Genomic DNA, 143833 nt, shown 5'->3' with positions numbered 1-143833 from the left:
CCGAAAGGCACGCGTCTTAGCTCACGCAGGCTGGCGTGAGGTCTGGAACAGGACAATGAAATTAGACTTCAGAAAAACGGAGGGAGCTGATGGAATACCTAACTTTAATCCATTAATGACGAACGTCGCTCTTGACATTACATGATTCACATTATCAATAGAAACTGATAATGGCGCCTGCTAGGTCGTAGCAAATAACGTAGCTGAAGGCTATGCTAACTATCGTCTCGGCAAATGAGAGCGTAGAAGTCAGTGAATCATCGCTAGCAAAGTCGGCTGTACAACTGGGGCGAGTGCTAGGAAGTCTCTCTAGACATGCCGTGTGGCGGTACTCGGTCTGCAATCACTGATAGTGGCGACACGCGGGTCCGACGTATACTACCGGACCGGGGCCGATTTAAAGGCTACCACATAGCAAGTGTGGTGTCTGGCGGTGACACCACACACATATTTCTCGACAAGGAGAAAAAAACAAGAGAAAGACAAGACAAAAAGAAGAAAAAGAGAAAGAAACGATTTTGTCCGCGCCATTGCGTATATTCCACATAAACGTGTTATCGAACTATCAGTGCAATTCATACAGAAACATGTATTTGCGTAGTGGGTGGTTTTGACTTCAGTAATTCGTGTTCACACGTTCAACACAGGTCGTTACTCCAGCCGTTACTCCAGCCTCCATATCCAGAGTATGGTCTCCACGAACTGGTGACAGCTGAATCTCAATACTGGAAGACAAGAGTAAACGCTGCTAACTGTTCTAATCATTTCTGTCTGCCCTCCAGTTGACTCTACACACTTCTTGATGACCCACTGCAGCTGCGCCTTCCAAATTTTCTAATTTCTTCTGTTAGCCACATTGTGTTGGAATTCGTAAAATGTCATTGTAGCAACGATTCCTAATAGATGGTGACAGTCTTATGACGGTTCCCGTCTAGCAACTACTACTCAACATTTGTGTGAAATCGCAGGTATTAGACAAGGCAGACTTCAAATTTACCCATTAAATCAATCTATCAGTCTTCTGGACCCAAAAGAATTGAGGTAATGCGTCGGTTATCCAGTCAGCTGCGGATCCTGTTTAACACATTTACTTGTATTTCCCATGCAAAACACTAAATTTCCCTTGTTTGTACCTGGTTCACTTCTGTCGTATGAGATATAACGTAAGCTATTGAATACCGAAAAGTACTGCAAACCGTGAAGCAGCGGAGCTTTCAATCTCTAGCGTAAGCTGTCCGTAGTTGTCTGGTGCTCCGAGAGGTGGCGACTCTGTACAGTGTCGCCTGCTGCGCCATGCGTCAACGAGGCGGGAGTGGCATGTACTTTCCGGAAGACATTCTCCGATTGCCGTGTATCACAATTTTTCAGTCAGTCCCTAATTTCTTTTGCAGACTTGACCATCACGAAACAAGCTTCAGACTGGTAGCAAATTAAATGTTTTCATCGGATCGCAGCCGTTTTAATATAACAGAACAAAGAAGGCAAGGAAGCTACGTGACAAATTGTTCGGCATTTCACTTCCGCACGCCTTACGCGAAACCGAGACGAGATGATTCAGTTCCATTTATACAGTTCGATTTGTCGTTCCTCTGGTTGGGTTTTAGCATCGATTCAAGAAGACCTTGGTACTGTTGGAGATGGCCCCATTTAGCCTGTCTTCGAACCCTGTCCGTAGATCTTAGCTTTATACTGCGTAAAGAATTTATTTCTTTCTGCGAGTATATAGGTATCTGTAAAATAAAGAGGGCCCTTGGCATGGAAAAGTCAATTTTGTTCGTTGTAATGTCTTCTGGTACAAGTATTATTGCAGCCAGAATGTGTACGCACATATTTCTGTACTTCGAGTTCCACTTAAAATCACTTCAAATAAGTAGCAGAGAGTTTGGTTGAAGTAGTTAAAATGGCCTTCGATGACCCTTGGCTTTCCCAAATAGATCAAAGAAAAACCCAGAAAAATTATTATCTACGGCGCTTTCTCTCCCTCTCTCTCTCTCTCTCTCTCTCTCTTTCTCTCTCACACACCCACACACATACACACACACAAGCACACACAAAAGGTCACACACACAAGAACTTTTAGTCATTTCTAGTTAACTAGTCATACTGTAAAACTGATTTAAGACAGTAAATTTCGTAAATAGTGTCACATTCGGCGGGAGATAACTGTATAAATAAGTTTTTACATCATTATCCTCTTCTCCTTCTCCAGCGGTTTTATGCTTTCTCTTCAGAATTTAAAAATTGCTATACTTCACTTTCATTTAGATTACTTATTAAAAAATTTATGAGCTTTACATCTTTATAATATTATCTTAAATTGTTTTAAGTTCTTATAAGTGGATGCCACAACGACAATAAGAGTTTCTGTGAAGCGTTTATTTCTCAATGAATCAAAAAAATATAGCTCCTTTTTCCTCCTGTTAAACTCTTTTTAAATTTACTCCGGAGTAAGTGAAAATCACTGAATTCTTCGATTTTTATATTTCGTGTAACGGGCTGTATTGTTCACTCAACAAAATACTCTTTGAAATTCTCATGAGTTGATGACTGAAGGCTGGCTACGACAACACTCGCGATGAACGCTGCGGGAGGTTTCGCAGAGACAGAGACATATTTAACAGGAAGGAGTTCTAACTATTAAAAATGTGATATTAAAGTGCAGATCTTGATTAATCTTGTGGAAATTATTCAGTTAACGATTGCTGAAAGAGAACGGAACCAGCAACAAATATTTTTAAGAATCTTTATTTTATTGCCATAATCTATTTCTTGCCATCACGCACATGTTCAGGTAACTACACTTGTTCCAGTCAAGTATCAAGTCAACAGCATCATGTCGGCTCCTCCTGCTCCTACATTAAGTCCCGAAACCGGTAATGGAAACTAAAAGAAGCTTGTTAAAAGTATTTCTGGACGATTGCATTCTCAATCAACAGTCGTAAATTGAATAAAAGTTACAATATTCCCCACAATCTCTCACATAGAAAAAAATTATTTACTCTTTTCGGACAGTAATAATTTTTCCCCTGTACGAGGACGTCCTGAAAAGTAATACTTCAGAACTTTTTATGTGAAAATCCTTAAGGCTTTTTAAATAAAAGGAACATTCTGCTTCTTTATTCTTCATGCCTACATATGCAGCTCTTTGCAGATAGAGAGCCCCAAATTGTAGCTTGTGTAACGTGCGGTGTGAAACGTAAATATGTAGGTGCGAGAGGAACAACTTGATGGAATCGAATTCCGAATTTTAAGTGTGTATCTACACATGCCCGCCAACACTAAATTGGTGATCCCTTGATGCCTCAGAACATGTCCTACCAACAGATCCCTTCCTCTAGTCAAGTTGTGCCACAAACTCCTCTTCTCATCAATTCTGTTCAATACCTCCTCATTAGTTATGTGATCTACCCATCTAATCTTCAGCATTCTTCTGTAGCACCACATTTCGAAAGCTTCTATTCTCTTCTTGTCCAAACTATTTATCGTCCATGTTTCACTTCCACACATGGATACACTCCATGCAAATACTTTCAGAAACGACTTCCTGACACTTAAATCTATACTCTATGTTAACAAATTTCTCTTCTTTAGAAACGCTTTCCTTGCCATTGCCATTCTACATTTTATAACCTTCTCTACTTCTACCATCATCAGTTATTTTTCGCCCCAAATAGCAAAACTCCTTTACTACTTTAAGTGTCTCATTTCCTAATCTAATTCCTTCGGCATCACCAGACTTAATGCGACTATATTCAATTATCCTCGTTTTGCTTTTGTTGATGTTAATCTTATATCCTCCTCTCAAGACACTATCCATTCCGTTCAACTGCTCTTGCAAGTCCTTTGCTGTCTCTGACAGAATTACACTGTCATCGGTGAACCTCACAGTTTTTATTTATTCTCCATGGATTTTAATACCTACTCCTAATTTATCTTTTGTTTCCTTCACTGCTTGCTCAATATACAGATTGAATAACATCGGGGAGAGGCTAAAACCCTTTTTCACTTCCGTCCCAACCACTGCTTCCCTTTCATGTCCCTCGACGCTTATAACTGCCATCTGGTTTCTGTACAAATTGTAAATAGCCTTTCCCTCCCTGTATTTTACCCCTGCCACCTTCAGAATTTGAGAGTATTCCAATCAACATTGTCAAAAGCTTTCTCTAAGTTTCTAAGTGTTGGAGGGCAGCGTGGAGGAAGAAATCGTAGAGAAAGACCAAGAGATGAATACACTAAGCAGATTCAGACGGATGTAGGTTGCAGTAGGTACTGGGAGATGAAGAAACTTGCACAGGATAGAGTAGCATGGAAAGCTGCATCAAACCAGTCTCAGGACTAAAGACCACAACAACATCTACACAGGGAGCACCCTCTTCTTTAGCATAACGATGCCAGACCACACACGAGCGCTGCGATATCTGCGATAATCCGACGGCTTTGGTTCACTTCCATCTGTCATCCTCTATACGTTCTCCAATTGGCCCCACCCAATTTTTCAGCTGTTTACAGAACACAGGGACCACCTTCGAGGACTTCACTTTGATAGTTACGAAGCGGTGAAAGCAGACTTGAAGTTGTGGCTTCGTCAACAAAGTCAAACATTTTTCAGTGTCAAAAAATTGGTCTCTCGTTTGCAGAAATTAGTTCGTCGCTACGGTTACTATGTCGAGAAAAAAGTATTAAAGAAGAATAAGGATACGGAATGTTAATAAAGCCTGTTTTATTTAAAAAGCTTTAAGAATTTACACATAAAAAATCGAAGGCATTACTTTTCAGTACGCCCTCGGAGTTAAGTTGGTAGACCCCATGCCATTCTGGTTTCACTTCACCTAAGTTACGCTTGAAAAACGTTTTGCGGCTAGTGGAGGTCCTCCTTTACATATTTAGTACTTTGTTTACTATTGGTAACAGACCCATTGCGAAACCTTCTATAATCTTGCTAAACTTCTTATACACTCCTGGAAATGGAAAAAAGAACACATTGACACCGGTGTGTCAGACCCACCATACTTGCTCCGGACACTGCGAGAGGGCTGTACAAGCAATGATCACACGCACGGCACAGCAGACACGCCAGGAACCGCGGTGTTGGCCGTCGAATGGCGCTAGCTGCGCAGCATTTGTGCACCGCCGCCGTCAGTGTCAGCCAGTTTGCCGTGGCATACGGAGCTCCATCGCAGTCTTTAACACTGGTAGCATGCCGCGACAGCGTGGACGTGAACCGTATGTGCAGTTGACGGACTTTGAGCGAGGGCGTATAGTGGGCATGCGGGAGGCCGGGTGGACGTACCGCCGAATTGCTCAACACGTGGGGCGTGAGGTCTCCACAGTACATCGATGTTGTCGCCAGTGGTCGGCGGAAGGTGCACGTGCCCGTCGACCTGGGACCGGACCGCAGCGACGCACGGATGCACGCCAAGACCGTAGGATCCTACACAGTGCCGTAGGGGACCGCACCGCCACTTCCCAGCAAATTAGGGACACTGTTGCTCCTGGGGTATCGGCGAGGACCATTCGCAACCGTCTCCATGAAGCTGGGCTACGGTCCCGCACACCGTTAGGCCGTCTTCCGCTCACGCCCCAACATCGTGCAGCCCGCCTCCAGTGGTGTCGCGACAGGCGTGAATGGAGGGACGAATGGAGACGTGTCGTCTTCAGCGATGAGAGTCGCTTCTGCCTTGGTGCCAATGATGGTCGTATGCATGTTTGGCGCCGTGCAGGTGAGCGCCACAATCAGGACTGCATACGACCGAGGCACACAGGACCAACACCCGGCATCATGATGTGGGGAGCGATCTCCTACACTGGCCATACACCTCTGGTGATCGTCGAGGGGACATTGAATAGTGCACGGTACATCCAAACCGTCGTCGAACCCATCGTTCTACCATTCCTAGACCGGCAAGGGAACTTGCTGTTCCAACAGGACAATGCACGTCCGCATGTATCCCGTGCCACCCAACGTGCTCTAGAAGGTGTAACTCAACTACCCTGGCCAGCAATATCTCCGGATCTGTCCCCCATTGAGCATGAATGGGACTGGATGAAGCGTCGTCTCACGCGGTCTGCACGTCCAGCACCAACGCTGGTCCAACTGAGGCGCCAGGTGGAAATGGCATGGCAAGCGGTTCCACAGGACTACATGCAGCATCTCTACGATCGTCTCCATGGGAGAATAGCAGCCTGCATTGCTGCGAAAGGTGGATATACACTGTACTAGTGCCGACATTGTGCATGCTCTGTTGCCTGTGTCTATGTGCCTGTGGTTCTGTCAGTGTGATCATGTGATGTATCTGACCCCAGGAATGTGTCAATAAAGTTTCCCCTTCCTGGGACAATGAATTCACGGTGTTCTTATTTCAATTTCCAGGAGTGTATATTGACTTTCACAGATCAGATTTACGGAGAATCTATATTGTAAAATTTTAGTGTCTGAATTTACACGTGGAGGCATCTCCTCCAATGTGTGACATAAGAACGAATTATATATTTACTATCATAATTTTTTTAACATTTTTATTTGATAGTTTTGATTGCAGAAGTTTTTGACCAAGGTTACCAGTTTCAGCTATGCAAAAGCCCTCTTCAGAACTTACACAAAACGGAAAGAAAGTAAATTATTAGGTACTAATACAAATGACAACACGACGTACCTCTCACTCTGCTGCACTGCAACAAGTCATAAGATCTAAAAATAAACTGAGATAGAACTGCCAAGACTGCTTCAAACTGCTACATATAGGATGCATAGTTATCCTACAGGTCATTAATGCTTTAATCACGTACCAATACTCATACAAAGTTATTAAAAGGAGATTCAGTCAAAAGAAGAGATGTTTAAATTTTTTTCATTTGCATGTAAGAAAGCAGGATTTTTTAAAAAATTGTTTAACCATACAAAAATGTATTCGTCTACTGACAGTTTAAAGCTGGTCAGAATTTAGTACAACGTTCAAAAGATAAGAACTGATTACAAAATATCAGATTAAAATTGAACACATAGTGGTGTTTTTTCTCCTTTATTGTTATTTCATTCCTCTTGTCCTATAAAGACAAGTGGTGGACTGTCTGCGCTACAATATTCTGTTCTTTAGCCAAGAGCATTCTTCAAACTGTAACAAAAATGAGAAAAAAGCATGAGGACTGTTTTTCGCTTTTAAATGAAAATCTCAAAAAAGGGCTGCTAAAAAGACCAAGATTTATATAATTTCAAATCACTTCTATGAAAGAGCATTGAAACACTACACTTTCATTTCAAATCTGAAGGACGTGCACTGTGAGAGAAGTGTTCTGGGTGGAGATACTACATTCCACAGGAACGGGTAGAAAAAGTGTGGGGATGATGTGCTGGGGTGGATAGTGGGAATACAGAAGATGGTAAAGAGGGCTGAGGAGAAGTTTAGTGTGTCGGTAGTTTAGTGGTTACAAGAGGAATTGCATGTGGACAGATGGCGAGGGAAAGGTTAGGGGGTTAGGTTAGTGTTGTTTAACGTCCCGTCGACAACGAGGTCATTACAGACGGAGCACAAGCTCGGGTTAGGGAAGGATGGGGAAGGAAATCGGCCGTGCCCTTTCAAAGGAACCATCCTGGCATTTGCCTGAAACGATTTAGGGAAATCACTGAAAACCTAAATCAGGATGGCTGGAGACGGGATCGAACCGTCGTCCTCCCGATGGCGAGGGAAAAGGACAGAGTGTATCACGGTGGATGATCAGAGACGACACAGTGGGGTTGTTGACATCTAGTCGGGAGTTTGATAAGGTGGTAGAGAATACGTGTAGTGGAAGGTAAACGGGTGTAGAAAGTGAGGTGACATAACGATGTATTTTTTTCTTTGTTGGATGTAGATCTCCCCCCGCTCCCCCACTCCCCAGAGGGGGGCAGCTGACGGCAGCGTAATCCGGCGCTCTGCAGTCTACAGAAAAGTTTAAAACAGAATTAGGAAATATCCGAAAAATAGAAACATACGACAAAAAGGTGGGTGACTGTTAAAAAACTGAATCATGGCGAAATGTTGTGAAGAAAATATGAAAACAAAGGGTCAGTGATGCTGATTAAAACACATAGTAAAAGACAGGCGCAATTAAAAAACATGGCGACAGTTTGGGTTGTGTTCACAACAGTTGAAAGCACACCTAGCGACAGGTTGGTGGCTGTTCACAACACTTAAAAACGGGATGCACAACGCTGAACACTCACAAAAACACTACACTGTAGAATACGAAGGCATATGGGGAGGAGGACCTGGACAGATGAGAGGCGAAAAAGTGGGGAGGATAAGTAAAGCAAAAAAATGGGGAGAGCTGAAGGAGGGAGAGGACACAAAAAGGGGGGGGGGGGGGGGGGGCAAGGTGGATGCGAGAAGGCGTGGGGAAGGCAGTGCAGGAGAATGAATATATGAACATAATGATGTTTTTTTCCTTCATTGCATCTGCAATTCCCCATTAGGGGCAGGCTGGCAGCAGCATAGGTGCTGCTCATCAGCCAAGAGACATGACAAGTAGACAGGAAGACATTCAAAACATTATAAAGAGGAAAATATGGCGGAACATTGAAAAAAGGGTGGAACATAAGAGAAGAAAGTATACCAAAAGTGGCGACTGAAAAATGGAGGTTGTAATCTAACAAGGGTATGGTCAGACTTGTTATGTCGAAACCTGTGTTGCATCTTTTACCACTGTGAGTTAACATTGCAAGAAGTCTGTATGCAGAATTTTAGCTGCTGACATGACCTGGACGTCTGTAAACAATTTTATGAACTAAGAGATTATTATCGCACGGTTTCCGCGCTTATAACTGCCTCTTGTACAACCCTGACCTCTCTCGTTACGTTATACAAACGCCATCTAGGGACCAGGTGGCGTTGGCTACGCGCCTCTCTCTTGCTACAGCAGTGAGAGAGCTGATTCCCCCAGTCAAAGCGATCGTATGATAACTAAACATTCGATGACATTTATGGCTGATATGTTATTTACAACATTATTTTCAAAGAGCTATGAAATAGACACAAATATACGGTTTAGAACGCGTCCAAATTTTATTTCTTGTAATTACTGCAAAAATGCGAAATATTGATACAAAGCTCAAAACATAGGTTTTTTGTGCACCAAGAACATACAAGCAAAGACGACATATTGACAGACCTGCGAATCACAGACGTTGGTAGATTTCCGTAGACAAAACTGTGCTGGTGTTAGGAATGAATCTAGCCTAGTATCAGTATATTTCGAGGAGTGCCACGCATATTTAATCAAATTCTGAAACCGTGGGGAGGAAAATTGATAATGTACTACTGATTGCAGCTTGAGAATATTGTCACGGTGATAGACAGGTAATTGTAGCGATCTGCACACAATAATTTTCTCTGTTAGTTTTCTGTGAAATGCCTTCCATTGACGGAAAAATTCTCTGTCTAAAGGTTGAATTACGCTCGTCGTGCTGGGTGGAATCTGGAGTATCTCTACTTCTTTGTCAGGGTGGGCTCGAAATACAGCTTTTAATGAATCAGACCTTTTATGACCTGACCACGAATCTAGAAGGAGAAGAGATTTGTTCCCGCAGAACGGAAGAAAAGCATGAAGCATGAAAAGTGTAACGTTTTCATTTCCTATTTTTCCAGACTTCGATGCATCTACCACAAGATTGTTTGTGTAGAACGCGTGGTTGTGTAGACACTTGGTCCAAAACGTCCAGTTGGTTGTTGAAGACACACATATAGTTTAGGCAGCAATGAGCCATCCAGACTAATTATGGGCATTATAGTGTATGAATGGGTGAGTGCAGTCGTGGACTGCGCAATCGCCTCAATATGTTTTTCCCCTTTGAATGATAGTGTTCTTTTTGCACACATTTCTTTTTGAAAACCTGACTGATCTGCAGTGTACACGTACGATTCACAGAAACTAGCGGTCTTATTTTTGGCATTCGTAAGAAAAGCTCCTATCATTTCGATTTGTGTCACTTCATTTTCCGACCTGTTTCTCGATACAAATGTTGTCATTTTTCTTGCCGCTGTTTTATGTAATCTTTTGAAACGACTAATCCAACTTTGAGCAGCTGTAAATTCTTTAGCGCCTATCGCGTTGGCAATCTCTAACGCCCAATCACGCAATGTTGTATCACTGACACTAATTGACTGTTGTCTGGCATCGGTAAATAGCTAAAAAAGTTGCGCATTTATCTCCGTTGCAATTTCCAGTCGACTCTTACGTCGTCTAGCGACTTCCATTTTCCATTTATACAATTCACGTTCAGAACGGACGAAGCGATACTTATTTTGAACAGTACTGAAACGTAGGCGTTTCTTACCACTTTCGTTCAACCAATACGTCACCACTTTTCTTTGTCTGATAAGGTAATTGTAGTTGCTGGTGTTACTTTCGGAGATAACTGATCATGGTACGTGGCACTATCACTCGAAGAGTCTTCATGAATGCAACTTTCGTCGGTGTCTTCGCCGTCTGTAGATTCACAGTCTGCAATATCGAGTGTTTCAGTTGTTTCTAGCCACATGTCTGCGCCATTTAGATGATCGTCTAGAAGTTTAACAACCATGTCGCACAACAGATAGTATTCACGCGTGTTTTCTGTTGATTGCTTCATTTGGTGTCTGTGGTATATCTCCATGGCAAGCAGTGAAACATTTGCAGGGTTCGCCATCACCTTTGAGGGGAGATTGAATTTTCACCGTAAAATGGCTTGCGGAGTATAGATGAACATGTGCAGAACATCTTTCACACCTCTAACCATTTTCAGGACGGTATGTTTCAAAATACGTATCAGAAATTAAAAGGACGTGCATGCCTTCCCCTTTCCACCAAAACCGTGCAGCGATATTCCTCCTTAGTGAACGCCGCGATAAGACGGCCGCACTCCCCGACCATGCGCACGACGCTCGCGACTCGCCATTTCAAGGGGTGGCCAGCCGTCACTGCAAGCGCCAAGCAGGAAACACAGCCATGTTCGTGAGTTTTCTAGGTGACTTTCAGTTCATGTCAGCAGTTAAAATTTTGCATACGGACCTCTTGCACAATTAAATAACAGTGCTAAAAAAAGCAATACATGTTTCAGCATGACAAGTCTGACCATTCGCTTGTAAGAAAGTATTTTACACAAAAAAACATACACCGCAATGATCAAAAGGCACTAGGTAAAGTACAGCTCAAGGATAAAAAGTCGCAGAACGATTAAAAGATGGGGTAGCACGGAGCTATCATGGACTATATACAGGCCGAGCCCACAATTAGAACATCACCTGATGACACTCGATAACGACACCAAACAAAACATTAATTCAACACACTTGAGAATGAATAAAAACCTGGGAGGATCTGCCAGAGGTGGGGGACAAGGGAGAAGGGGAAAGGAGACGAGAAGGAGGGGAGAGGAAGGGGGATGAGGTGGGGGTGAGCCGAAGGGATGGGAGAGGAAAACAGCCAAGGAGGGAGTGCAGAGACTCTGGGGAGGAAGGAGGAAAATCCACTCTGGGAGAAGGAGAGGAGAGGAAAATGGGGGCCCTGGGGAGTGGGGAAATAGGCCAGACTACAGTTGGTAGGAAGGGTAGATGTCACGGCAAAGTTCAGCATTTGTGAGGGGAAGATGTTAGAAGTTTCTTGGATGGAGGAGATGGAGGGTGTGGAGGTGGAAAGAGGGAGGGATACAGTGATAGAAGCATGGCAACAGGTGAAGGGTGGAGAAGAAGGAGGAAACCAGGGGGTGGGGGGGGATCAAGACTGCAGACAGTGTGAAGGATGCAGAGATGTGAGAGGAAAGGGAGGAGGTGGGGGAATGGAATGAGATCATACAGAAGTCGTGTGGGGGAAGGAAGGCAGATACGGAAGGCAAGGTGGAGCACATGGTGTTCTAGGATTTGTAGTGACTTATAAAAGGGGAGTGGGGGGGAGGGGGCAGAGATCCACACAACGTTGGCATAACAGAGGATATAACGATGGCTGCCAAATTAGTCTTATAAAGGAAGAAGACGAAATAAAATTCGAGAGTGTGTATGTAGTCCTGTTTCTCATATTCCATTCTATATTTGATCCAGAAAAAAGAATAAAAATAAAAATGAAACAGGAGCAGTAGAACAACTATTGTACAAGCCCTCTCTCCATTGTTGTGAAATTTATTCAAGATGGGTGATCCAACATGGCGGTAATAGATATGGCAACATGGCAATGACGTCATGGCAATGACAGGATAAGTTTCTAGTTACTCAGTGGTTTACAGCATGCTCCATCTCGCTAAAGTAACAGGTTTATAGAGAAATAATTTCCAGTCTATATCTTCAGAATTATGTTGCACAAGCGATACTGTTATGCAACTGATGTTGTCATGTGCTGGATATTGAAAGCATCGCGAAAATGGTACGATATTCTGACAAAAAATGTGAAATTACATATGTTCTTGTAATCCCAGAGTGTGGAGATGGGTGTAGAAAAGAAAGCAAGCAAGCAGGTCAACAGTATTGCGTTTGTGCCAAGGGGAGCAGACCCTGAGTTTGTACAACAGTTCTGAGAGCGACTTCGGTCCATTGAGGTCGATATGGTAATGCAAAAGATTCCGGAATAGTCCCCCATTCGGATCTCCAGGAGGGGATTGCCAAGGGGGAGGTTACCATGAGAAAAAGATTGAGTAATCAACGAAAGGATAATGTTCTACGAGTCGGGGCGTGGAATGTCAGAAGCTTGAACGTGGTAGGAAAACTAGAAAATCTGAAAAGGGAAATGCAAAGGCTCAATCTAGATATAGTAGGGGTCAGTGAAGTGAAGTGGAAGGAAGACAAGGATTTCTGGTCAGATGAGTATCGGGCAATATCAACAGCAGCAGAAAATGGTATAACAAGTGTAGGATTAGTTATGAAGAGGAAGGTAGGGCAGAGGGTGTGTTACTGTGAACAGTTCAGTGACCGGGTTTTCTAATCAGAATCGACAGCAGACCAACACCGACAACGATAGTTCAGGTATACATGCCGACGTCGCAATCTGAAGATGAACAGATAGAGAAAGTGTATGAGGATATTGAAAGGCTAATGCAGTATGTAAAGGGGGACAAAAATCTAATAGTCATGGACGACTGGAATGCAGTTGTAGGGGAAGGAGTAGAAGAAAAGGTTACAGGAGAATATGGGCTTGGGTCAAGGAATGAAAGAGGTGAAAGACTAATTGAGTTCTGTAACAAGTTTCAGCTAGTAATAGCGAATACCCTATTCAAGAATCACAAGAGGAGGAGATATACTTGGAAAAGGCCGGGACATACGGGAAGATTTCAATTAGATTACATCATGGTCAGACAGAGATTCCGAAATCAGATACTGGATTGTAAGGCGTACCCAGGAGCAGATATAGACTCAGATCACAATATAGTAGTGATGAAGAGTAGGTTGAAGTTCAAGATATTAGTCAGGAAGAATCAATACGCAAAGAAGTGGGATACGGAAGTTCTAAGGAATGACGAGATACGTTTGAAGTTGTCTAACGCTGTAGATACAGCAATAAGGAATAGCGCAGTAGGCAGCACAGTTGAAGAGGAATGGACATCTCTAAAAAGGGCCATCACAGAAGTTCGGAAGGAAAACATAGGTACAAAGAAGGTAGCTGCGAAGAAAACATGGGTAACACAAGAAATACTTCAGTTGATTGATGAAAGGAGGAAGTACAAACATGTTCCCGGAAAATCTGGAATACAGAAATACAAGTCGCTGAGGAAAGAAATAAATAGGAAGTGCAGGGAAGCTAAGACGAAATGGCTGCAGGAAAAATGTGAAGACATCGAAAAAGATATGATTGTCGGAAGGACAGACTCAGCATACAGGAAAGTCAAAACAGCCTTTGGTGACATTAAAAGCAACGGTGGTAACATTAAGAGTGCAACGGGAATTCCACTGTTAAATGCAGAGGAGAGAGCAGATAGGTGGAAAGAATACATTGAAAGCCTCTATGAGGGTGAAGATTTGTCCGATGTGATAGAAGAAGAAACAGGGGTCGATGTAGAAGAGATAGGGGATCCAGTATTAGAATCGGAATTTAAAAGAGCTTTGGGGGACTTACGGTAAAATAAGGCAGAAGGGATAGATAACATTCCATCAGAATTTCTAAAATCATTAGGGGAAGTGGCAACAAAACGACTATTCACGTTGGTGTGTAGAATATATGACTCTGGCGACATACCATCTGACTTTCGGAAAAGCATCATCCACACAATTCCGAAGACGGCAAGAGCTGACAAGTGCGAGAATTATCGCACAATCAGCTTAACAGCTCATGCATCGAAGCTGCTTACAAGAATAATATACAGAAGAATGGAAAAGAAAATTGAGAATGCGCTAGGTGACGATCAGTTAGGCTTTAGGAAAAGTAAAGGCACAAGAGAGGCAATTCTGACGTTACGGCTAACAATGGAAGCAAGGCTGAAGAAAAATCAAGACACTTTCATAGGGTTTGTCGACCTCGAAAAAGTGTTCGACAATATAAAATGGTGCAAGCTGTTCGAGATTCTGAAAAAAGTAGGGGTAAGCTATAGGGAGAGACGGGTTATATACAATATGTACAACAACCAAGAGGGAATAATAAGAGTGGACGATCAAGAACGAAGTGCTCGTATTAAGAAGGGTGTAAGACAAGGCTGTAGCCTTTCGCCCCTACTCTTCAATCTGTACATCGAGGAAGCAATGATGGAAATAAAAGAAAGGTTCAGGAGTGGAATTAAAATACAAGGTGAAAGGATATCAATGATACGATTCGCTGATGACACTGCTGTCCTGAGTGAAAGTGAAGAAGAATTAAATGATCTGCTGAACGGAATAAACAGTCTAATGAGTACACAGTGTGGTTAGAGAGTAAATCGGAGAAAGACGAAGGTAATGAAAAGTAGTAGAAATGAGAAGAGCGAGAAACTTAACATCAGGATTGATGGTCACGAAGTCAATGAAGTTAAGAAATTCTGCTACCTAGGCAGTATAATAACCAATGACGGACGGAGCAAGGAGGACATCAAAAGCAGACTCGCTATGGCAAAAAAGGCATTGCTGGCCCAGAGAAGTCTACTAATATCAAATACCGGCCTTAATTTGAGGAAGAAATTTCTGAATATGTACGTCTGGAGTACAGCATTGTATGGTAGTGAAACATGGACTGTGGGAAAACCGGAACAGAAGAGAATCGAAGCATTTGAGATGTAGTGCTATAGACGAATGTTGAAAATTAGGTGGACTGATAAGGTAAGGAATGAGGAGGTTCTACGCAGAATCGGAGAGGAAAGGAATATGTGGAAAACATTGATAAGGAGAAGAGACAGGATGATAGGACATCTGCTAAGACATGAGGGAATGACTTCCATGGTGCTAGAGGGAGCTGTAGAGGGCAAAAACTGTAGAGGAAGACAGAGATTGGAATACGTCAAGCAAATAATTGAGGACGTAGGTTGCAAGTGCTACTCTGAGATGAAGAGGTTAGCACAGCGGAGGAATTCGTGGCGGGCCGCATCAAACCAGTCAGTAGACTGATGACGCAAAACAAGGTCATGCTTGGGAGGGGTTGATGACCGCCCTACCTTACGGGAAATATCTAGTGCAGTGAGGGGTATACCTACAGTGCATGTGCTTTTGCTACCTGTCTTCGCAGTACATGTGTGAGTGTCTGGCGGTCTATAGCTATAGGAATGATGTAAAATGGACGATTTTGTATGGCACACGATACGATTTGTATGTTTACTACATCGACACAGTGCATGGTGATATATTGCCAGGTTGGAAATTGGTTTCATGCTCTAATATTCAAGCTCCTGCCATCAGTGGCAGAGTGGTGTAATTGAGTAAGAGTCTTTCTGTATTTGACGATCTGTAGGCCACTTTGCAGTGTTTAATTGTCAGTGCAAAATAGTGATATGCACAAAACAGTTTTTTGCCACTGGAAGTCTCATCTGCAGAAAGAGATAAAAAGCCAGACAGTTATTCTACACTGGTGGCGTCAGTAATTCAGCGGGTAAATACAATAAGAGCCAATCATAGTGATCCATTCATTCACAAACCATATTTTGTGCTGGAATGTAGGAACCTGTACATAGAGGTGAGATCGTTTGCGGTTCAGAGATGTTTGTTGAAAGCAGATCCTAACCATTTCCAGGAAGGGTAACTCATGATGGACAGGGTACCACATTAGGACCATTAGGGGGAATGCATTTGGCGTTATTCTGCGCTATTTTCGTAAACAGGTTCTGTTAGGGCAAAAATTTCCATGGAGACAAGCTGAGACATCACGAAAGCACCTACAAAAGCGACCGTTAACTATTTCTCGGACACTATACAATCTCCAAGAGGTTGACTTGGCTCTTATTTTACATAGCCATGTGACATCAGTATAACACTGAGAACCTTTTAGATGCACATACAATGGTGCGTAAGTACGAGAGCATTTCGCAGTGATGCGTCAGCCGTGCTTGACTGGTTAACGTATGCACAGCTACATGCAGCTTGCATTTTCCGTTAGGATTGCCAGGAACAATTCAGCCTATGCTATTCTGGGAAGCAATGGAACGTATTTCTGCAGTGTCTGCGAGGGAGAGTTGCTCGGCAATTAGGTCTTCACTGGACTGCAGGTAGAGAGAGGGATCGAGCCAGCAACGGTGAACACGTGCGCACGGTCCAGAGGGTGACTTTTCGCTTATTTATACAGACATGTGACATCAGTATAACACTCGAAGAACCGCAAATATCCGAAAATAGACACGTCTTTCACCTGCCGTCGGCAGCAGTAATGGCTCATGCACTGGCGCTGGCTTCCGTCCGGCTGGCACAGAAAAGTGCATGCATGCATTGGAACAGTTTGATAATACGTTTCGTTTTTTTATGTGCACTGAGTTTTTGTGCACTACATTATTTTCAGGTGTTTAAGCGTTGTCAGCATGTTTGAGTAGCGTTACACATGCATTAATTTTTGACAGTGTATGTGTTGTTTTCGTGTCTGTTGCATTATTTTGTGAACAGGTGTGCAGTGCATGATTTCGACAGTTGATGATTAGCAAGCGTGTTTGAAGAGCCTTTCACATGTCTTATTTTGACAATTTAGGAGTTGTTTGCGTCTCTGCACATCAGTGTACTGCATTATTTCGGTGATTTACAGGTAGTTTGCCTGTCTGCAGACTATTTACTGTGACCCGAAGCACATCAGGGCGAGTGTTTTTTATCAGTGGAATCAATGAATTTGTCACTAAATAATTTTTCTCTCCAGCAGCCCAGCACGAGCTAAGTATCTTTCTGCAATTTTTCCCCTACCCCAGACCGCCATCTAGGGTTACATCATGGGAGGGGTGACTTTGCCTCTGGTGGCAGTTCTGTGTACTAGGTCAGTTGGACTCCGGAACTAATGGTGAACACTGTGGATGGAAGTACTGAATCAAATCCTTTAAATAAAAACGGCCTGCAAAATAAAGACTTACGTCCATCGTATCCAGCACAGACTGAGTCCTTTTCCCGCCAACTGCTAGGAAGAGGTCACAGTCAGGTGACTTAGGATAGTCAAGGTAGCCCAAGTTACCTATTTTATACATCTACATCTACATCTACATCTTCATCTACATCCATACTCCGCAAGTCACCTGACGGTGTGTAGCGGAGGGTACTTTGAGTACCTCTATCGGTTCTCCCTTCTATTCCAGTCTCGTATTGTTCATGGAAAGAAAGATTGTCGGTATTCCTAATCTCTATGATTTTATCCTCATGGTCTCTTTGTGAGATATACGTAGGAGGGAGCAACATACTGCTTGACTCCTCGGTGAACGTATGTTCTTGAACTTCAACAAGAGCCCGTACCGAGCTACTGGAGTGTCTCTCCTGCAGAGTCTTCCACTGGAGTTTATCTATCATCTCCGTAACTTCATTTTCTGCGATTTTCTTAGGTTAGTGGAGGTAGCCATGGTGTGTTGCATTTCCCTTATGGAATTTGAACTTTGCGCCATTTTTTGAGGAGAGGAGGGGAGGGGAGAGGAGGGTTAAGTTAGTGGAGATAGCCCAATTGACATAATTTCCCACCAAAATTTGAACCTCCCACCATGATGTCATTGTGATGTAGCCGTATCTATCACCGCCATCTTGCATCCGCCATCTTGAACAAATTTGGCAACAGTGGAGAGTGGGGCTGAACATACTCTGTTCCACTACTAAGAGGAACTGAGGTGGAGTTACGAAAAGAAATAAATTGCAAGTATGTTTCATTACAGTAAATAACAACTTGATTTACAGTGGGAAGATAGTGAAGTGCAGCGATCGTCGCTAGATGGCACAGGCTGCTCATAGCTTCATGTTGCTTACTCTTGTCTACCTTTTTTTATTGTGCAGCGGTCTTTGTTGGAAAGAGCATCTTGGTGGCTCGAGTGTTGTGCGTCCACAAAGCTATGTAGATGAGGCGGCACTCTCGGTCTCTGTAAGCCTTCCGCATTGCGCGATAAGACCTTTAACGAGAATCTCAAGTGGCAGAAAATAAGTTCTTCGAAAATTTAGAAATAAAATATTTTACATTTGTATTGGATAGACAGGACGTACCTCTGAATCAAGATTCAAAGGACACACGCATACCTGCAATAAAACAGCTTTTTGTGATCATTTAAAAAATCAAAACATAGAAAAACGGACATAGGATACTATTTTAAAATTTCACTATCAAAAGTAGACATTTCGAGATTTTGGAGTAACTAGAAATTTTTGGCAATAACAGAAAGCTTCCTGATTGTGTTCTTAACAAACAAAGTGTCTTCAACCAAAACGAGCTATTTTATTTATAGGTGCTGAATAATGTTAACTAGATGACAGTGTCTTCTTGAAATATGTTCTAACATTTATGGAATAGTGATACTATCTTATGGAGTGAAGTAATACATTAACACTATAATCAGGTAATTTGGTAATGATAAACGTCGTGAGCACTTGATAATTATTAGTCTCTTTTGCGGTCCAATACAGAAATTACTGTGACAGAGAAATGGTGGAGAAGCCTAGAGAGCGTTATCTTCCATTTGAGCCTGTATGTTTGTCGTGTGTTCAATGGGGTCATAAAGTCGTTATGCGTTGCGATACAGAAACTCATGTACAATTATTTCATTGGGCTATTCATATGGCATACTGCTTTCAGATCTTGATTGGAGTAGAAGCTGCCGAAGAGCGCATGCCATGACGCAGCCATGGTTAGAACAGTAGGGCATTGCCTGTTCTAACATTTAGCAAGGATCCCTGTGATTAATTGCACATCTAACGATTGAGTTCACACACGAGGGGAATTTTTCGGTGTATGTGTTACTGTTTGTGTGTGTGTGAGGGGGGGGGGGAGGGGGGAGGGAAGGGGATGGTTGGCTCGAGAGGGTGGTTATGTTTTTATTTTAGTGCCTATAGTGTAAGATTAAGTGTTTATTGATTCTGGTTATATAGTGCCTCTTTGTTATTGTTTTAGTGCCTAACGTCATCAGTGAGTTATTACTTATAAATAATTTGCTAATTTATTACTTTCTTGTTCATTTGCAAGTGGTCTTTGTATGCAAAAGGTTTCCAATGATATTAGGAGTTTTCCGCTAAGGTTGTTCGTTGTGATAAGGTCCATGCGCTGTCATGTGTTAGATGGTTTGTGCTTACGCTTTGTTAGATGTTCTGATAAAATGGCTGTTTTCATTCGCAGATACGCCGATTTGCATTCTTGACATTCTGATTGGTGTATACCAGCTCCTTTGTACTTGTCTGGTTTTTCTAGTGGTGTTTGTAAATGAAACTGTAGTGTGTGTCTCGTTCTTGTTAAAATAACGGTGCTCAGAACAGGTTATCCGCTATTCTGGACGTCAATGGATCACCTGACGAATTTTTTAACAGACGATTGCAAAAAAGTTTGAAAACTTTGAACACACGATGTGTAATTCAGATTTCTTCCCAAATAATTTACATTTGTAGATAAACAGGTAAGAGAGTTTCCAGTCTTATGTAATTTGTGTGATAATGCATCTGATGTTATAAGATGTGGGAAGCCACCTAAGACCACACCGCTGTTGGTACACCAGGTATTATAAGCCAAAATAGCCATCAGCCTGTGGCCTGGATTAGCCATCTTTCCTGATACAGTACACGTTGCGCTTCCCGACATACATCTGTCTCAAGACTGGTTTAAGGGAAGTGAAAAACTTTGTTTCATTTTTTTAAGCTTTTTTCTCATTCCATCGTGTTCGCTGCGAAAGCCCATAGTTGGTTGAAATGAGGTATTATGACACAATGAATGATGTCACAAGGAATAATTTCACACTGAAGGGAGTGCCTCATGACAAGCGTTGCTCATTCTTCGTATATAGGGGGGAGTGTTGTACCTGGAGGATGGTGTACCTAAGAACATGTGATGCTTCCTGGTTGGTGTTTTAGTCTAGTGATTTATTTTAGAACCACATGAAGGACCGCAATAAACAGTTTCCGTCGTTTTCTATTCTTTGTGTTCTTTTGAGTCATGAGGGTGTGCTTTGTGCACGATTTGTAAATATTGATTTTGCACGTATTTATGGTGCTGCATAACACATTACAGCTCTTTAGAGGGTATTACTAGTTGTTCAGTTACAGAGCTTTGTGGAGAGTAAAATTCAGTGTATATTTAAAACTAGTTACATAAAGTGTGGGCGGTTAAGTCACACTACTTCGGTCGTGTACCATCTTATATTCCGAAGCGGGAGGTTTTCTACCATGGAACATGTGATATTTGCAATTGAACTGAGTTTCTTTAAAGTATTAATCATTTTACCTGTCTAGAGAATCGAAAATTGTTTTCGTTGCCTACGGATTCAGTTAAAAAATATTTCAAGCTAGTAACTGGTTGTGATCATAATTCTTCTAGTTATTAATTATTGGTGTGTAATAGATGAATAGTGTAAAACATAGACTGTTTAAAAATTGCATTCAGAAGTTTTTCTCGATTGCAACATTTCAAAATTTGAATGGGATATTAGTTCCTAGGTACATGAAAACGTTGTACCTTGGAACATTTTTTCACATTTGGAAAAACTTTGATTTTCCGGAGCAGGTTTTGTAATTTCAGAAAAAGGCTTCAGCACACATCAGAAAAATTCCATCATTTCAGAATGATATAAGAAAATATATTGAAGCCCTATTACAGAGGGCGGTTAAGCCACACTACTTCGGTCGTGTACCATCTTATATCCCGAAGCGGGAGATTTTCTACCATGGAACATGTGATATTTGCAAATGAACTGAGCCAAAGAAATGGTTGAAGTTACAACTGCGTCCTCTGTATCACCTGTTAATAGTTGTGTAGGTAAAGGTTGAAATATTATGGAACGTTTGATATTTCAGTGAAATAGGTAGGTGCAGAAGTAGTAAATGACCAGCCAGAGTATATGAAATTATTTGTAAATAAAGTAGTGGAGGATAAGACTGAATTAAAAACTTCCTACTGTACAACTCATTCTATTGCAATGGAGACTATTTCCATAGAAACTCTTTAAATTAATCTGCAGTGCCATCATACAGTCTGTATTAGTACTGTAAGACAAAATAATTTTGTAAAGTTAAGTCAGATTGGAGAACCGTCTGCTTTCTATCCAACAGCGGCTTTTGTTCGCCAACGTACATTTTAAAGTCACAGATTTATCGTCAGGGCTTCAGTTGCTAATTAAAGAGCTTGACTACCACGGGACTATGCCAGAAACTCATACCTGGGAATTATGGTGAATATTGTTGTGTGTGATGTTATATGAAGTTGGTTATATGTTGTTTATACTGTTATGTAACAGACTAGCCAAATTTGGTTCCTTGAAATTAATTCAGATCGGCTTTTTCCATACGTAAATCCCTCACTTATTTCCATATTCCAGAAGCTCTTCATTATTGAGTCTATGGTCAAAGATTCATTAGGCTACATTCCTCTTACGGGACATATAAATGAGAGGGGAGTGCTGAATTCTTGCACTGAAAGAACGTTTCTTTATTTTTGTGCATATAGAGAAAATAGATGCAGAGAGTTGCTAAAGTCCGTTAATACATCATGCTTATATGAAACCTGACGATGAGTTTCGTAACTATAAACATGTGATTTCGGAAACGAAGCGGCTACCGCGTCATTTTAATTAATGATGAATATGACTATTAAGTAGCAAGTGGTAGTATTATTAACTACGTCGCCGGCCGCGGTGGTCTCGCGGTTCTAGGCGCGCAGTCCGGAACCGTGCGACTGCTACGGTCGCAGGTTCGAATCCTGCCTCGGGCATGGATGTGTGTGATGTCCTTAGGTTAGTTAGGTTTAAGTAGTTCTAAGTTCTAGGGGACTGATGACCACAGCAGTTGAGTCCCATAGTGCTCAGAGCCATTTGAACCATTAACTACGTCACATTTATTCACTGTCTAATTCTTCAAATCATTGTCATCATTATTTCCGTTATGTCCTTTGCTTTACTCCTTCCCTTCTCTGTCTGACTAGTCGATCAAAATTAAATGCCCGTCGTCCAATAGAGACAAAAAATTTGTTTGCATTGTTTTACGTAAGGATGTAAGATTAAATTGCACTTTTCCCTGCGTTACTATACACCACTTCCATTCACACAAAGTGTTTGAAAATTGTGAACTGTGATAGCGGAGAAGAATATAGGGGTTGATAAATGTTGTACAAGTAAACAAATGAAAAAATACACTTCTTGTATACGTCAGTTACATACAACGCATACAACTCTGAAATGTTCAGTTCTATGGAAGTTACAGTGATGAGATATTACAAATGTAGTTTCTAGCCTATGAGCATAAACTTTATTATTACAAAATAAATGTCAGATTATTATGTACAAAACGTTAAATAAATTAATTACCGTTACACAATGAATATATTACATATTTACAGGTAATTTCTTGTGGTGCATGTCAGTTATTTCAGTTTACCAAAAAAAAAAAAAAAGAAAAGAAAAGAAAAGAAAGACAAAACTTCTTGCCTGTCCTTAGGAACGGCATGATTATAGTTTCATTAAGCTGACGGAGACCACGTAGAAGCAAAACTAGGGATGTTACAACACCATTCAGTGGCTGGTAAACCGCTCAACTGGCTGTCTGATAACCAAACGGCCAAACAGAATTTAATATAAGGTTTCCAAAAGATTAAAGTTCTCTAAATCGAAGTTTAATCACATGTATGGAATGTACATGAAGAATCCCCTATCTGTGGAATGGCTGGAGCTTCATCTGGCAAAGCAGTAAGAATCACACGTTCATCTGTTGCGTTTCTGTGGTCAAAAGTCTCTGACAATTAACATAGACTTTAACTGACCCATAAACCACATTCGTGTGGCAACTAGTTTTTAAGTTTCATTCTCTTTTCCCTCGAGCTTCTTCTTTTAAAACTACGTTATTAAGGAGGAGTAAATTACTGTATTGATTACGGAGATACTGTATCAAAATGCAACAGAAATTTCATTAAGTTATATCATTGACAAAGAACGAGCGCGTACAATAATTCTCAGTTACTAGAAACTGAATAACTTCACTGATTAGGGGTGTCTCTTCCTTTGATGCTTAAGCTCATTGCTGTCGTCTAAGTAGATTTGATGACGATATATGTCAGAAAATAAGAGCCCTATTTCAAGGTTTCAGACTGCAAACTTAAAAAAAACTGATGTTTTAGAACAGTTCTGCGTGCACAAATGCAGAACATTTGAGACGTTATCTTGTCCATTGACCATATGGTAAGTAACGGCTTGAATTAGCTGTTCCTTTTAGCAACATAACTGTATTCTTCTTGCTGCTGGTCGTCTTCTATGTCTGGGAATTTAAAGCCCTTACTTAGGCTGTGGTCCCTGGGCTGTTGTCCGGTAACAGACTGGACAGCTGGAATGTAGCCCTCCGTCTCGCCTGAAATTGTCGGGAATTTGATTCCCTTCCCTTTCAAGTTGCTGGCGCCGAAAGAGGTAAAGCGCACACCTTCTTCTATATCTTGAACGTCGTTTATGTATCCAGAATTTTCGTCAACTTCGTCTCTTGACGGAAACTTCATTTTCCTTCCACGTCTGCCACGATCACCGTTGTTGAAAACGTGAGCTTCTCCATATAGCGTGTCTCCCAGCGGCTCTGGACTCTCCGAATTGTATGGGAACCTCAGTGACTTCCCGGAGTTTCTGCAACATAGTTATCAACGTACCAGAATACTTGGAGTCTGCTTGTTTGATTATGTGAAACTACTTAAAACAATGTGCGCATGTAAGTTAGATAATGCAGGGCAAACAAGATTTAAAGACACAGAGAGAAAGTAAACCAGGAATATCAACAGACTGCTAGTTCCCGAATATGTTTAATTTAACACACTTCCAAGGTTCTTAGAGCTATGTGGCCTACCGTGAATGATCATTTCAGTTTTCAAGTGAATGTTTATTTTGTTTTCAACCAAACATGTTTCACCTGTTCGTATTTGGCATCATCAGTGGCCTATAAAACAAAACATAATCGTTTTACTGTACATCGTTTGTTACGACACATGTAGTATTTCCTGACACGACACTGCATTTAGGTTATCTTACTGTCTGCAGTTATATGTTTGTGATCCATCGCTTACTTTTATGTTTCTTATTGTTTCCGGGCGCCCATTGGCTCTTGTGTAGACACTACAATACACAGTGTAAGTTTATAGTTGGATGTGTGTCACTATAACGCGTTTACTACAGGGTTGAGTGAGGGATCATGCGACTTGTAGAGGGTAGCGGCGGAAAGGGATGTTGTGATGGTGAGGGTTGGCTGGTCGGAGGTATAACAGTCTGGATAGTCTTCCCTGCCCCCCCCCCCCCCTCTCTCTCACTCAGTGTGTGTGCGTGTTTTATTATTTTTCAAATTTTTTATTGTAAGCTGTGAATTTATTCCAATCATGTACTGCTATTAATTTTTTGGTCAATGAGCATATCCGCTTTTCTTTATGGCTGTCTGTGTGAAAACCTCTTCTTGAAGAGTAAACATGCCCTTTCTTTTAGTATTTTTGCATAGGACTGCAATAAATGTTTTAATCATAGGGTGGAGGTGATTTTCTCCTGTTAGATGTTCGATGTAAGTCGGAGTCTTCATGTGTTCTTTGTACTTGATATTAAAATTTCTTGCGGGTGTCCTGTTATAGTTGGAGTTGCAATTATTAAACTTTAATTCATATATTCCTAATCAGTTCCAGATCTTTTTCTTTTCCTTCACTGTTATTAATTTCTGTTGTATTGTGCTGTTTGTATTGAAGGAGAGTTTTCTGGTGTGAATGTCGACTGTGTTAGTAGATCTCAAGTATCTTCCGCAGTGGGAGGGGGGAAGAGTAAGAGGAGCCCACACGTTCCCTAATGTTTACGTATGTTTGTCTGTTGCTGATCGTCTTCTACTTGAGCGGTCTTTCTAACAATTGCGTTTCTGCTTTACTCAGTTGTTTGTCTGTGGTATTATATACATGATAAACATAACTCAAATCGGACCTGAGGTATAATGGCTGGAAACAATAAAAATAGACAAGGGTTCGAACTTCATTAGTGGCAACTATTTATTTACAGCTCACAAAAAAAGATACGTGTTTCAAAGTGTTACTAACCTTCAAAGTAGTCACCAGCATTGTGTATAGCCCGTTGCCAGCTATGTGGAAGTCGTAGGGACTCTCAGCAGTGCCAGTTGTGTTGACAGTTCGAGCGGCGCGGTCTCTTGCCCGATTCTGAAACGAATGCCTTGAAGTGTTTCTTTCAGTTTAGAAATCGAGTTGCACTCATGAGGGCTTAAGTCAGGGGAGTGCAGGAGGTCGTATAGCACTTAGCAGTCCCATCAGTCAAACAAATCAGTAACAGCGTGCACTGTATGTGATTGAGCACAAAATGATGGTCAGTTCCTGCAAAAAGTGTAATCACTTCTATCTCTAAGCTGGTCATAGGTCGTGTTCCAAAAACGAACAGCATAGAGACAGAAGGGATGACACTTTCTGCATCATTTTGCGGGACAATGCTCAAGCACATACAGTGCAAGTTGTTACTGATTTGTTCGACTGATGAGGTTGCTAAGTGATATATCACCTACTGCACTCCCGTGACTCAAGCCCTCGAGAGTTTAATTCCATTTCTAAACTGAAGGATACACTTCACAGCATTCGCCTAAGAACTACTATAAATTCGTCGGGCAATAGACTGCACCGTTCAAGCTGTCTACACAACTGGTACTGCTAGGAGTATCTTACGACTTCCACATCGCTGGCAATGTGTTATACACAATGCTGGTGACCACTTTGGTCAGTAAAACTTCGAAGTACGTATCTATTTTGGACTAGCTGTAAATAAATAGTTGACACTATTAAAGTTCCAACCCTCGTAATTACTATACTGCAGCTTTGCTCACGAAGTTGGTACAAATGCTCATTGTGTTTCATATTCCTATAAAATTTCATGAGGGTTCTTAGTGGGGCCAGAATATATCATTTTGAATGAGAAGTCGTGTTTAGAATCATTGTTTCCGTGTTTCCCGAACAAGTACAAAATAAAGCGTCCCACTCTTCACATGCTTTGTGTGGAAGATCTATATTATCTTTCTGAAATTCTCTGTATCAAGACATTTTGTAATAAACTAAATAATGTGCTAACAACAATGGTGATCAAAGTCATGGAAGGGGAACAGGGTTCGGCCCAGTCCTCTGAGAATATACAACGAACACACAATGTGACACATGAATAATGCACATTTCTTCATACCAACTAAATTATTTGATAAAAAAATCTAAGGAATTCCAGAGTTACAGTATATTACGAATGTTCTTCCACCCAACCAAAATGGAAGAGTCGATAGCATTTTCTTACATTTCCTGCATCACAGGACGAAGTAATACCTGCTTGGGTGTCACTAAAGGCTTTTAAAATCTTCGAAGCGTGTTTAAAAACATCCTGTATTTACTCCAATTTAGTATACTTATATGAAAACTGTTCTTGTTGGTAACGACATGATTACGAGTAATAGCAATGTGTCAGGGAGATGAAACTTAGATCCGAATTTTCGCTTGGAATCTATGCTTAAAAACCCTCCCTACAAGGAATTAAGAGAAACTGTGCTGCTTATACTTGAGGCATAGGTGTGCAATTGGATGATCTTTGAACTGTCAAAATTGACAGAATTTTAGCTCCCATTCTGATCGTTAACATCACCGAAAGTTATTACTGATATAAGCATTTTCTTTACAGACACTTCCATTTGCATTACTGGGAACCTGCGTGTCATTCTATTTTGGTGGGGCTCGCTAATACTGTATCCAAACTCTGGTACACGTTTCTCCCCATGTAAAGAGAAAACTAGGTGACATTAGTGCATATGGCAAAATTATTATGCTTCCTACTTTTTTTAGAACTTCCTTGATGAGAAAATGTCCAAGAGGAATAATTTTGTAACAGTCCAATTCCATTTTATTAAAAACATGAGACACACTACATTAAGAAGCCTTGCAAAGAAAACTACGTTGGAGGTTAAGATGAGACCTTATTAATATTATTATGCTTCTGCTGTTTGCTGTGATGATATGATGTGTGGTGAGGAGTGGTCGTTGGGTGACTCTACGAGGGTACAAGACGACTTACAAAAATTTCTAGTTGATGTGATGAATGACAGCTAGATCTAAATGTAGAAAAATATAAGTAAGGAAACAAAAATTTCAAATACTGCATTAGTAGAGCGTTGCTTGATACTGCTCTGTCGTTTAAATATCTGGCCATAGAGTTGCAAAGCGATATGAACTGTATTAGCAAGTGAGTGCATCATTTGCGACAAGATGATTTTTAATAGTACAACCTTTTTTCAATGAATTAACTAATTTTTGATTTTGATTACTTAATTCAAACGTCTTTTATTTAACTCAAACACATACCATATTTTAATCTGTGTTATTATAGAATAAAGCAAAAATTTTGTGTTTAATTCATTTGGAAGAAGTATTCCTAATGAAGTGCTTAAGCATCTTAGTCCCCGATGTTATTAAATCTGTATATTGAGCAAGCAGTGAAGGAAACAAAAGAAAAATTCGGAGTAGGTACTAAAATTCATGGAGAAGAAATAAAAATGTTGAGGTTCGCGGATGACATCGTAATTCTGTCGGAGACAGCAAAGGATTTGGAAGAGCAGTTGAACGGAATGGATGGTGTCTTGAAAGGAAGATATAAGATGAACATCAACAAAAGCAAATCGAGGATAATGGAATGTAGTCGAATTAAGTCAGGTGATGCCGAGGGAATTACATTAGGAAATGAGACACTTAAAGTAGTAAAAGAGTTTTGCTATTTGGGGCGAAAAATAACTGATGATGGTAGAAGTAGAGACGATATAAAATGTAGACTGGCAATGGCAAGGAAAGCGTTTCTGAAGAAGAGAAATTTGTTAACATCGAGTATAGATTTAAGTGTCAGGAAGTCATTTCTGAAAGTATTTGTATGGAGTGTATCCATGTATGGAAGTGAAACATGGACGATAAATAGTTTGAACAAGAAGAGAAGAGAATCTTTCGAAATGTGGTGCTACAGACGAATGGTGAAGATTAGATGGGTAGATCATATAACTAATGAGGAAGTATTGAATAGGATTGGGGAGAAGAGAAGTTTGTGGCACAACTTGACCAGAAGAAGGGATCTACATCTACATCTACATTTACATCCATACTCCGCAAGCCACCTGACGGTGTGTGGCGGAGGGTACCCTGAGTACCTCTATCGGACGGTAGGACATGTTCTGAGGCATCAAGGGATCAGCAATTTAGTATTGGAGGGCAGCGTGGACGGTAAAAATCGTAGAGGGAGACCAAGAGATGACTACACTAAGCAGATTCAGAAGGAGGTAGGTTGCAGTAGGTACTGGGAGATGAAGAACCTTGTACAAGATAGAGTAGCATGGAGAGCTGCATCAAACCAGTCTCAGGACTGAAGACCACAACAACCACAACAAGCATCTTAGTTCAAGTTATCTGTACTGTAATGAACAATGAATACAAAACTTTAAAGGAGTAATTTGTGGCCATTTGTGTATACTTATATTAAAACTATTATCAGCAAATTGCAAGTTTAGTGATGATTTAAATTTAATAAATGGACTTTTTTGGGAATAAGCTGGAGATGCAGTCTGAAATGATTAATGAACCAAAAACAGAGTTAAATGAATTAGAAACAAAAATAGATCAAAAAATTTTATCAAAGAGTTTCAAAAAAATTATGAGTAATTTTTAAAGTAACTAAAGGAAACATCAATTTTAAATGTAGAAGGTTAGTAGGTTTAAAAGCTTCAGTAACCGTTTATGATGCAGTTACCAAACAATGTTTAGAGAACGAATACCGAATCTCGTCACAAAACTGGAATATGCAAGTATTCTAACACAATTCAGTAACTATGTCACTAAAATATAATTAAAAGTTACGTTTAATTGGCTTTGTACTGACAACTGTAGTACTTTTACAAATTAGTTTACAAAAAAGTAAGTAGGAACAGGTTTTACAGATTATTTCTCAAAGACCGATTTAACAACACACATAAGTAAATTAAGTGACCTTCAAAACAGAATCTGTAACAAACATAAAGTGAAAAGTAGGTGTGTTAAGAGTGATGAATTATTAATTTACACATTTGAGTCTGATGCAAAAATCAAGAGAATTATTTTATTTGGAGTCAGTTTAAATGGAGACCTAGTAACTACTGATTGTAAAATAGAGGTAAAAAGATATAACGTCAATGAATTGTAAATTTTATATCAAATACACCTCAATAATCCATGACTTCAAATGAAATTTAAAGATAAAATATTTATATCTCTAAATCAGTCAGTTAAAACTATACATGTCTCTGGTGAATTACTCATGTTCAGATAACTGATTTTAGAATCAAACGATGATAACAGAATGGAACACCTATTTAAAATTTATTAAATTTTTAATCTATATAAAAGTACAATATCTACTATTTGAGGTGTAAAAAATTTACTAACGCAAGTAATCCTCACAGACTAACAACGAAAAATGAAAGACAGAGGAGTAAAGGTTTTTCCACACTATGTAAAATTGAGAAAAGAAAATTTCTTGAAAAATCTTGTAGGTGATGATCTGATAAACTCTTTCACCCCTTCAAAGATTGTTAATATTCGTGACAAAATTATTGAGCAATTATATAAAACAATGAGAGAAGTTTTTAAAGAACAAATGTCATTACTATTTGTAAAGATGATTAATGGCAAGCAGATCTAGCATAAATGGATTCTGATAACTTAAAATAAATTTCAAAAATAAATAAAGGATATAAATATTTTTTAACTGTTATTGATTTTTTTTCCGAAATTTGCTTGGGCTGTTCCAGTTAAAACAGGTAAGAAAGTGGATGATGTTTTGGGAAGAAGTATTTAGAGAAAAAAAGCCAAGAAATTTTCTAACAGATAATGGTAAATAATTCTATGATAAAGACTAAAATTATAGCAATAATCACTATTCACCTTTTACAGAATTAAAAGCTTCTGTTGTAGAAAGATTTAATAGAAGATTTAAAGAAAATATGTGGAACGGAATTAGTCTTCAGGGTCATTATAAGTGAATCGATATAGTTTCTAAATTAATTGATGAGTACAGTAACACAAAGCACTCAACAATAAAAGTGAAGCCAAGAGAAGTGTATGAATAATATTATAAGCCAGATACTGTTGTATCTAAGGGTTAAGCGAAATTTAAAATAGGAGATGGAGTGAGAATCAGCAAACTAAAAAGACTTTTTGAAAAAGGATACTCAATTTGTCAACAGAAATTTTCAGTATTGAAGATGTTATTCATTCTCACCCAATCACACACAAATTAAAAAAATAAGTGGTAAAGAGGTAAAAGAAAATTTTTTTGAGTATGAGTTACAGCAAAACAAAATATCATAATGTGTATTTAGTTGAGAAAGATGGATCACATATATGTTAAGTAGTTAGGATTCGATAATTCACACAATAGTCTGGTAAATAAAAGTTATGTTATTTTATGGATTAGTCTCTTCCTCTTGTTATGTTTCATGTTTTATGCTGTCCCATATGGATGGTCCTAAATTTTAATATTTTGTTAATAAAAATTCTTATATATAAATGTATACACTGTGAGTGAGAAAATTAACAGTTTCATATTTTCTGTCTGTATATTATCTTGATGATGATGATGAAGATATAGTGTCTAAATTCATAAATCAAATAATTGATAAGAATACGATTTTTGTGTTGCTTCAGAATACTTTAAAAACAGATTTTCGATACTTGAAATCTATTTGTCAATTTGAGTTTGTTATGGTCCCTATGTAGGGTCTGACCTCACACTTTCAAAATGCTATAGAACTGTAGGCCATTTGTGTTGGGGTTGTGTTGTTTGGGGAAGGAGACCAGACAGCCAGGTCATCAGTCTCATTGGATTAGGGAAGGTTGGGGAAGGAAGTCTGCCGTGCCCTTTGAAAGGAACTATCCTGGCATTTGCCTGGAGCGATTTAGGGAAATCACAGAAAGTCTAAATCAGGATGGCTGCACGCGGGATTGATCCATCGTCCTCCAGAATGCGAGTCCAGTGGGCCATTTGGGGAAGGATACCTTACGTGGTGCACCATATATTCTTAGTGCAATTAGATCTGCTGCACCTCTTATTGTATGGCTGTGCAACTAAACCTGTAGTTCATCTATTTGGGCAAGAACACCTTCTGGGGTAAATCATCTTTTTCCATTGTCCACTGTCCTCTTTCAACCCCTTTACAACACTGGTTTCCTTCACGCCCAATATCCAGCACAGCAGACAGTTCACTGAGGTGGGGCTGTCAGGTACCCTCTTGGTCACAGCCCCACGACAACACAGTGAGTGCTCAGCAGATGCCAGAGCTGCCAACTTCCCATGTATGCCAAGGAGTAGATGTCAATCTTCTTGGGTCATTAGGACTCCCAGGAATGGCCATCGCCGGCCGCTGGTGGCCGAGCGGTTCTAGGTGCTTCAGTCCGAAACCGCGCGACTGCTACAGTCGCTTGTTCGAATCCTGCCTTGGGCATGGATGTGTGTGATGTCCTTAGGTTAGTTAGGTTTAAGTAGTTCTAAGTTCTAGGGGACTAATGACCTCAGATGTTAAGTCCCATAGTCCTTAGAACCATTTGAACCATTTGAATGGCCATCATGGCATGTGGCCTATGCTGTGCCAGGTTGGCGCCTCTTGGGAGAGCCCCTGATCAGAGTGGGTGGCATCACGGAGAATGAACCAGAATGAGGCCGATGACGTTGTCTCATGCTGCTGGTCGATCGGCCACAGTGGTCTCCCTACTCCAGCGTTAGTCACATGGATGCTTGCCCAGATGCGCTCTTACCAAGGCTGACTGAGATGCTTTCACTTACAATACTGTTGAATCTCTGCTGCTCGGCAAAATCGCTGATGTGATCCATACCATCACTACTACCATTGTTGCCACAGATCCAGCGGCAATCCGTTGTTCCTCGCGTTGCCCCAGCGGAAGTCAGTGACTTCGCGGTCGCCGGAAATCGTTGCTGCCATTAGAGACTATAGGTGGACACTCCAATGTTGTAATAGCAACCTGTTGCTGTAGAGCTTGTAGAACCTCATTGCCTTCAAACAGCTCCGTGCACGGGTCTGCCTACTCATCAAACAACGGAAGTGGGAGTGTTGGAAACGATACTTCTCCACCATTGGATAACAGATCTCTAGTTCCAGGGCTTGAATCAATACATGACACCTTTAGGGATATCACACGCCTGCAGGTGTACCTGGAATTTCCACAGATGTAGTTGTACGAGGTGCATTCAAGTTCTAAGGCCTCCGATTTTTTTTTTCTAATTAACTACTCGCGCGAAATCGATGAAACTGGCGTTACTTCTCGACGTAATCGCCCTGCAGACATACACATTTTTCACAACACTGACGCCATGATTCCATGGCAGCGGCGAAGGCTTCTTTAGGAGTCTGTTTTGACCACTGGAAAATCGCTTAGGCAATAGCAGCATGGCTGGTGAATGTGCGGTCATGGAGAGTGTCTTTCATTGTTGGAAAAAGCCAAAAGTCACTAGGAGCCAGGTCAGGTGAGTAGGGAGCATGAGGAATCACTTCAAAGTTGTTATCACAAAGAAACTGTTGCGTAACGTTAGCTCGATGTGCGGGTGCGTTGTCTTGGTGAAACAGCACACGCGCAGCCCTTCCCGGACGTTTTTGTTGCAGTGCAGGAAGGAACTTGTTCTTCAAAACATTTTCGTAGGATGTTACTGTAGTGCCCTTTGGAACGCAATGGGTAAGGATTACGCCCTTGCTGTCCCAGAACATGGACACCATCATTTTTTCAGCCCTGGCGGTTACCCGAAAATTTTTTGGTGGCGGTGAATCTGTGTGCTTCCATTGAGCTGACTGGCGCTTTGTTTCTGGATTGAAAAGTGGCATCCACGTCTCATCCATTGTCACAACCGACGATAAGAAAGTCAGTCCCATTCATGCTGTCGTTGCGCGTCAACATTGCTTGGCAACATGCCACACGGGCAACCATGTGGTCGTCCGGCAGCATTCGTGGCACCCACCTGGATGACACTTTTCGCATTTTCAGGTCGTCATGCAGGATTGTGTGCGCAGAACCCACAGAAATGCCAACTCTGGCGGCGATGTGTCCAACAGTCATTCGACGATCCCCCAAAACAATTCTCTCCACTTTCTCGATCATGTCGTCAGACCGGCTTGTGCGAGCCCTAGGTTGTTTCGGTTTGTTGTCACACGATGTTCTGCCTTCATTAAACTGTCGCACCCACGAACGCACTTTCGACACATCCATAACTCCATCACCATATGTCTCCTTCAACTGTCGATGAATTTCAATTGGTTTCACACCACGCAAATTCAGAAAACGAATGATTGCTAGCTGTTCAAGTAAGGAAAACGTTGCCATTTTAAGTATTTAAAACAGTTCTCATTCTCGCCGCTGGCGGTAAAATTCCATCTGCCGTACGGTGCTGATCGCTGGGACGTGTGGACAATGAAAGCGACCTCAATTTAAAACAATGCGCATGTTTCTATCTCTTTCCAGCCCGGAGAAAAAAAAATCGGAGGCCTTAGAACTTGAATGCACCTCGTATCTGCCGATACAAAGTGAATCGCAGGGCATCTTGCTGAGCATATGCTTGCACCTCTGCATCTGAGAATTATCGCAATGCCTTTCGTCTCCTCAAACAGCAGGTGGAACGACAACACATACATTTTACTCGACTCCATTCTGAGTCATATGATACTCCCTTCAGTGAGTGGGAATTTCTCAGTGTCCATGCTGACTATCCTGACACATCCCACGTGCCAGAACACCCATCCAATCGGTTATTGCCGTCTTGTTTGACCTGACGAAAGCCGACGGTACCATTTGGTGGCACAACATTCTGACTACTCTGCACAAGTGGGACCTCCAGGGTCTGCTCCCATTTCCTTTACATAACTTCTCGTGACTCCACTTTTTCAGACTTGAAATTAGTTCGCGCCATATTCAAGAGAATGCGGTCCCACAGGACTCCGTCCTGAGTATCCCACTCTTTTTAATTGCCATTAATGGTCTTGCACTAGCAATGGCCTCCTTGGTATCTCCCTTCCTATATGCTGACGATTTTTGTATCTCCTTCTGATCCTCTTCTAGTGGTCTGGCTGAAAGTCGACTGCAGAGAGCCATACTAAAAGCGCAGTCTCGAGCCCTCACTCAGAGCTTTCAGTTTTCACCCGCCAAGAATTGCGCCATGCACTTCTGTCGCCATCGTACTGTCCACCCTAATCTGGTACCTTAACTCAACAGTCAGCTTCTTAATGTAGTGGAGTTTTACTGCTTTTTGTGACTAGTCTTCGATGCCCACTTAACTGGACTTCACCATCTTCATCAGCTCAAAGAAAAGCGCTGCTGGCATCAGCCTAGAAGCTCTCGACCAGTGCTTCTCTCACCATCCTTTGGTAATGACTATCGAGAGGTCTCTCTATGCCCTCAGAAACAGTGGACATTCAAGAGTCCCTCAGTTGGACCCCAAGACCTGTCAGGATCCCAGGCAATGAACTAGGTGACAGACTGGCCAAACAAAATACTGGTAAGCCAGCTCTAGAGATCGTCGCGCTAGAGACTGATCTCCAATCGGTTATGCCCTGTAAAGTTTTCGCGACCTTGGATACTGAATGGCACATCATGAGTAAGCAAATAAACTACATGTTATCAAGGAGATGAAGAATGTGTTGCAGTCATCCATGCGAGCCACACCAGGGACTCAGTTGTCCTTTGCTAGCTCCACATCGGCCATATTTGGCTGACTTATGATCACCTCTTCCATCGCGGGGCCCTCCTCAGTGTTGCTGTGGTTCCAACTTTTCTGTTCACATCATACTGGACTGCTTACTTTTAGCCACACTGCAGTGGACCTGCAACCTTCCCGCCACACTGCCAACAGTGCTCAGAGACCATACCTCAATGGCTGATACACTTTTACGATTATTGGTAAAGGGTTTTTTCATCACACTATGTGAGGGTGAGCGTATGGCCTTCCCTCCCAGGCGTCCAGCCTCCCTCCATTTTAACTCTTTCTCACTCTTTCTTTGCTATTTGTTTGCCTTGTTGTTTGTCCTTTCCCTCTCTGTGTTACTATAGCCTGGTCTTCTCTGCTGCTGATTTTAGTGTGTTTGTGTGAATAGCTGGCACAGGTCATCTGCTACATTATTTTAATACCTTCCCCAACTTTATCCTTTTAGTGTAGGTTTTCCACTTTTGGTTAATATCTTTCTTTTCCTCTTTCAGAGTGGTTCCAATTTAGTTTTATGCCTCTTAACTTTCCCTGACTCCATTTTGGGCTGTTTTTGGCCTGAGACCTGTTTGATTGTAGAAAAAGGGACTGATGACCCTGCAGTTTGGTCCCTTTATCCCCAGCTAAACCAACCGACCAACGAACCAACCACCATATCACTTGCCTTGTATAAATTTTATATCCTTTAGATTCAATCAGTTCTTCTAGAGGTTGTCTAAGCTCATTCAGTTTATCCACCATAGTGTTGTACACAGTAATAACGATTGGGTAAATCTCTTCTCTATTCAAATTATCAAGTATAACTGGTAAATGTTCTGTTTGTTCCTTGATTAAAATTTAATCAAATTCTATAGGAGAATCTTTCAAAATTTCTTCACAAATATTTTTTCTCATCTCATTTATTTCATCAATGGTATTATTGAATTGCTCACATAATATCTCAACAGAATAGGACAGACTGTTAAAGTGAATATTTTATGTTTCTTTACTTTTCTCTAAACTGCAAATGTTCTACTAATTTATGACCTGTATATTCATATTAGCTAACATAAAATATTTTATCGTGTTTAGGCCTTCTGGTGTCGTAATTATAGTATCTTCCTGAAAGGTCGTCTTTGAGACTATACCATCAACATGGAAATAATCTCTCTTGGCATACTGCTTACATGTGGCAATGTAAAAAGATCTGTTATTTTCTCATTTCTGCTGCACAACATATCTTTTTTTAGTTGTGGGCATTCTTTATATTTATCTTTTAACTGTTGTAGTAGTTTTTGTTCTTCCTTTATTTTTTTTCAAATTCTTTAGCTTGCTGTTAAGAGTGAATGGCTTTATATTCTTTTCTATAGGCAGCATAGGAGAGAAATGTTTATTCTAGGTTAAGATAATGTTTTTTAACTTCCTTAGCGTTAGAGTTATCCAAGAACATAAGATTACATTTGAAATTATTTATATCATAAGTAACTATATTTTTATAGATAAATTCTATAACATTATTTTCCTGTTTAAAAAATCATTGGTAGATTTTTCTTACTGCTGACTGTCCTTCATAAATCCCACAGAAGAAAGTAAATTTGGCTTAGTTAATTTCCCTTCTTGTCTGTCAATGATAGGCATAATTCTAAAAATATTTGTTCATCAGATACTGTCAAATGATTTTTCTTCAAATAGTCAAATATATTCATCATAGTTGATTAAACATTTGTCATAGCTATAGCAGCCCTAGGGCTGTGCCTGATGTACTTGTGATAGCAGCCATTTAATGAAAAAGTTTTATAATAATTATTGTCTTTAAGAAATTTAACATAAACTCTTTTATTTCGTTTAGTTTTCCAGGTTTCACTTTCAGGGAACCTGCATCTGCCACACGAGGCCCCATAATTCCATCATGAGTAAAGCACAAAATCTTTATAATTGCAGGCACCCAGAAAATGTCAGTTTTTATCTTTCTAATGAAAAATAATTCTTTTAAATGGAGAGCCTACAAGCCCTTAAAGTCAATGAATTAAAAGCTGGAGCAAAACGATTAGGAATTAAAGGATATTTTGTACTGAGAAAACACTAACTTATTGATCGTCTCTATGAGAATAATGCATCAAATATGAATTAACAATAATGAGATTAGTGAACAAAAAGCTAAACAACAACAACTTATTCCAATGATTCATCGTATGTGTAAGAAATTAGGCTGTTGGCAGTGAATTGCATTTAACAAATGAAATGTGTGGGGTTCTATCTGGTGATAATGTTAAAAAGGAAAATCCATTGGATGAGGCAGCATGAAGGTATATAATATCACCATTTAATAAATTACCTTATAACTTTAGGAGATAATTTCATGTTAAATTTAATTAGGAATACATACTAAGGTGTTGTGAAATATTTAAAAATTGAATAACAGAACATCAAAATAAGTTCTGTGGTTGTACATATCATGATATCAAAAATTATCTGAAGATTTTAGTAGAAAATTTGAAGATAAAGTGAATTAGTCACATATATCATAATATCAAAAAAAGGGTGAAGATTTTATAAGAGAATATCAAGACAAAATAGATTTATTTAGTATATCAAGTAATCAACAACTATCTGAAGACTTTATTAGAGAATTTCAAGATAAAGTAAGTTGGGCTCATACATCACATAGTCCCAATTTATCTTAAGATTTGTGCAAGAGTTTCAAGACAAATTAATTTGGAAATGCATATCATTTGGGATAGAATTATCTAAAGATGTATTCTAGAATTTCAAGATAAATTATATTAGGATACTACATCTTAGAATAAAGAATTGTCTCACTATTTTATAAGAGAATTTCGATACAGCTTTATTTGTGGTGGTATATCACATAAACAAATTTTGTTCAAAGATTTTATTATAAAGTTTTAAGATGAAGTTAATTTGGAAAAAAAATTAAAACATTCGCAAAGATCAGGAATCTAACTGCACAAAATAATAAAACCTAATGAAATACTGGAGCAAGCGGAAGAAAGCAAATGGTGCAACCAGGAGGCTGCTGAAGCAGTTGTTCATTCTATATGATTAATTGATTAAAATTATTGATTTATAAAACTAAATGTAGTCAATTTCCATAAAAACTGTGTTGATTAATGGTTCACAGAACATGTTTCTTGTTTAGTGTGTAGAAATGTTATTAAGAGAACATAATTCAAAAAAATTGTTGAGAGAGATCAGATACATCATTAGTCATAGCAAATAATATGTAAATATTCTCTCATTTCCTGAAAAAAAATTATAGAATTAGGGTGCAGCCCCAGCTGCTGCAGGATCATAATTAATTCTTAAAATTCCTTTAAAACCAGGATCTCTATGTTAAATAATGTATGACTCTTTCTGTACATTTTTCCTTTGTGTACTAATTACATAATAATTATATCCATAGTCAAATTATCTGAAAAGAATGAAAGTTACTTCAAATTCTCATCAATTGTTTGAGAAACAACATGAGGTAACAATGTACCTGTTTCTGTTATTTATTATTTCTGTCGCATCATGAATTACTTCTCTGAAGCCTTGTATACTTCCATCTTAGATTTTGTTTAAATTTTCCAGGTAAGTGTTTTTCTCTTTGATTTTATGTTCTCCATTTTTACGAATAGACGGTACAACTCCATGTGCAGCCAATTTTTTTAAACAGTTTATGTTCTACTTTTTAAGATTTTAAAATTAAAGAATAAAGGTCTCCCTCATTGATAAATGATGTATTTCATTTTTATATTTATAACCTCCAAATTGAAAGGCCATAAATTTTCATAAATTGTTTTGTCATCTTCGTCTATGTGTTTGAAAGCTTTACCTATCTTTTACATTCTAAAATTACAGCAACATCATTAGCTTGAAACCATGGATTACTTTGTTCATCAGTAACTATAACACACGTACTATTACATGGAAGCTTCTTGTGGATGAAGCAGCTGTTGAAGCAGGTTTTACACTGCGCCATGTCGGTGACTGATTCCATTTAATAAAGACATTTATACTAGTTTTTTATGATTATTAAAAATGTTTATATAGATCAGGTTCATTAATAAATATATTCGATTATTCGTTTCCTTTCAGTACATCCAAAATAGACAGGTTTAGAGTAAGCTTATAAAGTTTTAAGTCTATATAAATGAAGAAACTTCTGCTATAGTTGTTTGTAAAAATAGTGATTCTGGATGACAGAAATAAAACAATGAGATATTTGAATGATTATGGTTGCTTGGGTAAGCAGGATGATACAGAACTTACTTTAGGGAGTTAAAATGAATTTATTGTTACATTAATTATATTTCAGGAAACATATGGTCTTGAAATAACTGCTGAGTTAACTGAAGAAACTTGAAATTCTTTGAATAAGCCTTGTTATGGCCTAAAATATATAAATACTGACTACAGGACTACTATGTACAAATGGAATGAGAGAAATTAGAATAGAATCATAAAGGTGCATCTAATAAGTTATTACAAATAATAATGGTAGCATTTCATTAATGGCAAAAGTATATTGACATCCAGTGTCATCTTTAGCTATCCTGACATTTTAATTACAGATGAAATATATGCATGTAAGTTCGAAATATATGGTCGCTGTTGTACAAAGGAGCTACATGGAAAAGTCCATGTGTTAGGTTATTTGCTTTTCCCAATTATAATTAATGATACTTTGGAAATACATATGGCTGATGAAGAGTGGTGGTACTTGGAGACTGATGGGAATACACCAAAAGATAAAACAAATATATTTGAAGTTTTGGTTCATGAAATTGGTCACATATTTAGTTTAGTCTTATAGATGTTGATGGAGCAATAATGTATCCATATTATAATGGTTCAAATTCAGAATTATCTCAAGATGAAATGTATGCTATTCAAGCCTTGATGGTAAAAAAGTATCGATACCACTGCAGCCAAAAAAAAATTCCTGTTATTTCATGTGAAGGAACTGAATCTTTATGTCAAATTAAGAAGTTTGTCCACTTCTTATTTGTGAACAGAGTATTATATATTTTTTTAACAAATGTGGATGTGTATGAAATCACAGCAACCTTTGGGCGCCGCCCAGCTGATAACTAATTTGTTAACATTTTTACCACAAGATTTACAAAAAGTAGATGGAATATATCAAAGACTAAGTGGAGAAGTTGTTTCATTTGCTGGCAGTATGGTATTTATGAAAAATTTGAATACATTACAATTAATTTCAGGGTATCTAAAACCAATTTCTAGTACAGGATTACGCTGAAGTGTTAAATTAAATAGTGTAATCAACACATATTCAGGTAAAACGTATCACCCACCTTGAGTTCTTTCGCGATTAGCCTATGTTCCGAGTTAAGTATAAAACGGTTGATTAAACTAGTCAAAATCAAAAACTAGTTAATTCGTTGAAAAGAGGTTGGTCTATTGGAAACAACAGGAGAGCAGCCAACGTATTCCCTTACTACTAAACGGAACGAGCATGTAAGGATAACAGTAGGGACGGCGAATGACAGACATCGATTGTTGGGAGAATATTGGGGAAATGTCGTTTATCTGTAAAGGAAACTGCATGCAGGGCAGTAGTGTGGCTTATCTTCGGCACTTCTCGAGTATTTGAGATTCACACCAGGGCGGGTTAAAGAAAGAGATCGAAGTAGTTCCGCAGCGGGCTGCTAGATTTGTTACCTGTAGGCTCGGAAAATACCCAAGTGTTACGGAGATGCTTCGGGAACTTAAATAAGAATCCTTGGAGGGAAGGAGACATTCTTTTCGAGGAACGCTATTGAGAAAATGTAGAGAACTGGCGTTTGAAGCTGACTGCAGAACGATTCGGCTTCCGCCAACGTACATTTCACGTAAGGAACACTAAGTCAAGATAAAATAGGGCTCGTATGGAGGCATATAGATAGTCGTTTATCCCTCGCTCTCTTTGCGATAGGACTAGGAAAGGTACGGGGTACCCTCCGCCACGTACCTTACAGTGGCTTTCGGAGTATGTACGTAGATTTAAACGTAGATGCTGCATGTCTACATCTACATCTACATACATACACCAAAATCCACCATACGTTGCGTGGCGGAGGGTACCTCGTAGCACAACTAGCATCTTCTCTCACTGTTCCACTCCCAAACAGAGCGAAGGAGAACGACTCCCTATATGCCACTGTATGAGCCCTAATCTCTCTTATCTTATCTTTGTGGTCTTTCCACGAAATTTAAATTGGCGGCAGTAAAAATGTAGTGCAGTCAGCCCCAAATGCTGGTTCTCTAAATTTCCTCAGTAGTGATTCACGAAAAGAACGCATCCTTTCCTCTAGAGACTCCCACCCAAGTTCCTCAAGCATTTCCGTAACATTCGCGTGATGATCAAACCTACCAGTAACAAATGTAGCAGTTTGCCTCTGAATTGCTTATATGTCCTCCCTTAATCCAACCTGTTAGGGATCCCAAACGCTCGAGCAGTACTATAGAATGGGTCGTATTAGTGTTTTATAAGCGGCCTCCTTTACAGATGAACCACATCTTCTCAAAATTCTACCCATGAACCGAAGACGACTATCCGCCTTCCCCACAACTACCATTAGATGCTTGTCCCACTTCATATTTTCTCTGCAATGTTACGCCCAAATATTTAATCGACGTGACTGTGTCAAGCGCTGCACTACTAATGGAGTATTCAAACACTACGGGATTCTTTTTCCTATTCATCTGCATTAATTTACATTTATCTATATTTAGAGTTAGTTGCCATTTCTTACATCAACCACAAATCCTCTCCCAGTCATCTTGTATCCTCCTACAGTCAGTCAATGACGACGCCTTCCCGTACACCACAGCATCATCAGCCAACAGCCGCACATTGCTATCCACCCTACCCAAAAGATCATTTATGTAGATACGAAACAACAGCGGACCTACCACACTTCCCTGGGGCCCTCCAGATGATACCCTCACCTCCGATGAACACTCACCATCGACGACAACGTACTGGATTCTATTACTTAAGAAGTCTTCGAGCCACTCACATACTTGGGAAGCAATCCCATATGCTGGTACCTTAGTTAGGAGTCTGCAGTGGGGCACCGAGTCAAACGCTTTCCGGAAGTCAAGGAATGTGGTATCCGTCTGATACCCTTCATCTACGGTTCGTAAGATATCATGTTAAAAAAGGGCGAGTTGCGTTTCGCAGGAGCGATGCTTTCTAAATCCGTGCTGATGCATGGACAACAACTTCTCTGTCTCAAGGAAATTCATTATATTCAAACTGAGAATAGACCTTCCAAATGTCTCAAGGTAATAGGAACAAAAAGAATCCTAAATGTCAAATCATCTCGGTGGCAAGGTGAGAAATCTGCCCGTGTCCCTGTGTGTAGTGTGTTGAGTAACTGTCTGTGTGGATGAGCAGTGCAGCGGCTTACGGGCGTTGGAAGCGCGTAAGGTCGGCGGCGTCGAGCAGCAGGTCCCCGGTGCCCGTGCGCGTACCCTCTGCATCCCCGTCCGTCTCCTGCAGCTCCCTCTGCGACTCCCAGCGAGCACCAGGCCTGCAAATAGTAGTGCCGTATGTACAAACATCCGCAGCTGTCAAATCCTGCACCAAGTATCAATGTTGTATAAGACTTCGAACACATTTCTGCGTTAAAACGTAACATACGTGACAAATCCGTTGGAATTCGATTACTCGATTAATAGTACAATTTTCACGGCTGTCAATTCAACTAAGTACCTGGGTGTTATAATTACGAACAACTTCAGTTGCAAGGGCCACATAGATAATATTGTGGTGAAGGCGAGACAAAGGTTGCGTTTCATTGGCAGGACACTTAGAAGATGCAACAAGTCCACTAAAGAGACAGCTTACACTACACTCGTTCGTCCTCTGTTAGAATATCGCTGCGCTGTGTGGGGCCCTTACCAGGTGGGATTGACGGAGGACATCGAAAGGGTGCAAAAAAAGGGCAGCTCGTTTTGTATTATCACGTAATAGGGGAGAGAGTGTGGCAGATATGATACACGAGTTGGGATGGAAGTCATTACAGCAAAGACGTTTCTCGTCGCGGCGAGACCTTTTTACGAAATTTCAGTCACAAACTTTTTCTTCCGAATGTGAAAATATTTTGTTGAGCCCAACCTACATAGGTAGGAATGATCATCAAAATAAAATAAGAGAAATCAGAGCTCGAAGAGAAAGGTTTAGGTGTTCGTTTTTCCCGCGCGCTGTTCGGGAGTGGAATAGTAGGGAGATCGTGTGATTGTGGTTCGATGAACCCTCTGCCAAGCACTTAAATGTGAATTGCAGAGTAGTCATGTAGATGTAGATGTAGAAATTTGTGTGCGAGGCCACCATCAAAAGCAAATATATAAATATTTGTTTCATTCATTAGGACGCCGCTTTCTTGCTGCAATCTGTTTTCTTACTTCCGGATTCCTCTACAGGCAATGGATGCAATAGTAACATAACAGCAAAACTAAGCAACAAAACTACATTAAAATTAAAATTACTACACCAAGAAGAAATGCATATGATAAAACGGGTATTCAGTGGAATAATATATTATACTAGAACTGACATGTGATTACATTTTCACGCAATTTGGGTGCATAGATCCTGAGAAATCAGTACCCAGAACAACCACCTCTGGCCATAATTATGGCGTTGATGCACCTACGCATTGAGTCAAAAAGAGTTTGGATGGCGTGTATAAGTACAGCTGTCCATGCAACTTGAACACGATACCACAGATCATCAACAGTAGTGACTGGCGTATTGTGACGAGCCAGTTGCTCGGCCACCATTGACGAGACGGTTTCAGTTGGTGAGAGATCTGGAGAATGTGCTCGCCACGGCAGCAGTCGAACATTTTCTGTATCCATAAAAGCCAGTACAAGACCTGCAACATGCGGTCGTGCATTATCCTGCAGAAATGTAGGGTTTCGCTGGGATCGAATGAAGGGTAGAACCACGGGTAGTAACTCATCTGAAATGTAAAGTGCACTCTTCAAAGTGCCGTCAATGCGAGCAAGAGGTGACCGAGACGTGTAACCAATGGCATCCCATACCATCACGCCGGGTGATACGCCAGTAAGGCGATGACGAATACACGCTTCCAATGTGCGTTCACCGCGATGTCGCCAAACACGGATGCGACCATCATGATGCTGTAAACAGAATCTGGATTCATCCGAAAAAATGACGTTTTGTCATTCATGCACCCAGGTTCATCTTTGAGTACACTATCGCAGGCGCTCTTGTCTGTGATGCACCGTCAAGGGTAACCGCATCCGTGGTCTCCGAGCTGATAGTCCATGCTCCTGCAAACGTCATCGAACTGTTCGTGCAGATGGTTGTTGTCTTGCAAACGTCCCCATCTGTTGACTCAGGGATGGAGACGTGGCTGCACAATCCGTGACAGCCATGCGGATAAGATGCCTGTCATCTCGACTGCTAGTGATACGAGGCCTTTTAGATCCAGCACGGCGTTCCGTATTACCCTCCTGAACCCACCGATTCCATATTCTGCTAACAGTCATTGGATCTCGACCACCGCGATAGGCTAGAATCCGACCTCTATCAAAGTCGGAAACGTGATGGTGCGCATTTCTCCTCCTTACGCGAGGCATCACAATAACGTTTCACCAGGCAACGCCGGTCAACTGCTGTTTGTGTATGAGAAATCGGTTGGAAACTTCATGTCAGCACGTTGTAGGTGTCTCCACCGCCGCCAACCTTGTGTAAATGCTCTGAAAAGCTAATCATTTGCATGTCTCATCATCTTCTCCCTGTCAGTTAAATTTCGCCTCTGTAGCACGTCATATTCGTGGTGTAGCAATTTTAATGGCCAGTAGTGTAACAGAAAAAACAACAACAGTAAAAACTAAGTCACAAACAACAACACAGCGTGACCAGTCACAAAAATGGCTCTGACCACTACGCGACTTAAATTCTGAGGTCATCAGTCGCCTAGAACGTAGAACTAATTAAACCTAACTAACCTAAGGACATCACACACATCCATGCCCGAGGCAGGATTCGAACCTGCGACCGTAGCGGTCGCTCGGCTCCAGATTATAGAGCCCAGAACCACACGGTCACTGCAGCCGACGGACCAGTCACTATCACTCACACTCAGTACCATAACAACAACACACAATAATAAGTAAAATATAAACAAAGACGCGATATGGCGTACTATGGCATACAACCACAAACTTACACATAAAATCACTAACATTTTCGAAAGACAAGGCATAAATGTAGCACACGTAACAGACAGCTCTATCCAAAATCATTCCAAGACTGAGAAGAGACGTAGGCTTATACAAGGAAGCAGGTAAAGTATGTAGAAATTATAATACACCTAACGTGATCGCAAGTAAGTGGGACAAATAGATGGAACGTTTGATGTCTGATATTAGCACACATATGAGACAGGTATGATGGGACAAAATACTCCACATACGCAGAACACCAAAGAGAACATAATCGTGAACCAACCTCTAGAGAAGAACAGATAAAAATACTCTGAAAAGACAATAAAAGAGACGTTCTAAACTTGAAAGAAAAATGTCACATAAAAAAAACACACACACACTCAAACGAAAAGAAAATCCTTTTGAAAGCTGACGTGTACATGACATCAAATAAAACGGTTGAATAACAGGATAATGCCACACAACTCATTTCCCTTCAATATTCCCTGATACCCTCCAAATAGTCTCTAGGCAAAAGATCGAATCATACGAGCGCCAGGAACTTTTAACCCTCTCTGTGGCACTTATTAGATGAAATTCTATTTTCTATAGACCCCTCCCTCACTAGCCACAATCCTACTCTCCCAAATGTTTAACATTCTGTTAACATCAATGTGCTGGTGAGTATCGTTTTCCTGCAAGATTCTGCAAGCTTGCTCGAGATATCATTGAAGATGTCACTGTAGAAGCCATACGCAATGTAGACACCTTAAGTGTAAATGCAGGTGAAGATTTTCAATAAAATGCCAAAAGCAGTGTCGTATCGGCACATTCTATATCAGTGCTGAAGAACACTTCAGTGACACGTTCACCCGTATCGTAGCCGGCAATCTGCCATATGTTACGAGCCATTAACCTACATACACTCCTGGAAATTGAAATAAGAACACCGTGAATTCATTGTCCCAGGAAGGGGAAACTTTATTGACACATTCCTGGGGTCAGATACATCACATGATCACACTGACAGAACCACAGGCACATAGACACAGGCAACAGAGCATGCACAATGTCGGCACTAGTACAGTGTATATCTACCTTTCGCAGCAATGCAGGCTGCTATTCTCCCATGGAGACGATCGTAGAGATGCTGGATGTAGTCCTGTGGAACGGGTTGCCATGCCATTTCCACCTGGCGCCTCAGTTGGACCAGCGTTCGTGCTGGAGGTGCAGACCGCGTGAGACGACGCTTCATCCAGTCCCAAACATGCTCAATGGGGGACAGATCCGGAGATTTTGCTGGCCAGGGTAGTTGACTTACACCTTCTAGAGCACGTTGGGTGGCACGGGATACATGCGGACGTACATTGTCCTGTTGGAACAGCAAGTTCCCTTGCCGGTCTAGGAATGGTAGAACGATGGGTTCGATGACGGTTTGGATGTACCGTGCACTATTCAGTGCCCCTCGACGATCACCAGAGGTATACGGCCAGTGTAGGAGATCGCTCCCCACACCATGATGCCGGGTGTTGGCCCTGTGTGCCTCGGTCGTATGCAGTCCTGATTGTGGCGCTCACCTGCACGGCGCCAAACACGCATACGACCATCATTGGCACCAAGGCAGAAGCGACTCTCATCGCTGAAGACGACACGTCTCCATTCGTCCCTCCATTCACGCCTGTCGCGACACCACTGGAGGCGCGCTGCACGATGTTGGGGCGTGTGCGGAAGACGGCCTAACGGTGTGCGGGACCGTAGCCCAGCTTCATGGAGACGGTTGCGAATGGTCCTCGCCGATACCCCAGGAGCAACAGTGTCCCTAATTTGCTGGGAAGTGGCGGTGCGGTCCCCTACGGCACTGCGTAGGATCCTACGGTCTTGGCGTGCATCCGTGCATCGCTGCGGTCCGGTTCCAGGTCGACGGGCACGTGCACCTTCCGCCGACCACTGGCGACAACATCGATGTACTGTGGAGACTTCACGCCCCAAGTGTTGAGCAATTCGGCAGTACGTCCACCCGGCCTCCCGCATACCCACTATACGCCCTCGCTCAAAGTCCGTCAACTGCACATACGGTTCACGTCCACGCTGTTGCGGCATGCTACCAGTGTTAAAGACTGCGATGGAGCTCCGTATGCCACGGCAAACTGGCTGACACTGACGGCGGCGGTGCACAAATGCTGCGCAGCTAGCGCCATTCGACGGCCAACACCGCGGTTCCTGGTGTGTCCGCTGTGCCGTGCGTGTGATCATTGCTTTACAGCCCTCTCGCAGTGTCCGGAGCAAGTATGGTTGGTCTGACACACCGGTGTCAATGTGTTCTTTTTTCCATTTCCAGGAGTGTATTTCCTTAGGTAACTGTACATAACACAATCTGTTTTTATAATAAACGATCTGTCATGCAATTTTGGCTGTATATTCCTGGAACGTAGTTTAAGAAAGTCTGTTATTCTCTTGGCATACATTTTACGTCACCTGAAGCAATGCGCGTCCAGCTGTTGTGCATATTTTTTAGTGTTAGATGGAATGATTTTTAAAGGTACATGTCTTCCTCCAGAGGCTTCCAGTAGTACCTGTTCATCCTTGTGTCCATACGAGCAGTCACAAAGTACTAGTGACTGGCGGGAAATGTGGATTCAACACTGACAGAAAAAACATCTTCTGATGTTCTTTCTTGATCTTGCCACTCACACTTACATCTACGAAGACGTCTGGAAGGCATCGTTCTTTTCCCCTTGAAACACCGGCTCCAAACTTTCAATTTGGTTCTTTGGATCACATATAGAGTCTGTCTGCCAATCGTCACTGCATTGATAAACTGGTAGCAACATCGATAGTGTAGCGGTGTGTGTCACTGATAATTGGTTGCAACGTCGGTATAGCGCTTCTGCCCTCTTTCATGGCTAGCGTTCTTTCGGAAGAAAATTCACAGTGGAATTGACTCTGATCATTGTTCCACACAGAACACATATGAATGTTTTTGCTGTGTTGGCAGAAGAGCCAACACCGTGTTACTAGATAAGGTCGAAATACACGCGTTTTAGCTCACGCAGGCTGGCGTGAGGAGGGAAGAACTATACCGACGCGAGGTCTGGAACATGACAAGGAATTAGAATTCAGAAAGTGGATGTAATTTGTTTGATACTTAACTTTAATCCATTAATGATGAACGTCGCTCTTGACGGTACATTATTCACAATATCAATATCAATAGTAACTGTGCCCGCATCTCGTGGTCGAGCGGTAGCGTTCTCGCTTCCTACGCCCGGGTTCCCGGGCTCGATTCCCGGCGGGGTCAGGGATTTTCTCTGCCTCGTGATGGCTCGGTGTTGTGTGACGTCCTTAGGTTGGTTAGGTTTAAGTAGTTCTAAGTTCTAGGGGACTGATGACCTAACATGATAAGTCCCATAGTGCTCAGAGCAATTTGAACCAATTTTTTAAAACTGAATATGGCGCCTTGCTAGGTCGTAGCAAATGACGTAGCTGAAGGCTATGCTAAACTGTCGTCTCTGAAAATGAGAGCGTAAGTAGTCAGTGAACCATCGCTAGCAAAGTCGGCTGTGCCGCGGTGGTCTCGCGGTTCTAGGCGCGCAGTCCGGAACCGTGCGACTGCTACGGTCGCAGGTTCGAATCCTGCCTCGGGCATGGATCTGTGTGATGTTCTTAGGTTAGTTAGGTTTAAGTCGTTCTAAGTTCTAGGGGACTGATGACCACAGCAGTTGAGTCCCATAGTGCTCAGAGCCATTTGAACCATTTGAAAGTCGGCTGTACAACTGGGGCGAGTGCTAGGTAATCTCTCTAGACTAGACCTGCCGTGTGGCGGCTCTCGGTCTGCAATCGCTGATAGTGGCAACACGTGGGTCCCACGTATACTAACGGACCGCGGCCGATTTAGAGGCTACCACTTAGCAAGTGTGGTGTCTGGCGGTGACACCACAGTTTTCTGTCGTGATAAGCGCATTGACTACAGCAACAAATGTTAGAGCTCTTTCAAACGTCTCTACGTCGTCCTCCTTATCTTTTCGTGCTTGGAGCATAGTTGTAAGGCGTAATGTTATCTTAAATTCGTTTTTAAAATTAGTAATAAATCCCAGTGATGCTGTAAATTCTGCACACCCTAGATATCTGGCTAAGTCCAGCGTCCAGTGTTGTAAATGCTAGTAATGAACGGAACAACCGCATGCTCGCGCTTCATAAAACTTCGCTGTTACACGCTGATTGATCATACTGAACTGCAGAGTACGATTTCATTTCAAAACTATGTTCCCTCCTCTTTCCTTACCACATAATCCAGTACTCTTTTAATACCGATTTTACACTTAGGTTTACAGTACCTTTTCAGGAGTTTTCATATATGTCGAAACCACTGACGTGATAATAATCGTACGTATTTCTTATTCTGCCATCACCAAATACCTTGATGATATTTTCGACTTTAAACTTCTTATCATGAAAAGATTAGAATTCAATTTCGTTGCTTCCATAACCTCTTCTCAAACTTGCCGTATCACTACCGCTTGTAGACAGGTGTTCGTCATTATCGTCACTAGAATCTTAATTACATGTTAGTGTTACAACAGTGTCTGTTTCTAACCTATTTTTACAATAATAGGTAACATAAAACTTGTGAATGATTCATCTTGTACACCAATAACCTCTTCACGACGAAGAATTCGTCGTAACTTCATCTTAACCAACCGCAATATATTACAGGGCTGATTAGCCATCTGACGTATCGTTACACAAATAACTTCCCAAAATTCAACGTCACTTGCACAATGCACCGTCTCTTGTGGTCGCGACTGGCATAGAGGCAGGCAAACGTCGAATTCGTGATGCAGTACCCATGAGGAGGAAGAGGAGATTAGCGTTTGGCGTTCCATCGACGACGACATCATTACAGACGGAGCACAAACTCGGATTAGGGGAGGATGGGGAAGAAAATCGGCAGTGCCCTTTCAAAGGAACAATCCCGGAATTTACCTGGAGAAACTTAGGGAAATCAAGGAAAACATAAATCAGGATGACCGTACGCCGGTTTGAATGGTCGTCCTCCAAAATCTGGCTCCATTGTGCTAACCACTGCGCCACAGCGCTGGGTTGGTGTACTCAGGGCCTCTAACAGGCGGCTGCGGAGGTTTGCTGATAAACAAATATCACCGGTGCACTAAGACATCTTTAAATGATCCCCCAAGAGATTGTGGTGTACTCAAAAATATATATTTTTGAGCTCAAATACTTTCTTTGTCAGTTCGACTCGATGCCCAGACAGAGTAGGGCCACTAAATTCCGCATCCTTTACATCCCTAAATCACCAAAAATTTAATCACCTATTTTTCGTACTAAACTGGCAAGAAGTCAGATTTCATTATTCGGTCTTGTTTTACTATTTTAATGACCAAGATCGTACAAATTTTTCATCCGACTGGAAGTGTTTCTATTTCTGCAGTATGTATATTCCTTACATTATAGCTGTGCACGCGATGTTGCCAATAATTTCTCGATTCCTCAATGAATGCTCTCTTTACGTTGGTTAGCTGTACATTAGGGATTTATTAGAGGAGATGGTGTGTCAACATAATAAACGTGATTACTATCAGAATTTGTAAATGAATGAAAGTAAGTGAGCTCGAACGGGGAATGTTTACTATCGCTATGGGGACACAGGACTGCAGTTCATATCGAAAGTAAGTGTTGAATGATACAAAATTATGAACAGGTAAAGATCCTGGACGAAACGCGACAGCAGTACGTAAGTTGTGAATCTTATCATACCCCAGGTGATGAGCGAAATCCGTTGTGTGCTTGGTGTAACTATTCCAAATCCTAAGCAAAGGTGATCCAAAGACTTCTAGAACTTTCGTAAGGAGCAGGCTCATGAAGTGGACTATCAGACGGAGATCGATTTCCGTTATACAGGCACGGCTCTGGCTTCGCCGAGAGAATGTATCTGCCACAACACTCTTGAGTTTCGACGCTGTTAACATGTATCTATGTCTTAACGCGGTCTATGTCTCTCGTATCAAAAAATGGTTCAAATGGCTCTGAGCACTATGGGACTCAACTGCTGTGGTCATCAGTCCCCTAGAATTTAGAACTACTTAAACCTAACTAACCTAAGGACATCACACACATCCATGCCCGAGGCAGGATTCGAACCTGCGACCGTAGCAGTCGCACGGTTCCGGACTGCGCGCCTAGAACCGCGAGACCACCGCGGGCGGCGTCTCTCGTATCGATAACGTTTGCCGACTAGCAGAAAGAAGAATGATTGTAAGAGCCGGCTAGTGTAAAAGTGAATGATTGTAGCAGACTTGACGGAGGTACTCTCTCTTTCCTAGCGCTTATCACGTCATATGTGATATTTCTCGTTAACTTTTTAGCTGGATACCTTTCTGGTCGTCACAGCTGTCACTTAACCTAAGGGAGGGATGCCGTGTGGGCCATCTGAAGCGTGTAAGGGTTGTTCAGTGTCTGTATCTGTATATCGCATTTTGGGACGCAAAGATTAGGGACCAGCCCAAGATTTGGTGAAACAGTGGCCGAAGACTACCTAAAAACCATACTCAGGCTGGCTGGTATACCAGACCAACGTGAATTTGTCTCACATCCCTATCTTACAAACTAGGAGGCAATGCGATAACATATGCAAGAAGTGTTGAACACTTGCCAGAAGTTACACGTACCCAAATCTCGTGTTGGGGATGTTCTCGTGGAAAATGGCCATGTCACCGAATCAACGAATCCAGTCATAGCACTTATAGACATAACTAACAGGGAACGCATGATTCTAAAGCGTACTGAACGACCCAGTCGTCTAATGTCGTTGTCAGCTGCCTTAGAGGACTTCCGTTATAGCTCCGTTACGGAGGACAGAGTCAGATCTACACTAAAGAAACTGCAACATCTGCCTAATATCATGTAGGGCCCCCTTGAGGACGCAGAAGTCCGCAGCACGACGTGGTATGAATTCGACTAATGTCTGAAGTAGTGCTGCAGGGAAATGACACCATGAATCCTGCAGTGCTTTCCATAAATCCGTAAGAGTGCGAGGGGGTAAAGATCTCTACCGAATAGCACGTTGCAAGTCATCCCACATATACTCAATAATGTTCATGCCTGGGGAGCTTGGTGGCCATCGGAAGTGCTTAAACTCAGAAGAGTTTTCCTGGAGCCACTCTGTAGCAATTCCTTCTGGGATTGCCCCAGAATGACGAGTACAATGGTCATGAAAGGATGCAGGTGATCAGACAGGATGCTTAGGTACCTGTCACCTGTCAGTAGTATGTAGACGTAACAGGGGTCCCATATCACTCCAACTGCACACGCCACATACCATTACAGAGCCTCCACCATCTTGAACAGTCCCCTGCTGACATGCAGGGTCCATGGACTCACGAGGTTGTCTCCATACCCGTACTCGTCCATCCTCTCGATACAATTTGAAACGAGACTAGTCCGACCACGCAACATGCTTCCAATCATCAACAGTACAGTCTCAGTGTTGACGGCCCAGACGAGGCGTAAAGCTTTGTGTTGGGTAGTCATCGAGGGTACACGAGTGAGCCTACGCCTATGAAAGGCCATATTGATGATGTGTCGTTGAATGGTTCCCCAGCTGACACTTGCTGATGGCCCAAGATTGAAAACTGCAGTAACTTGGGGAAGGGTTGCGCTTCCGTCACGTTGAAAAATTCTCTTCAGTCGTCGTTTATCCCGCTGTTGCAGGATCTTTTCCGGCCACAGCGATGTCGGTGATTTGATGTTTTACCGGGTTCCTGATATTCACGGTACATTCGTGAAATGGTCGTACGGGAAAATCCCCACTTCATCGCTACCTCGGAGATGCTGAGTTCCATCACTTGTGCGCCGACTATAACCCATCGTTCAAAGCCACTTAATCTTGATAACCTGCCATTGTAGCAGCAGTAACCGATCTAGTAACTGCGCCAGACACTTGTCTTATATAGACGTCGCCGACCGCAGCGTTGTATTCTGCCTGTGTTTGAATACGCGTGCCTATACCAATTTCTTTGGTGCTTCAGAGTATTTAACGCCAACAAGACTCGCTTTTAGTGGTACGAGGTTTTCGAGAAGAGCACATGCACCACGTCGTTTTAAATAGTGTTAACAACGCTGTCATTAGTCTGCTGACCTGTGAAAGTAATTTTTATGGTGTGACGAGTTATGGCAAAACACGTGACACTCCGATGTATGTGTGTGAACCTGGGAAATACCTACAAAACGACAATGTGGGGACTGTATTATAGCGACAGTGACGTTCTCTGAAGGTGGCGTGATGCTCTGGTGCCTTTTACTCTTGAACTTTGTTCGAGACATTGATTTTGGACGACAGCAGTGTTACAGACGGTGGTTGTGGAAATATTTTAGACAGTTATGTGCTTCCTTCAGTGTTTCAAGAACAAGGGATTGGTATTTTTTGTAACAGTACACTTAGAGCATTGTGACCCACTTCACAGCAGTGAGGATAACAACTATGATCACGCATATACACCGACTTATTAAAAGTACGCAAACACATGTTAGAGGACATTAATATAGGATATATCTACCCTTCGCATTTATGACAGCTTGAAGTCTGCTGCGGACTCTTTCAGTGAGGTATGTGAATGTCTGTGGACAAATGACAACCCATTCATCCTCAATAGCCCAAACCAGAGAGGGTAGTAATTTTTATTTATGTTATTTTATTTGCTACCATTTACAAATGACCGGCATTTGGTGACCGAGCCGTTCGAGGCGCTTCAGTCTGGAACCACGCGACCGCTACGGTCGTAGGTTCGAATCCTGCCTCGGGCAGGGGTGTGTGTGATGTCAGGTTAGTTAGGTTTAAGTAGTTCTAAGTTCTAGGGGACTGATGACCTCAGATGTTAAGTCCCATAGTGCTCAGAGCAATTTTCTTTACTTCAATATAAATTTTGTTTATTATGGTGCAAGGAAAAGGATATTGGTAGATCTCCTAAATTCATATGATCTGATGCAGACTGTGTTTTTACCAACTAGGGTGCAGGGGAACAGAGCACAGCCATAGACAACATTCATTCTTCATTACTCGATGGGCATTCTGTTAGTGAAAGGGTGAATGGTCTTTCAGACCATGATGCACAAATTTTAATACTAAAAGGCTTTTGTACTAAAACAAATGTCACATATAATTACAAACATGTAGGAAAGTTAATTCAACACTAATAGAGAGATCTTTAAACCTTGTCAAGGAACAAGAGTGGTAGGATTTTTATAGTGCTAACACCATAGGTGATAAATATAATGCTTCCCGTCACGCATTTCTCATGCTCGTTGAGAGTTGCTTTCAATTGAAACGTTCTAAACGGGGTACTAGCAGTGAGAGGCAGCCTGGATGGCTGACTAGTGGGATAAAGATGTCATGTAGAACAATGCGAGAATGGTATCAAAATGTTAGAAGAAGTCACAATCAAGCTGCAGTAGCCTATTACAAACATTACTGTAAGGTACATAAAAATGTTATTATGAAGGCAAAGAGTATGTGGTATGCAAATAGAATAGCTAATTTACAGGATAAAATTAAAACTATATGGTCAGTTGTGAAGGAAGGGTCTGGTCAGCAGCACAGGGTCGACGGTATAAAGTCATTTCGTAGTAAAAATATTTCTTCTACTGATAAATCAGATATATGTACAGTATTTAACAATCATTTTCTGAGCACTGCTGGTGAATTAAATGAAAATTTAGTTTCTACATGGAACTGTCTTGGCAAATTCCTTTCCAAGATTGATGTCTGAAATACTTCTCTGTGATACAGACAAGGGGGAGATTGAGTTAATAATTAAATCACTGAAGACTAAGGACTCTCACTGACATGATGAAGTGCCTAGTAGAATATGAAAGTACTGTGGTGCACATGTTAGCCCTGTAGTTAGCCATATTTGTAATTTTTCCTTTAGAAATGATCACTTTCCTGGACGATTAAAATACACAGTAGTAAAGCCGCTTTATAAAAAGGGAGAAAGGGGTAATGTAGACAGTTTCAGACCTATTTTTATGCCATCAGTGTTTGGTAAAGTTACTGAAATGGCTATGTATGTAAGGATAACTGATCATTTTATATCACACGATTTGCTATCAAATGTAAAGTTCGGCTTTAGAAGTCGTTTAAGAACTGAAATTACTATATTCTCTTTTCTCTGTGAAGTACTGGATGGGTTAAACGAAAGGCTTCCAATGTTAGGCATACTTTGTTATTTAACTAAGGCGTTTGATTGCGTTGATCACAAAATATTGCTTCAGAAGTTGTACCATTACGGAATATGGGGAGTAGCTCACAATTGGTTCACCACTTACTTTAGCAACAGACAACAAAAGGTCATCATTCGCAGTGTTGAGAACGGCTGTGATGTGGGGTCTGACTGGGGTACGGTCAAGTGGAGGGTGCCCCAGCTATCAGTGTTGGGTCAACTCCTGTTCCTTATTTATAAAAGTGATATGCCCTCTAGTATTACGGGTATGTTGTGTGCTACATTGGCTCGGTTTCAAATAGTGCAGTGCATAACCTACGTTCATTGATTTTAGAAAATAAACTAAGGCTAAATCACAGTAAGACTCAGTTTTTACACACAATTCAACAAAGCCGGACGTTTTCATTTCACAGAATGGGCATATGATTAGTTAAACTGAACAGTTCAAATTTCTAGGTGTTCAGATAGTAAACTCTCGTTGAATGCCCACGATCAGGATCTTGTTCAAAGACTTAATGCTGCCATTTTTACTATTTGAACGGTATCTGAAATCAGTGATCGTTCAAGAAGAAAATTAGTCCACTTGACTTATTTTCATTCGATTCTGTTGTAGGGGATTTATTTTTTGGGGAAACTTCTAAAAGACAATTTTTGGCTCAGAAACGGGCGGTTCGCTCAGTACGTGGTCTTAAGTTCACGAACATCTTCTCGGCCCCTGTTCACGAGTCTGGGTGTTTTGACACTAGCCTCTCAATATACAGGGTGTTTGGGGAGGCAAGGTCAATATTTTACGCAGCGGTGTACCGTAGGTCTCTAGAAGAGCGAAGCGTTCCAAAGGATTGGAAAAGGGCACAGGTCATCCCCGTTTTCAAGAAGGGACATCGAACAGATGTCCAGAACTATAGACCTATATCTCTAACGTCGATCAGTTGTAGAATTTTGGAACACGTATTATGTTCGAGTATAATGTCTTTTCTGGAGACTAGAAATCCACTCTGTAGGAATCCGCATGGGTTTCGAAAAAGACGGTCGTGTGAAACCCAGCTCGCGCTATTCGCCCACGAGACTCAGAGGGCCTTAGACACGGGTTCACAGGTAGATGCCGTGTTTCTTGACTTCCGCAAGGCGTTTGACACAGTTCACCACAGTCGTTTAATGAACAAAGTAAGAGCATACGGACTATCAGATCAATTGTGTGATTGGATTGAGGAGTTCCTAGATAACAGAACGCAGCACGTCATTCTCAATGGAGAAAAGTCTTCTGAAGTAAGAGTGATTTCAGGTGTGCCGCAGGGGAGTGTCATAGGACCGTTGCTATTCACAATATACATAAATGACCTGGTGGATGACATCGGAAGTTCACTGAGGCTTTTTGCAGATGATGCTGTGGTGTATCGAGAGGTTGCAACAATGGAAAATTGTACTGAAATGCAGGAGGATCTGCAGCGAATTGACGCATGGTGCACGGAATGGCAATTGAATCTCAATGTAGACAAGTGTAATGTGATGCGAATACATAGAAAGATAGGTCCCTTATCATTTAGCTACAAAATAGCAGGTCAGCAACTGGAAGCAGTTAATTCCATAAATTATCTGGGAGTACGCATTAGGAATGATTTAAAATGGAATGATCATATAAAGTTGATCGTCGGTGAAGCAGATGCCAGACTGAGATTCATTGGAAGAATCCTAAGGAAATGCAATCCGACAACAAAGGAAGTAGGTTACAGTACGCTTGTTCGCCCAATGCTTGAATACTGCTCAGCAGTGTGGGATCCGCACCAGGTAGGGTTGATAGAAGAGATAGAGAAGACCCAACGGAGAGCAGCGCCCTTCGTTACAGGATCATTTAGTAATTGCGAAAGCGTTACGGAGATGATAGATAAACTCCAGTGGAAGACTCTGCAGGAGAGACGCTCAGTAGCTCGGTACGGGCTTTTGTTAAAGTTTCGAGAACATACCTTCACCGAAGAGTCAAGCATTATATTGCTCCCTCCTACGTATATCTCGCGAAGAGACCATGAGGATAAAATCAGAGAGATTAGAGCCCACACAGAAGCATACCGACAATCCTTCTTTCCACGTACAATACGAGACTGGAATAGAAGGGAGAACCGATAGAGGTACTCAGGGTACCCTCCGCCACACACCGTCAGGTGGCTTGCGGAGTATGGATGTAGATGTAGATGTAGAGATACAAGTAATTCTGAACAAAAAATCTTACATGAACATAGGTCCGCAAATGCTTCGTTAGGGAGGTATGAAAGGAATTTTAATTCTGCAGAATAGATATGCACAACGTGAACGTATACGCAATACAACTGGACCGTAACGGATTTTCTTGAAAACAATGTTACAGAGAAGTACAGTTATGTTACACATTTTTGCATAATGTTTATTTACTTTGCATTTAGTACATAAGGCGTTACAACATGCATGTTAAATGCATTCAGATGAAAAAATGACGTACCACGTCTTTTACAAGCGGCTTTAACACTTAACGCACAGATGTTGTACAGTTCACAGAACAGCTTCGAATGTCCCACCACGAATGTCAATGCACTTTTGCACGCTAGCGATAACATGTTGTGTTGCTCATTCAATTGCCTCTGGTTGATTCCTAATCAATTCTGCGACGTCCATGGTGCGACGAAGCAATTCATCTCGTGTATTTACCTTCACTCTGTGCACCTCTGATTTCATCCAACCCCATAAACAGAAATCTAAAGATCTTGGAAGCCAGTTAATAGCACCGCCACGGCCAATCCAGAGATTACGGTAGGTGCGTTTGAGGTGGTCCCTCACACGTAAGGCAACATGTGGAGGGCCACCGTCATGTTGAAAGTACATTCCAATTCGCTTGGCTAAAGGAACGTCTTCCAATAGTTCCACAAATGAATTTTACAAAAAATGCAGGTACTTCTCTAACATGTTGTGTTGCTCATTCAATTGCCTCTGGTTGATTCCTAATCAATTCTGCAACGTCCATGGTGCGACGAAGCAATTCATCTCGTGTATTTACCTTCACTCTGTGCACCTCTGATTTCAACCAATCCCATAAACAGCTATCAAAAGGTTACCGATCATGCTGCACTAAACATTTACGGCAAAGCGAACTTGGAAATTGCTATCCGTTGGAACGTGTGTATTTTCCCGTGACCATCAATGATTACTGTATGTGTTGTTTATTCCATGTCGTGAAAACTGGGCTTCGTCATTGAATGGTATGTGTGGAAGAAAATGACTATTCTCAGTTACCCAGTGACAGAATTGAAGTGGTTGGGCATTGTGGCCAAAGTGGAGATTTTGGACACGCTATATGTGCAATGGATATAGGTCTTCCACGTGTAATGTTTTTCATACAAGTGGGGCATTCATGCTCAGCGACAAAAAAATGGTTCAAATGGCTCTGAGCACTATGGGACTTAACATCTGTGGTCATCAGTCCCATAGAACTCAGAACTACTTAAACCTAACTAACCTAAGGACATCACACACATTCACGCCCGAGGCAGGATTCGAACCTGCGACCGTGGCAGTCACGCGGTTCCAGACTGAAGCGCCTAGAACCGCACGGCCACGCCGGCCGGCCTACTCAGCGACATTCTTCGTACGCTCGTGCCGGGACTTCCCTCAACACTTGCCATAATTTCTTCCTGTTCTTGCGAAGTTTGTTGATGTGCTGGCTCAGATGAAAAATGTCTACTTGGAAGAGAGCTTGTTGCGCGCGAATTGATAAACACTTTGGTAAAGACCCTGCGATCAGGTAACCGTCGTGTCGGAAAGCGCCTGTGGTTTTGTTCTCTTGCAGCGGTAGCACTACCGTCGCAGAAGCGATAAACATATCTGCGTATTCCTCATTACTGTAGACGTGTGGCATTCTTAGAAGCGCTTGTACGAACGCAGTTAACACCATACACTACACAGCTAACCGATCCGTCGCCAGTACACCACACAATGCTCAAACAACGGCGGACGGTACTACGTACGTTACATAACCATAATACGTGGTAGGTTGCAAAGCGTAAACAAGGCATGTTCCCGTGCATTGTTTGAAGCAAATCACGTTACGGTCCATTTGTGTTGCGTATATGTTCATGTTGTGCACATCAAGTTTGCAGAATTAAGTTCCTTTCAATACCTATACCTCCCTAACGAAGCATTTGCGGACCTGTGTTCATATAACATCTTTGGTTCACAATTACGTATTCTATCACAATTTAAAATGTTGACCTTTCCTCCCCAAACACCCTGTGTATATTCCTTACTGTCATTTATTGCTAACAAGATTAGCTTCTTCCCAAGAATAAGCTGCTTTCACTCAGTTAATACTCGGCAGAAATCAAACCTACACTTGGATCAAACTTCCTTAACTCTTGTGCAGAAAGGTGTGCAGTATAGTGCTACATCAGTTTCAATAAGCTGCCACTAGACTTGAAAAATCTTAGTAGTAATCCAGGCGCTTTGAAATTGTAACTGAGCAGTTTCCTCATGGGTCATTCCTTTTATTCTGTTTAGGAGTTCCTTGAAAAATTAAGCTGATTCTTCTTGTATTGTTGACTGCGTTTACTTAAACTTATGACTTGACTTTTTTCGGGTTCATAAACATTTTATTTTTATCTGTTACTACTTGTATCTTGTAGTTGTATGTACGGACATGTCCCATGGCCTTGGAGATTTGCTCCTCAATTTGATCTATGGAATTTGACGTGTAAATAAAAATGACAATAAAATAAAATGTGAAACTTATTTGATAGTCCTTATTTGTCATAGGAATTAATAACATTGTAGCTTTAAGTGCTTATAAACTTAAAGGTAATTAATCTATGAAAATATTAAAATTAACGATTTATGAATAGAAGATAGAAATTTAGGCAGACAGAAAAGCGGTTATGACATATTATCACTTTATGACACATTATGAAATCTGAATTTTTTTTTCCTAAAATAAAGTTATATGTAAAGATATGCTTCGAGGATTATGTCTCACTTTACAGCAATATCGAAAACAACTATGATCACTCATACACCATCGTATCAAAATTTTCGAACACATGTCAGTGAACTTTAATATGGGATATGCCTACCCTTCGCCTTTATGACTGCTTGAAGTCTGCTTGGGACACTTTCAACTTCGTACATGAATGTCTGTGGAGAAGGGGCAGCGCATTCTTCCTCAAGAACCGAGACCAGAGAACGTAGTAATGTTGGATGCAGGGATGTGGAGCAAAGTCAGTGTTCTCATTCATCCCAAACGTGTTCCATTGGGTTCAGGCAGTTTTATTTGTCGATTGTTACTGTCTTCAAGCCACTGCCTCACAGATGCTGCTTTATGACGTGGTGCACTGTCATGTCGTACAAACAGTCATCGTCTCCGAACTGTTCCTCTGCTGTACGCAGTACACAGTGCTGTAAAATATATTCGTATTCTTTCGAATTTAGTGTTCACTTCATCACAATAAAGGACCTACACCCTAACCACGAAAAGTCCTCTCATACCATAACACCACCTCCTCCGTACTTCACCGAAGGCACTACACGTGTTGGTAGATAATGTTACTAACGCATTCGCCAAACCTGAACCCTACCATCGGATTGCCACAGTGTACAGTGCGATTCATCACTACAAATCACTAATTTCTGGTCTTCCGCTGTCCCTTGTCGTCGCTCGTTACACGACCTTCAACCGTTGGTTAGCACTGACATTGGTACCATTGTACCCTATTCTTTTTAATTCCATATGCACGTTTAATGTGCAATCTCGACAGCTGATAGTACCTTGGAACTCACGAGTGATTCCCTCTACTGGTTTCGTTAGATTTGTTACAACCACCCTCAGCAATGTTCGACGGTCCCCGTGCGTCAGTAGTCAGTACATGAGATCGTTGTGGTCTTGGTTTAGCTGTTGTTGTTCCTCCTCGCTTCCACTTGACAATTGCATCACGAGGAATAAGCTTGGGCAGCTGGAGAAAGCTTGAAAAGATCCAGATGGATTCGTTAAGCAGGTGGCAGCGGTTCTACTTGTTAGAAGTCACCAAGATCTCCTGAACGACCCACTCCGCTGATAATGCTGCTATGCTGACAACAGAATTCTCCCTGCCTACTGTTACGCTTGTCAGCCTGCCTCTCGTGACAGCTAGTGGTCAATTCCGCATAACATAGTATCGTCCGGACACACAGTACCATATGCAGTCACATTATTAGAAAGGGCAGAAGGTTCTACATTAATCCCTAGACTTTGATTCACAGGTTGACAAACAAAATTTGGTGCCACATTCGTAACTTTTAACATGAGAAAGGGCGCTGGTAACTTCGCCGTTGAGCGCCCGTAACCACCAAACACGCACGCAAAATTTGGTGCCGCTTGCTCTCTGCCCCTTCGGTGGTGAAATTCTGGTGACAAAATTTCTTCCACCACTAAGACTTGAACAGGATACGACAGTAACGTGATAGCGAACTTTACAGACTTTGGCGATAGACGCAGGAACAAGAGGTATATGATTCCACAGTTGTATGTCAGAATGTGAGCCCCAAAGAACATTCAGTGTATCGTAAAGGTAGTGTTTGCATTTTGGAAAATATGAATTTTTCAGAAGGAAATACTATCAGACGCTCTGCTGATCATCGTTTCGATGTCGGTCTTGGTAAAAGGAATCTCAGTAGTTTTTGCTTCACTGGACAACACTCACACAATCTTATCTCGTTAGCAGGATATCTGAAATTGAAACACTTCGTTGAGCATATCGCAATATCATTCTTTTAAAGTTAAGCGATTAACCAAAACCTCACATCCCCACGTAAGTTTTCAGAACTTTAGCTGGAATTAGCATTACATTTTATGTTTAATGCCTCAGTGTTAGTTACAGTTGTCACATTTGAACACTATTTACTTCCCATAAACTCCTTTCTTCACGTGATCAAAAATCTTCCGAAACTCATCTTCATCACGGTACAATGTAGATTGTGCGGTATTTAGTCCAGGAAATGTGAACGATGAAAATCATTGGATGTGTATCAGCATATCCGATGATAACGAGATTCTCGGAAGTGGTGCAATAGTCAACTAATCGGATAAAAAGATCCTCTAAATTTCCTGAGAGCATGTCTTTCATAGCCGGCCAGAGTGGCCGAGCGGTTCTGGGCGCTACAGTCTGGAACCGCGCAACCGCTACGGTCGCAGGTTCGAATCCTGCCTCGGGCATGGATGTGTGTGATGTCCTTAGGTTAGTTAGGTTTAAGTAGTTCTAAGTTCTAGGGGACTGATGACTTCAGAAGTTAAGTCCCATAGTGCTCAGAGCCATTTGAACCATGTCTTTCATACCAGATTTCTCTTCAAATAATACAAGTCGCAAAGACTGTGTGACTGACGTTGCACCATCGGAATTGGCTAAGCATTAGTTTCATCTTAGTAATATAACTGTCTTCCGAATGTGTTAAGCTAGTCACCAACTTATTTTTTACTTACGTTTCGTTTACAGCTCAGTGTGCGAACATCTGCTTCGGAAGTTTCGGAAGCGTGATCACTATCTTGTCTCCGGAAAGGTAATGTTTCGCTGAGTAGTTATACAGAAACATCATCGAAGTAAAGCAGCAGGTGCGTCAATTATTTATTTCACCAGGAAATTTTAAGACACACATGAGCGTGATAATGAGCCTTCAGTTCTTATTCGATCTTACTGGATCTGCATCTACATCTACATTTATACTCCGCAAGCCACCCAACGGTGTGTGGCGGAGGGCACTTTACGTGCCACTGTCATTACCTCCATTTCCTGTTCCAGTCGCGTATGGTTCGCGGGAAGAACGACTGCCGGAAAGCCACCGTGAGCGCTCGAATCTCTCTAATTTTACATTCGTCATATCCTCGGGAGGTATAAGTAGGGGGAAACAATATATTCGATACCTCATCCAGATACGCACCCTCTCGAAACCTGGACAGCAAGCTACACCGCGATGCAGAGCGCCTCTCTTGCAGAGTCTGCCACTTGAGTTTGCTAAACATTTCCGTAACGCTATCACGCTTACCAAATAACCCTGTGAGGAAACGCGACGCTGTTCTTTGGATCATCTCGATCTCCTCTGTCAACCCGAGCTGGTTTGGATCCCACACAGATGAGCAATACTCAAGTATAGGTCGAACGAGTGTTTTGTAAGCCATCTCCTTTGTTGATGGACAACATTTTCTGAGGACTCTCCCAATGAATCTCAACCTGGTACCCGCCTTACCAACAATTAATTTTATATGATCATTCCACTTCAAATCGTTCCGCACGCATACTCCTAGATATTTTACACAAGTAACTGCTACCAGTGTTTGTTCCGCTATCATACACTCCTGGAAATGGAAAAAAGAACACATTGACACCGGTGTGTCAGACCCACTATACTTGCTCCGGACACTGCGAGAGGGCTGTAAAAGCAATGATCACACGCACGGCACAGCGGACACACCAGGAACGGCGGTGTTGGCCTTCTAATGGCGCTAGCTGCGCAGCATTTGTGCACCGCCGCCGTCAGTGTCAGCCAGTTTGCCGTGGCATACGGAGCTCCATCGCAGTCTTTAACACTAGTAGCATGCCGCGACTGCGTGGAGGTGAACCGTATGTGTAGTTGACGGACTTTGAGAGAGGGCGTATAGTGGGCATGCGGGAGGCCGGGTGGACGTACTGCCGAATTGCTCAACACGTGGGGCGTGAGGTCTCCACAGTACATCGATGTTGTCGCCAGTGGTCGGCGGAAGGTGCACGTGCCCGTCGACCTGGGATCGGACCGCAGCGACGCACGGATGCACGCCAAGATCGTAGGATCCTACGCAGTGCCGTAGGGGACCACACCGCCACTTCCCAGCAAATTAGGGACACTGTTGCTCCTGGGGTATCTGCGAGGACCATTCGCAACTGTCTCCATGAAGCTGGGCTACGGTCCCGCACAACGTTAGGCCGTCTTCCGCTCACGCCCCAACATCGTGCAGCACGCCTCCAGTGGTGTCGCGACAGGCGTGAATGGAGGGACGAATGGAGACGTGTCGTCTTCAGCGATGAGAGTCACTTCTGCGTTGGTGCCAATGATTGTCGTATGCGTGTTTGGCGCCGTGCAGGTGAGCGCCACAATCAGGACTGCATACGACCGAGGCACACAGGGCCAACACCCGGCATCATGGTGTGGGGAGCGATCTCCTACACTGGCCGTATACATCTGGTGATCGTCGAGGGGACACTGAATAATGCACGGTACATCCAAACGGGCATCGAACCCATCGTTCTACCATTCCTAGACCGGCAAGGGAACTTGCTGTTCCAACAGGACAATGCACGTCCGCATGTATCCCGTGCCACCCAACGTGCTCTAGAAGGTGTAACTCAACTACCCTGGCCAGCAAGATCTCCGGATCTGTCCCCCATTGAGCATGTTTGGGACTGGATGAAGCGTCGTCTCACGCGGTCTGCACGTCCAGCACGAACGCTGGTCCAACTGAGGCGCCAGGTGGAAATGGCATGGCAAGCCGTTCCACAGGACTACATCCAGCATCTCTACGATCGTCTCCATGGGAGAATACCAGCCTGCATTGCTACGAAAGGTGGATATACACTGTACTAGTGCCGACATTGTGCATGCTCTGTTGCCTGTGTCTATGTGCCTGTGGTTCTGTCAGTGTGATCATGTGATGTATCTGACCCCAGGAATGTGTCAATAAAGTTTCCCCTTCCTGGGACAATGAATTCACGGTGTTCTTATTTCAATTTCCAGGAGTTTATAATCACACAATAAAGGATCGTTCTTTCTATGTATTCGCAATACATTACATTTGTCTATGTTAAGGGTCAGTTGCCACTGCCTACACCAAGTGCCTATCCGCTGCAGATTTTCCTGCATTTCGCTGTAATTTTCTAATGCTGCAACTTCTCTGTATACTACAGCATCATCCGCGAAAAGCCGCATAGAACTTCCGACACTATCTACAAGGTCATTTATATATATATTGATGGTCCCGTAATACTCCCCTGTAGCACGCCAGAGCCTACTTTAACATCTGTAGACGTCTCTCCATTGAAAACAACATGCTGTCTTCTGTTTGATAAAAACTCTTCAATCCAACCACACAGCTGGTCTGATATTCCGTAATCTATTACTTTGTTTATCAGGCGACAGTGCGGAACTGTATCGAACGCCTTCCGGAAGTCAAGGAAAATGGCATCTACTTGGGAACCTATATCTAATATACTCTAGGTCTCATGAACAAATAAAGCTAGTTGGGTCTCGCACGATCGCTGTTTCCGGAATCCATGTTGATTCCTACAGAGTAGATACTGGGTTTCCAGAAATTTCATGATACGCGATCAAAAAACATGTAAAATTCTACAACAGATCGATATCAGAGATATAGGTCTATAGTTTTTCGCATCTGCTACACGACTCTTCTTGAAAACTGGAACTACCTGTGCTCTTTTGCAATCAAAAGACTTGCGGTACACTGCTGTTAGAAGGGTACAAGTTCTTTCGCGTACTCGGGGTAGAATCGAATTGGTATCATGTCAGGTCCAGTGGACTTTCCTCTGTTGAGTGATTTCAGTCTCTTTTCTGTTCCTTGGACACTTATTTCGATGTCAGTCATTTTTTCGTTCGTGTGAGGATTTAGAGAAGGAACTGCAGTGCGGTATTCCTCTGTGGAACAGCTTTGGAAAAAGGTGTTTAGTATTTCAACTTTACGCGTGTCATCCTCTATTTCAATGCCATTATCATCCTAGAGTGTCTGGATATGCTGTTTCGATCCACTTACTGATTTAACGTAAGACCAGAACTTCCTAGGATTTTCTGTCAAGTCGGTACATAGAATTTTAGTTTCGAATTCACTGAACGCTTCACGCATCGCCCTCCTTACGCTAACTTTGACAACGTCTGAGAGGTTTTGGCTGCGTTTAAATTTGCTGTGAAGCTCTCTTTGTTTTCGCAGTAGTTTCCTAATTTTGTTGTTGAATCACGATGAGTTTTTCCCGTCCCTCACAGTTTTACTCGGCACGTACATGTCTAAAACGCATTTTTCGATTGCCTTGAACTTTCACTATAAATACTCAACATTGTCAGTGTCGGAACAGAAATTTTCGTTTTGATCGGTTAGGTAGTCCGAAATCTGCCTCCTATTACTCTTGCTAAACAGATAAACCTTCCTCCCTTTTTTTATATTCCTATTTACTTCCATATTCAGGGATGCAGTAACGGCCTTAGGATCACTGATTCCCTGTTCTGCGCTTACAGAGTCGAAAAGTTTGGGTCTGTTTGTTATCAGTAGGTCCAAGATGTTATCTCCACTAGTCTGTTCTCTGTACTCGAGGTAATTTTCGGATAGTGCACTCAGTACAATGTTACTCGATGCTCTGTCCCTACTACCCGTCCTAAACATCTGAGTGTCCCAGTCTATATCTGGTAGGACAATAAAGTAAACGTAATATACAGATAAAAAGTTTAAGGTCTGACAGATTCCTTCTGCGTGTATGTATCATTCTAACAATAGTAACAATTCTGTGACATGAATGCACTGTATAAACAGTATCATGATGTAGCATTTCTTTTCAAGCTGTTGCTCCAGTGGAAGGACGAAACACAATTTTGAGACACTTAGAAGACACTCAAATCACAAAAGATCATATTATCCTACAAATGATTATTCTTCCTTTTCTCAGAAGTAATTTTGTAACCGAATATTCGTTAAGAATGAGCGTCCTGAGAGCTGTTTCCTCGTTGTCTACTTTTTTCTATGGGGAACGAAGTAGCGGATTCCCTATCTTTTAAACCAGTGCTAGATGAAATATTACAACCATATACGACTGCGTAGCAACTTACGGGTATTTTCGACCATGTCAAGTATGGTTAGTAACAGACCAAGGAAGCAAATAAAACTGTTTCGTCAGAATGGGAGACATTTGACGGTAAACCAATTAGAAGCTCTGGCAGCTGGGCAATTTCACATGACGCGATCGATCACACTTGCAAAGACGGTGGTTCACCCATATAGCACCCTCAGAGGAGTTTACACGAGTTCGTTTCGTTTTAAGCACGCACCACGCAGCTGGCCTGCATCGCCTTTGTGCTGAGTGACGTGTCGCGTAACAAACATGGAGCTAGGCTGAGTCTTGTTCCCGCAGCCTGCGCCGCTGACAGAGCACCTTTAACAGCAGAAAAGAAAAGCGGTCCAGAGACGGAGAAGGCGTTTGCTTCTCTCATACTGACAGGTTTTCAACAATTCTCAGAATTTAGTTCAAAGCACAGAAAGTTATCCTATATGTCGTTGTAAAAGTGTCCTTTCGGCGAGACTATTTATTGCAATTACTTTCTTATTTATTACAGTATTAATTATATGTGCATACCAATTCTCCTTACCATTATGGTTTAGTAATGCTGTGATGATAAGCGCTCATGAATGAGATTAAACTGCGTAGAAGAGTTAAAAATTGTAGAATAATAAAAAAAAACGTAGTTCGTAAAACTTCTTGTGAGTAACACACATTAAGAAACATATAATGAAAGCTTGTGATGAGTCAGTTCTTAAACGCTGGATAACAGGAAGGAGGCCCTTAATAATAAATTATTAAAAGACAACAACAGACAAATTAAGTTGTTGTATATCCATACTTGTGACTGGAAATCTGGGGGACTACGGCCGTTCACTGAACACCTACAGACGTCCTTATGATGTTATTTGTTGTATGGCTACCAGTTCAGGCGCTTCAGTCCACCCCCTTCAGATCTTACCTGATGCTGAATAGGTTAACACCATCCGTATACAGATGAATCAATGGCCAACATAACTGTTTTCCACAAACTACGTATAACTGTGATATTGTCTCTCCAATGATAAACTGTCAACAGTTGACAGTTGACACTTGACAGTTTTTAAGCGTCGTGTATACCTACGATGTTAACCCCTTCTGCATCAGCTAAGGCCTGAAAATGGTGCACTGAAGTGCCGAAACTGGTAAAGTGCAATAAATGACATTATAAGGACGGCTGTAGCCGTTTCATTTTCTTATAACAATATATTCATGTAGCCAGCTGACCACTAAACAGAAAAGAATGTACCAGTCACTCTTCAACGCAATAAAGCCTCCAACCCAACAACACAGACTAGAGTTTGGACAATTCATGAAATATTAGAACACTAACCACACTCTTATCGTGACTGACTATAGTACAGGGCAGTTCCCCACTTAAATTTAGTATTGCCTCCTCTTCAGAATACACAGGGTGAGTCATTATTGAGTCATTATAACTCTGAAAATATGATAGGAGCTGAAAAGTTTGTGGGACCAATGTTGCATGGGACAACGGGGGCCATAATATGACGTTGGTTTTTTGTTGCTAGTTGGGATCACTTCAGAGATATGAAGGTCAACTTTGTTGTTTTTTTTAATGGGTTGCTATAGTTTGGTACTTATATTCTAACAGCGGCTGTCGAGACGAATCCAATGATATGTAACAGTAAGGTCTTTTAGGGTCAGTGAAGGTCAAAAAGGTGGTATGAACGCCCATTTACACAAGGTGTTCGACGTAATGACCATTGGTATAGAAGCAGTGCTGCCATCATGTATTGACTGGTATTCCTTATCACTTCGGTTCTTGTCAAAGCACGTTCTCTGAAAATTCTCTCTCATATATGGTGCAAAAAGTAATATCTAACGCACCATTGACATGTAAGCACCATTTGACGGATCTGCAATACAACACTAACAGCAACAGTAAGAATAGTATTGTCAAATCAAGCGAATGTGAGTTATGTATTGATATGTTTCTCATTTACGGAAAATGCCAACAAAATTCAATGAGAGCAAGAGACATACGCTGGAAGATATCCTGACTTACTCACCCTACACGACGTACTTTTAAATATGTGTATGATAAATGGAGAACAACTGGAGCTTTAAAGCATCGGAAAAAAATCCGGAAAAGGAAAGTTACTAACGAGGAAATGGAAATTGATAATCTTGCCACTGTGGTTCGATATCCTTGTTTTAGTTTGCGTCAAATCGCAAGGGAATCTGGCATGAGCCAGAGTAGTGTTGTTCGTGTTATGCATCGCCATAATTATCATCCATACCATATCAGTCTCCACCAATTCTTCAATTTCAGCTTCAGAGGGATGAAAAATTTATTAATTTGATTCTGTTTACTGACGAGTCTATTTTCAGGAACCATGGAAATGTTAATTTGCGTTATTGGGCAACTGAGAATCCATGTTGACTGCGGCAAATTGCACACCAAAAACCGTGGTTGGTGAATGTATGAGGTGAGATTCTGGAGGACAGAGTTGTAGGGCCCTACTTCATCGAAGGAAATCTTAATGGTAGGAAGTACACCATATTCCTGCAAGAAACATTAGGTCTTTTATTGGAAGAAGGAACAGAATGTTGTATCAACACGATACGAGTCCGCCACATTTTTCGCTGATGGCTGGAAATGAGTTGCAGGGACAACGCTCAAATCTTTGGGTTGGGCGCGAAGGAGATGTATCGTGGCCGGCTCGTTCTCCAGACTTAACGCTTCTGGATTTTTCCTTGTGGGGATTCGTAAAAGACATTGTTTATAAAGACATTCCAACTACACCTGAAGATATGCTAGAGAGAATTGTCAGAGCATGTGCTTCGATAAGTGCCGATGTGATAAGGAATACAATTCAATCCATGATAAGAAGATTGCAGCACTGCATTGATATCAATGGTCATCACTTCGAACACCTTCTGCAAATTAGCGTTCATGCCACCTTTGAGACCTCCAAAGACCTTACTGTTACATATCACTGGATTCGTCTCAACAGCCATTTTCAGAATATAAGTACCAAACTATAGCATCCCATTTAAAATAACAAAGTTGAGTTTCATATCTCTGAAGCCACGCCACCTAGCAACAAAAAACCAACGTCTTATTATGGCTCCTGTTGTCCCATGCAACTTTTGTCCCACAAACTTTTCCGCTCCTATCATACTTTCGGAGCTATTCTTAGTGGCAATATTTAGTGACTCACCCTATATAACACACTCTGTTACAGTTATGACATCGACATACGCACTCAACAAACTGGTGGGTCCTCACGCTGCAGGAAGAAGCCTTGGATCAGGGGAACCTTGACTCCTAGCCAGACGGTTAAGTGCTATTTCATTCTTTCTCTGTGACCGGAAAGAGCAATGTTACAGCCAGACGATTGGTTGCCGTGCTGGGATATTATGATTGCACGTAACACTATATGGCGCCTAGAGCTAACGTGTTCTGCACTTACAGTACGAGAGAGAAAATAAGCGGCCCACAATGCTATACTCAAGAACATTTTTGTAACGACGCTAACGTGTTCTGCACTTACAGTACGAGAGAGAAAATAAGCGGCCCACAATGCTATACTCAAGAACATTTTTGTAACGACGCAACTTACTCTGACTCACACGTCTTAGTAATGGCCTTCATATGTTTCATTATTTGAAGGTAAAATTTTTGGCAGTATCTTACAAAATACATTTTAGTATTTCGTTTAAAAAATTAGCTACCTCAAGCAGCTCATTATTGTATCCTATTGTGTACTTTGTCTATTAAATGCCTGATTTTTATGTTCAAGGAGAGCAACTCATCTTACAGTTCGTAGCTGACAGTCTCTTATTCGTTAGCGTAATAGATATTTGCCCTTCGGATCAAAAATTACGTTAGGTATTTATCGACATCCTGACTTTCGTGTCAGCTTAACCTGACGGTAATTCAGGTAAATAGGTTTTAATTTGCTCTGTAGCAATTACTGTTTACTTATTTACGCTTTATTTCGGCATTTGCACACACATCAAAAAGTTTTGCATCACCTCGGTTCCGAGAGTTTCGAAACCTGTACAGAAAATTGGAATAGAGATCAACATAAACACCATATCCGCCTTTTTTATTGCTCATGAAACCCACGTATTGCATATTGTACACTATACAGCGAGAGCTTCAGAGGTGATGGTCCAGATTGCTGGACACACCGGTACTACTAACTGCCAGTAGCAGGTCCTCTTGCGTTGATGCATGCCCGTACTCGTCGTGGCATACTATGCACAAGTTCATCAAGACACTGTTGGTCCATATTGTCCCACTCTTCAACGGCGATTCGGCGTAGATCCCTCAGTGTGGTTGGTGGGTCACGTCATCCATAAACTGCCCTTTTCAATCTATCTCAGGCATTTTCGATAGGGATCATGTCTGGAGAACATACTGGCCACTCTAGTCGAGCTATTTCGTTATCCTGAAGGAAGTCATACACAAGATGTGCGGCGCAAATTGTCTTCCATGATGACGAATGCCTCGCCAGTATGCTGCCGATGTGGTTGCACTATCGCTCGGAGGATGGCATTCACGTATCGAACAGCCGTTACGGCGACTTCCGTGACCACCAGCGGCGAACGTCGGCCCCCATAATGACACCCCAAAACAGCAGGGAACCTCCACCTTGCTGCACTCGCTGAACAGTGTGCGTAAGGCGTTCAGTCTGACTGGGTTGCCACCAAACACGTCTCCGACGATTGTCTGGTTGCACCGCGCTGCATGGTGTCGTGGTTCAAAGATGGACCCCGCCATGGACGTCGTAAATGAAGTTGAGCATCATGCAGCCTATTGCGCACATTTTGAGTCCTAACACGACGTCCTGTGGCTGCACGAAAAGCATTATTCAACATGGTGGCGTTACTGTCAAGGTTCCTCCGAGCCATAATACGTAAGTAGCGGTCGTCCACTGTAGCAGTAGCCCTTGGCCGGTCTGAGCGAGCCATGTCATCGACAGTTCCTGTCTCTTTGTATCTCCTCCATGTCCGAACAACATCGCATGGTACACTCCGAGACGCCTGGACACTTCCCTTGTTTAGAGCCCTTCCTGACACAAAGTAACAATGCAGACGCGTTCAAACTGCGGTATTCACCGTCTAGGCAAGATTGAACTACAGACAGCACGAGCAGTGTACCTGGTGGAATGAATGGAGCTGATCAGCTCTTGGACCCCCTCCGTCTAATAGGTGCTGCTCATGCATGGTTGTTTACATCTTTGGGCGAGTTCAGTGACATCTCTGAACAGTCAAAAGGGACTGTGTCTGTAATACAATGTCCACAGTCAACGTCAATCTTCATGAGTTCTGGGAACCAGGGTGATGCAAAATCTTTCTTTATGTGTGTACTTCTAGGAGTTCTAGATGAATAAAATGTTTATTAAATATAAAGGCTAGTGAAATGAAAACGAGGCAGATGAGAAAAAAGTAAGTAAACTGTTGGCTATTTCAGAACTAATCGCCATAACTGTTAGTACATTTATACCTCTGTGAGAAAAGACGGTGACTGCCTTCATGGAAATATGTTTGCTGATTGTAGCTGGGCATGTACCTTTTCGTCCAAAGCAAATCGACAGTCCCGAAAGTCTTCGTTAAGGGCTCCAAAAACATGGAAATAGGAAAAGATAGGGATTGTATGTAGGACGTGTAGGGCTTCCCAGCGAATCGTTTATAGCTTATTAGAAACAACCTTGGCAACATGTGGGCGGGCCCACAACAAAGGCAACATGGTGCATTCTCACTACCAAAAACTCCTAAATCTAGTAGCAAATTTTGCTTGATATCCCGCACTATCGAACTTTTGATAAGAAGCGCAAATGTGATACGAATGCTTTTCGGAAATCGAGAAATACTGCATCTACTTCACTGCCTTGATTCACGTCTTACAAGGATGCGTTTGAGAAAAGTGGGACCTCGATTGCTGATTTATAAAGGAACACTTGGTAACCGACTTCAGCGTTGCTGCTTATGCTTTGCTACCCTTAGTTTCAGCCCCTGTCTAGTGCATGATTATCTGGATCTTAAGTTTGGTACCTCTAACATCCTTTACATATTACTACATTTCTTTGAGCTTTGTGAGACATCATTTGATAATATTTTGCTACGGTACTTATTGAAGGCTTCACACGTTGCCTTCCTTACAGCCAAGTAGGTTTATACCAGCATCTTCCTATCTCCATACCTATGCTTTGTTTTACATCTGTTATGCAATATCTGTTTCTTTAGAAGTTTCTGTATAGTGGCTGTATACCATGCAGAATAACTAAAGCATATCTTAATACAGCAGAGAGTTCTCCAGGTCACATAACCAATCGCAAGTGATCTTCTTGCTAGATCTCCTGAGGTCTGAGGTGAAGACCCAGAGCTTCATTAACAGAAACGTGATATATCTGTATAAATAACATGTTAACATGTCTTCAGCCGTAGATCGTCCATTGATGGTGCCTCTGCACCCAGTTTAAAATGCCAATTTTATGAACAAGAGTGAGTTAGAGTCTCTTGCTAACAAACTAGAGATTAAAAAGTTGCCTTTTGAGGCCGTTGCTGTAGCACAAATTCTGATATGTCAGCACCAACATTTAGGCAACGGATTAGCGTTGCATTAGTGTCTTCCAATGTACTTTTGGTAAAAGAGGAAACGTGAACTTTGACGAAGCTATTACCAAATACGTCTAGACGGGTCCAACATGCTGTTACTCTTTTCTATGCTGCCGAAGGACAAACTCCAGTAGAAATCCATCAGAGGACGAAGAAAGCGTATGGGCCAACATCGCTGTGGAATGGTGCGCGATGAGTGGTGCTGCTGCTTCGTGGTAACGTACGACCGCGTAACGTGGAAGTTATGACGGCTCAATTGAGAGACACTTGAGCACCTGCCCTACAGTCAACGATTCCTGTCGGACCAGGACGTGCAGCCGGCCATTAAGGACACCTTCGCGCAGCAAGACACGGTGTTTTACCGAACGGGTCCTGATTCGCAGAAGGGATTCTGTGAAGTTTGGGAGTTAGGAGACGAGGTACTGGCAGAATTGAAGCTGTGAGGGCGAGTCGTGAGTCGTGCTTGGGTAGTTCAGCCGGCAGAGTACTTGCCCGCGAAAGGTAAAGGTCCCATGTTCGAGTCTCGGTCTAGCACTCAGCTTTCATCTGCCAGGAAGTTTCATCTTCAACCTGGTGTGTCGGTGGGATAAAGGCCTCAGTGCTCATGGCGACTTTCCTTGATTGGTATACCGATTCTGCACTGTATGACCTTCGAACGGAAACTTTTTCATCGACCTTTATAAGATGGAGAAACACCAGCGTAGACTCCCTAAAGAAATTGCTGCCTTGTATTGCAAGGACTTTTAATTTCGAGCCAAGAAACACGCGGGCGGTCACGATTTTCTTGTGGATCTGTGCGTAGGCCAGTGCTGATACATCAGGACGGAACACAGCTATACTTCATCGCAACTTTCTTCACAGAATAACCTTTGATACTATCGAAGGTAATTATTCTCTTTTATCACCCTTTATGCACACCGAAGAAAACAGTTCTTACGCTGTACTGCCTCATCGTACACTCTGAACAATTTTAATTAGATGAAATTAGCTCCACCTTATTCCACGACACATTGTTTATTGTTCCTTTGATGAGCTACGCGACTAAAGTTTTGATTCTACGAGCTTACGAGGGGCAGACGAAATGTTCTCAGTCTAATGTCAATGAAATTTTACGTTCATTATCGTGACAGACGGCAAGTCAGATAGCTACCTGGTGGGTAGGAGAGTTTTGTCTGTTCGGCTTCTTGAGGTTGTTGTGCTTCATGCATTTCTTTCAAATGAACAAACTGGGTTAAAGTGTCGCTGAAGAGACACTTCCGCCATTTATCGTCAACGAAAATTCATCCAATGTTGTTGAAAGTTTCTACGTAGTCAGCTACTTCATTTAAGAAATGGAGAGAGTTTTTAGGTGGCTACACTTTTATTGAATATGATTCGCATGAAAACGTTCTGAAACTTCCAGAACAGAGGAACGTTGTGTGAAACAGCTGAACTGTAGTTATACCAAAGGAGATAGTAAGGTATGTTTATGTGAAGCATTAATCATGAAAACATTTCTCTCAAAATGAGTGCTCGATACATTGCAAGTTGAACAAAAGAAAATGTGACAGTAAATTACATAGTAATTTTTGAACCATATTAGACATAATACTGCTGATTTTGTGTGCCACTTCGTTACTGCAGATAAAAGGTTGGTTAATTACATCATGTCGTAGAGTAGACAACAGTCTAAACAGTAACAGACACTCCACTGAAATTGGCAAAGTCGATGCGATATACAACTTTTCACGAATGTCCTTTGGGAACTAGAAAGCCCAGGGATATGCAGTACGATTTGTTTTAACATCTATCTTGCTTAACATATTTGGTAGCCTCTCATTGCCACTCATTCTGAGATCCAAGGAAGTATGTTGAGTGATTTGCTGTAGGTCATAAAGCTGGGCCAAAATGTAAACTGCTGCCCATTATAACTGTAGGCACCATCAAGGGGCAAGGCTGACTTGCTCACACATGTAGTTCAGAGCATCAAACAAAGTACAATAGAGAGGAGTATTGCCATATACGTTCTGTGTATAAGGAAAGATTACTTATCAGGTTTCTCGTTCCGAAATCGCATTTGGGTGTTTGTTGTCTGTGAGAGTCCGCTTCAGCAGCTGAGTGACGAGCTGTTGGATGTAAACTATGGGAAAGTGTAGTTCGACAACACCAATCTAACGCTAAATCCTCCCTGCAGAAAGTGTATGTTACAGACCCACACAGATTAATTTGTGCAGATAATAAGGCAGTCTGGTAGTGGATAAGGAAGAAATTCGCTTTAATTGCCAGAATGAGCCCTGCTACAATCGACTTTAACATTATTTTAGAACCTGATTGCCTCATATTCCCAGGGACAAAACCCCGGTCGTATGCTTGGCACGTGGCTCATTTCACTTACCAGTCGCCGGCCGTGATGGCCGAGCTGTTCTAGGCGCTTCAGTCTGGAACTGCGCGACCGCTACGGTTGCAGGTTCAAATCCTGCCTCGGACATGGATGTGTGTGATGTCCTTAGGTTAGTTAGGTTTAAGTAGTTCTAAGTTCTAGGGGACTGATGACCTCAGTGCTCAGAGCCATTGGAACCATTTGAACTTACCAGTTGATTACCACTACTCCGGAAGTATTAGAGTACCAATCCTATCTGCAACAGCAACATTGTATCATACGACAAAGGTGCGCCAAAAAATATGTTGAACGGTTTCACAAATATTTAATCACCTCTCTTGGTTTGCATTGACGAAAAATACAAGCTGAAATTCAATGAGGCCTGACGACACTCTTGGAGTGTCAATGGTCGGCTTTTATTGCTCCAGAGCGAATATCAAAATCGCGAAGATGGAACGGCTTTTATTAATTTTATTTTTTTCCGTGTTCCACATGGAGAAATTTAATTCTCTGAATTAAGATTAATAACGGAAATTGAGAGAAGGAAAGAGAGAAAAAGCACTCTAAAGGAAACAGCGTGAGGAAAAAAACATGAAAAGAGGAGCTGAATGGTCAGCATAGACTGTTACTATGTGGAGGACCGCGGTTCGTTTCCTGATATTGCCAACGATTTTTCCTTGGTGGGAGGACTGGTACAGGGTGCACTCTGTCTCGTGATGCCAGCTGAGCAGTTACTTGTATAAGAAGCAGCGGCTTGAAGGCTTGGTGAAACGGCAATATGGCTGACCACATACCCTTCCATACAGCATCTATATGACGTAGAGTGGCGGAGAATGACCCAGAGCTCGTCTGATATTCCTTGGGACTTCAGGGCGTAGTCGAGAAGCTCGGTCTTTTTTGTGTGAGAAGACGGTTTTTTGTGTAAGAAGGAGAAACTCTACCAGCACGTTTCGTTACTCGACACGGCATGTTTGTATTCCACAGGGATATTGCTTGTCGCGTTGGTGGGGATCCTACCTCTCTCATACGAATATGGAACAGATGCGTTCAGGAATGCCATGCTCAACGACATATAGGATTTCATGCGCCCCATGTGACTAGTGCTCGAGAGGACAGTCATCTTGTGCACTCAACCGTGCAGGATCGTACAGCCACGTCAGGTAACTGGAATCAGCATATGACTTCGTTTGCAGTAAAGACAAACATACACAAGGTGCACCAAAGACTGTCACCACACTGACGACAATGGGAGATATCCACGACTTGACCACAGAGAGAGCCGCTCCGCCAGTAGAGCGCCCAACGACGGCACAAGGCACAGCTCTAGTACCATATCGTCTTGCTTTCGTTATAGTCATACGGGATGAGAAGTCGTGTGTGACGGTGTGATATGCAACTGGGTATACGGCATGGTGACCTGTGATTCGCACAGCAGGCAATCTGAACATCAGGTGTTACATTTCTGACGTATTGAGGCCGGCAGCTGTACCGTAACTTCGAGGTCTCTGTGAGTAGTCTTTCACCAAGATAATGCAAGCCCGAATGTTTGTCGTGGTTTTTATGACCTTCCTTGGATATAGATGGTGCTGCAAAGTAGCAGCTACATCTCTCACTGATTGAAAACATCTGCTCATTATTTGACGAGAGGGTGGCAGTCTCTGTCTCGCCAACCACAACTGATAAACTTCGGAGTAGAGCTGAGGAAGCATGATATGCCGTACTCCTGTGGGCTGCAGATTCCTCGACAAGCGCCATAGCGTTGTGGGGTTTCGAGTGCCGTAAATAGGTCAGGAGTCCATTCCACGCAGGAGGCGGCTACACGATTAGCAAGGGCTGTGTGGCGTGGACTGGGTAATTTTTTAGGTTAGAGGTTCTCGCAGAAACACAAAAAGGCTTTAGTCCCAAAGAGGACACAGGAAGAACGTAGCTCTAAGAACCATACGTATAGCAGTTGTAAATTGTCGTAGCTGTGTTGCTAAAGTACCAGAGCTCCAAGTGGTAATAGAAAGCACTGTTGCTTAAATCTCTATAGATACTGAAAGCTGGCTAAAGCCGACAGGAAGTTCAACCGAAATGTTTTCGAAGGATCTAATGGTGTTTAGAAAGGATAGGTTAAACACAGTTGGCGGTGGCGTTTGTGTTGCTGTTAGAAGTAGTTTATCTTTTAACGAAATTGTAGTAGATCATTCCTGTGAACTAGTATGGGAAGAGGTCATTCTTGGCAACCGGAATAAAATAATAATTCGGAAATTTGTGGTAAGGTCTTGTGGGACCAAACTGTTGAGGTAATCGAACCCTAAGCTTACACACCACTTAATCTAATTTAAACGAACTTACGCTAAGGACAACACACACACCAGTGCCCGAGGGAGGACGCGACCCACCTACAAGGAGAGCTGCGCGAACCACGGCAAGGCGCCCTAACCGCGCGACTACCCCGCGTGGCAATAAATTAATAATTGGATTCTTTTACCGATCTCACCACTCAGTTGATATAATTGCTGAGAGATTAAAAGAAAACTTGAGACTAATTTCAAACACCTACCGGACTCACACAACTATAACTGGTGGTCACTTCAGTTTACGCTCAATATATTGGCGAAAATATATGTTTAAATACGGAGGTACACATAAAATATCGTCCGAAATTGTGCTAAACGCATTCCTTCACAATTATTTCAAGCAATTAGTTCATGGATCCACTCAAATGGTAAGGGTTTGTAAAAACAAGCTTGGCCTCTTAGCAACAAATAATCCTGAGCTAATAACGAGCATCAAAACGGGTACAGAGATTAGTGAACATAGGGCTGTCGTAGTGAGACTACTCAAAAAAGCATATAAAAATTCGCTTGACGTCTTCCTAAGAGATAATCTCAACTCCCACCCATCCACATCAACATCCACATGGTTACTCTGCAATTCACACTTAAGTATCTGGCAGAGGGTTCATCGAACCATTTTCATACTACTTCTCTACCATTCCACTCTCGAATGGCGCATGGGAAAAAGGAACACCTAAATCGTTCCGTTCGAGCTCCGATTTCTCTTATTTCATTATGATAATCATTTCTCCATTTATTTATCGTATACCCAAAATTTATCGGATTTCTTTTAGTACCCATGATGATGACCTCACACTTTTCTTTTTTTAGTGCTAATTGCCACATTTCGCACCATACAGAAATTTCCTCTAGATCATTTTGTAATTGGAGTTGATCGTCTGAGAATTTAACTAGACGGTAAATCACAGCGTCATCTGCAAACAATCTAAGGGGGCTGCTCATATTATCACCTAGATCATTTATATAAATCAGGAACAGCGGAGGGCTTATGACACTACCTCGCGGAACGCCAGATATTACTTGTGTTCTACTCGATGATTTTTATTTACCGTCTATCACTACGAACTGTGACCTCTCTGAGAGGAAATCACGAATCCAGTCACACGACTGAGACGATACTCCATATGCACGCAATTTTATTAATAGTGGCTTGCGAGGAACGGTGTCAAAAGCCTTCTGGAAATCTAGGAATCTGAGATCCCTTGTCGACAGCACTCATTACTTCATGGGAATAAAGAGTTAGTTTTGTAGCACGAGAACTATATTTTCTGAATCCGTGTTGGTTATGTATCAATACGTCATTTTCTTCGAGGTGATTCATAATGTTCGAGTGGAGTATATGCTCCAAAATCCTACTGCATATTGAGGTCAGTGATATTGGGCTGTAATTCAATGTGTTACTTCTATTTCCTTTCTTGAACATTTGTGTGATCTGTACTACTTTCCAGTCTTTAGGAACGGACCTTTCGTCAAGTGAGCGGTTGTATATGATTGCTAAGAAAGGCGCTATTGAGTCTGCATACTATGAAAGGAACCTGATTGGTATAGTATACCATCTGGACCTGAAGACTTCCATTTATTTAGTAATTTGAGTTGTTTCGCAGCACCTAAGATATCTGCTTTTATGTCACTCATGCTTACTGCTGTTCTGGTTTCGAATTTTGGAATATTTACTTCGTCTTCTTTCGTGAAAGAATTTCGGAAAACTGTATTTAATAGCTCCGCTTTAGTGGCACTATCTTCGGTAACACTTCCATCGCTAGTGACGGTATTGACTGTTTTTTGCCACTGGTGTACTTTACATACGACCGGAAACTCTCTGGGTTTTCTACCATACTTTGGGACAATATTTCACTGTGGAAACTATTAAAAGCATCTCGCATTGATGTTCGCACTAAATTTCGAGCTTCCGTAAAACTCAGCCAGTCTTGGGGATTTCGCGTTCTTCTGAATTTGGCATGCTTTTTTCGTTGCTTCTGCAACAGTGTTCTGACTTGTTTTGGGTACCATGGTGGATCAGTCCCGTCTCTTATTAACTTATGCGGTATCAATCTATGTATTGCTGTCGATGCTGTATCTTTGAATTTGAGCCATATCTGGTCTACACTTACATAATTAGCTTGGAAGAAATGGAGATTCTCTCTTAGGAAGGCACCAAGCGAATTCTAATCTGTTGTTTCAAACAGATACACCCTTACCTCATATTAGTGGTTTTGGTTGATATAGTTTTGAGCCTCGCTACAATGACCTTGTGTTCACTAATCCCTGTATCCGTCATGACGCTCTCTATTAGATCAGGATTATTAGCGGGTAAGAGGTCAAGTGTGTTTTCGCAACCATTTGGAATTCGTGTGGGCTCATGAACTAATTGTTCAAAGTAATTCTCAGAGAAAGGATATAGTACAATTTCGGAAGATGTTTTCTGTCTACCACGGGCTTTGAACATGTATTTTCGCCAACAAATCGAGGGTAGATTGAAGTCTCCACCAATTATAACTGTATGAGTGGCTTACTTATTTGTAATGAGATTCAAGTTTTCTTTGAAGCGTTCACCTATTATATCATCTGAGTCGGGGGTCAGTAGAAGGAGCGAATTATTATTTTGTTACGGCTGTTGAGTGTAACCTCTACTCATAGTAATTCGCAGGAACTATCTATTTCAACTTCACTACAAAATGGCTCTGAGCACTATGCGACTCAACATCTTAGGTCATAAGTCCCCTAGAACTTAGAACTACTTAAACCTAATTAACCTAAGGACATAACAAACATTCATGCCCGAGGCAGGATTCGAACCTGCGACCGTAGCAGTCCCGCGGTTCCGGACTGCAGCGCCAGAACCGCACGGCCACCACGGCCGGAAACTTCACTACAAGATAAACTACTACCAACAGACACAAACACACCACCCCCTACTTTATTTAATCTATCCTTTCTGAACACGGTTTGCACCTCTGTAAAAATTTCGGCAGAATTTATTTCCGGATTTAGCCAACTTTCTGTTCCTATAACGATTTCAGCTTCAGTGCATTCTATCAGCGCTTGAAGCTCTGGTACTTTTCCAACACGGCTACGGCAATTTACAACTACAATACTGACTGTTGCTTGGTCGAGTCTCGTCGTTTCTTTGCCCTGTACCGTTTGAGACTGGAGCCCTTTTTGATCTTTCCCAGTACTGTCTAACCTAAAAAACCACCCAGTCCACGCCACACAGCCCCTGCTACCCGTGTAGCCGCCTCCTGTGTTTCGTGAACACCTGACCTATTTAGCGGAACCCGAAACCCCACCACCCTATGGCGCAAGCCAAGGAATCTGCAGCCTACGCTGTCACATAACCGTCTGAGCCTCTGATTCAGACACTCTACTCGGCTCTGTACCATGGATCCTCAGTCGGTCCTGTCGACGATGCTGCCTTCATCTCGCTAGCAAAACTGGCAGTCTTCATCAACTCAGATAGCCGCAAGAAACCAGTGACAATCTCTTCCGATCCATAGCGACACACATCATTAGTGCCGAGATGAGCCACCACCTGCAGTTGGCTGCACCCTGTACCCTTCATGGCATCCGGAAGGAACCTTTCCACATCATGGATAACTCCCCCCGGTATGCACACGGAGTGCACATTGGCTTTCTTCCCGTCCTTAGCTGCCATATCCCTAAGGGGCTCCATCACCTGCCTAGAATTGGAGCTCCCAATGACAAGAAATCCCACCCTCTGCGCTTGTCCGGACCTCTCAGGAAGACCGGCGGCCTTTGCTGGCTCAGAAGTACTTTCAGCAGTGGGCAGCACCTCAAACCTGCTACGGAGGCGTAAGGGTACAGCATTGCGGCCAGCAACAACTGTCGCCTTCTGCCCGGGGATTCGCGACCCCGCCACTGTTCGCCAATCACCGTCAGGCAAGTGTCGACCGACAGGGATACCCGAATCCGAGGGCACAGTGGCATCAGAGATCCTAGACGATGCTACAGGTTCCAGAGGAGAAAAGCGATTCTTCCAGATTAACAATGTAAGCGTGGACCAAATCTGGCTTGAATTAAAAAAAATGATATTGACAACAACTGAGAGCTTTATACCAAATAAATTAACAAACGACGGAGCTGATCCTCCATGATACACGAAACACGTCAGAACACTATCGGAGAAACAACGAAAGAAACATGCCAAATTTAAACCAACGTAAAATCCCCAAGATTGCTGAGCTTCTACAGATCCTCGAAATTTATCGCTGACTTAAGTGCGAGGTGCTCATGACAGTTTCCAGAACGAAATTTTGTCTCGAAACCTGGCAGAAAATTTATAGCGATTCTTGTCGAATGTAAAGTATGCTAGCGCCAAGACACAGTCAACGCCCACTCTGCGCGATAGCAATGTAAATACTATCGATTACAGATCTGCTAAAGCAGAAATACTGAACACAGCCTTCCGAAGTCCACAGAATACGATATAAATATTGCAGAATTCGAATCAAGAACGGCTATAAACATGGGTAACTTACGAACGGATATCTTCGGAGTAGTGAAGCAACGTAAATCACTTAATCAAAACAAGTCTTCCGGACCAGATTGTATACCATTTACGTTCCTTTCAGAGTACGCTGATGTAATAGCTGCATACTTAACAACCAGACACAACCTTTCGCTCGACGAAACATCCGTATCCAAACACAGGAAAGTTGCACAGGTTACACCAATATTCAAGAAAGGCAATAAGAGTAATCCACCAAATTACAGGCCCATATCATAAACGGCGACATGCAGCAGGATACTGGAACAAACACTGTGTTCGAACATTATGAATTACCTCGAAGAGAACACATAGTCAATATGGATTTAGAAAACATCATTCTTGTGAAACACTGATTTATCGTGTGACCGAAGTTTATCGAATTCCTTCCAGCAAGCATGTGGATGACCTTACTCTTTTCACTATTTGCACCATTATTTTTGCACCATAAAGAAAAGCTTACTTAAATCGTTTTGCAACTGGTTTTGATATTCTGTGGCTTTACTAGACGATAAAAGGCAGCATCACCTGTAAACAACCTAAGATGGATGCTCAGATTGTCTTGTAAATCGTTTATACAGATAAGGAAAAACAGAGGGTCTATGGCACTACCTTCTGGAACGTCAGAAATTAAGAAAAGTTCAAATGTGGGTGAAATCTTATGGGACTTAACTGCTTAGGTCAACAGTCCCTAAGCCTACACACTACTTAACCTAAATTATCCTAAGGACAAACACACACACCCATGCCCGAGGGAAGAGCCAGATGCAGCTGCCTGCCCTGTTTCAGAAGATGATTCTCAGCCTTCAAGGTCCGGGCAATCACAGAGGGTGGGCTTATTGGTAGTTGGGAGCTCCAATGTTAGGCGCGGAATGGGGCCCCTTAGGGATATGGCGGCTAAGGAGGGGAAGAAATCCAGTGTGCACTCCTTGTGCATTCCGGGTGGAGTCATTCCTGATGTGGAAAGGGTCCTTCCGGATGCCATGAAGAGCACAGGGTGCAACCAGCTGCAGGTGCTGACACATGTCGACACTAATGACGTGTGTCGCTTTGGATCTGAGGAAATTCTCTCTGGATTCCAGCGGATATCTGATTTGGTAAAGGCTGCCGGTCTTGCTTACGAGATGAAGGCAGAGCTCACCATCTGCAGCATCGTCGACAGAACAGACTGCGGACCTTTGGTGCAGACCCGGGTGGAGGGTCTGAATCAGAGGCTCAGACGGTTTTGCGATCGTGTTGGCTGCAGATTCCTTGACTTGCGCCATAGGGTGGTGGGGTTTCGGGTTCCGCTGAATAGGTCAGGAGTCCACTATATTCAGCTGGCGGCTACACGGGTAGCGGAGGCTGTGTGGCGTGGACTGGGCTGTTTTTTATGTTAGAAGGTCTCGGGAAAGTACGGGGTGGGCTGTAATCTCAAAGGGTGCTTGGCAAATACAGAACGTGCTTGGAACAAGGAACAGTCGGATTTGTAGTTGTAAATTCTTGTAGTTGTGCTGGGAAAGTCCCTGAGCTTCAAGCGCTAATAGAAAGCACAGAAGCTGAAATCGTTATAGGTACAGAAAGCTGGCTAAAGCCTGAAATAAGTTCTGCAGAAATTTTTACGAAGTCTTAGACGGTGTTCAGGATAGATAGATTAGGCAGAATTGGTGGTGGAGTGTTTGTGTCTGTCAGTAGTGGTTTATCTTGTAGTGAAGTCGAAGTAGATACTCCGTGCGAATTGGTATGGGTGGAGGTTGTACTTAACAGCCGAACTAAGTTAATAATTGGCTCCTTCTACCGACCCCCAGACTCTGATGATATAGTTGCTGAACAGTTCAGAGAAAATTTGAGTCTCGTAACAAATAAATACCCCACTCATAGGGTTATAGTTGGTGGGGACGTCAACCTTCCCTCGATATGTTGGCAAAAATACTTGTTCATAACCGGTGGTAGGCAGAAAAAATCTTCCGAGATTGTCCTAAATGCTTTCTCCGAAAATTATTTCGAGCAGTTAGTCCACGAACCCACGCGAATTGTAAATGGTTGCGAAAACATACTTGACCTCTTAGCCACAAACAATCCAGAGCTGATAGAGAGCATCATGACTGATACAGGTATTAGTGATCACAAGGTCGTTGTAGCTAGGCTCAATACCGTTTCTTCCAAATCCACCAGAAACAAACGCAAAATAATTTTATTTAAAAAAGCGGATAAAGTGTCACTAGAAGCCTTCCTAAGAGACAATCTCCATTCCTTCCGAACTGACTTTGCAAATGTGGACGAGATGTGGCTCAAATTCAAAGATATAGTAGCAACAGCAATTGAGAGATTCATACCTCATAAATTGGTAAGAGATGGAACTGATCCCCCGTGGTACACAAAACAGGTCCGAACGCTGTTGCAGAGGCTACGGAAAAAACATGCGAAGTTCAGAAGAACGCGAAATCCCGAAGATTGGCTAAAATTTACAGACGCACGAAATTTGGCACGGACTTCAATGCGCGATGCCTTTAATAGGTTCCACAACGAAACATTGTCTCGAAATTTGGTAGAAAACCCAAAGATATTCTGGCCGTATGTAAAGTACACAAGCGGCAAGACGCAGTCAATACCTTCGCTGCGCAGTGCCAATGGTACTGTTTCCGACGACTGTGCCACAAAAGCGGAGTTATTGAACGCAGTTTTCCGAAATTCCTTCATCAGGGAAGACGAATGGAATATTCCAGAATTTGAAACACGAACAGCTGCTAGCATGAGTTTCTTAGAAGTAGATACCTTAGGGGTTGCGAAGCAACTCAAATCGCTTGATAAGGGCAAGTCTTCAGGTCCAGATTGCATACCGATTAGGTTCCTTTCAGATTACACTGATACAATAGCTCCCTACTTAGCACTCATATACAACCGCTCGCTCACCGATAGATCTGTACCTACAGATTGGAAAATTGCGCAGGTCGCACCAGTGTTTAAGAAGGGTAGTAGGAATAATCTATCGAACTACAGACTTATATCATTGACGTCGGTTTGCAGTAGAGTTTTGGAACATATACTGTATTCAAACATTAAGAATCACCTCGAAGGGAACGATCTATTTATACGTAATCAGCATGGTTTCAGAAAACATCGCTCTTGTGCAACGCAGCTAGCTAATTATTCGCACGAAGTAATGGCCGCTATCGACAGTGTATCTCAAGTTGATTCCGTATTTCTAGATTTCCGGAAAGCTTTTGACACCGTTCCTCAGAAGCGACTTCTAATTAAGCTGCGGGCATATGGGGTATCGTCTCAGTTCTGCGACTGGATTCGTGATTTCCCGTCAGAAAGGTCGCAGTTCGTAATAATAGACGGCAAATCATCGAGTAAAACTGAAGCGATGTCAGGTGGTCCCCAGGGAAGCGTCCTGGGACCTCTGCTGTTCCTGATCTATATAAATGACCTGGGTGACAATCTGAGCAGTTCTCTTAGGTTGTTCGCAGATGATGCTGTAATTTACCGTCTAGTAAGGTCATCCGAAGACCAGTATCACTTGCAAAGCGATTTAGAAAAGATTGCTGTATGGTGTGGCAGGTGGCAGTTGATGCTAAATAACGAAAAGTGTGAGGTGATCCACATGAGTTCCAAAAGAAATCCGTTGGAATTCGATTACTCGACAAATAGTACAGTCCTCAAGGCTGTCAATTCAACTAAGTACCTAAGTGTTAAAATTACGAACAATTTCAGTTGGAAAGACGACATAGATAATATTGTGGGGAAGGCGAGCCAATGATTGCGTTTCATTGGCAGGACGCTTAGAAGATGCACTAAGTCCACTAAGGAGGCAGCTTACACTACACTCGTTCGTCCTCTGTTAGAATATTGCTGCGCGGTGTGGGGCCCTTACCAGGTCGGATTGACGGAAGACATCGAAAGGGTGCAAAAAAGGGCAGCTCGTTTTGTATTATCACGTAATAGGGGAGAGAGTGTGGCAGATATGATACGCGAATTGGGATGGATGTCATTAAAGCAAAGACGTTTTTCGTCGCGGCGAGATCTATTTACGAAATTTCAGTCACCAACTCTCTCTTCCGAATGCGAAATTATTTTGTTGAGCCCAACCTACATAGGTAGGAATGATCATTAAAATAAAATAAGAGAAATCAGAGCTCGAAGAGAAAGGTTTAGGTGTTCGTTTTTCCCGCGCGCTCTTCGGGAGGGAAATGGTAGAGAGATAGTATGATTGTGGTTCGATGAACCCTCTGCCAAGCACTTAAATGTGAATTGCAGGGTGGTCATGTAGATGTAGAGGACTTGAACCTCCGCCAAAATTCACTTCTGTTTTACCCAATGGCGTTCTGTCAAATACTAGTAACTATGACATCTCTCAGAGGAAATCAGGAATCTAGTAGCATAACTGAGACGATATTTCACAATCACGCAATTTCACTACACGCCGATTGTGTGACACAGTGTCAAAAGCCTTCTGGAAATCTAGAAATAAATGCCTAAGAATTACAATTACGAACTACTTAAACTGGCGAGAACGCATAGAAAATGGGAAGGTGAACTAAAGACTTTGTTTCATTGGCAGAATACTTAGAAGATACAACAGATCAACTAAAGAATCTGCCAGCTCTTCGCTTGTCCGTCTTCTGTGGAGTACTGCTGCACAGCGTAAATCCTTACCAGATAGAATAAGTCGTGTACATCGAGAATGTTCAAAGAAGAACAGCACGTTTTGTATTATCGAGAAATAGGGGAGAGAGTGTCACTGATATGATACAGGGTTTGGGATCAACACCATTAAAATTAAGGGGTTTCTCGCTGCAGCGGGGTATTGTAACGAAATTTAAATCACGAAATTTGTCCTCAGAATGGGATACATTTTTTTGACGCCGACATAAATAGGGAGAAACGATCATCGTAATAAAGAAAGAGAAATCAGAGCTCGCACGGAAAGATATAGGTGTTCGTTTCTTCCGCACACTGTTCGAGCGTGGAATAACAGAGAATTATTGTGAAGGTGATGTATGAATGCAGAGTCTCGTGGCGATAACATTGAATAAAATGTTCTCGGGTTTGCAACCGCGTCAATTGCTTAAAACTACACGAGCTTTCGGCCAAGCTCTCCTTGGCCATTGTAAACTGGTATGACTGCCAGTGGGCTGTTGGTGCGCCGTTATATACGCTACTGCCGGCTGTGACGTCAGTGGTGTCCATGACATTGCCATATATGGGCATGTTTTGAATGGGCACAGAGCCACAGAATGGCAGCAAACCAAGAATTTTTTTCCTGCTCTTCGTCGGTGGTCTTATTCTAATATTTCCCAGAAATCACGTCTTTCACTTGATGGGCGTTGTAGCAGTTATGCGCTGCCCCATGGAGGTCGAAAAGGAAAATGCATTGCTCTTCCTGGACGTCCTTGTTCACAGTAAACGAAATGGGTGCCTTGACCACAGTGTCTACAGAAATTCCAGCCACACAGACCTGTACCTGCACGCCCCTAGCCATCATCATCCAGCACAGAAGCGCACAGTATTACAAACATTGGTGCATCGTGAAAGAGTAACATCAGACGACGATAACCTGCCCCATGAACTGAGCCACCTACGCAAGGTTTTCAAGAATAACTGCTACAACGTCCATCAAGTGAAAGAAGTGATTTCTGGGAAATATCAGAATAAGACAACCGACGAAGGGCAGTAAAAAAAAAACTTGCTTCGCTGCCATTCTGTGGCTCTGTGTCGGGCAACATAAGCCGCCTGTTGAAAAGACACAAGATCAAATCAATCTTCAGGCCTCCAACCAAAATCCGTCAATTACTGAGACCAATTAGAGACGCAGTAGGTCTCAGAACACCTGGAGTCTACGAAATACCTTGTGAGTGTGGCCAGAAGTACATCGGACAAACAGTGCGTACTGTGGAACAACGCAGGAAAGTACATGAGAGGTATTATCGCCTACGCTATCCAGAGAAATCTGCGTTAGCTGAGCATGCGTTAGAAATCGGTCACCACATAAAATTTGACGATACCTCTGTAGTGGCTCGCACTAACGGCTTCTGGGACAGTTTAATAAAGGAAGCTATTGAAATAAAAATTACCGCAAACACCCTGAATAGAGACGGTGGCTTGCAGGTCAGCGCTGCGTGGGATCCAGCGATGGCGAGGTTGAAGAGGTCACATCGAACGCCGACTCAAAACATGCCCATATATGGCAATGTCACGAGCACCAGTGACGTCACAGCCGGCAGCTAGCATATATAAGGGCGCATCAACAGCCCACTGGCAGTCATACCACTTGTCAATGGCCAAGGAGTGCTTGGTCGAAAGATCGTGTAGTTTTAAGCAGTTGACGTGGTTGGAAACCCGAGAACATTTTATTCATTGTGAAGGTTGTTCGATGAACCCTCTGCCAGAGACATAGATGTGATCTGTGGAGTAGCCATGTAGATGTACTTGTAGATGTAGATGTATCTGTGATTCGAGCACACTTGGACCCAATGCCCAGTATACTTTTGCTGCTGTTGGAGGCAGCAGGTCTGCATACTTAATTTCAAGCCCTGTTTGCTCCTATATCTCCCACAGATTTAATAGTGTATTCGTTCAGAAGTACTTGACACGCTTAACAAGTCAAATGTAGCCATCAACTGCCTTTTTTTAGTGTTTCAATTTTAGCTACCAGCAGTGTAGAAACTAGTGACGATCTCAGAATGGGGTTGAGGTTAACGAGGAGGATTGTGCCAACCTGTATGCAGAGCCGTACCCGTACGGCTGTCGGAAGAAGCGGAAGAAGCCGCCGTTGTGGTTGTTGAGGTAGTAGACGAGGCGGTCGCTATCCCTGGGGCAGGCGGGGTAGGCGGCGAAGCAGGGCCGCGGGTCGCCGCGAGCCGCCACGCCGGCGAGCGCGGCGCGACCCAGCACCAGCAGCGGCGAACTCTCCAGCGCCTCCGCGCCGTCCACGCGCAGGATCCTGCACAAAACAAACTCTTCTACCAAAAGCCCCCAGGAAACTATCACTCCACTGTTCTCGTTGTAGCGTATGTCTTGCAACGTACGCTTGGTTCGTATTCTTACTACGGGCACCGCGCAGCGATTCCAATGTCGATCCTGCGTATTTACTCCTTATGTCATCGATAGGAAGTGTGGTGGGTCATGAGGCGTCTGTGCCCGAAAAAATAACTAATTGTAACAGGATGCGTCACACCTGTGGCTGTCATGATGTACGTGGACTACTCGTTGAGCTTAGTAAAATGGCATGAGATGAAATAGAAAAAGACGTTCGTTATTCAAATGTTACAAGGAACAAACATTAAACGAGGAAGAAGAAATCACAAGTCGAAGAATGAAGTCCAAAGCAGAGTCTGACGAATCTAGCAACCCTAAGAGCACGTCGCAAGAACTAGTGGGAAATTTATAACAGCGTCGCTGAACTAATAAACGTACTGTGAAGGAACCGGAAGTAGTGTCTACTCGTAAGCTATCAGAGGTGATGGATACGGTCTCGGATATGGAGAGGAAGGAGGAAGTAGTTGCCTCTTGCGAAAAAAATGGTTCAAATGGCTCTGAGCATTATGGGACTTAACATCTGAGGTCATCAGTCCCGTAGAACTTAGAACTACTTAAACCTAACTAACCTAAGGGCATCACACACATCCATGCCAGAGGCAGGATTCGAACCTGTGATCGTAGCGGTCGCGCGGTTCCAGGCTGAAGCGCCTAGAACTGCTCGGCCACTCCGGCTGGCACCTCTTACGAGACATCGATTAAATTACAGTAGTGAAGCGAAAGCGTCCCATCATATAATGTGTTTAGTGCAAAGAATCTATGTTATCGGAAGGGGCAACAACACATAGAGAGTTTAAATGCCAGTTAAGGTGACAGAATCAGATCAAAAGCATACTTAAGTAGCCATTTCTACATCCGTACTTCGAGATGAGCTAAACAAAAATCATACGAAGAGCAAAAATGGCAGTTTTATCGGTGTGTCTTGTTTCACATTTACTTATGCAGTACACACTTTCTAACTTAAATCTGTCATGTTGGCAATAAATATGTTCCGATACACAAAACGTGCACTGACCACTGATGTGCCAAATCATTACGACCACTGCCCATCGTTACACTGGATGAAACCTGGTGATGTTGCGGGCCGGTGTCACGGAAAGGAAATCATATAGACGGAGCAGAACCGAATTGGGAGTCATTCTAGCGATCGTATGGGCTGCAAATAGTGAAATCCATTGACACAAGCGCATTTTATGAACTGCAGAACTGCAGTCTGTTATGGCCCGGCACCCAGGAAACAGCAGATCCGATACGGTCGGCTGTTGTTCTGGTGTCACCAGCAAATACGGAAAGTGACTGAACGGCGATCAAACCACGAATAGGTGAGAACGTGTTGGACATCCGCTTCTCATCACAGAACGTGGATATCGGTGGCTTGACCGCTCCGAATTGCCACCTCCTCTTCCCAAACAGGGTAATCTATCTCCCGCAACGGCAACCCAGATCACGGATTACGACAGCTGTCCGCGTTCGGCCCCTTCTTTCTGAACTCGAGTTTTCTTTCTATCACCTTTCCTCCGGTTTCACTTTCATACGCCTCCAGGGTCATACCTTGGCCACAGTTTCTTCTGGACCTATCACAAAGGCCAAAAGACTAAGTTCATCCTGAGGCCCTCCGCCATCAGATCTCTATTGTTGACGCGTTACAGGGCTGAGGAATGGTGAACACTGATGCCTCGATGGTAAATGGCCACGCTGGCTTCGCTTATGCTCACAGTGGACATACCGAACAGCACTCTCGCGCTCTTGAGCAAATCCGCTCCTGCACCGGTGAGTGTTTCCTATCTGTAGTGAGTCGTTAAGCAGCCTACAACGTATCGACCGTTGCTATCCTCGCCATCCTTTGGTAAAGGCTATCCAGGAGTCTGTTATGCTCTCGAACAACGTCTACGTTCGGTGAACTACACCTGGACCCCAGCCCATGTCAGAAATGAACTTGATGACAGGCTGCGAAACAAGGTACATGTAAACCAACTCTGAAGATGGATACTCCGCAAACTGACCTCATATTGGTATTAGGGCACAATTTCTGGATATGGAATACCGGATGGCACACCGTTAATACGTCAAATAAATCGCGTGTTATATAGGCGTCAATAAACGTGTGGAGGTCATCCATGCGAGACACTCGCAAGAACTCTATAGTCCTTTACCTGCTATGGTTCCACACATAGTCTTACATATTTTGTTCCTTCCCCAGATTCTTTTGCAGTATGGTTTTAATCCGAGACCTGTGTTACTAAGGACAAAGGGACAGATAACCTTGTAGTTTAGCCCCTTTAATCTCGAAACCACCGAACCAAAGAACTTGATCGAGTTTCCAGCTTCGCTGACGCATGTTTATTCCCCACTGGCGCTACAGGGCTCCGAGCTCTAGTTTGTAACATGGCGGTGTATTACGTAACTACGTCGGTGCTGAAAAATAAAACAGCGACCTATTCGAAGGGTTCGTCCACTAGTAGATCACTCTCTCCTACAGCACGACGATGCCAGACCACACACGAGCACTGTCACATCTGCGACAATCCAACACCTGTCATCCACCATCCTCCACACAGTCCCAATTTTACCCCATTCGATTTCCATCTCTGTCCAAAACATGAAGAACACTTTCGAAGATTTAACTTTCGTACTGATGAAGCGGTGCAAGCAGAGGTGACGTTGTGGCTCGGCCAACATAGTAAAACATTCTTGTATCAACAAACTGGGCCGGCCAGTGTGGCCGAGCGGTTCTAGGCGCTTCGGTCCGGAACCGCGCGACCGCTACGGTCGCAGGTTAGAATCCTGCCTCGGGTATGAATGTATGTGAAGTCCTTAGGTTAGTTGGATTTAAGTAGTTCTAAGTTCTAAGGGACTCATAACCTCAGATGTTAAGTCCCATAATGCTCAGAGCCATTAGAACCATTTTCTCAACAAACTGGTCTCTCGTCAGGAGAAATCTGTACGTCGCTAGGGCAACTGCATTGGGAAATAAATATACAGACATGAAGAATATTGAGAAACGAATATACAGACATGAAGAATAAATGTAAAATGTTTATAGCGTTAGTTTTATTTAAAAAGCTTGAAGAGTGTTCACATAAAAAGATTGGAGGCATTATTTTTCAGCACGCCTTGAATTATTGGATAACTGTGTATTCTGAAACGGTTTTTATGTTGCTGGGCACTCCTGTACTTTCTCAAGTCAGTTAGAATGATTTGCGGTGTTAGACTTAACGATATGCACTAATCAATCATCAATGAAATCTAGCACTGTTAGTCCCTCAAGTGATTTGAAATGAACGGAATGGATAAATCCAAACATAACTAAATTAATGACCCAGCAAATACCAAACACTAAAACAATACACTTGACCATTGTTCAGAGAGTTACACACTATTCTGAAATTTCGGTTTTCAGCTGGTTTAGGGAACCTCAACTTTGGAATATTCGTTTTATTTACTGTTTTATTTGTTTCCTTTAATCGTGTACATGAACTTCTAGTAGTGATTTAATGCCTTTCACCGTAATCTATATAACATGATAAATTCACTGACGGATTTAATTACTAAATAGCTATAGTGTAGACACTCCCCTAGAACACTATATGTAAAACAGATAAGAGAAATTACCCGAGGAACTAAATTAGTAGTACGGAAACAGTACACAATCTTTATTAGCGAGTCATAGCTGACGAATAGTGAGGAAATACGCCAGTTGGATTTGCTAAACAAGCTAAAACATAAAACTTACTTTACAAATGCTACCATTATCAACTACATGAGTTTATCAAAAGTATGATCGACAAACTAACCCTGCACGAACGTACTGCGATTAAAAACTTTCATATATACCCGTCGTGTAGGAAAGGTAATTTTTACAGTGAATGTATACTTGTGGATGTGGCGACCTCGGTAGCGAAGGACAGCAGCACCATTATTCTAGTTCATTAAAGAACTCACGCTAGCAGGAAGTCAGCGTTGACGAAAGGCAGCTGTTGCGCCGAGCGCGATCCTGCGGCGAACTCACACACCAGCCGTGGGACGCAGCGCAGGTCGTCGTTGCGGACGATCGAGTCCAGGGCCTCCATCAGCAGCGGCCTGCAACGTCACACACTATCTTTACTTGCTAGTCAGAATTATGTGAGGAAACCCAGTTTTATTCGCAAAATAAATAAAATTTATTTTGAACTAATTACCATCGATTAATGTTTCTCGGTAACACCGCTGCCCCTAACCACACTTTTTCTATTCAGTTAAATTGTTGCTACTCCAGCACTTTATTGTTTGACAGAAATATCATAGAACCACTTTCAGACTATTTCTTAACCCTTCCACTTAGCACATAAGAAAAAATAACGCCTTATCTTGTCTTGAGCCCTCTGATTTTTCTTAATCTGTTACAACGGCCATTTCTCGACGTGAAGGTCTTGAAAATATTTTCGCTCTCGGAGGAGAAAGTTGTTAATTGAAACTTCGCGAAGAGATTTCGCAGCGATAAGAAATTGCTTTAAAAATGGCTCTGAGCACTATGGGACTTAACATCTGTGGTCATCAGTCCCCTAGAACTTAGAAATAATTAAACCTAACTAACCTAAGGACATCACACACATCCACGCCCGAGGCAGGATTCGAACCTGCGACCGTAGCAGTCGCGCGGGTCCGGACTGAGCGCCTGAACCGCTTTTTTTTTTTTGACGCTACCACTTTTTTTTATGTTTCCCAATCGACTTTGTTATTCTGATTAAAAAACCCCCAGCTATCGGGAGGATTGTGAAAAACACTTCCTAAAAAATTGGAAAAGTAAGTCCTGTATTTCGTATGACTCCGTACAAGCTCGTGTTGTTCTTGTAAATACATCCAATAATCCATCACGGACTTAATATCGTACGAATACAAATATTTCGTCGCATGTGCAGCGATCCAATTGACCGCATATGTCTTTTGTTTGGGAAAAAAGGTCTTGTCCGCTAGAAAAAGTACATCCCATGTGATTTCTGTGTAGTTAGTGCGCCGAAGGAAGGCCAGTATTCGACGCGTCAGCATCCAGACGTCCCTCGCTGCGCCGCACACTAAACCATGTTCTTCCGTTGCTAACAGTCCACAGTTGGTGCAAAGAGGAGAATCGACCATATGAATTGTGTGTAATCGACCCCTGGTCACAAGTTTACGGTTTATAAGAATATACCACATCGATCTCGCTGCTGTTGACAGTAATGGAGTATGCACTGCACACCAAATGTGGTTACACGTTCTCGACGGGTATTTGAATTCCATTATATTGCGGCCATGGTGATCCATCAAGCATCTATAGATCTCCCGAGTCGTGGGTATTCTCGTCGAAGGTACTTTCAGACGAACATAACTGTAATCAACAAGAAATGAGGCAATGTGTGCAAGAGAAGGCGAAATATTGCCTATCGCAATAGGGGGTTCGTACGAAGGCGGAACAAGTACTTCTATCAGAGCTGACGTTATGGTATGCTTTCTTTGTTGCCAATTTCGTATCATCGCTCGCATGTAAAGCGCCAGAGCTTTGTTTCTCACGTTTGTGAGGTTGAGGCCACCGTTCCGGAACTGTAGCGTTAATGTATTATACTTGATCTTAAATAACATCCCAGTACTAACATAGTAACCAAAGGCAGCCATGAGTCGATCTGCAATACCCTTCGGTATTGGTAGGATCTGCGCTAAACTAGACCACCGCGGCCGCCAGAAACTGCTTCGTATTAATGACTGCCACACCAGCTTGCTTATCATATCTGCGACACAGTATGCCCTGTTTCGAGACAACAAAAAATAAACTGACAATCTTTGAACTTTTTCGCTGTTCTCTGTGAATCCTATACGGTAAGGCTCTCATGCCTAACAAAAATGCTCATGAGGAGGATGAAAAATCATATTATATCCGTTCTCTCTAGTAGATTTGTTGCATCTTCTTTGTGATCTGCCAATAAAACGCAGTCTTCCCCACAACAGTTTTTATATGATGGTTACCATTTAAGTTGTTTGTAATTGTCCCTAGATGTTTGGTTAAATCACCAACCATTACATTCGTGTGATTTATTGTTTAACCAAAATTTAACAGATTTCTTTCAGTACTCTTATGAACCACCTCACACGTTCTATTGCTTAGATTAAGTACCGATTTTCGATTCATGCAGATATATTGCCTAAATCATTTTGCAATTCGTTTGTACCTTCTGGAGACTTTACTGGACGGTAAGCGACACCATAATCTACAAACTATCTAAGAGTTCATATCACTTTGTCTCTTTAATAGTTTATACAGATTAAGAACAGCAGAGGGCTTATAACACCTTCTAGGAGAACACCCGGCATCAGTTCAGGAAATGTTTTCGCAGTTGCAAATATGGACAGTCATCAGCTGTATAATGGAATGACGACAGTGAAAATTTTTGCTGGACCGGAACTGGAACCCGGATTTAATGTTTATCGAAAGCGATCGGTCGCCTTACCATTTGGCTATCCGATTTCGAATCACGGCCATACCCAAACTCTCACATGTCTACATGTGCCTACAACCTATACTCGTACATCCATTATGTATATTCCCGTAGAGGATATACCTTTTTTTTTTAGTTATAAGTCGCTTGCATGGTGTCGGCGGATAAATAAGGTGTTGCCCTCTTTTCTGACAATAATCAGAGTTTAATTTTTCAAGAGCGGTTTTCTTTAAAGGAAAACCCTCTTCCATCATTCTTACTAAAGTTTTAAATGTTTTGTCCAGTGTGCATTTCGCTTTACGTCACACACAGCCACAGTTCGTTTATAATAAGCAAAGAATAATTTAGTAGCGAGTAGATTATGTATCTTTAGCTGATGCATTTGCTGATTCCAGTTTGCTTTCGAGAACGTCAGTACATCTGGCGTAAAATGGCATGCTGAGCATGAGGTTAAGTCACGTCTCTTTCAGGGCGGATCTCATTTTGCGTTCGTTTCGTAGTTAGGATTTTCCGGTTTTGCGCTCACTAACCAGATTAATTTAGAGCAGAGAAGGTAATGTGAGTAGTATTTTATTTTGCGAATATTTCAGTCACACATTGCATTTCATGTTACGTAACTTCCGTAACCTACCTCAGAATTGAGTTTCAGTTTCGTAGCTTTCACTGAGTACACAATTAGTTTATTACGGGTTAGTTAGATTCATTTCATTCTTTCAAATTCAGTATTTCACTAAGAATAAATTTTGTTTGACGACACTATTCACAAGCGCAATAAAGGGTCAACCAAAAGGTAGTATTGCACAGCATTTGGCTACGACATCTTAAGGACATGTTACGCGAGGAGAAAGTCTTTGAAAAAGAGTATCCTACATTTAATATGTAGGTAAATTAGATAGAAATGTCACAATTGCTCACATGTAGGTTTAGCAGGGTCACCTTTGAGTGCACGGAAAGGTCAATGTAACGTCAAGTACAATCACAGAAGAGTCACAAAAATAAGTGTAAGCATGCAATGAGACGTAAAATGGGTATAGTATCAATATGTGCTTAGTTTGAACGGAGTGGAATGGATTTGCGACACTATGATATTAATTTCTCTACATGCCCTGTAACCTGTAAACGGTACAAAACAACGAACTGACTCTATATCAGCAAGATGACCACTGGATTGCCAGAATCTTGTTCGCAGTGATACGGAATTAAGTTACACTTTAAAGTAAAAATACTTGGCCTCTCGACTTTCTACGTGTCCCCTAGATGAGAATGGACGAAAATTGCATATCGTTCCCTCTGTACAGGAGTAATTTTGGGCCAGATTAATTTCAAATGCAACGACTATCTAACAGTAAGTACTGGTGGTCACCAAGAAGGCGATGACCGTTTGGGAGGCTTCTTAGTTTGAAGAACGACGCCATGGGGGGAAGGATATCTAGTATAAACCCAACAGATCTAGAAAGTTCCCTCAGAACCCACTTGAAGACAAACATAGCTTTTTGTAGGGAGGGATTGGAATATGATATCTACTTCCAGAATGAGATTTTCACTCTGCAGCGGAGTGTGCGATGATATGAAACTTCATGGCAGATTAAAACTGTGTGCCAGACCGAGACTCGAAATCGGGACCTTTGCCTTTCGCGGGCAAGTGCTCTACCACTTTTTTTTTGTAATCTCATTTTGTTCTTTATTGTTCGATTCAATTGTTCGTGGCGGACGTCACCTGACGTCCATTGAAGTTCGTTTTTGATCCATTCACTCAGTTTTTTTTATTACAGAGGGCAGTTCACCCACTGACCGAACACGCTGAGCTACCGTGCCGGCATCCAAGCACGACTCACGCCGCGTCCTCACAGCTTTATTTCTGCTTGGTAGAGCACTTGCCCGCGAAAGGCCAAGGTCCCGAGTTCGAGTCTCGGTCTGGCACACAGTTTTAATCTGCCAGGAAGTTTCATGATATCTTCTGTTCGGAAGACGTAAATGATCCATGTTATCTATGCGATCGGAAGGCAACCGCCGGCCACTATCTGCATAGCACAGCCAGAGACTTCGTTCTGCAAGCTAGATAACACGCCATCAGGCCTCACTGACACCTGACACTCTTCATCGCTAGTATTTCCTTCTAGCACATGTCAGCCCTACACCGGGTATCTTGATAACGTTTCCTGTCTGCTTCTAATTCTTAAATGCTGAATAAGTTTCACTATTTGGGTTCCTCTCTACGCTATAATTGTAGTATGACCTTCCCACTTCATCAACATGCTCATGACAAACTTCGATTAATTGTCATTCAGACAGACTGCTTCATTTCTGCCTGTAACCAGGATCGAGTCAGATGGTCCGAAGGAATCACCCTCTCTGCGTTCCACTTGTTATACGAGGTGGTGGGCTGGAGAGGTGTACCGCTGCAAATTGACACAAGAGGACTGTAACAAATGTGGGCATGTCTGCGTTGACAATTCGACTACTGCTGGCCCATCGGTACGCTTGGGATTGCGCTGACTTTCGTTGTACGCGACACATGAAATCCTCGAAGTGTGAATGCGGTCTCTGACGTTCGAAACGACAGAATGAATTGACTTCGGACGAGCACCTCATACAGCCACCGCTGGAAACGTGCTACTCGCTACCATTGCAGTTAGCGTTGTTGAATGGATTAGTGCAATGATCTGAAGTGCCTATGCGTACATTACGTGATATAATCGCCTACAATTTGAGGCAAAGTGATGCAGCAGCCGTTAGGTTAGGAAACGTGTAGAGGAGAAGATACGGTAGTACATACGGGCAGTTTTGGGACTATTTGCGGTCACCTGCGGCGGGGAATGTACAAGCAGTCTTCTCATGTCTGATTCCTTAAACTGCACGTTCGCCTTACTTTTCACTCATCGAACGAATTTCGGATTTTTCTCGATCAATAACTTGTTCGTCACGGTGCTCCAGAAAGTACTGTTGGAGGTTTGTGTCGAGCAAACAAACTAGATGGAGGGTAATTTCTCATGAGTGTACTGGGTGCTGCCTGGCATCATGCTGCGAAGTTTCGCAGCACGTAGCCGCTTCACTTCACAGTGAATTCTCAAATCCAGAGATCATATACACACCAGTAAGCCTAATAATTTGTATGTTCATACGTGCTTAATATAAGATATAAAGGTCATTTCACTCACAAGAATTGTACTTCTTGTTGCTATATTCACAAACATTTATATCTTTTTTAAAATCGGAATTCAATGTAATGTATCAAAATGAGAAGAATAGCGAACATGTCGTATAATGTTCATTCACATGATTGATTTAGCTGATGACACTACATTCGAACATCTGATATTCGCTCCACTGTTTTCTAAAGCGGATAACTCATGTAAGATTGAATGCGCCACCATAACGTTTCGTTTTGATTACCTCAGTGAGCCATCACATATCCATTTTTCTTACTGCAAAACGACTTGTTATACTCTCACGAAAATGTTTAAAAGGTTCTTTTTGACGTAAGTTGTGCTGAGAGTTATGAGTTGGAATTATGAAGGGTCTTCAGTAAATAGTATCTCAGGGAGAAAGATCAGTATTCGAGACGTTTAGAGAAATAGTCACTTGAAGCAAGACAATACAGAATTCATGAATATTATTTTTATGTCTAGTGATGGGCAGTTTCTCTGATGAGAACGTTTGTGCTCCGAGTATCTTCTCCATCACGAAACCGCCCCGTTCAGTTCACAACTGCCTGTCGTTTTTTGCGACCGTGTGGCAGCTAACGATTGAAAGTGTTCAGGGAGAGGCATGAAGCAGTTATTTAGTGTGCTTCCTGTGCTTATTTAATTCTGGTGAAGCTTTGTTTACGAATAAGACACAAAATAAGCCGGCCGGAGTGGTCGAGCGGTTCTAGGCGCTACAGTCTGGAACCGCGCGACCACTACGTTCGCATGTTCGAATCCTGACTCGGCCATGGATGTGTGTGATGTCCTTAGGTTAGTTAGGTTTAAGTAATTCTAAATTCTAGGCGACTGATGACCTCAGAAGTTAAGTCCCATAGTGCTCAGATCCATTTGAACACAAAATAACCATCAGTTGCCACAGCACAATCCACGTGGTATATTCCAAGTTGTTTGGCTATCAGTGTGTTGTGCATCATAATTGGTGACAATCTCATAGATCTTGCCATTTCAGATTTACCGCATGAAAATACTGGAAATTCCTGGATTATGCTATAGCTGAACAAATAGAGGAAGCTTAATTTCCCACAGGAAATGCTATGCTCGTGCATTTCCAGCATGGGGCAATATTTGCATCCCACATTTGTGGGTAGTACCATTGATCTCCAGACTCCACAATGAACAGACGAGACAAACTGCAAGTTCGTATCAAAAATGGACACTGCATTAAAAGCGGCCGTAAATTTATAACAGCACTGATCATTTGCGTCGCTGTTAGAGATGGAAACGCATATCGCTTTCCCCTTGTTGGTGGAAATCCGCAGTATGAGGGAAACGACCGATAAAAACACAGTTTCTGATAATATGCTGTATTCAAGTCACAAGACTTACACAACTACAAAGATCATGCTTATGACGTTCTACGAAGACCCTCTGTTTACTGAGTTAAGATACACGCTAAATAACGTTTTGAACATCCGCATTGCATGTCCCTCCAAATAGCCGCAGCGTTATGATAACTGTGAAGTAGCCGTAATGAATGAAGTTTGACTTACCCGGCAAACTGCTGAGCTCGCGAGGAAGTGGCCATGAGGAGAAGCAGCGCCAGCTGCAGCCGCGAGAAGCGATCCGTGGCCGGCATCTCTGGACAAGCGGCGCAGACTGCCGCCGTCCGCACACCCATGTCACTCTTAACGGGGCTCCGCCGCTTTCTCCCGCCCCCATATACATTTCACCCGGCACTCCCTGTTCAGTCTCCTGGACCAACACTGCCGTGTTATTCGCGGACCGTGAGAAAAGGATCATCCTCTCAGCTGCAGTAATCCCCAGCTACTAGGCCCCGTACCATTGACATTACTCACTATACTTGCGTAAGTAGGACACGATTTAGCTGTTTGATCGACATTGATTGCTCAAAGTTTTCCTTATGCAGATTGTGTATGCAGGTATGTATGAGTGTGGGGGGGCGGGGGGGGGGGGAGAGGGGAGAGGAAGGGGTGTGAAGGGGGGGGGGCAAGATCGGGGATGGTGGCCGTAGGTGTATGTGTGTGTGTGTGTGTGTGTGTGTGTGTATGTGTGTGTGCGTGTGTGTGTGTGGGTGGGTGTGTGTCTGTGTAAGAAATAAAATAATTGTGACAAGTGCCGTTTCCCAGACGTGAACTCCCACGTTGTTGTTGAAGGTCAATAGTAACATTCTTGCCACCAACGTAGAAGTCGATCACTTACAGTACTGTTGTGTTGGCTGAAGAGCCAACACCGTGTTATGAATGGAGGCCGAAATGCACGCGCTTTAGCTCACGCAGGCTGGCGTGAGGTCTGGAACATGACAAGGAATTAGAATTCAGAAAGCGGACGGAATCAGTTTGATACTTAACTTTAATCCATTAATGATGAACGTCGCTCTTGACGGTACATGAGTCACAAATTATCTGTTCAGAAGACATAGTAACTGAATATGGCGCCTTGCTAGGTCGTAGCAAATGACGTAGCTGAAGACTATGCTAAACTGTCGTCTCTGCAAATGAGAGCGTATGTAGTCAGTGAGCCATCGCTAGCAAAGTCGGCTGTACAACTGGGGCGAGTGCTAGGGAGTCTCTCTAGCCTAGACCTGCCGTGTGGCGGCACTCGGTCTGCAATCACTTATAGTGGCGACACGCGGCTCCGACGTATACTAACCGACCGCGGCCGATTTAAAGGCTACTACCTAGCAAGTATGGTGTCTGGCCGTGACACAACAAGTACAATACGCGTAATGTCCCACAAAATTGTTATCAAATACGTGTCGCCTTACTGCAGGAATATTTCCAGCAAGTAATTGAGAGCAAAGAGATGAAAATTGGGCTTCTCTTTATTACGTGTAGTTACATTTACTCACCAGGATACTGAAGTGACTCTGTTTCTTTAAGTGCGACGATTTAATTTTTAGTGGTACAGTATATGATCTAAAGTATACGGACCCCTGATAGGGGATTTTAGTACGGAGTGTTTCCATCCTTCGCCTTTTGTGATTGCTTGAACTCTGCTGGGGGCAATATCAGCAAGGTGTCTGAATGTCTGTGGAGGAATGGTAGCACCTTCTTCTGGAAGAGCCGAAACCACAGAAGATACTGGTGTTGAACGCTTGGATCTGAATAAAGTAGACCTTCCAACTTATTCCAAAGGTGTTCCTTTGGGTTCACGTCTGGGCTCTACCACTGCCTCACAGATGTAATGCAAACAATCATCGTTTCCGAACTGTTCCTCTACTCTGCGCAGTATATAGGGCTGTTCAGTGTATTCATGTACTTAGTATTTTCTTAAGTATAATAGGGGACTTCAACTTAACCACGAAAGGCGCTCTAATGTGTAACACTACCTCCTCTGTACTTCACTGTTGGCAGCACTCATATTGGAAGATAACGTTCTCCAGGCATTCGACAAAACCAAACCCTTCCATAGGAATGCCAGAGTGTGTAACATGAATTGTCAGCCAAAATCAGTCGTTTCCAGTCATCCGTTGTCCAATGGCGTCGGTCTTTACATCGCCTCAACTGTCGCTTGGCAATGAGTATGACTTATGGCTTGATGGTAGCTAATGATTAGCACGTACTCGACCACTGTATCCCATTCTTTTGTTATCTCCTTACGCAACGTCATAGTGCCAACTGGATTGCTGTTAGCCGTTTGGAACTCCCGAGTGGTTTCTTCCCCTGATTTCATGCGATTTTATACATCCACCTTTCTCAGTGCTCGGCGGTGCTTCTCTGTCAGTACATAAGTTCACTCTGATCTTAGTATGGCTGTCGTAGTGCCTTCTCGGTTGCACTTCACAGCCACATCATCAACAACTGACTTGGGTAGCCTTAGCAGGATTGAAATGTCCCGCATGGATTTGTTACTCAGGTGACATAGGATGATTAGCCCACGTTCGAGTCACTGAGCTGTCCTGACCGACCTATCCTGCTTATACTGCCTCTCTATTCACAACACAATACATTCTGTCTACTTTTATACTCGTTGACCCGTTACAGTTTCGCATAACATGCTCGGATGCTTTTGATCAGATAGTGCACGCGAAAGTTCTTAAAATGGGGAGCAGTGATACACTGAATCGCCAAAGAAACTGGTATAGGCAGGCGTATTCAAATATAGAGGCAGAATACGGCGCTGCGTTCGGCGACGCCTATATAAGACAATAAGTGTCTGGCGCAGTTGTTAGATCGCTTACTACTGCTACAATGGCAGATCATCACGATTTAAATAAGTTTGGTGTTACAGACGGCAGATGAGTGATGGAACACAGCATCTCCAAGGTGGCAGTGAAGTGGTGATTATCCCGTACGACTATTTCACGAGTGTACCGTGTATATCATGAATCCGGTAAAACATTAAATCTCCGGAATCTCTACTGCTGGAAAATGATCCTGCAAGAAAAAGACCAACGACGACTGATACAAGTGCAACCCTACTGCAAATTGCTGCAGATTTCAATGACGGACCATCAAAAAGTGTCAGCGTGCGAACCATTCAACGAAACATCATTGATATGGGCTTTCGGAGCCGAAGACCGACTCATAAACCCTTGTTGAGTGCGCGACACAAAGCTTTACTCCTCGCCTGGACCCGTCAACACCGACAGTGAACTGTTAATGACTGGAAATATGTTGCCTGGTCGGACGAGTCTCGTTTCAAATTGTATCAAGCGGAAGGACGTGTACGGGTATGGAGACAACCCCATGAACATATGGATCCTGCATGTCAGCAAGGGACTTGAAGCTGGTGAAGGCAGTGTAATGGTGTGGGGCGTGTGCAGTTGGAGTGATGTAGGACTCCTAAAACGTCTAGCCACGACTCTTACAGGTGACACGTACGTAAGTATCTGTCTGATCACCTGCATCCATTCATGTCCATTGCACATTCCGACGGACTCGGGCAATTCCAGCAGGACAATGCGATACCCCACACGTCCATAATTGCTACAGAGTTGCTCCAGGAACACTTTTCTGAATTTAAACACTTCCGATGACCACCGAACTCCACAGACATTAGCATTATTGAGCATATCTGGGATGCCTTGCAACGCGCTGTTCTCTACCCCCTCGTACTCTTTCGGATTTATGGACAGCCTTGCAGGAATAAAAGTGTTATTTCCCTCCAACACTACTTCAGACAATAGTCGAGTCCATGCTATGTCTTCGTTGAGGCACTTCTGCGTGCTTGCGGGGGCCCTACACAATATTAGGCAGGTGTACCAGTTTCTTTGGCTCTTCACTGTAAAACGTTTATTAAAATTTCCAGTGAAACTTTCACAATAAAGATGGAGGCTGCTAAATTATAATGCTTTGACGTGACGGCCTTGTTTCACCTCTACTGAGTGAAACTATAGGAAATCGATAACGTTGGTATATTAAGGAAATTTCCGGTTTCGTTCAACGACTAAATACGATAAAGGCTGCAACTAAATTCATTTCACAGCACATTTTGTTAGAACATCTCTCAAATTCCTTTAAAGAGTGTATATTATGGAATTTCTTAAAAGCCAGTTATGCGGATTTACTATTCAGTAAACCACTTTTATGTTTATATACTATCATTTACAGAAAAATATGCAAGGTGCCTATAACCTACAAATAGTGAAGCTGATTAGTTAATGTTAAAATAGGATACAAAACATTGGGCGAATTTATAATGTTTTCATATAATGTGAGGTATAGAAAATGCGTTACAACTAAACTTTAATCATGTATTTTAATGCAGTATTTTGTTGCACTTATTTCTACAATGATCACCGATTTCGTCCAACTTAATGGCAGCAGTCTGCAGTACATGAAGCCGACTGGCTGCTCTGAAACTATGACTGATCTCAAGATATTTGCTAAACGACCAAATTGGTGGTCATTGTAAATGTAGGTACATCAATAGCCTCCGCTGAAAGAGATTACGTTATGCGAAATATGGTGTCCAGCAACCTTTAACCATAACATGCACATTTGATGATCAACAAATGAAATTGTTTTAAATGAAAACCTTCTTTAAAGTAAAATGTGAGTTTGTCAATAATTTTTGTTTTAATCAAGTCCTGAGTGTTACGAAAAGTTGTGACGTACTGCCCTCCAAGTTGACAAAGGCAGCCAGTATCGTGGAAGGAAACAGTCGCTCTTATTGGTGTGTAGACAGCGCCAGTGAACATGTCAGAGGGTCAGTACTCTGTTGGCTAACAATGGGGAGAGACAGTCTGACGAAGCTCGAGATCGACAAGTTGAAATGTTAATGTAGAATGCAAACATGGCTGTGTACTTGGCAGCCAACTACATGTATACTTACTATACTTTTATGTGATATCTGAAATCTGTTCGTCTGAGAGATTACGGTGTGCTTGGGTTACTCCCTTCCAAGTTTCCTACCAGTGGGGAAGAGGACGAACGCCAGTGGCTGATGAGCCCACAAGCATCTGGTTGTTTGGATTCTAGATCCTCCTCATTTCCTACGGCTGAATCAATGAAGCCCTACCAGCAAAGGAAACCCACGGAGCAGTGAGAGACATCCAAAAAGAAAAAGACCTCAAGGAGGAAATGAAATTGCTGGCCCCCACACTACTGCTACCTACAAGCTCCGCATCATGATATGGCATAGGTACTCAATCGGTGGCAGCAAGTGACCCTGAGGCGTCGCATGCCTCCTTGATTCCTTCATGGCCTCCCAGTCCCCAGACAATATCTTCCTCCAGTGTAATCGCGGCTGTTTTTTCCACCACCTGGCTGAGCTAAGACAACTGCTAAACTTTACACCTGCTTTCTGCATTGCCTTCCAGCAAATCTCTTTCCCGTCAATGCACACCCCTGCGCTTAGCGGCCATAGAGGATATTACACAAACCATAACAAATATAATAGAGTGTCAGGTGGTGTATGCGTCTATGTTACGCACTTGGTATGTAGCGAACCTGTGCCCCTTCAAACCCTCTCAGAGCTATGGCTGTCAGAGTGAGGGCAACGCAGGAAATAACCATCTGCAGTGTATATCTTCCTCCAGATGGTTAAGTTCCCCTGAACATATTTGCTGCACTGATTAATCAACTCACCAAACCTTTCCCATTTTTGGGAGATTTTAATGCCCATAATTCCTTGTAGGGTGGCACCATGATTACTGGCTGAGGTAGAGACATTGAGAATATATTGTCACAGCTCGTCCTCTGCCTCTTAAATACTGGAGCCCCCACACCTTTCAGTGTGGCTGGTGATACTGACTCGGCCATTGATTTATCACTTTGCAGCCCAGGAACTCTTCTATCTGTCCACTGGAGAGCGCACAACGACTTGTGTGGTAGTGACCGCTTCCCCATCATCCAGCGTCATTCCCAGACACCTACCCAGATGGGCTTTAAACAGTGCAAATGGGAAGCTTTCACGTCTGTCATCACCACTAAATGTCCCCCACATGGTAACATCGATCTGTGGGTCGAGCGAGTAGCCACAACGATCGTTTCTGCTACGGAAAACGCTATCCCTCGTTCCTCAGGGTGTCCCTCGCCAAAGACGGTTCTTTGGTGGTCGCCAGAAGTCGTTGAGTCCCGTAAGAGGTGTAGGTGGGCTATACAGGACGTAAGTGGTACCCATCACAGGAGCACCGAATAGCTTTTAAACAGCTCCGTGTCCATGTTTGCCAGCTCATAAAAAGATGGAAACAGGAGGGTTGGGAGAGGTACCTCTCAACCACTGCATCACATACGTCACCTTCGCAAGTATGGACGAAGATCAGATGCGTCTTAGGACACCAGACCCCAACAGGTGCCCTGGCATATCCATCAATGGAGCGTTATCTACCGACGACGCAAACGCGGTTGCCTAGCCACAGTGAACCATATATCTGTTGCGGTTGGCAGGAGAGCCAACACCGTGTTACTAGAGGAGGCCGAAAGACACGCGTTTTAGCTCACGCAGGCTGGCTTGCACATGGCCCCTACACAGGTCCTGGGCCAGATCGCATCTACGCTCAGATGATTAAGAACCGCATCTGAAGCGATGGCGTACTACCGTCGCAAAGGCGGGAGAGCACCATCGTTCCAATGCTAAGACCGGGTAAAAATCCGCTTGATGTGGATACCTATCAAACCCACCAGCCTAACCAACGTTCTCTGTTAGCTGCTAGAACATATGGTAAGTCGACGCTTGTGTAGCTCCTTGAGTCACAGGGCCTACTATCTCAATGCCAGGGTGGTTTCCGCCATGGTCGCTGTATCACTGATTACCCAGTGTTCCTGCTGTCTGCCAACGGAACAGCCTTTTTCAGATGCCAACACCTGGCAGCCATCTGTTTTGATTTAAGAAACCCTACAACACGACCTGGTGACACCACAACCTTGCCATATTACATGAGTGGTGTCTCCATGTCCTGCTCCAGATTTTTATCCGAAACTTCCTTTCGCTCTGTAATTCTCATGTCAAAGTTGTTGCCTCCCATATTTCCTCCCATATCCAGGAGAATAGGGTCCCGCAAGGCTCAGTATTGAACGTCTCTTTATTTTTAGTGGCCATTAACGGTCTAGGAGCAGCTGTGGGGCCATCTCTCTCACCTTCTCTGTACACAAACGAATTTTGCATTTCCTGTTGCTCCTCCAGTACTGGTGTTGCTGAGTGATGCCTACAGACAGGACTCTGAAGTAGTCTACAGCGACGGCTCGATGGTTGATGGTCACATTGGCTTCGCTTACCCTCATGCAGGACATATTGAAGAGCGCTTTTGCCAGTTGGCTGCAGTGTTTCCACCGCAAAGGTGGTGGCCATAGCCTGTACTCTTGAGCATATCCGTTCCTGCTCTGGTGAGTATTTCCTTGTCTGTAGTGACTTTTTAAGTGGCTTACAAGCTATTGAATACTGACCGGTGCTGCCGTCGCCATCCTTTGGTAGCGACCATCCAGGAGTCCGTTTATGTCCTGGAATGGCCTGGTCGTTCAGTGATGTTTGTCAGGGTCCTGGGACATATAGGAATCGTAGTAAATGAGCTTACTGCAGGCTGGCCAAACAGGCTACCCGGAAATCGTTTCTGGAGATCGGCATCTCTGAAACTGACCTGCGCTCGGTATTACGCCGCAAGGTTTTTCGAGATTTTGGGTATGGAATCCAGGTACGCCCAATAAGCTGCTTGGCATAAAGGAAACTACGAATGTCTGGAAGTCCTCCATGTGGGCCTCTCGCAGGGACTATGTGGTCCTCCGTATCGCCCACATTTGGCTGACCCACGGTTATCTCCACCGCCGTGAGGACCCACCCAGTGTCAATGCGGCGGCCGGTTGACGGTAGCCAACATTCTGTTGCACTTCCCCTGCTTTAGCTGCCCTGCGACAGAATTTTCAGTTCCGGACTTCTAACCATTAGTTGTAGCTGACAACGACTCATCAGCTGATTTCGTTTTACATTCTGTAAGTAAGGGAGTATTTTATAGTTCCATCTAAGCTTGAGTGCATGTCCTTTGTCAGTCTGTGTTCTCTACGCTATTGCTCTTAGGCTTGAGGTTTTAGTGTGTTGCAGATGCGCTGGCTTATCCTTTTTTATTCTCGTGTTCAGCCAGTGACAGTCGTCTCCTCTATTGTTTAGGCCTTCTACTTCTTTCTTGCGTCTCTCTGAGATTTTATTGTCTTCTTTCGTCCATTTAGTGTTTGTTGTCCTTCTGCAGTTCTAGTGTTTTTCTTTTCTGAAAGTTTTGTGAGATAAGTCATGTTCGTTTTATTCTCTCCCTCGTGGACTTGTTTTACAGGAACAACGGACCGAAGACGCAGTAGTTTGGTGCCCTCTGCCCCCTTTCAACCAACCAACCAACCAACCAGATGTAAAAGTAGATTCTAAAGAAATACTTCCGAGTATAGGAGGCACTACTGTTAATGATATATACAAATGCTCTGATGATTAATGTCGGAGGCTGTTAGCGCTTGAGGCCATTCCGTATACAGCAGTAAAGCTGTAGCGCTAGAAAACTGTAGAAAAACGTAAGAACACCTGCTGATGATCGACAATTCATGCAGGGATTTGGAGTTTATGGCTAACGTAAATAAATGTAACGTACTGCTCAGAAATAAACGGTAAGTCCTTGTACTGTTAGATTACACTATCAATGAGTACAGTAACCACAGCAGAATACATGGGATTAGCCGTAAGGAGCTACTTGAAGTGGAATGAGCACATAGAACTAGCTGTACGAAAGGTAAAGTCCACACAGAGGGTCAGTGGAAATATAACTCATCCACCAAAGGAGTCACTTATAAAACATTCGTTCTACCGATTCTTGAGTACTCCTCGTCAGTCTGAGAACTTTACCCTGTTGGATTGACTGTGGAGGTAGAGAAGATACAAAGGATAGCGTTGAGTTGCATTTCGTCACTGGTTCGTTTACCAGCGCATGGGCGTTGCGAGGATGCACAACAAATTTATTGTAGATGAAAAATTAGTTATATTTACAATTCAGAAGAGAGCGTCGCAAGTAACCTCCCTGAGTTTCGGGTACGGCAAATGCACATGACACATGATATTACTACCAGGAGTTAATTAGGGATCCAGCTCATGAAGGTAACGTGTTAGACCTCCTAGCAACAAACAAATCAGAACTTATCGAATGAGTTAAAGTAGAGGAAGGTATCAGTGATTACTTGTCTGCGATAGCAACTATGACAACGGGTTTTACAAGGAATGTTAAGAAAGCAGAAAATATTTTTGTTTAGCAAGATTGACAGGAGTATCTCAGTACTCAACATCAAATGTTCAGTGCTGAGGACCAAGATGTGGAGCACAAATGGATAAAAACCGATAGCATCGTTCAATATGCCTTAGACTGATACGTTTCGAGCAAGGTCTTCAGGATGGGAAAGACCCATAGCGATTTAACAGTGGTCTTAGAAAAGTGCGACGTAAAGAGCTTTATCACATATTCACTAGAAGTCAAAGCCTAGCAGACAAAAACTGAACAAAGCGAAAGCGAGCGAAAGGAAAGCAGGCAAGCGTTCGGTGAACTTGAAAATAAAATTTTGACAAGCGGTCTGACTAAACTCCTAAGACTGTTTTGTTTTACGCGACTTTGGAACAATCTCCCTCAAATATCAAAGCAATTAAATATGTCCCAAACTTCCAATATATGCTAATGATCCACCTTCTATCAAAATAGCCAGCTCTCCTTTACTGTGTGCAGCTAATCTCCTCAGTCCTGCTCCCACAGAAATTGCCCTACCTCTTCGTCATTTATGTTTTGTTCTTTCCAGATAGTCACTGTCATTGTACCTTTATCTTCCCCTCTTCTTTTATCTAGTCCGCTTCTGATACAACTTAAGGTGGCTTCAGATGTGCTAAGCTAATGTACAGGATGGAGAAAAATTGCGTCACGAAATTTTAGCCCTGGATAGCTGATGCCAGTAGGAATCGAAGTTACTAATGTTGTGTAGGTCAACAACGCACAGTTTTTAAAGTACGGAAAATTGGCGCCACGCGCTCCGATTGGCGGCGAGATTGTCCTGTTGCCAGATGCTCTCGATAACGCATGACTGCGAATGCTTTGCCTGCCACAGACCGCGATGTATTCAAGGCGGCCCACACGCTCGGTGGTAGCGAGCCAGCCTTCCACTCTGGGGACCTGGGGCCGAATCCGCCGGGGTCCCGACACAAAATGTTCAAATGTGTGTGAAATCCTATGGGACCAAACTGCTGAGGTCATCAGTCCCTAGACTTACACCCTACTTGAACTAACTTACGCTAAAGACAACACACACACACATGGCCGAGGGAGGATTCGAATCTCCGGCGAGTGTGGCCGCCCGATTCAGACATGGCGCCTCTAACCGCGGGGCCACTCCGCGCGGCCGGTCCCGACACATCCATTGTAGTTTCATGACAAGAGGTACAGGGAACAAACCTGTCAACAGCTGTTATTTCGAGTACAGGGAGTCTTTTACAAATTTTTGGTATCTAGGACATTGTTTACTTATAACCGGTGCTCGAACTGGCGACCCTCTGACGCAACACAACTTGGTAACGTCGAACGGTATTTTGCCGATACCTGGCATTCCTTGATGCCGGCCGGTGTGGCGATAGGTTCTAGGCGCTTCCGTCTGGAACCGCGCAACCGCTACTGTCGCAGGTTCGAATCCTGCCTCGGGCATGGATGTGTGTGATGTCCTTAGGTTAGTTTAAGTAGTTTTAAGTGCTAGGGAACTAATGACCTCAGATGTTAAGTCCCATAGTGCTCAGAGCCATTTGAACCATTGCCCTGATGTCCTTGGCGGCATGCTGAAAGCGATCCAATAATTCCTTTGTAGGTGGTTTGCGTCCGAATGTGTGAACTACAACCTGGAAGAATCCCCACAGGAAAAAGTGAGGTGTGCTGATCGCGTGGGCCATGTCCTACGATCACGTCTGCCAATTACACGGCCGTCGAAGAGTTTATCTGAATATCCGCGCACAGCACGGCTGTTATGTGCAGTGGTCCCATCATGCTGCAACCACATGCATAACCGTACGTCCAGGGGAACATCTTCCAGCAGGCCGGCTGGAGTTTCTTGCCAAAAGTGAAGGTAATTTGTCCCGGTAAGTTGAGGAGGTGGACGGACCGGACCAATCAGATGGTCACCCACAATGCCTGCCCAAATGTTCAGCGAAAATCGTTCCTGGTGTCCGTGGACATATGTAAAATGAGGATTTCCCCTTGTCCAGTAATGTACGTTTCGAGCGTCGTAACGCTCATCCTGATGGAGGGTGGAACCGACGGGAAAAAACACAACAGCGGGGAAATCGGGAACTAGTGCAACACGTCCAGAAACCACTGGTAAAACGCTAGACTGTGTTCGTAGTCCGCCACAGGATTTAGGTGTTGGACAGGGTAGAAACTAAATGGATGCTCGCCGTCATCCCTCAAAACCTCCCTGACAAACCGATGAGTGATTCCCATGTCGTGTCCAACTGCTCTATTACTTGTCGTAGGTGCTTCCTCGAAGCGCTCGAGAACAGTCTGTTCAAAAACAGCATCCCGTGGTGTTCGAGGTCATAGAGCACCACCATCATATCTCAGTAACGAGCCTGTTTCGCCAAATCGCCTGTGAATTGCTTTAAAAGTTTGCGGGTGTGGGTGGCATTTTGTTGGGTACCGTCTCTCATATAACTGTCAAGCTTCGTGCGAATTATCGTCGGCTAGTCCATAAACAAAAACAGTGTCTGGTTGTTCTTCAAACGAATACTGCGCCGCTATGCTTACTGCATGACTAAATCACAGGTGACGTGAGTGTGCTCCGAAGCGAAGCTTACTTGCGAATGCCTCTGACGTGAGGTGATGACAAACAGCAAGACCTATTAGACACGTGTGCTTATCACGTTGGGGGCAGTGACGGGGCGAGGAACGTTTTTATGTGTGAACCGACGATTATAGCGCTGTCCGTCAACCGACGAACTGCAAAAAGGAAATCCCAAGGCCAATCGGAGCGCGTGGTGCCAAGTTCCCGTAGTGTAAAATGGTGCGTTGTCGACCCAAAAAACAGTAGTAATTTCTGTTCCTACGGTCATCAGCTATCCAGGGTTAAAATTTCGTGACACAATTGTTGTCCACTCTGTACATCATTCTATATGTCCTTTGCTGTTATTATTATTGTTGTTATGTCAGTTATTATTATTATTATTATTATTATTATTATTATTATTATTATTATTGTTATCAGTATTGTTATTACTATTATTAATAATTTTACTGAGAATGTTTAAGGTATGCTTGGTATGAGTTGCTCCTGGTCAGATGTAAGAGAGGGCCCGAAGGCCCTAATAAAGTCATGCTTAATAAACAATAAATAAACAATTAAACAGATAAAATTTGTAAGCAATTCGACATCACCTATTTAGTCATTTAGTGACCATACAGGTACCGAAGCGGAGGATAACAGACAGAACTGCGATATACGGAATTCGGTCTTCTGGAATTGTTTCACGGCGGGAGGATCGTAATACGGTCCCTCGTTTCAGTCATAAGAAAAACTCCGAAATGCATACATTGTGGTAATATTCGAAGAACATGATGCGAAAGAACTTGCTCCACTTCTGGCTGCAGTTTATCGTCATTCACTTGATCAACGAATCGTACCTAACGACTGGAGTAAAGCGCAGCTCATTCCCGATTTCAAGAATGGTCGTAGGACAGATGCACATAACTATAAGCCTCCATCGTTGACGACAAGCTATGATGAAGTTAAGGAACGTGTTTTATGTCCTAGAATTAAGAAGTTTTTCAAGAACACAACTCTCCTCTACAAAAATCAACATGAACTGCGTAAACAGAGATCTTGCCAAACTCAGCTCACTCTGCTCCTCCATGGCATCCGTAGCTCTGTAGACAACTATCTGCCTTCTAACAATTAGTGAAATTCAGGTTGATGTCGTGTTCCTTGACTGCAGGAAGGCACGTGGCACTGTCACGCGATGCCGTTTAGGAAAAAAATACAAGCTTACCGAATATCGCCCCAGACTAGCGACTGAATTCAAGAACGCGTTGCAGACGGAACTCAAAACGTCGCTGTTAAGAGAACAAAATCGACGGATGTAAAGGTAATTTTCGGAGTTCCCAAAGGAAGTGAGATAGGACCGTTACTGTTTACAATGTATAAAAATGATCTAATAGAAAGTGTTGCAAGATCTTTAAGACTATTCGCAGTGCGTGCGGTTGTTTATGAGAAAAGTATCGATTTGCAGAATGACCTTCAGAGGACTGATGAATTGTGCAGGCTCTGGCAGTTGACCTTAACCGTGAATATATGTAGAACATTACGCGTACATAGGAAAGAAATCCACTGCTGTACAACTACTCTATTGATGACAAATTGGTTGAAAGTGTATCTACCGTAAAATATCTACGAGTAACAATCCAGAGACACTTTAAGAGGAATGACCGCATGAAACAAGTGATAGGAAAATCAGATGCAATACTGAGAGTCATAAGAAGAATCTTAATGAAATGTAACTCATCCACGAAAGTAATACACTACTGGCCATTAAATTACTGCACCAAGAAGAAATGCTAATGATAAATGGGTATTCATTGGACAAATATATTATACTAGAACTGACATGTGATTACATTTTCATGCATTTTGGGTGCATAGATCCTGAAAAATCAGTACTCAGAACAACCACCTCTGGCCTTAACAACGGCCTTGATACGCCTGGGCATTGAGTAAAACAGAGCTTGGATGGCGTGTACAGGTACAGCCGCCCATGCAGCTTCAACACAAAACCACAGTTCATCAAGAGTAGTGACTGGCGTATTGTGACGAGCCAGTTGCTTGGCCACTATTGACCAGACGTTTTCAGTTGGTGAGAGATCTGGAGAATGTGCTCGCCAGGGCAACAGTCGAACATTTTCTGTATCCAGAAAGGACCGTACAGGACCTGCAACATTCATTCGTGCACTGTCCTGCTGAAATGTAGGGTTTCGCAGGGATCGAATGAAGGGTGGAACCACGGGTCGTAACACATCTGAAATGTAACCTTCACTGTTCAGAGTGCCGTTAATGCGAACAAGAGGTGAGCGAGACGTGTAACCAATGGCACCCCATACCATCATGCCGTGTGATACGCCAGTATGGCGTTGACGAATACATGCTTCCAATGTGCGTTCAAAGCGATGTCGCCAAACACGGATGCGACCATCATGATTCTACAAACAGAACCTGGATTCAGTCGAAAAAATGACGTTTTGCCATTCGTGCACCCAGGTTCATCGTTGAATACACCATCGCAGGCGCTCCTGTCTGTGATGCAGCGTCAAGGGTAACCGCAACCGTAGTCCATGCTGCTGCAAACGCCGTCGATGCAGATGGTTGTTGTCTTGAAAACTTCCCCATCTGTTGACTCAGGGATCGAGACGTGGCTGCACTATCCGTTACAGCCATGCGGATACGATGCCTGTCATCTCGACTGCTAGTGATATGAGGCCGTTGGGATCCAGCACGGCGTTGCGTATTACCCTCCTGAACCCACCGATTCCATATTCTGCTAACAGTCATTGGATCAACGCGAGCAGCAATGTCGCGATACGATAAACCGCAATCGTGATAGGCTACAATCCGACCTTTCTCAAAGTCGGAAACGTGGTGGTACGCATTTCTCCTCCTTAGACGAGGCATCACAACAACGTTTCAGCAGGTTACGCCGGTCGACTGCTGTTTGTGTATGAGAAATCGGTTGAAAACTTTCCTCATGTCAGCACGTTGTAGGTGTCGCCACCGGCGCCAACCTTGTGTGAATGCTCTGAAAAGCTAATCATTTGCATATCACAGCATCTTCTTCCTGTCGGTTAAATTTCGCGTCTGTAGCACGTCATCTCCGTGGTGTAGCAATTTTAATGTCCAGCAGTGTAGCTTACAAGACGCGTCTGAGCGATTCTTTAGTATCGTTCATTAATCTGGGATCCTTACAAAGTAAGACTGATAGAAGAGATTGAGAAAATTGAACCAAGAGCAGCGAGTTTCGTTACTGGATCGTTTAGCCTGCGCGAGCGGTATAGAGATGCTGAACGAAATCCAGTGGTAGATGCTACAGGAGAGGCGTTGTGCATCAAGGAGAGACCTGCTATTGAAATTTCAAGACAGTACTTTCCGGGAAAAGTCGGACAATATATCATTTCTTCAACATACATATACCAAAATGCCCGAGAAAAGAAAATTCATAAATTAGAACTTATTAGGCTTACAGACAACCATTCTTCTCACGCGCTTTTGCAAGTGGGGCAGGGAATGGGTGATCAGTTAGTGGTACCAGAAGTATTCTCTGCCGCAGTCCGTCAGGGGGCTTGCGAGGTGTTGATGTAGATGAAGATGTTGATATCCTTTCTCTCCATTGTCTTTGTAACAGTGGCGGTTTCTTAGAGAATGGATGTTATAGTTCAAGAAAATGAAGCCATCGTCTTCTTCACAGTGAAAGAATCGAACAAACTCATTCGCTTTCTCGGTGAAGTATAGTTCCGCTGTTACCAACCGTATCCCTAAGATTTGGCTTGCTGCTCTTGCACTGAGCTAAATACTCAGAGTACGATTGTCTTGTGCATGGTAATGTAGTATTTTACTCCTCACAGTAGCTGGTTTCCAGAAACGTTCGCTACATTGACAACATCAGCTTTACACGCCACATTTGATTCAAAACAGGATCATTAGGTACTACTGAAATCTGTGTGGCTGTGGGTGAGGATCAGTGAAACGTAATGCACGGGATTTCAAACATACAGTTCGACATTTAGTTACCATCTGAAATGGATGTCCGAGAAAAAGTGTGTCTTACAGAGAAGCAAAGTCTGAAGTAACTTTCTCCCGTCGTGCAGTCGTTAAGACCACACTTTCTGCGTTTCTCATCGCAATCGACGTGGTGGTAACCATGTAAGCCTTCACAACAGATCTAGCTGCACATGCTGCATAATAATCACGGAGATCAAAACTTCTACCCATCATTCATAAGAATTATTCACTACACCCCGAATTATCTCGTAATCACTGACTTATTCTAATTTCTATGGTCTCTTCTGGAATGCAACCTATAATCTGATTATAGGAAATTTCTCTAATGATAAGGTCTTACGGGTACTGCTTTATCGCTGAGGCAAACCTTATCAGATCTAAGCCAGTAAAATTAGCTGCAAAAAGATGTCTGCCTTCCAACAATTAGTGGGATTCTGGAAACTGCTTTAATCATTGAAGTAGGTCTCTGATATAACTTACTTGAGCTTGCCCCGATTTCTAAGTGGAGCTATAAATAATGAGTTACAGGTAAGAAATGCATTTAATAATCATTTCTGAAATATAGTAGAAAGCATAGGGACAAACAGTTCAAGAGAAAATCACAGCAGTATCATGAAAATGTAACTTTCATAAAATTCAGTCATATGAATGTATCACAACTGCTCCTTCTGAAACGAAGAAAATTGTGCATTCACTCAAAAATAAAACTCATCTGGTTTTGATAGTTTTTCTAGTAGGGTACTCAAAATTTGTTCCGATGTAATAATCCCGGTCTTATATGGAATACGTAATGCACCACTAACTCAAGGCATTTTTCCAGAGGGACTGAAATACGCCATTGTTAAACCCTCTTTAAGAAGGGCGATAAGAGACATGTCAACAAGTACTGACATCACTTTCCAAAATTTTTTAGAAGGTGATGTATTCTAGAATAGTATATCATCTTATCAACAATAGTATCCTTAACAAATTGAGTTTTGGGTTTCAGAAAGGTTGCTCTACTCAGAGTGCGATTTACACGTTCACTTACCAGATTTTAAAAGCATTAAATAATAAAACAGCGCCTGTTGCTATTTTCTGCAACCTCTCTAAGGCATTTGACTGCTTGAGTAACAGATTTCTCCTACATAAATTGACGTTTTATGGTGTTGGTGGTATTACCAAGCAATGGATAGTGTCATATCTAACCAAAAGAGTGCAAAAAGTTGTAATTCAAACAGTATAGTCCAGGGACATAATTCTGAATGGGGATAAATCGTGTATGGGGTTCCCCAATGTTCAATTTTATGTTTACTACTGTTCCTCATATGTGTAAATAATCATCCCGTCTAATATAATACAAACAGAATTAGTTCTTTTTACAGATGGCACTTATATTGTCGTCAATCCAAGCGTACGTAGAGAAATAGAAGAAATGGTAAATAAAGTTCTCAAAAGTATCATTGACTGGTTCTCTGCAAATGGCCTCACACTCAGTTTTAAAAAGACACAACATATTCAGTTCCGCGAATATAGAGGTGCTACACCAATGGTAAGTGTAACACATGGTGAGGAAATAATAAATAGGGTGGAAATTTCAAAATTCTTAGGGGTCCATATTAAGTTGGAGAAAACACATTCTGGCACTACTAAAACAACTTGTTCAGAGACATTTGCGCTTAGGACCATTGCAAATCTTGGCAAGAGACAAATCAGTAAGTTGACATATTTTTCATACTTTCATACAATAATGTCGTATGGAATAACGTTCGGGGTGACTCATTTCTGAGGAAAAAAACGTGCCGCAAGAATAATATGTGATGCTCATCCACAATCATATTATGGACATCTGCTAAGGAGTCGGGCATTGTGACTTGTTTCACAGTATATTTATCACCCATAAATTCTGTTGTAAATTATCAACTACAGTTCAAAAGGGGCAATGAAGTACATGATTACAGTACCAAAGGAAAAATGACGTTTATTACTGCACATTAAGGTTGTCTTTAGCACAGGAAGGGATGCACTACGCCGCAACCGAACATTTTTGATCACATACCCAGTGATATAAAATGTCTAACAGCCAGCAAGGTAAATTTTGATAACAAACTATTTTTTTTCTTTTTTAAAAAGAGAAGAAAGTTAAAAATACTCAGAATGTAACCCTGTGTACAAATTAATTTGTGACGTGAAGGCAGAATGACTCCTTCCACATCGTTACGATCTGTCGTGAAAAATGTCCATGGAACTGTAACTAACTAACAGCAGACTTCTACTTCTCCCTGCAATGAGCTCTCGCTTGAACCACAAAAGTCGCAAACGGCGGTGGTTTGTAGATAGTAGAGTGCACGCTCCAGGACCTCTGGCTTGGATCTGTCCTTGAAGTAACCTATGTGTCACAATTCGTTGTGTCACTGTGGTACCAAAAGCTGCTCGAGTTGTTGCTGCAGATGTGGTAAGATGCGCGCCAGCCATACGCCAAACAAGACGGATTTTCCTTTCAGTAGTGCCACGTGGCCCTCCGGAACTTAGTCTTCTTGTGACTGTACAGACCCGTGACAAGCACTGCCAGTAACGAGGTACAGCGTCTATTTCTGCAGTATCGCGGAAGGAACATCCGTCATTTCGTAGCTGTATTACACGACCTCGTTCAAATTCGGATGGTTCAAATGGCTCTAAGCACTATGGAACTTAACATCTGAGGTCATCAGCGCCCCAGACTTAGAACTACTTAAACAGAACTAACCTAAGGACATCAGGCACATGTATGCTCGAGGCAGGATTCGAGCCTGCGACCGTAGAAGCAGCGCGGTTCCGGACTGAATCTCCTAGAACCGCTCGGCCACAGTGGCCGGCCGTTCGAACTCGACGAGCTGTCGATAATGGCGTCTTCATCGTCTTAAAGCTGTCCTTAATTAACATCGACTCAATGGTCTATTGTCAAAGGTAACTAACGCTCACAGCTTTTACAGCGCTTATTTAACAAACCTGATTTACAGTCTCATAGTGGTGCTTCACCGAGCGAGGTGTCGCAGTGTTTAGCACACTGGACTCCCATTCGGGATGAGGACGATTCAAACCCACGTCCGGCCATCCTGATTTAGTTTCCTTACGGTTTCCCTAAATCACTTCAGGTAAATGCCGGGATGGTTCCTCTAAAATTGTCCGGCAACTTCCTTCTCCATCCTTCCCTAATCCGAAGGGATCAAGAGCTTGATGTTTAGCGGGCCGCGGTGGCCGAGCGGCTCCAGGCGCTTCAGTCCGGAGCCGCGCGACTGCTACGGCGCAGGTTCGAATCCTGTCTCGGGCATGGATATATGTGATGTCTTTAGGTTAGTTAGTTCTAGGGGACTGATGACCTGAGATGTTAAGTCCCATAGTGTTCAGAGCCACTTGAAGCATTTTGTGAATCTTGGTGTTTGGTCCCCTCCCCCAAATCAACCAACCAACCAACCAGCAGTTACAATCGCAACAACAGACTAAAAATTAGGACTAATTAGGATTGGTGGTGCTACAAGCGTCACTCTTAGGCTACTGGCGCGAAATCTGAAAAAAACGTCATGTTGCAGATGTAGAAACATGCCTACCAACTTTCTTTTATCTCGCACGACTGTTTCTTGGTGCTGCATTTTTTTTTCAGGCAGTGCATTTTGGTAGTAATTAGAAATAATTCTGGGATAGGACGCAGGGCTTCATGTAAACACAGACCGTATTGGGGTCGAATATCTTGCTTGTCGTGATTGTTTTTTCGTGGTCGTATTAAGGACACAATTTGTTTTATTGAATTAGACTTTTGTCGCAAAGATATCGTAGTGAGTTGTAATTCATTTGTATTAGAACAGTGTATAATTCTGTAGCGCGTCTAGATGGTTTATTGAATATAATAGAAAAATAACAGACCTTAATTATCGACAATATATTCCACCGCATTAAGTAAACAGTCTGTTGATGCTCAAGAACTCTTTGGATTCCAATTCTGTAGAAAGGTACTGGTTCACATGTAAAAATATCGTTAATCCACGTGTAAAGAGAAGTTTGTCAACAAAGAAATTTTCTTCGTGGTTACTCGATAAGGAGTAACAGATGTAAACCTTTCAGTGCGCTAGATCAATGTGGCCATGACTGTTTTCCACCCAAGCTCCTGGATAGGTTCTGTTGTGAAATCAGCAGAGTGTAGACAGGTGCTCTCGTACTCTAGCAACAGTTGTTGCCGTTTCCATGGTCATTTTTCTTCTGCTTCGACGCCAACAGATACCAACTGGGATCGACACACCCTTGGGATGGAATTAGTAAGGCAAAACCCCTTCTTTGTGTCACCAGTTTCATATAGTTAAATTCTGAAGACTCGACTGGCCTTCGCTTCAGATATTCGTTGCTATGGCCAAGCATTGCTTTCTTTTTATGAAACCAACATACCGTGGTTGAAGTACTCGTCTGGCCATCCTTATTTAGATTTTCCGTAATTCCTTTCATTCGACTAAGGAAAATGTTTAGAGCATTCTTATGAAAGGGCACAGTCGATATCCTTACATATCCTTCCAAGTCCTATCGTCTGCTTCGTCTCTAATGATATCGTAGTTTGTTAGTTCCTGAACTGGTCAGAGGTGACAAGCGATCTACGATATGATTTTTCACATAAAATTCTTTAATAATCGAGATCGCGATGTTTTAACAGTCAGTGATCACTAATTTCGGCTGAGCAGTTAGTCGTCTTTAGATCAATTAATAAAATAAGTATAGTTTCTGACCACAACATTGTACGAAGACACATCGCCATCAATATAGCATATGCCTGTACACGAAAGTGACCCCTAGAAAAGTTATACCTGTTACGGATCGATGAAACATTACGTAAGCAATACGTTTCTTACTCAGACACGTAAGAGGGGTATACACACTGCACAGTAACATTGCACCACTTAATAATATGTGTTATGTACCCAGTACAGAGCAGTGAATAGACTTGCAACCGTAACGTTGTACCAGTCAACAACAAGGATGTGTGGCCAGTTCAGAACAACGACTCTGCTGTTTCAGTATTGATCTTTTTTCCTTTTGTCCCTTGATTTCCTTATTGATTGTCGGTGCAGATTTACCAGCCACTCAGTGACTATTTCGATGGTAGCCAGCACAGCGGCTGAGGCAGACTTAAAAAAGCGCGCGAGTGCCTAGGCGCGGGTCCAAATAAGACGGCGCTCCGCTGAGAAAGCGGCGCCAGTTCGCCCACAGCGGGCTTTCTCTCGCAATAACCCGGTCAGCCGCGGAAGGTGACTAACGCTGCAGATCCGTCCCTCCCTTGAGCCTCCGAAAATACATCTTCGTAATAGAAACACATGACCTCTGGTAAAAGGTTCACACCGTCACTACCTGCTTTTATCCTGTTTTGTCGTCCCACATCTAGGGACACGTTATCGAATAAAATGCCTCGACAACTCACAAGTACTCATGAGTACTACTCATCATACTATTCTTCTAGAAGCGCAACAAAAATATACACTGTTCTAATACAAGTGAATTCAACAAAACAAATAATATCTGTAACACGACCCTTACGAAAATACGACTCATAAGTACTACTCATAAGTAGTGTTGTAAGAAAAGTGCCTGTAGCCTGAGATAGCGATACTTTCCTTTGATAATAAGTTTAGAGGCTCAAATGGCTCTGAGCACTATGGGACTTAACTGCTGAGGTCATCAGTCCCCTAGAACTTAGAACTACTTAAGGACGTCACACACATTCATGCCCGAGGCAGGATTCGAACCTGCGACCGTAGCGGTGGCGCGGTTCCAGACTGTAGCGCCTAGAACCGCTCAGCCACCCCGGCCGGCGAAGTTTTGAGTATATACTTTCTATTTGCTCTGATCCCTACAATTCTCCTTATAAAACATATCCATAATCTAGATAGATAAACTATTTTCATAAGTATCAGATAGAGTATAACAAGTGTTAATCGAAGCAGTATTATTACTTTCAACACAAACTGAATTTTTAAAAAAAATTGGCCCTTGATATCTGGAATTACACAACAGCTTCTCATGACGTAACGCTTTTCTAACGTATGATTGTCTGGGACAGTTTTTTGATTATGTCATTTCTGAAATTCGATTATTTCAAAACTACTTTTTAATTTATTCCATCTTCCATTCGTGACGTAATGTAGTTATGCCAACAAATCTGTAACGCACTGTTCCCTATCTTATTATCATGTTATGTAAGCAGCTATACCACGCTGCTGTGATGAGTTCTTTACTTAAACGTTTTTTCGTTTTTTAAGCATTTCCCAATAACTTCAAATTTTTGCAGCTGATCTCATTATTATCCAGTCTGTCACAATACTGCCATGCTTCCCTTTTGCTAGGTGCCGTTCTCGGTGCTTATTCAGTATTTACAGCACTGAAACTCTTTTAAACAACAAATAGAAAAGGAAGAGGATTACAAGTGAAAGAAATAACGAACGAAACGTTGCCAAGGTTGGATAAGCGTTGGAAAAGTTTTCGTGGATTCACTCCGTCCCACGCACACACACTACATGTGGAGTTGTTGGCCTGGTGATGCTCGCACGTTTAGTAAGTGTTGAAAGTGTCTGAACTGAATCATATTGCCAAACTTTTGGCTAAGTAATAAAAATTTAATTAACCGTTACGAGGATCATTCGTCATGGTACTTGCGATAAAGAACTAAAATTACTAATAGTGTCAGTTGAAAAGTAAAAAAAAATCATTATTATAATGAAAGAAATCGATACCAAAAAGTATGGAAAGTTTTTCCGTGACCCTACCCTCACATTTCGCGATCATGCCAACCCTAGTTTACCCCAGCGTACAATATTAAATGGTTCTGTTTTCGTGGTTATTTCGCCCATTGTGGTTGTCCCTATTCTTGAATTTTTCCCTAGTGGATCAGAAAATCTTAAACTGTTTTGTAATGTCTTCATTGCCGGAGTGATCAATGCGACGACTGCGCTTTACATCTTTGTAATTTCCCAAACCTTCTTTCTATTCACTGTCCTCCTCCGTACCTGAGTGGTTGCAGCGGCTGCCTGCCATTCGCGGAACCAAGGTACGATTCTCGGTACTGCCAGGGATTTCACTTGGCGGGAGGAATGGTAGTGGTGCACTCATCCTCGCGGGGCAAGCTGACGAGCTTCTCGACAGATTAGTGGCGGTTCCAAGTGAGGAAACCCGACAACGACCGGGAGAGTGATGTGCTGACCACACGCTTTCATATATCACCCGATGACTCCACTGGAGGATGATGACACGGTGGTCCGTCTGCGGCCAGAAAGCGGAACTTTACTTTTACTGTTTCCGACGTATCTCCCAGAGGTTTCTCTCACACATTAATCCTTTGTGTATCTGTTTATTAAACAATTTCATTTAGCACATCGTGTCACAACTCCTACAGAATTTGTTTAATTTAGTCTCACTGTCTACATGTGATCTTTCATGAAAGAATATTAGGTAAAACAGCTGGCAATATCAGAAGATAATATCAAGCTATATTTTCAAGACATAAATCGATTCTCTTCAGTCTCTCAATATGCTTCTTGTGGTTTTAGATTCAAGGTATTAACATAGCTTTTGAGTGATCTGAAGTGATATTCTACATTTTGTGACACATTTTAAGTTAAATTGGTAATGAACTCATCACGGGTACGGTGTAAAATTTTAATTTAGTGCTTTTTGATGGGACATTAAAATTTGGTCATTTAAGTATTATCTGTTGCTTCATCAGTTTACCCGTACTTGTAATCAACAAAATTGAAGCAAATTATCATCACTGACTAATGCTAAGTGATCTAAGAGAGGACAACAAAATTCGTTCAGTCTAATTTAACGACGTATATCAACCATAATGGAAAGCCTTTTCATTCACATTTCTCTCTCAGCTTACTTCGCTTCCCCCATTCTGAATTCTTAATACTAATAAGTGCGGTAAGTATTTTATTTTATATCCAGTATTCAGCATGCTAATTGATCCTTGTCTGACATCAAGCTCCTTCCTTCAGACGAGAAAGCTTTGCAAAACATCGCGGTTTAAAATGTATATTTTTAACATCAGATTTGTTTTTAAGAGAATTTTTAGAAGTTAATTATCTCGGTGGCCGAGAAGTGCGACAGCGCAATGTTTCATTTTCTGTATATTTAAGCTCGGGAGCTAATTCGACTGTCACATTAGTATGACTTTTGTGTCATACTAGTGTTTATTTATATTAAAGTATTCGTTACTGGAAACATGATGTATTTAAATACGTCGGTGGTTAGTGCAACTACAGTACCACCTTGGTCGCGCCGGACTGTGTGGCCGAGCGCTTCTATCGCTTCAGTCTGGAACTGCGAGACCGCTACCGTCGCAGGTTCGAATCCTGCCTCGGGCATGGATGTGTTTTGTGTCCTTAGGTTTAAGTAGTTCTAAGTTCTAAGGGACTAACGATCTCAGATATTAAGTCCCATAGTGTTCAGAGCCATTTGAAACATTTGAACCACGTTGGTCACAATAGTCATGCACCGAAATTATGCCACAGTTTTGCTTTCAAATAGTTGTGCCTGTAGGTATAGTGCTTCGGTGAACTTCATCGGTTTTTGAAACGTAAGTTTCTTTTTTATATTTTCAACTTGACATATTTCTGCACATCTGTATTACCTTTCTTTATTTATATTTCATATTCTATTTGGCTTTATGGTCAACTTGACATATTTCTGCACATCTGTATTACCTTTCTTTATTTATATTTAATATTCTATTTGGCTTTATGGTCACATTTTTTATTCAGTGGTTTCGTAGGTATTCATGGATTTTCCTACGCTGTATACCTAACCTGCGCACACGCTGTGAAAAAATCAAAGTATTGTACATATATTTTAGACAAGGGCTCAGATAAATGGATTTATTCGAATATACGTTTTCTTACAGGCAGTGTTTTCGTGCAACAGTTTGTTGTGACAATGTGCGTGAGGTAAAGATGAAACGGTTTACAGGAAATACGTGGTAGAAGAATGAGTACTGTAGCAGATATTTATATGACACAGCTGCCGCAGTCACTGTAGGGTATGTTGCAGAGTTAATTGACGAACTTTTGTTAGTAAATTGGCCATATTCTGTTTTCAGTTTCCTCTCTCTCTCTCTCTCTCTCTCTCTCTCCCTGTTTCTCATAATGTGAAATCCTATGACAGTTTCGGTTGTGTGCAGTAGCTATTCGTTTGCTGTTATGCCTCAAAGTGTACACAGAAACATCGCACAAACGTATTTCGTACGTTTTCTTTTCTAGAGTGTCTGCAGCGAGCATGAGGTCGAAGAGCGACATATTTTTACTTTAGGTACAAGCTTTTATGCTTCCCTATTTATTTATTTACTCGTAGTAATACAAGTTACTCGACGAGCTAGTTTCTGCTCTTTTCCATTGTTAAGCGTACCTATGAAGATGGTATGTTAGGTGTAATATTGTTTTTTTACTTCTGTTTTAGTCTATGCCTAAGTACAGCATTTAATGCTTATGTTTCGGCTCTGTGTCTGCTGCAATAACTACGTCTGTTCTGAAAATTGATTCTTGCATACCAGTATCGTTGGTGTATGTTTTCATGTCTGAAGTTGTCAGGATTGCCAAAATTTTATGCATATACCAATTGTTTCTGCGTTCATGTGTTATACAACGATTTTGTCTATTGTAATTTTATATTTAGATATTACAACTGTTAATTCAAAGGCAATAATCATTATCTAGCTCCAGCTCCTGCAAGGAACCTTGAAATGTTTCTGGATCGTCTTTGCATCTGCTTGCAAGTACATTGTGTCTTAAATGTGTCGGTAGTTTAGTCAAACAAATACATATGACAGTCTTTGCGCCGCCAAAACCAGAAGATTCACATCAAATACATATGAGGTTAGATTGACTGTAAGGGTTTGAAAAATATCGATTCCTCCGTACCATGTTTTCAAAATAACGCGAGGGGCTTGAAAATTCTGATTGATCGAAGTTTTTAGTATAATGATACCGTTTTTACGCGATCTTGTGTAGTTCTAGAATAGTAGAGCCTAATATGCAGATAGGGATCTACGATAAAGTTCTCAGCAACTCTGATATTCTTTCGCTGTAGAGTGCATTGTCATAGCTGGTAAAGTTTCTTTGTATCAACACATGAATAGCCAAATAGGTGGTACCGAAAATTCAAATTTGTTCAGACAAGTTTCGAAACACTATCAACTGTCTGAACGTCAGGAATTACATATAAGTGGAACTGTCATTCTCCAGAGTACTCGAATGGTCTTTGTAGCACCACAATGGCTGTCCACTAGCTTGTCTTAAAAGCAATTTTGTTCCCGAGAATGTTCGCCTAAACGCCATGATTGCATGTTCATCTTAATTGTGTGAATGGGTTTGACTAAAATCACTAACATCGCCTCCTCGACTGAGAGTTCTTTCCTGCTGTGTGAGCTGATCACACTTCGGACATACTTCTCGGTCTGTTGTTGTTTGATTTTCATTTGATTGTGTGTAAATTCTTTCAAAGCTTGGTGCTCTTCCATTTCCTGAAAATGAGCCATATTGTCAGTATCTCTATCTGCGTTTCTTGAGAAATTTGTCACTAAACGTCCGCTCGCAATCACATATTCTGTACTTTGATTCAACGATGAATTACATTAAGCCTGAATGTCTACGTTGTTTTCGGAATTTTCAGTTACGATACTAATTTGTGATAAATATTTGACAAAATTAGTTTCACTTGGTTTTGAACTTCTTTTCATGACACGAATGAAGTACAACACCAAAATTTCTATTTCCCACAAAAAATGACTTTCAGTCAGGCACTAGCCATAAAAAGATAAATTGTCCCAGGTAGTATATAACTAATAAAACTACAGCATACACAACAAATAGAAACACGTAGAATCAGCACTACAATGCCATAGTCAACATAATTTGATTTCACCAAAGCACGAAATTAACATGCAATTAACAAAATGTAACAGAAAAGTCTCCAGAGTAGCACAAATATTGAAAATACAAATGATAGTGCGTATATAACATATAACATACAATATATAATATTATTAACCAAGAATTACCTAGCAAAGCAGTGTGTGCGCAGTTTGTTATACAAGCTGGTTGTGGCAACTTCACTTTAATGACAGGACCTTCATCTTACTACGAATGTCACTGAAATTTCCTACACCTTCTCATCCTACGCAAACGGTACCCAGTTGTAACTGTTGTATTTGTTATGATGTTGTGTATGTAAACTGGTATGGTGTTCTTAATTATCGTGTGCGTCTATGTTGAACATGGACAATGCAAATAGTGTGATAACGTAAATGCTATCTGATAAAAAAGCCTCCAGCTCCTTGGGAAACTGTATAACTCTATTACAATTAACTTTTACCAAAAATTGTTAGAAGACGTAAAACTTTATAGCAAATCAGCTATCCCGTGAAACTTAGTATTGTGCGGTGCAGTGATCAGTCTTATAGTGGGTGACGCCACAGTGGTTGACTTACAGTTCCAACACACAAAACTAGCAGTATAAAAATTATACATACAATTACAAATCGAATTTTGAAAGAATAAATTTCCAAAATGATTTTGTGAAAAGTCCTGTAAGTTTTTGTACGTCAACTTACTAAATAAAATCCCGAACAAAAACGATATACATGCAACACTGCAATGGAAGAATAAGCTTGTGTGACAAAGTAAATGAGATCTGAACTGGACGTAATGATTTTAAAATGTTTACCCGTAACTGTGTCTTTACTGTAACGTTAAACTGGCCATAATAAGTATTCATGTAATAGTTAGCGGTAACGGAAAATCGGTTCTGCTCGAAAGTGTTGGTTTAAAATGAAGCGCAGCTGTGAACATGATAAAGGAAAAAGCTTGCCAATTTCAATGCAATGAAAAGCTGCTACGCTAAGCAAATCATGCTTTACTTTGAGTGGTTGTGTTTCGGTTTGTACAATGCTGCGACACACAATTACAAAACAAAAGTTTTGTGCCGAGACGTTGGAAGAAACTGAACTTACTGCATGGTCAAGAAGAGAGTATAGTTCAAAAACTTGTTTGCGAAACTCATTCTTTAACAAATACATCCGTCCTTACAAAAATCACTGCCTATTAGAAATATGACTCTGCCATGAAGATAGTTAATCAAATGGTAAGAAGTGGTGATTCTATAACACTGAGTCCAAGCTATGTGAACAGGTAACTTCGTTTAATCATGTCTCGACAGTAAAACTAACTCACTTGAACCAACGAAGTAAAATAATGCTAAAAATTTACCTTTTAACTCACATGATACATTACTGGTGAGCAAGCAATACAGTGATAACATTGCTTGAATATCTTTGCGCTTTTCAAATTAGTCTTTACAAAACCATATTTCCCTAAATCAATATCCTCTGGATTTACTTATCAGTATTGTGTGTTAACGAGCATTTCGCTCTCATTTAAGTATATGGCTGAAAGAATCAGCCTTCAGGAATTGTGAAACAAACACTGTCGTCGAGGACAGTGTGCCACAAAGACCGCAGATTCACCACGAGATGGGGAAACTGACAGACGTATATTGTGTATTGAGGCCTAAGCGCTGTATTGTGCGAAGGAGACAGATGAGAACCTACATCGTACGGAAACCCAGTAGAAGCCGTTTGTGGCCGAGGAATCGTAGCAATGTTAAATATGGCCTACCTAAGATCGGCCATAAAGGGAAATATTTTTCAAACTTATTTAACTCTGTAATGTAGAGAACGAAGGCATAATACTTTTAACCTGCCATCCTCCATAATTTTCATGGTGATCCCCTAAAAAGTTAAATATTTCTCATATCTATAATAGTTTAGGATTTAATGTTAAAGCGAAATTAACAAGTTTTGTAACAAAGACCTGAATGCTAAAATCTGAATGCTTTTGTCGATCTTAACAATCGACATTTCATATAGAAGTGCAATATTAAAATGACAAACTTTGCGAATATGAACTCTGTAACTTTATTTGTTTAAAAGATATAGTAAATTTACGTTATCAATATTTTTAGTTAAGCATCAGATCATAATTTCATCCACACAAAACATGGTGAACAGTGACAGCATGAACCTTATTGAATCATTAGGTAATAGAATATTAGTTGTAAAGTTTAGTGCATAATAGTTACATTTGTTTCTTATTTATTTGTCAGAAAGCACATTGGTGGAAGGTTACTGGCTGTGACTTTCAAAGTTAAGAAGGAATTTGTATTGGTTTTATGTAAAAGAATTTAACGTTTATTATGTAATGGATATTATTGTTACTTTGTTTAGAACGTGGAAGTAGTCAAGCTCTGATTATTTAAATATGTTAAAATGTAAAATAATGTAGAATAAGCTGTAGCCAATCAGATGGACGGCTTCAGGAAACGGAACTGCCCTAGTCAGTTGAGTGAGGATATTTGCCGAGCGGGAAAACACGGCTGGGGACTGGCAGAGGGACAGTGCTGGTGGATACGCGAAAGAGGACGGTCGGTCTTTAGGTAACTCGGAAATTAAACGACTTAGAAAATTTCGCGTTGTGTGGTATCGCGGGACATAGTGTCTGAGCGGAGAGCAGCTGTGCGCCTGGTGTGAACTCTAACTTCTCGCGTATTTAACGATGTGGAGTATTGGACTTCTGTCGCGATGAAGTTGTGAATGATGGAACTGTATCAAATGGATATGCGCTCGGGTGTGATAGTAATTCTAAATACGACCACTTTCGCTATTAGTTTTCTTTTTTTGAATACACGTCATTCTAACCAAATCACAACTGTGTGGTCTACATCATGAATGGGTCGTTAATTTAGTTCCCGATATTATTATTACTGTTATTACAGGTTATATTAACTTTGTATTTCGCAAACTTTCCGTCAGTCAGACAATTTAACCAAAGGGACACATGTGTCTAATTTAGGGCGTATAATGCGACGCCTGCGGTTGAACCCCTAGACGAGTTTGAGCCAGGACATTTCGATGAAGGGAAACCGCATGTGAGCCCGAACAGCCTTGGGATGTTAACTCGCAATTGGGGGCTCGTCTGCGACCGTAATATGGAAAGTGCTAGTTGAGGAAAAAGAATCCTCCAAAGTGTAGAAACAGGATTAGGATTGGAGTTTGGAAGGTATTAGCTGCGGAATATGAACTCTGGAACGTTTAGAATTGGATCTGAATTCTGCAGTGTTTCGAAAAGTATTACCTAACTTCTACAGGCAGGACCTCTCGCAAAAGTGAAATGTGAGATCTATTCAGGACTGAATATTAGTTTTCTTTAACAGCTGTGAAATTTCGAGTGTAATTCTCACAGTTAACGATATTCTGTGACCTAGGTTCCAAGTCTGTGGCAGTTCAGGCAGTTTGCGTAGGGGCTCTGAGTTATGAATTTTGCAACGGTTGTGTGCACCGAGTTTTAACAGTGGTTAGGAGGGATAAAAAAGTACCGCGGAAGAAGAGGCGATGTCGACAGCACGTGGTTCCAGCCAGCAGCGGCATCTTCAACGGCGATTCATCGCGCAGCGGCTGTTGCAGTACCACAGCAGAGGCTACGATATTTCGGTGTCGGCTTCAGCTGCAACATAGGCAGCAATACCATGGCAGAAGGATCCAGCATGACAAAGCTAATTACCTACCCTGATAGCGAGATTATGTATGATTCTGTAGGTCAATCGCCAATAATACACGTCGGTAATATTAATCAGTCGGCCAGTTTGTGTGGGTCCGAAAATACTAGCGAGCCGCTTAACCCAAAGTCGCAGCGCGAGAGCGTGGTCGGCGGGGAATTTAGTATGGAAAGTAGTCCGAAATCAGGAAAGGGAGATGAATTTGGAGGAGACATGATATCGCAATTAATGCAAATGATAAGAGGATTGGAATCCAAAACTGATTTTGTTAAAACCAGTATGGTTGACGTAAATTTAAAAATGGGAAATAGTTTCGGTTGTGAAAGACGAAGTAGGTAAAATGGCTAGTGGAATCGAGGAATTTATAGACGGAAAATTAAAAACCGTACGGGAAGAAATGGGCAAAATTTCTGATGAATTTGGGATACTTGACGCTAAGGTAGATCAGGCGGAGAAAAATTTCAGTGATAAGATGGAGAAGTTGAAGGCAGATCTGGGAAGCAACGTAAGAAATTGTATGAGTAGGCCGGCCGGAGTGGCCGAGCAGTTCTAGGCGCTACAGTCTGGAACCGCGAGACCGCTACGGTCGCAGGTTCGAATCCTGCCTCGGGCATGGATGTGTGTGATGTCCTTAGGTTAGTTAGGTTTAATTAGTTCTAAGTTCTAGGGGACTGATGACCTCAGATATTGAGTCCCATAGTGCTCAGACCCATTTGAACCATTTGTATGAGTATTCAAGATGCTCTAATGGCTGAAACGACAGAGGATATTAGCAACTTACATGTTCGAATAGGTAAAGGAGACAAAGAAGTAGATACAATAAAGGAAGAAGTAGAAGCTGACATTAAAATTGAGAATAGTCAAGCTAAAAAGCAAATCAATGAAATTAAAAGCGAATTAAATTCTTTAGCTGTACATCAAACCTCTACAGTGATTAGTGCTCCTTGGATAAACTCAGGATCGGTCAAATGTTTGGAGACGATGGGAAATGTCACCCAGTAAACTTTCTCGTGGTATACAGGGATGGTTTTATAATGGGAATGACCGAAGAGGCGAAGATAAAATTCGTAAAAAATCACTTGGAAAGTGAGCCGCAATCGTGGGCAAATATACACAGTGATACGTTCACTACCTACGAAATATTTGAGATCAGTTTCCTCAACAAGTTCTGGAGTGAAGAGAAGCAAACGCTACTCCAAAATGAGTTTCTGAACGGACCAACATTTAACTACGGGAAGGCGTCGATTCGAGAGTTCTGTAAACGTGAACTTGCGGGATTAATGTATGTGGAACGTCCATTGGGAGTTCTTACTGAAATTACGACGTTGAAAAAGCGGTTACCGGAAAATTGGCAGTGGGATCTAGTGCTCAGTCCTAGCTACTCAAATGACGAATTTTTTGACTATGTAGAAAAATTAGAACGGGGATTGAAATTTAAACAGCAAAGTAAGCAGACAAATAATTTTCAGAGTGGAAATCATATCTACAGACCGAGTAATTATTATGAAAAACATCCGGGAAGTTATCAACGGAACGCAAACAACAATTTTGATCAGGGAAACGGTAACAGGAACACATTCAATGATAAATTTCAAAGGGTTAATGGGAACGGATACTTTCGTGACAGGGACCGACACCAAGAACGTAGATGTGAGGGACTGGCACCTGGCGAAATGAACCAACGTAATGGGAGACCGGCAAACTAAGTTACGCCGCATCTCAGCTCCGGAGATGGCAAAATAAACCGGCGATGAATACCGCAAGTAAACGGAATTGTGATAGGTGTCAATAAATCGCCAGAAAGGAGCCAGGATATTGAAATGAAATTTGTAAGAGATGAGAATCAAATAGGTAAATTTTCTAATAAGATCGCACTTAAAAGGCGTAGTCCTAAGATAATGAAAGATAACGATAAAGGCGATGACGACGATTTAGGACTAAATGATTTGTTTTATGAATGTGAGATGAAAGAGTATGTGAATGTTAATGCAATGAAAGATTGTACGTGCCAAAAGGATGCTGAGGGGAGTTGAATTTGGTGGTGTTAGATGGTATAGAAAGTTCTAAAGAGGTACTAACCAGCGGTAACGATTAATGTGCTGAAGGTGATGATTTTTCAGGTGATATCGTGACGGCGAAAGTTGTTGAGGAGGTTAATAAGGGGGGCACAGCATTAATCTTGTCAGCTGTTGATGACTTTGTGTGTGTATCGGTGGAGATTGATGCATTATTTTTGAAGGAAGGTAGTAATGATGTTTTATGTGCTGAAGTTACGAAAGTTGAAGCTGCAGATATTGATACTTCAGAGGAATGAATCTGTGAGTATCTTTTCTTTAATGAAGGTGAACCCGAAATTCTGGATGAATCTGTGGATTTTGAATGTTTGTTTGAGAATGAATGTGGATCTGAATTTGATGTGTGATCTGAAATTAATGTGGCGCTGCAGCATGTAGGAGATGTGCTCAGGTTGAAATTAAAACGCAGGGGAATGTAACGGTACTGTTGATACTGAAATTGCACAACGCTGTAGCTATAATTTATGTGATGTAACGGCAGAGGATGGTGAAACTGTGAACGGTTCTTATATTGGTGATTTGTCGACGGGGTTCAATAAGGTTTTTATGGCTCTGAGCACTATGGGACTCACCATCTGAGGTCATCAGCCCCTGGAACTTAGAACTACTTGAACCTAACTAACCTGAGGACATCACACACATCCATGCCCGAGGCAGGATTCGAACCTGCGACCGTAGCAGTCACGCGGTTCCGGACTGAAGCGCCTAGAACCGCACGGCCAAAGGTTCTTATGTAGCCAATTGTATGATGTATCAGCGGCTGTTGAAAGTGCTGTTTGTGAAGGTATTTGTATTGATGTGGAAGTAAAAAGTAATGCTTTATTTCATGATAATGATGTTGTAGCTACTAATTTCGGTAATTTTAAGGGAGAATACAGTGAGTTTGATTCTAATATAGAAAGTGATATTTGAACAGGATGGTATCTTAAGGAGGAACGTGATTTTACTGTAATTGATTGTCGATGGTACGGTAGAACATTACAATGGTTATTGCCTCGTTTGTGGACTCGAGAGAAATTTAAGATAGTAAGAGGTCTAGAAAGGAGAAAAAATGAAATTGGGGTGAAAGAAGCATTTAATGAATTAATTTAGGACGAGAACGAAATTCTGGGGTGAATCGAACAAGATATATGAACTCTAGAGATGGAAGAGAAGGGGAAAGTAGGTTAAGAAATAAGTGTATTTGTGTTTAGATTATAAGACTATTTGGAGGGGTAATTTGCAATGTTTTATTTCAGGATATTTTGTAGCTTGTTTGTTGTTTAGCCGCATAAGGATTTTTTTTGGCCCAAGGTCTGTGAAATTATAAACAGATAGTTTAGACGCACATTTGGGTGCGAGGAGGTCGGAGGACTCAATTATTTGCTGAGCGGTACAAAGACAAAAATCAGTGCAGGGTTGGAACTTTAATAGTGGCAACTATTTATTTACAGCTCGTACAAAATAAATACGTGCTTAAAAGTTTTACTGACCTTCAAAGTAGTCACCAGCATTGTGTATAACCCGTTGCCAGCGATTTGGAAGTCGTAGTATACTCTCAGCAGTGCCAGTTGTGTTCACAGTTCGAGCGGTGCGGTCTCTCGCCCGACGAATTTGCGTCACTTCTGAAGCAAATGCCGTGAAGTGTTTCCTTCAGTTAGAAATCGAGTTGAACATGCTTAGGCTTCAGTCTGGGGAGTGAAGTATGTGGTATAGCACTTAGCAGCCCCATCAGTCAAACAAATCAGTAACAGCTTGCACTCTACGTGCTTGAGCATTGTCCTGCAAAATGATGGTCAGGTCCTGCAGAAAGTGCCATCACTTCTGTCTCTAAGCTGGTCGTAGGTTGTGTTCCAAAAATGAACGACTTCCACATCGCTGGCAACAGGTTATACAGAATGCTGGTGACTACTTTGAAGGTCAGTGAAACTTTGAAACAAGTGTCTATTTTGTGTGAGTTGTAAATAAACAGTTGCCACCATTAATGTTCCGACCCTCGTATATGTAGTGTGTTCTGCCGTAAGCTCTCTTCATTTTTTGTAGTCGAGTCTTCTGTGTGATACTTCGTCCTCTTGTAGATTCGAAGATTTCATCTAGATATTTGAAATGTGTAACGCTGTTTATCTTGCCGTATTTTGTGTCTAATATTTATATATTTAGTTTCGAGCAGAAGAATTCAAACTTTTGGAAGGACATTTACTGGCCAGCTTTTCCTGCGCATTCATTTAGCATTTATATTTGTTTGGTTGGTGTCGCTTCGTTATTTGAGGAAATGGCCAGGTCGCCTGCGAAAGCTGGGTTTGAGATTTCTGTCTTGTCCCGGTATCGTCTTAGTCTTGGTTTCCAGTGTTCTTGGATTTTCAGCTATTTTCCCATTCCCCCATTACTTTGTCCAGGGATAAGGTGAACAGTAGTGGGGATAGTTTGTCTCTTTGGTGTACTCCACTTTTGATAGTGAAGTGGTTACAGATTTCACCCATTAATTAACTTTCGGTGTTGTGCCAGCAAATGTGGTTCTGATTAGTTGTAGTGTTTTTGGGTAGAGTCCCTGTTCTGCTAACATGTTAAATAAGGATTGTCAGTCAACAGAATAATATGTTTCCTTGAAATATATGAAAGCGCAAACAATTAGCGTATTCCTGATCCTTTATATTTTAAAACTGTTTTCAGATTGCTGATTTGTTCTGTACATGAACAACTAGTGTGGAAGCCTGCCCGATGTTCAACAATTGTATTCTACCTGTTCTTGTGTTATCTGGAGTTAGCAAGCTGAGAAAATTTTATAAGTGACTTGTAGCAGGGAGACTGCTATGTCGTCATTCACATTCGGCTAAATTACTTTCTTGTGCAGCAGGTGAATAAGAGCACATTTCTCGTCGCCCGTAAGTTTCTCTGTTTGCCAGGTGGTGGTGATCCTTTTTGTAAGTTCCTGTAAAGACCTTGGTCCGAGGTTCTTTAGCTGTTTTGCGATGTTGCCCTCTTCACTGGATGTCGACATGAACTGCAGGCTGTTATGCTGTGTTATGCTCTTTATTCAGAGAAAGTCTAGCAATTACGTTTACACGTTCAAAATTTCGACAGTTTACCGAGACTTTGAAGACATTACAAGAAACCAGGATCAAGGATGAGCTATGTTATTATCCGAATATTGGTTAAATATTCACACCAGTCTTCGAATAATTACAAAGGTGAGTGATGCCCTTTGCAACTATCTATTAGCATCTAACGCAAATTGCCATGACAAACAGGAATACACAGTCTAAGGTACTTAAGTTACAAGTACATATGTCTAATTCTGTTACTGTTGTACACAGAATCTATCCTGCGCAAACATACAGATTGCTTTAAAATACCTGTTCTTAGCTGCGTTTGTTAAAATTGAGCCCGGCATCATTTAACGACTCTTACGAGTAATGCGACAACTCTTTGTCGTTTGTCATTGGAACTTCAAGAAATTTCTGAGAAACGATGGTCCGCTACCTCAGTGTCTCTAAATCTAGGTTATCGTTCAAAACGATCATTAAATTTCAATAGCATTATGTCGTAATATTCCTTTAGTTTCTGAATAGTGTCAGTATCAATAATAATCAAAATGAAAAGCATTTAACATATTATTATTACTGTGAAATAATTAAATGTAATCCAAAACTTTAGGAACCAGACGACGTACCCTCGTAGCTACACGTGCTAGAGAAGGCACTGTCTTTCTGTTGTCTTCTCACCGTACAAGAATATCAGTTTCCATCTTTGCACCTTTCTGGTAGCAGCGACTGCGAAGTACAACAGTACTTCGGGGTCTTTGTCCAGATGGTCCAGACGTTACGCATACCTCTGGAATTTCAATGTATGCTGCAGTTTCGATGGACCTGACGTACCGTCATATGAACCACGAGTAGCTAAAATGGATGGAATCGTAATCTGTAGCAACATTCACCCACGATTATGTTTTAAGATCATGGAATAAGAGGCGTATGTAGTTATTCACTCGTCTGAAACGTTTACACACGTATCATCTATCTCTTTGAAAGCAGTCTCTGCTCAGCATCAAAAGATCACGGTATGGAGGACGCAAGAATGTACTGATCTTGTAGTACAGCTGCAGGTTAGTCTTATCATTTCTTCCATCAATGTAATTTCTGAATCGTAATTGAACTATTGTCATGGCATCACCATTTAATCCATTAGGATTCAAGTGATCCTCCAGAAGTTCACACTGCCAGAGAAGCACCAAATGAAGGGTTGGAAATATGTCTCGTTGTAGTTTATTACCAATTTGTTTGAATGATTTGAGGAACATGAAATGCTCGTTCTGGGTCTGCTCACCTATATACGGAAATCTACTCAACTCCTTTCGTGGGAGCAACTACTTAACATCGGTCGGAGTATCAGTTCAGAAACCAGCATACCTCCGGACTTCGACCTACTGTTTGAGTGCTTTCGTGAATCTGTTTCAATAACCACTACTGCTTTACACGAGTTTATTTTCTCTCTTACACAACTTAGCTCCTATTTCGATACTAAAACTCCGACTTCAAAGTATGTCTCAGCAAAGTGCTAAGACAATGAAAGACACAGGGAAGTCTAGTGAAGTCTTTTAGAGTTGCCACTGTATTAGAAAACTGATTTGTTACTAAAAGTACCGACTTCATTCAATCCTCAGGAGTTTGCAAAGGCTCTAAATGGTGAACAAGTACTGATATAACGTTAACGGCTTTTTTTCCTCAACGGAAAATTAGGCCGTAAACCGTATTCTGTTCTCCATAAGCCGCGTTTTACTAATCATGACACGGGACCGACGACCAAGCAGTTTGGTCCCTTCCCAACCCCCCCCCCCCCCTCCTTCCCTTAAACCAATCAACCATCCAATTAACCAACCGAAGAACCTACTAATAATGGATACAGTCATTGTAGTGAAGGTAACTTCATGTGCATCATCTATCCACATATCAGTTTTCCAAGAACCTCTTTTATCGTTAACAGCACCACCAAATCACGGAACCATCACTTTTTAAGAGCGTCTGCAGTGGATTTTACTCGCATCCACATCAACTGCACAATCCACGTCATCCAGTACACATACCTGTGCTTGGGCTACATTTTTGATACCTGTGTCGTGAATCGTACAGAATGGTCTAAGACCTTCGCAGCATATGGGTGCCATTGGTTCACAAATAGCACGTTTTTAGTATGCGATACTTCGTTATCCACCGAAATACCCTAGCAAATACCTCTTTTTTCCCATGAAATAACTGATTTTTAAGGGCCATCGTTGATGCAAGGGAAATCGGTGTGGATTTGCAACAACATAAATGAATAAATTAGACATTTATTTTTATGCTAAGAATAGGTTTTTTCATAAGCTATTGTCCTGTCATATCCTCTGTTGCTTGCGTATTAAAGCACTTTATTAACATTCCGTCGCTGTTAGAACTGTATTAGCATGTTTGTGAAGTGAATGTTTGTAAACTGTGCTGAACATTGGCAAAAGGCGCAAATTTCAATGTAGTAACAACAGGAGCAGAGATGTTATTCAAAACCCGCCACTGATGACACAGTCGTTCTTGTTTTAGTACGGGAACGAATAGACGAGCAGAAAATGACCACAGTGTCACCGTTCTCAGACTCGTAAAACTCACGGACCTACAGCTTGTAACGAAGGAATCCGGTATAGCACTCCAGAACAGTGTTGCCTCGGTTAATGCTGAATGCAACCCTAAAGTGTGGACCCGTTCTCGCTACGTTTCTGATCTCTAACCTCAGTGTAGTACAATGGTAGTTGTTACCTTTGGCACTGACCGGTGTTCCCTACCTCCTTCTACCTCTTTATACCGAGTTAAGTTGGCAAGACACAAATTCTGCGTCACTAAGTCCGCTTGCCGCCAGTTACGTATGAAATACACTCATTCTCTTCGTGAATCATACGTTCATCCGTGGAAACGAAAGAAGGGACTGACAGGTCGCACATAAATGAAATAAGTAAAAAGGTTGTCTCATTCCTTCTCCAGAAACTGGGTTTGGTAGTCTGATACACACTGTGAGTTCGATATTATAAGCACACTGGAACATAATAGATGTCTGACATCTATGCAAAGAGTCGAGCTGACTCATTTCAAATTATTGACAGTTGCATACCTGATATCAAAACACACGGCACAATGTGTTATGAAGAGCATGGCAACAGTTTTTCATAAAACTGCAGCAATGAATGCCCGTTCAGTATTACCAAAACAGGAAAAATTCCGTATTCCCAATACGAGAATGTTTCCATTATTTTGTCCAAACTATTTTAACTTTTAGAGATAATTTGGCAATAGGTGTCAAATCTGAACAGAAGTTGAAAATAAAATCGTAGTTGTGAAACTTTTACAAACGAAAGTTCAGTCTCAATCATCTGAAACGTTCTATACCTGACATTATGATAAATGCTGAGGTTAGGTTCATATTCGGAATACAGCTTTGAATAGTGTTATTTCCAACTATAGCGCTATTCGTTGTAGTAGCATATCAAAACTCAGTTCTCTTATCACACATTTCAAAATGTTGGGATTCTTTTATACAGTACCACTGCCAGCAATCAGTGAACCACACACATTAAGTGCCAAAATGATAACACTATTTATGAATCAAAAATAATTCATTTTGACCATAAATAGGGATCTTCACTTTCCAGACTAACAGAACAGTGTAGCATTTTAATATTCATACATTACGCCCCTTCCTGATTTTTACGGCCAAGTTTTTGCAACTAAGTTATTGAGTCAGTATTAACACTGCAAGCTTTGGAGTATGATTGACAGAAACTTGTATTCTGATTTTTGTATACATCCAGCGTCTTAAACAAAGCGAAGAATATCGGTTCTTTTAGTCTGTACTTATTTGGATACCTATTTGGAATAAAAATATTAAAGACTTGTGCAGATACACTCCTGGAAATTGAAATAAGAACACCGTGAATTCATTGTCCCAGGAAGGGGAAACTTTATTGACACATTCCTGGGGTCAGATACATCACATGATCAAACTGACAGAACCACAGGCACATAGACACAGGCAACAGAGCATGCACAATGTCGGCACTACTACAGTGTATATCCACCTTTCGCAGCAATGCAGGCTGCTATTCTCCCATGGAGACGATCGTAGAGATGCTGGATGTAGTCCTGTGGAACGGCTTGCCATGCCATTTCCACCTGGCACCTCAGTTGGACCAGCGTTCGTGCTCGACGTGCAGACCGCGTGAGACGACGCTTCATCCAGTCCCAAACATGCTCAATGGGGGACAGATCCGGAGAACTTGCTGGCCAGGGTAGTTGACTTACACCTTCTAGAGCACGTTGGGTGGCACGGGATACATGCGGACGTGCATTGTCCTGTTGGAACAGCAAGTTCCCTTGCCGGTCTAGGAATGGTAGAACGATGGGTTCGATGACGGTTTGGATGTACCGTGCACTATTCAGTGTCCCCTCGACGATCACCAGAGGTGTACGGCCAGTGTAGGAGATCGCTCCCCACACCATGATGCCGGGTGTTGGCCCTGTGTGCCTCGGTCGTAAGCAGTCCTGATTGTGGCACTCACCTGCATGGCGCCAAACACGCATACGACCATCATTGGCACCAAGGCAGAAGCGACTCTCATCGCTGAAGACGACACGTCTCCATTCGTCCCTCCATTCACGCCTGTCGCGACACCACTGGAGGCGGGCTGCACGATGTTGGGGCGTGAGCGGAAGACGGCCTAACGGTGTGCGGGACCGTAGCCCAGCTTCATGGAGACGGTTGCGAATGGTCCTCGCCGATACCCCAGGAGCAACAGTGTCCCTAATTTGCTGGGAAGTGGCGGTGCGGTCCCCTACGGCACTGCGTAGGATCCTACGGTCTTGGCGTACATCCGTGCGTCGCTGCGGTCCGGTCCCAGGTCGACGGGCACGTGCACCTTCCGCCGACCACTGGCGACAACATCGAAGTACTGTGGAGACCTCACGCCCCACGTGTTGAGCAATTCGGCGGTACGTCCACCCGGCCTCCCGCATGCCCACTATACGCCCTCGCTCAAAGTCCGTCAACTGCACATACGGTTCACGTCCACGCTGTCGCGGCATGCTACCAGTGTTAAAGACTGCGATGGAGCTCCGTATGCCACGGCAAACTGGCTGACACTGACGGCGGCGATGCACAAATGCTGCGCAGCTAGCGCCATTCGACGGCCAACACCGCGGTTCCTGGTGTGTCCGCTGTGGCGTGCGTGTGATCATTGCTTGTACAGCCCTCTCGCAGTGTCCGGAGCAAGTATGGTGGGTCTGACACACCGGTGTCAATGTGTTCTTTTTTCCATTTCCAGGAGTGTATATTAGAAGTTTACCCACAGTCCTATCCGTCCAGCCTTAATAATTATTCTTCGTAATGAAAGTGAAGTGTAATGACATTCAGACATTTAGATTAAGAAATTCAACAGGAGTAGGAGATTTACAAAATTTTTTTTTGAATGTTTATTGACGTCGTTTTTCAACGGTATTGAGGAGCGTAAATCACATCCTGTGGGCCGAAACACAGATTTATTAACAAGAATGTAAATTACTTAGTTTTGTAGTTGGTTTTCTGCTGAAAAGAGAATGATTTCTTAATAGCAGTGAAACAATTGCATCTTTGACTTCTTCACTTTAATGACGATGAAACATGATAGTGTAGACAACAATGAAAGTAAGTGAAAATGATTAGGGCTTACGTCCATCCGAAAATCTAGTCATTACATCTGTCTATGATCATTTAATTTAGAATTTTTCTGAAGTATGACGAGGAACAATTTTGAACAACATCGAGGATTGTAAATTACACCACAGTCCTATCCGTCCAGCCTTAATAATTATTCTGCGTAATGAAAGTGAAGTGTAATGACATTCAGACATTTAGATTAAGAAATTCAACAGGAGTAGGAGATTTACAATTTTTTTTTAATGTTTATTGACGTCGTTTTTCAACGGTATTGAGGAGCGTAAATCACATCCTGTGGGCCGAAACACAGATTTATTAACAAGAATGTAAATTACTTAGTGTTGTAGTTGGTTTTCTGCTGAAAAGAGAATGATTTCTTAATAGCAGTGAAACAATTGCATCTTTGACTTCTTCACTTTAATGACGATGAAACATGATAGTGTAGACAACAATGAAAGTAAGTGAAAATGATTAGGGCTTACGTCCATTCGAAAATCTAGTCATTACATCTGTCTATGATCATTTAATTTAGAATTTTTCTGAAGTATGACGAGGAACAATTTTGAACAACATCGAGGATTGTAAATTACACCTATTGATATCCTCCTAAAAAAATAATTTCCATAAAATTCTCCAATATATAGAATTATCATCTTGATTAAATGATAATTACCTCTGAATAATTGTGAAACCACAACAATTCTTGCACTTGCACGCTCAAGATGATGTAGAACGACAGTTTTAGGAATGTGGACCTGCTGCAGTGTTTGTTACCTGGGCGAATTCTGTAGATGATGAATGTGATTGTATCAAATATATGTAACAATCATATTTACGAAATTTGTAGACATGAACTATTCGAAGCAACCACAGAAGTAACTTAAGAATTTTTAAACTACGGACAAGAAGAAGATAGACATGGTAATGGAACATATCGGAACTTCTTTCGTTTTGCTGATGCTGTTGTGGTGTTTGCGCTTATGACATAAACTCAGACTCCAAATGCGAGGCCTTCTTAGAGCAAACTTTTAAGGAGGTCGGAAAATTCTTTATATTAAGACTAAGAAAATCGAAACACGATAGTACAGATTAATAATGAATTCACAGAATCAGTTGATGAAATTTTGTGTTTAGGATAGCAGAAAAGTGAACCTTCAACGTTTCAAATGTCTCTGAGCACTATGGGATTAAACATCTGAGGTCATCAGTCCCCTAGAACTTAGAACTACTTAAACCTAACTAAGCTAAGGAGATCAGACACATCCATGCCCGAGGCAGGATTCGAACCTGCGACTGTGGCGGTCGCGCGGTTCCAGACTTAAGCGCCTAGAACCGCTCGGCCTGGACCGTCA

The 143833-nt window shown here is 42.2% G+C and overlaps 1 protein-coding gene across 1 annotated transcript; it reads right to left on the bottom strand.

The window, feature by feature from the left end:
* Positions 1–22641: 22641 nt before the first annotated feature.
* On the bottom strand, positions 22642–101556 carry LOC126298427 (uncharacterized). Its single transcript, XM_049989755.1, has 5 exons — positions 101461–101556; positions 94261–94398; positions 89999–90223; positions 42670–42792; positions 22642–24124 (listed from the first exon to the last, which is right to left on the bottom strand). The coding sequence occupies exons 1-5, from the start codon at positions 101544–101546 to the stop codon at positions 23713–23715; spliced, it is 984 nt and encodes a 327-aa protein (XP_049845712.1). The 5' UTR covers positions 101547–101556; the 3' UTR covers positions 22642–23712.
* Positions 101557–143833: the final 42277 nt, after the last annotated feature.

The sequence above is a fragment of the Schistocerca gregaria genome, chromosome X (assembly GCF_023897955.1).
Source record: "Schistocerca gregaria isolate iqSchGreg1 chromosome X, iqSchGreg1.2, whole genome shotgun sequence".
NCBI classification, from domain to species: Eukaryota; Metazoa; Arthropoda; class Insecta; order Orthoptera; family Acrididae; genus Schistocerca; species Schistocerca gregaria.
The sequence above is the reverse complement of the archived record's forward strand: the minus strand, read 5'-3'. Positions and strand labels throughout refer to the sequence as shown.

Coding starts and splice junctions, on each gene's coding strand:
- LOC126298427 (XM_049989755.1), bottom strand. CDS start 101,546: ATGCCGGCCACGGATCGCTTCTCGCGGCTGCAGCTGGCGCTGCTTCTC. Junction 94,399..101,460: donor CGAGCTCAGCAGTTTGCCGG/GTAAGTCAAACT, acceptor GTGACGTTGCAG/GCCGCTGCTGATGGAGGCCC. Junction 42,793..89,998: donor GGGTACGGCTCTGCATACAG/GTTGGCACAATC, acceptor TACTATTTGCAG/GCCTGGTGCTCGCTGGGAGT.